At 43.0% G+C, this 121,896-nt stretch overlaps 2 protein-coding genes across 5 annotated transcripts in view; both read right to left on the reverse strand.

Moving 5' to 3' along the window:
• Positions 1–8,058, reverse strand: part of slc38a2 (solute carrier family 38 member 2) — a 17,761-nt gene extending 9,703 nt beyond the window's left edge. Inside the window, exons 1-7 of one of the 2 annotated variants that reach the window (XM_080757858.1) lie at positions 7,728–8,058; positions 5,352–5,483; positions 4,347–4,431; positions 4,076–4,191; positions 1,439–1,512; positions 1,107–1,199; positions 64–139 (exon numbers count right to left, since the gene is read on the reverse strand). In XM_080757858.1, coding sequence (XP_080613984.1) covers positions 64–139; positions 1,107–1,199; positions 1,439–1,512; positions 4,076–4,191; positions 4,347–4,431; positions 5,352–5,482 — 575 coding nt within the window. In that variant the 5' untranslated portion in view covers position 5,483; positions 7,728–8,058. Of the gene's footprint in view, positions 1–63; positions 140–1,106; positions 1,200–1,438; positions 1,513–4,075; positions 4,192–4,346; positions 4,432–5,188; positions 5,205–5,351; positions 5,484–7,727 lie in introns of those variants that run through there. The other variant, XM_080757859.1, reaches the window with a different exon arrangement.
• A 31,077-nt stretch (positions 8,059–39,135) lies between these two features.
• On the reverse strand, positions 39,136–103,701 carry slc38a4 (solute carrier family 38 member 4). 3 transcript variants are annotated; one of them, XM_080757710.1, is made up of 16 exons: positions 103,606–103,701; positions 78,711–78,953; positions 76,546–76,642; positions 76,322–76,437; positions 72,859–72,932; positions 71,930–72,022; positions 71,645–71,726; positions 70,452–70,534; positions 68,702–68,760; positions 66,388–66,660; positions 64,917–64,996; positions 64,485–64,585; positions 63,570–63,694; positions 49,365–49,509; positions 44,893–44,990; positions 39,136–43,886 (listed from the first exon to the last, which is right to left on the reverse strand). In XM_080757710.1, exons 2-16 carry the CDS (start codon positions 78,839–78,841, stop codon positions 43,791–43,793), a joined length of 1,653 nt encoding a protein of 550 aa, XP_080613836.1. In that variant the 5' UTR covers positions 78,842–78,953; positions 103,606–103,701; the 3' UTR covers positions 39,136–43,790. The 3 variants fall into 3 exon arrangements, with proteins under 3 accessions (XP_080613836.1, XP_080613837.1, XP_080613835.1); XM_080757711.1 differs by lacking the exon at positions 103,606–103,701 and adding an exon at positions 101,487–101,508; XM_080757709.1 differs by lacking the exon at positions 103,606–103,701 and adding an exon at positions 83,746–83,895.
• Positions 103,702–121,896: the final 18,195 nt, after the last annotated feature.

The raw sequence follows: 121,896 nt of genomic DNA on the forward strand, positions 1-121,896 counted from the left end.
ACGCAAACGAACAACACACACACACACACACACACACACACACACACACACATAATCACTTACTCTTTGCTGGCTCCTGTGAAGGATATGATGACAATAGGGAGCTCATATTTGACAATGTAGAGGTAGCTTGACATGGCTGCAAAAAACAAGAAACAATGGCACCACGGTTAGTTTGTATAATTGCGTCAGCGTGTCGTTATATACAGGGCATTAAATTCTCAAGCGTTTCAGAACATTTTTCAAAACTCACAACATACAAAGCTCACAACATATTAGAGGGGAAAACACGGTTTCTGAGGTGGTGGTGAACACAGAATAAGTATAAGGGGCCGCTGATATATTTGGCAATATATAAGGCTAAGTTGCTCCGAGGGACATTCTTGACACAAGCATGTGGTATGACTCAGGCGTTTTATGGGAAGCCCCGTCGTTCACCCCGAAAACACAGACACGCTGTTTTCCAGCTTTGACATCACTGGCTGGGATCTCTGGCATGTTTCCCCCCCCCCTCCCAACCGATCCATTTTAGACAGACATAATATCCATTCGCATAAACATACTGGGACCTTTACTGTAAATAAGCTAGGAATAAGTTAGGAATACAAAAAAAATGAGAAGCACATTGTGGAGGATGAGAAGAAATGGAAGTTGAGTGGAAAGTACTGTACTTAAGTAAAAACCTAAGTGTTACTGCACTTTTACTCGACTGGAGTATTTCCAAATTCCAGTACTTTTACTTCTACTCCACCACATCTCGGATCCAAATATTGCGGGTCCCGTGCGGGTCCATTTGGTTTCATTTTACACTCCCAAGAGTTCAATTATTCAATTAGTGAATGTAGAAGAATTGTTATTGTTATTTTTGCGTTTGCCTGTTATCTCTCCTATATATGGTACCCGACTGTACCAGTGCCACATCAATAAACCATGGAATTGTGGACAAAATCTTATCCGACGATATAGAAACCATTCATTAGTTTGGGCCTGAGAGGATAAATGTCAACAAATGGCCGTCCGTGGCTCAAATGCCAAATAAATAATGGACCTTTTGGTATGCAAAAACCACTGGGTTAGTCCAGACGCAGGTTAGACTCAGTTCTCACCTCCAATGTTCTGCATGGTGATGGAGATGGAGGCGGCCAGCTTCCCCGTCATGCCGAAGGCTTTGTAACCAAGCTCTTCATACACCAGTGACTCTGTGAGTGTACAAAGACACAAAAAAAGAAACGTTAAAAAGTCATTCATCCTTAATTTCACTCTGAGAGTGCACACAGGATTTTACTAAAGTACCCGGTATATACTATAAACACATAAACACACGTACTAATGATTGTAATAGATTGTTAAGACACATTTGACACACACACACACACACACACACACACACACACACACACACACACACACACACACACACACACACACACGCACTCACCTCCTTCACTGGCTGTCTTCAGCAGCAAGTGCACTGAATATAGAGAGAAGATCGCAACAGAAACCAGGAGAATCCTGTAACGAAACAATAACAAAAATACCATGATTTAGTGTGACATTCGATGAAAATCACCACACGAACCCACATGAACACTTGACTTCACACATAACGAGCACAGGTTTGTGCTGATCGAGCACACGGCGGCCCCTTATTATTACAGCGGTGTCAACATTTCGCACTCGAGGGCTAATCCTGTACCGACTCCCCTCCGTCGATACACTGGAGACCCATTGAAGTGCAAGGCCAGTTCAATAACAAATGTATTGTTCTAACCCCACGGTAAACAAACACAACGACAACAGACCACACCCAAGGTCAGCTGTAGCCCTTCGGTTTCACATTTCTAGTGTACATACTCCTTGTCGGCATCCCGTGCTTCACACATGTCCTGTACTTTGATGTGAAAGGTGATACACCCCCTCCCCCACAGATACTGGATAGGAGATTTTATGGTATAAAACTGCAACGTATTATTCTTTTTTTTCTCTTATGTAACACACAGACGGCCCAGTGTAAATGACCTTCACGCGGTCAGTCTTTCATCCGCGATCATCTGATCATCAGTGCAAACAAAAACAACCTTGTGCGTCACAGTTATGATACAAACTGCATCGGTAAACGTTAACAGGACAATGGACACCCCCCTCCCTCCCCCACCTCTCCTCTCCATTTTCCTGGGAATGAGCACTGAATGAAAACTAATCTCCCAGAAATGTGAGCCACCACGGGGCAAAATAATACAGACGCACTGCACCTCCTGGGAATTTGCAGTAAGCGTGTGCGCGGCACAATGCGAGGGATCCAAACACGGGGCCACTGGAAAACCACGGCCACCCGAGGGTCCGAGGCTTTGTCGGCCGTGCTCAGCTAGCCCCGATCTAAACCCGCCTCTGACTTATACTACGTCATTTCTATCTTATCGCCTCGGGTGCAGTGCCAGTGACTGATCAAATACACCCAGCGCGACCTTAAAAGAAAAGTCAATTTGTTCTCTTGTTTGTGAGGCAGATTGCTAGCGGCCACCATGAGACCTTTTTAAATAGTTAGGAATGTTGACATAATATCCGCCCTGAACTACTGCATTTGTCTTTTCGTTGAGAACTTCCGTATGGAATAGCTTCTGAGCTATACAGAAAGAAGCCCCTAATCTCCTGCCCTACATTTTTGAAACGTTCCTAAATTCAATGGCCTCTCAACGTGGAACTTTTCCATGAGGCGACGGCCCCTCCCAAACTCTGTGAGAGAGAGAGAGAGAGAGCCCTAATTAGAGTTGGCGGCTGACAACTGGCCGGGCCAGCCTGTTGGCTCCATGCATGATCTCATGTGCGAAGCATGACTGTACCACCGTACCTCTTGGGCTAATTTGTATAACTCTGGCTCCAATGCAGCGGGGGGATTACGGCCACTAAGCGGCTTCCCCTCTCTCTCTCTCTCTCTCTCTCTCTCTCGGTGGTGCTTTGTGCGTGTCTCGTTGTATGCCCCCCCCCCCCCCCCCGGCCACACGTCCGTCGAACCGCACACTGCTCACATTACCTCTCCCGGTGTTTGTAAACACGGCCACATCGAGGGGAACGCGGAAAATTCAAGAGTATATATATTGCGTTTAGAAAGTAAAAACATCCCTGGACACTAACTGGTGACCACTCTGTGGTTTTGCTTGAGCACACAGAGAGTGAATCAGGTATAAAGGTCTTAAGAGGGAGTAAGCTGATTGTGTTAGAGTGCGGTAGTAGTAACACCTCGCTCGCTGACCCTACTATACACACTTCACTATATTATTAGTGCACTTCACTAAGAGTGCACTGGTCACCAAACAGTGGGTTAAGGGACCCCGATTGTGGAACCTTTATTTTTCATTTCCTGCATTTTGTTTTTAATTATTATTTCAAAACATTTTCAAATTCATTACTGGGAAAAGCAAACATTTTCATGAAACAAAATTAAATGATTTCTTTTCAGTAATTTCATGACGAAATCAAAGACAAATCTTAATACATTCCATGAATTAGAAAACCAAATATTTAAGAAGTAGTGAAAATAGCCGACCTATACAGCTTGTAGATCTGCCGTTTTCAATATTTTGAGTCAAAGAGCTCATTTCACTTTAACCCATTCTGAACGGGAACCCATATTGGTGTTAGCATCATGTTATGCTTTAGCTATTGAAAAATAGCAGATCTACAAGCTCATAGCGCGCCACCGAGTGGCGCGATACGAGCTTGTAGGTCTGCTATTTTTGTAAAAATCGAAGAACGACTGACATTTTTTAGAATCTGATCTCAGGTCAGAATGGGTTAATCAGACCAGTGTGTGTCCAGCGGAAACCTCGTATGAATCTGATCTCAGGTCAGAATGGGTTAAGGGTCTCGACCTGAAACGTTTGGGGAACCCCTGATCTAATACAGTGCAATTCACCATAGTGTAAAAATGCATGTTGTGCCCAACAGGGGGGGGGGGGGGGGGGGGGGGGGGGGGGCGCGCTCTGTAGAAAACACCCAGCGAACACATCATTTGGATGTGATAGTCTCACTGGATTTTTTTTAATTAGATTATTACTTAAAGATGTAATATACTCACACAAAGAGTGCGATGCCAGTGTTGGCCATGGCATAGGACAGGCCCAGGATGCCGCTGCCCATGATAGCGTTTCCGAGGTTGAAGACTGACATCCCGAAGGACGCAGTGCCCTGGTGCTGGAGGGAGGGAGGGAGCGCCAAATCACATTAGAAACAAGCAGTGCAAGTAGAATAATGTGGTTTTATAACATTTGCTAAACTATGTTAAAAACATTACAGAGGATGACGGTGCACTTATATAAAAACGTTAGAGAGAATGACGGTGCACTTACATATTCCGTCTCATACTTCTTCTTGCCAAGGTTTTGCCCCGGAAGGAAGTTCTGGTTCTCTGCATCGATGTCAGGGTGGTATTGGCTATTAACATGCGCGCACGCACACACACACACACACACACACACACACACACACACACACACACACACACACACACACACACACACACACACAAAGACAGCATAAACACGACAGTTTAGCTTTTTTTTCTCCAGTGAGGTTTGACATACAATTTAGGCATTTAGCAGACGCTCTTACTCCAGAGCCACTTTTACAGTAAGCAAGAACAACACCAGGTAATGCTTCAAATGCATAGAAATGGCCATCAAGGATCAGAAGTAAACTATAAGAAGCCAACATGCATCTGACAGTACAATGAAACTATAAGTATATAGGCTACACTATAGAATGCTATGTCTACATCTAAATGTGACATTATGTTGGAATGTTGTGTGGTTTTATATTTTTGGGGCACAGGAACCGGGCTCAGGTGTACCTGCTCAGAGTACTAGAGATGTCCCGATAGTCATATCGGGTCATATCGGTATCGGCGAAGATGCCAGTCTAAGCACCGATCCGAAGCAGGGGTAAGGGGTTGACACTATGTCAGGTAAATTAAATGTTGGGGCATGTTGGAGTTTGCTTTCGAGTTGCCAAAACTGCAAATGCACATTTGAGTGAGGAGTCACGGCTATAAACACAACACGAGATAGCTAGATGGCTACAAACACAACACGAGATCACAACACTGGTATCTGTATTTATGGTATCGGCTAACAAAGAAATTGTCTCTTTTTAGGAACCGGGCGGGATCTTTTTAGGAACCGGGCTCAGGTACCTGCTCAGAGGGATCTTTTTAGGAACCGGGCTCAGGTACCTGCTCAGAGGGGTCTTTTTTTTGCACTAGCACATCGAAATTTCGTTTTTCTGCTGTTTACAGTTGTAAAAATGACAAATAAACCTATCCATCTATCTCTATCTTAGGAACCGGGCTCAGGTACCTGCTCAGAGGGATCTTTTTAGGGCAGTCCTGGTGGTACGTGTACTCGTTGCTGTTGGAGCTGCAGCTGCTGTCTTCATCCGGATTGATGTTGAAGCTACTCATCTCTGTCTTGATAGTAGGTTGTTTCATCCTGGATAGACACGTAAAAATGAGGTTCTTTCATGCTGCTATACACGTACAAAATTAGGTTCTTTCATGCTGTTATATGCACGTAAAAATTAGGTTGTTTCATGAATTGAGGGGCCCTCTTGTCATGGCACATCTCATTCCGGCCAATGACAATTTGCGTCATGTCATCATCATGACACTGACGTAAAATTGTCCATTCATTGTTAATGGGAATGTAATGTTTGTGTAGCAACTGCACATTATACAGTAGGCTACACCAAAAGCTGGACATATAGGAGGGGCTAGCGTCCCACACAAATGAGGAACGTGAATAATAATGAAGTCGGTTCATCTGCGGGGGTGCGTTGTTTGTCTTAACGTGTTTTAGAAGTGGTGTCTGGGGACCCCCCAGGGGTCCTTGAGAAGGGAGTTCCAGGGGGTCCCCAGCTAGGATTCGGAACCAAATGGACCCTTATGGGTGTGTAACTCTGAGAGTGTGCAAATTGAATCATTTGTACAGTCTCAGAGTTAAATGAACATTGACTTTTTTTTTTTTTTTTTTTTTTTTTTTACAAAATACACATTGGGGTCCCAGAGATAGAAATGCCATTAAATGGCGGTCCGTAGCCTAATTCAGGTCATACTGCGGGGTCCTTGAAATTAAAATGGCTGAGAGTCACTGCTAGAGCCCAAATCTTCTCAATATGGGGGGTCCCTGGCATATCTTTTCAAATGGGGGTCCGTTGGCTATAGTATAATAAGTGTCAATTTGGGGGTACCACTGTTTTTTAGACTATGCCACCGTTCCAGACCTGCGTCATGCACCTATATAATATCTATGATAATATGCAGACTGTTAGCCCTCTTAGAATAATCAATATTATACAGAGCGGAGCCGCAGCCCACCTCATAAATCTGACACCACGTGACCACCGCGTTTTGGAAGGAGGGGGGTGACTCATCGGCAGTGGAAAAATACCAGAGAGCCGGCATCTGACTCTATAGCGCGCATCTCACACACACAGACAGCGTGCATGACATGACACACACACACACACACACACACACACACACACACACAAAAACCGCATTGTGTGGCTCCATTGACTTTGCGCTCAAAATATAGGCGTCTCGGACACATATTTCATTTCAGTGTCTAAAGTCAAAGTGTAGCCCATATAGGCTCATTTGTTTATTATTATTTAAATATAATAAAATAAATATAGCATTGACGCCCCTCTCACAGCTAGGGCGTGAACTCCCCAAATGTCAATAAATGGAGTTTAGTTTTTTTTTGTTTTAGGGCCTATACTGTCTGTCAGCAAAGGGATAGGCTATATTATAGCCTATATAAAAGACCTTAAAGATCGCTTTAATGACATTATTTCCACGTCTGGTTCCACAGATGGAAACAATGGCACGTGCTCCTCTATTATGGCCTGGGCAATGATGCTTCTCTCTGTCGTTTTCCGCAGAGCCGGTGCTCTTTACATTTAGTTCTCTGACTCCAATATTTATTGAACTTATAACATCGATATTTACACGCAAGACTTTATCAATATTATCATACACTCATCATATCACTTATGAAGCTATAATAGGCCTATACTCTTCATTTCTGAGGATCACAGATAGGCGACACTGCAGCATCACTGTCATTTAGACTAATTATTTATTAATTTAGTTGAACGAGCGTCTAATGGCCTATAAACTCTCTAATGTAGGCCTACTACAACATAGGCCTATTAAAAAAATAGGCTTACACTGTTACACAGCACAGCACCACCATGCCTAATGAAAAAAATAAGTCCCAAAGATAATAATCATTTGTATATAGAGAGAACATGTCGTCTAGCCTGATTGCCGGGCCTATAGCTGGTAGCTATATGGTCTGAAATGACACTGTATGTATTGTATAGGCTGTGTGAGGTTATGTAAGGTGATATGTTTTAAAACCAGGCCGTAGATAAAGATACAATTATGTATTTTAGGCCGTGTATACGTTCATTATAACGTTATTGCTTATTATAACCAATTAAGGGGATACACGCGTTTCCTCCTAATATATATCCGGTGTAATGTTGACACACAGTGTGTGTGTGTGTGTGTGTGTGTGTGTGTGTGTGTGTGTGTGTGTGTACATGTCTGTGTGTGTGTGTGTGTGTGTGTGTGTGTGTGTGTGTGTGTGTGTGTGTGTGTGTGTGTGTGTGTGTGTGTGTGCGCGCGCGCGTTGTCAGTGAGTGAGCTGATGCTGCCGGTAACTTACCTTTGATGAAATGGGGAGGGTCTGAGTGTAAATTCCTTGTGATCAAAACGCAGATGATCGATCAGACAAACTCTTTGAAGAAAAAAATGTTCCAAAAAAAGCTTTTTTTTTTTTTTTTACTCTATAGAGGAAAACGCATATATTTACAAATAACGACCAAAATTACATCTATGTATTTCAATGGATTAAAAGAAAAACAGGCTTCTTCAAGTAGGCTCTATGTATAACTCAATACAATAAGACTATAGGCACAACAGGAATGATGTGATCGTAAAAAAAGCGTTAAAATTCCTCCAGAACAGAAACAGTGTAGATGCTGCGGTGATGTGAGTCCGTTGAATGATGAGCAGTTGTCTGAATACAGGAAGGGTTGGACGAGACTCTTTATACCTCACCGTCACAAGCTGCCTCCTATTGCATCAGCCCTGTTCGAGGAGGGGGCGGGGCCTTGCCTCATAGTGACGTGGGTTTGTATACAAACATAGGCTAGGCCCTACCACACACACATCACACACACACACTCCCTCTCAAAGTGACCTAAGTTAGCTATATGAGTCCAAAAGCCTTCCACATTTAATACATCTATGAATCGATTAAACGTTTCTATAACGGTTCTTAAAATGTCCCCATAACTGGATAACTGTGTGCCCGCAACATTTCACTTTTAATAGCATAGGTCAATATATTTCACATGTAACTATACAGCCTATAGTCGACTATATTATGCCAATACTGTATGGGCATACACTAGGCCAGAGGTGCCCACACTTTTTTGACTTGAGAGATATACTCCCCCCCCCCCCAAAAAAAAATTAAATAAAAAAATTATATATATATATATATATATATATATATATAATATAATAAAATGTGTGTTCACTTGAGAACTGTCCCACGATTGACTTAAAACTCGCACAAACTAGCAAATTGTCAAGGATCCGAGCGAGTGTCGCGCCCGGCGTCAAGTTGGTCGAGCCTCTAAGGCTTAGAGTCTAAGCCAACTAATATACCCATATATGGGCATATTATCTCATATCTCCCCCCAAAAATATTCGTAAAACAACAAATTAGGTTGATGTCATCAATATGACATATATACTGACATCATAGACATGGACTCCATATTTGAGCATGCCTGACATGGAACTCCATGTATGGGCATAAAAGGGACACAGACAGACAGATACAGAAATCTCCATACATGGGCACAAAAGGGACACAGACAGACACATATAACCAAGTATAACCAGGGCCCTGTTTCACGAATCTTGGATTAACTAATCCAGGATATAGGCCAAAACCAGGCTTTTAAAATCCTGATCTTTACAGCCTGGTTTATTCCGTTCCACTAAAGCCAAGCGAGGCTCAGAATTGGCGGATTTGGCGAGCCGGGATCAGCAAGCCTGGTTTAATAGACAGTCTGGCTTTTTGTCTCTAGACCCATTATGTGGATCACAGATTTACTGATCCTTCTTCTTCATGGGGTTTAAGGCAGTTTGCATCCTTAATAGTTGCATTACAGCCCCCTTCTGTATATCTCATTATCTTTACTAATCTATTCAAGACTTACTGATACAAGGACTTAAGCTTCTAAAATAAATACTGCTGCTGTAATTAAAGAGAGAACATACTCTCATAGTGGATAGACTGAATGATTAACTACCCCAAAAATATAGTTAACATTTTACCACTACTATTAACTTAAAACAGAATTCTTAATATTGTAAGCATAATGATATTGTCGCATTGTGATATTTGGCCATAACTCCCTCCTCTGAGGGAGCTACCTTTGGGGAAGAGGGTTGTTGTCCAGACAGGGGCCAGACTGGTGAGGGTCATGGGTTCATGTAGCATGCCAAAGTTTGTGCTATTGCCATTGAGAATGCATTGGGCGTTTAAGTTAAATAACTCAGAAACTACAAAACATTTCAAAGTAAAAAGTTCCAGCATGTGTCTCCACAGTAAGCTGAATTTTACAAAGTGTGAATGGAGTTTCTAGGTGAAATTGATTTTTTGAAGTGCCACTATCTGCCTATAAATGTCTCAAATTTGAAAGCACTATATTTCTAAAACTATGAAACATTTCAAAGATTCCTTTTCAGGCACACATGTCCACCGTAGGATGAACCTAAATAGGTTTGAATGGGGTTTCTAGGTGTAAGTATGTAGGACTAGTAGTGGGTGAAACGTTACAATATGTTGTAAAACAATGAGTAATCGTAATATTTAGTGGTTTTCACTTTTACAAAAAAAATAATAATAATATAATATAATAATTCTTCTTAACCGTGCACTTGCACGACAGCAAACCTATTTCATGGGGATCATTCACCAAAAGCAGCTGATCTACAAGCTCACAAGCTGTCATGATGTTGTGCAGCCTATATATTTTGGTTATTTGATTTTATATAGTGCTTAAATTAGTCCTTTAATGCAGACCGATACAAATAAGGCAACATAAACCCATAATAATTGAATAAATCTGGAAAACATCATTGGTTTGTGATCAGTTTGACTGCTTGCTTAATGAACAGTAAATACATCAGGATTAGGTTAAACCTGGCTGTTAGCCTGGTCCAAAGCATTAGTTTCCATGGTAACGAATGTAGCATCACTTTCATGAAACCGAATCAAGCCTCAACATATCCAGGTTAACTGGTTACGTTAATCTGGCAAGACCAGCTTTCATGAAACCGGTTAATCACTGATCCAGGATATATTAAGCCAGGATATGTGTTAAATCCCGGCTTAATCTCTAATCCAAGTTTCGTGGAACGGGCCCCTGGTGGAGCGTGGATTTCCAATTTGCATCGTTCCCGCCTTGTATCGTTCCTGAGTAGGCCGATGCCCAAGCGGTCTAGTAGTCTATCTTAAATGTTGCCTATAGTAACCACTGCTTGTGTGGGCAGTTGTGGTCTTCATTGGGAACTATATGCTATACGTTCTTGTAGAAATGACCGTTGGGATTTCACTAAAAGTATATACCCGTCAATGGCACTTTGACAGTGCAGCGTATTTAAAGAGCTATCAAAGTGGGGTCCAGGGACCCCCACCACAGGTCCTTGGGGGTTCCAGAAGAGTTTATATTGTATCAAAATTCCAGTTTAAACACCTTTGGACTTATTTGTACTTAATATCGTTAACAAATGCTCTCAGTGCCGTCACGACGACCCCGCGGCCTAATTAGCTTACACTGTCCAGTATTTGAACCGAAGCGGTGCCGTAGCAACGAGCACACTTTGACGATGAGGCGGAGAGAAAGGGACGAGATGGGGTGTCGTTACAGATCAGCGTGGGCGACGGAGCCTTCAAAGCGGACCTCCCTGGTAGTGCGCGGAGATTACACGCGTGCACGTCGTCATGTGACGGACAGACGTGCACGGTTCGCCGAGCGAGTCGTCCCAAATTCCCTGATTCCTGTCCTCGTGCAGCAGTGTTGATTTTGACAGCAAGTTTTAGTAATTATTTTTGTGGCTTTCGCCTTTATTTTATATTTTTTATGGAGGGACAGACAGTATAGGCTGACAGGAATTGGGGAGAGAGGGGGAAGACATGCAGTGAAGGCCGTCGGGATCGGGTGTCGAACCCGCGGCACACTGCCAGACTGGATTGCCAGCCAAGGTGCCTGGACCGCTGAGCCATGGCCCAGGCCAGTCATAGTCTCTCTTGAATAGTTTTCATTTAGTTTTAGTCACATTTTAGTCACCTGGAACGTTTTAGTGTCTAGTTTTAGTCGACTAAATATACAGTCGATTTCGTCGACTAAGATGTATTTTCACGGGCCTTGATGCCGTCGTAATGATTGATTTTACACTTGCTGAAAAGAGACGATCTACAAGCTCATAATTTGAACTATTTTCTGCATGCAACCAAGTGTAAAATTACTTATACTGGATCTCTTGTCCACTAGTCCCTCTAGTTTTTATTTGTTGACGAAATTGTCAATATATTTAGTCTTAGTCATCATCATCATCATAGCTTAGTTTTCATTTAGTTCCCATTTTCCCCAATTTGCCACCTTATGTTTTTATTCACTTTGAGGATCTGCCTAACTTCAGCGAATAAGAATAAATATTTCACATCCTTGAACAACACACATTTTCTCTCTCTGTCTCTCTCTCTCTCTCTCTCTGTCTCTAACACACACACACACACACACACACACACACACACACACACACACACACACACACACACACACACACACACACACACACACACACACACACACACTCTCCAGCTCATTCTCTCTCTGTGTACTTTCAGACGCACACATACACAGAGGCAGCGTGCATTCCTAATATGCCCTCCTCAGTCACACATGAGTACGCTTGTGTATTGGTCTGTGTGCGAGCCATTGTTTTGGGCTTTACCTTGACCCCACAGATCTAAGGCGGATCAAGGCCAGGGGGATGGATTTGGCCCTCGCACTGGGGCCCCCGTCAGTCACCCTAAGGGCCCTGGCGCATCATTCGCCCCGACGCTTCCACACACTAACTCTTGGGGCACCCGACAGTAGACATGCACTTAAACCCTGGTGAGAGAGGGCAGGTGAACTTGGACGACTTGTACCTTTTCAACAGTTCCAGATGAACCACTTTGACCCTGGTGTCCTTGTTTGGGCCATATTATGTGAAAATGTGCAACAAAAAAAACAGCCTTGCGCTATTATAGGCCTATGCTAAATTTACTCAGTGGTACCGTATACAATATATATATTTTTTCCCCTTTAATGTCTTTTATGTAATCATCAGAACATACAGTAGAGCATAGGGGCAGCAGTGGGTCAGGGGTAGAGTGGTTGGCCACCGGTAGAGTGGCCGCAGTTCGATCCCGGGCTCCCCCAGAGTTACTGTCGAAGTGTCCTTGAGAAAGACGCACCTTGCAAATGTAAAGCACCTTGGATAAAAGCGCCATATAAATGCACAATTTTACCATTTATAACATACTATTTTCTTTTCTCTCCCACAAACGTATTTACAGAATTCAAAGACAACTCCATGCTGGTTGGCAGGGCTACAGTCTTCACTACGGAAGCTGCCCTAAATTGGACACGGTTGCTGCCAACAATGCCCTTGACGTCATTCAGGACCACATTCATCATTGTGATTGTCTTTTCTTATGGTAAGTAAATTAAACATCTACTGTTGCACAAACCTGGACACATCATCAGTGTATGTAAACCTGGGATCATTGGGTGTTTCTGTGTCTTACAACAGACACCCTCCTCCAGGCGACCCGACCAAGGATGATCAGACCCCGGCCTGTGTCCAAGTAGCATGCTACAGCCCCCACGTACTGTCTCTTGTGAGACTCAGAGACAGCTATAGTCAATAGGGGAAGATGGCTGATGAGATGTTGTTGACACTATAGGAGGCTCTCTAGGCGCTGTGGGTTGCAACTGTTAGTTCCACTAGCTACTGTAGCCTCGGCCCCAGCCTTACTCATCTGCGAAGGGATAAGCCTGGTCACGACCTAAGGCAGAGAGTGTATCGGCGGAAGTGTCGGGCCGGAACATCCATCAGATGTATTTCCCCCGGATACGATATTTTCCGACCAATCACAACACTTGTTTCATTCACGGAGAATGTAAACTGATTTGTAAGGCGTCAACGTAATTTCCTTCAGCGGTACTTCCGCCAAAGTCCTGCAACTTCCGCCCTCAAATAATGATACACTTGACTCTACACAGCGTACGTCTTGCCCAGCATGTTAGTACACCACACCACACCACAGTTAGTAAAAAAAAGTACTAAATGAATAAACATGCATTTCATTTAACTGAATTGCGAATTGCGTAAAATTGCTCTTCGACAGTAACGGAGCAGCTTGAACCAACTCGTTGTTTTCAGTTCACGGGTGTGGGTGAAGTACAGTATAGGCTTCAACTTTGTCAGAAAGAAGTAAGTAGACGTGGAAGGAAGGAAGATGATTGGTCAACAAGCCATTGTATGTGCCGGGGTCAAAGTTCAGCGGCCATGTGTGCTGCAATCTCCCAGTGAGGATGTCCTTATGGCTGATTCACAGTAGGTACTTTACTCCAGTGTTTACAATGTCCAGTACTTTTACTTACTAGTATCATAAAGTGCACATTAACACATAAGATTAAGAATGTTAGCATATACTAACCATTGTGATGATGAATACAAATTAACCATTTGTGAGATTACAAGTTATGCTGTTTTGGTAGTCATTTAATTGATTTTGTGACATCTGTGTTTTGCGTGACTTATAAGGCATTTTGCCAATTAAAAATGTCAGTCTTGGAGGCTAGGAAGTTAAAGGAAGAACCCTGTAACTTAATTAACACTAGGAGTGTAAAAAGGTTTGCAGTGAACCTTTTTATTTCACTGCTTTTTACGCACGTTCTTTGGTTGCTCACCAATAACCTGCTCTGAGCAACGGAGCTCCACATATTTAACTTGGAGTGTGTGTGTGTGTGTGTGTGTGTGTGTGTGTGTGTGTGTGTGTGTGTGTGTGTGTGTGTGTGTGTGTGTGTGTGTGTGTGCGTGTGCTGTAATCTATGCACGCACACGCAGTAGAAAACCACACTGTCTTACCACACTTCTGCATTCATTTACATCTCTGTATTAGGATGGACTTAATTGACTTAATTATGATTTCAGGAAGGCTCAATCTCAAGAACTAAATTCAGATTGTTGGTCGAAACTGCAGCACTTGAATGATTGCAAGCAGTCTTTCTTGAATGCGCTCTATGATATATCCCTGTGCACCGGTTGGCTCTCTCTGACAGCTAGTCGTGTCAAACCGCAAAAGGTGACAACTGGCACTTCCTGCTTACTCATAAAAACAGGAAGTTATATATAGGCTATGATCTGATCAGAAACAGGAAGAACTGTACTTAAGTTTGAGGTAGTTGTACAGTACTTTACTTGAGTATTTCCAATACTTTCACTTCTGCTCCACTACATCTCAGAAGTGTATTCGTGTAGATTTGGATTAATATTACAAAAAAACATACAATATCCACTTCAGCTTCACTTTATATACATTTCAGCAATTTAAAACAAAATCGATCTACAAGCTCACACTGCGTGGCGATGCGACCACATTGTGAGCTTGTAGATCTGCTATTTTCAAAAAGATTTGTATACATTTTGAAACCTTGAAATGGGACATTCCGCACTACGATTATACTTTCTATACCTTTGCTGCTTTAACCCATTCTGACCGGGCACCCATTTTGGTGTTAGCATCATGTTATGCTTTAGCTATTTTTGAAAAATCGAAGAACGACTGACATTTTTCTAGAATCTGATCTCAGGTCAGAATGGATTAATCAGACCAGTGTGTGTCCTAGTGGAAACCTCGTATGAATCTGATCTCAGGTCAGAATGGGTTAAGTATAGGCCTACATTTTGATGCCAATACCTTTGTACTTTTGCTCAAGTACATTTTGAATACCGAGAAACGTTTCTTGTTTACTTTTTCCTTAAGTAAAAACACAGTGCTTTCTTCCACCACTGATGTTTAGTAACTTGACTGTCCACTGGGGCACAAGCCAAACATTCCTCCACCCATATCCCACCCCGTCCCGTCCATCCGTGGCCCGTACTCTCCCACCATGCCCCCCTCCCGCGGCCTGGCCAGATCACTAACACCCAGGCACAACTGTTCTTATTAACTTTTCATTTTCCTAGGCTTTAGACGGGGGATTGTCTTTTCTCCGCAACCTTGATCACCCCCACCCCCCTGCGAGCTGTTCCTAGAACATCCTACCTCCAAGGGAGGTTATGTTACAATATAGACGGAAGACCTTTTTTTTGTTCCCCGAGAAGGAAAAAAAAATCAAAGCTCTCACGATTGTGTGCACTCTAATAGCAAAATTATTTTTTTTCTCCCTTTTTTGGGTTCACGTGTTAACTGCTCGGGTCAAGCAGTTTGAGGGGTAAACGGGTCCATACCGCGTGTAAGCGAGAAGAAGAGAGTGTAAGACTGTAAGTGAACAGTGAGGATGAATGAATGATTGATTGATTGATATTTTTATTTCACAGTATTTAGAATACTTTTCAAAAGAAAGCACAAGCCACTACAAAAACTGTTACTTTGTGGACGACACCATGATAAAGCACTATAAAGACTTGTTTACAACAGGGTCCACCTTTTTCAATTCATCAGAAACCCAGATGATCCTCGAATGAGTCCACACCTTGACTCCAATTTAGGGACGCATGATTAATCAGTAGCATAATCGGAATAGGCCATATCGGCCATAAAAAAGGCCATGTCGGTATCGGAGCGGTCTCAAAATAACACACATTATTTAATCGGTTTTCACCAGCTTAAAACTTTTAAAGGGAAAATGTAAAAAAGAAAATCAATGAGTTCAATATAAATCAAAAGTGTCTATATTATAGTACCTCTAGTCTACAACAAAAGCCAAATCATTATGATGTAAAATCTTTAAAAATCTTAAGTAAAAATTAACTAAAAACAGACACTTGGAAAATAATACGTGCTATTTATTGATTGATTTAATACTTTATTAACATGCTTTGGAGTTTGGGCCAATAGGCTTGTTTCCATGGTGGTCCTCTGTATAATATCGGAATCGGTCAGAATCGGTATCGGCAGATATGACCCTGCAAATAATCGGAGATCGGACATCGTTCATAATTTCATAATCGTGCAGGTCCCCTACTCCAATTGGGTCTATTGGGCACACACGACCAGATGTTACCGCCGATGATACTAATGAAGGCTCTGTTCCATTCTGGTCAAACAGAGTCAGTGTTAATGATACTAATGAAGGCTCTGTTCCATTCTGGTCAAACAGAGTCAGTGTTAATGATACTAATGAAGGCTCTGTTCCATTCTGGTCAAACAGAGTCAGTGTTAATGATACTAATGAAGGCTCTGTTCCATTCTGGTCAAACAGAGTCAGTGTTAATGATACTAATGAAGGCTCTGTTCCATTCTGGTCAAACAGAGTCAGTGTTAATGATACGAGTAAGACGCGCAAACGCGGGAAGCGAACGCACTCAGCTCCATATATGGGCACAAAAGGGGCCAGGTCCACAACAAACAAATCACTGGCCCCTTTTGTGCCCATATATGGAGCTGAGTGGACCTGGCCCCTTTTGTGCCCATATATGGAGCTGAGTGATTGCTGATGCAACACACTCCATATTTGGACAGCGGGACAGACGGACACACACACAGACAGACAGACAGACAGACATGATCTGCTAGGTCTCATAGTAAGTGCTCACTGCGTTCACAACTAATGAAGGCTCTGTTCCATTCTGGCCAAACAGAGTCAGGGTGCTGCCATTGTGCGTGTTGGCTCACTGGAAACACTCTTGCTACACCAGTGGGTCTCAAAGTGTCCTTGAGTGGGTTCCAAATGGCCCAGGCCGTAAGGGTCTGTAACTCTGAAAGTGTACACTCTCAGAGTGTATATGTACACTGACATTTTGAAAACCACTGTACACTAAATGGAACAGAGCCTTCATTTGTATCATCGGTAACACCTGTTACTGTAGATAAGGAGTAAAAGGAAATAGTGATCGGTATCTTTGTTGTTGAAATTGTCACCAAAACGCTGGCATTCTTTGACTCGTCATTTCCCCCCACATCGGGGTGGTCAACGTCAAGTGCAGATGTCCTGCTCTGCTCCTGAATGGCACATCCGGAGAAATCAAAAATAGCAGTCACTTTCTGTACTCAGCATCGCTGTCCCTCTCTATCTCTCTATCTCGCTCAGCACATGAGCCATAGCAGCAAATGTCTCGTCAATAATGTTACAAATTTCAGACTTAACACTAGTTCGATCGGAAAGCACTGAACGTGCTTTAGCGTAAAACATCTTGCTCTGGAGTTTCTCCTCAGGATATGTCCTCCCTGTCCACTCCGAGGCTCGACGCTGTAGCGCTCAGTTCCAGTTGTCGTATGTAGCAGTGGCTCAGAGCCTCAGCCTGATGGCCTCAAAAGGTCCATAGGGATATCTCTTTGGTCTAGTGGTTAAGTTGTTGGACTTTCACGCGGGAGACCCGAGTTCGAACCGAGTTCGAACCGAGTTTATCCTCTGGCCCTATCGCGCACACACAAGGCTTTTGGGCTTTCTCCCGTGTTCTGATTTGTTTTCTTATTGTCAACATTTCCCCTAACTAGCCTTGGAACGCCTCGGGATCCCTCTGGAGAGGCACGTGTGGTGCTCTCTCTCGCCCCCCGTGACCCGACTACGGATAAGCGGTTGAAGATGGATGGATGAATAATTTACTCATATGAAGTCTGAAGCATTTCAATACACAAGTTACACCAAGAGTATAGCTGGTCTATTCCTATAAATGCTTTATATGAAATGCACAAGCTACTGTGAAGTGCATCCTGCTCAACAATCGACAGACACCCCCCCCTCTGTTTTTATCTATTTTAATGTGTGTGTGTGTGTGTGTGTGTGTGTGTGTGTGTGTGTGTGTGTGTGTGTGTGTGTGTGTGTGTTCACTATACGCCACGGGTGCGTGAATGTGACTGCCATTCCACAGTGGAGACACAAAAGACAGCCAGTGGTCATCAGACTGAAAAACAAACAAGTCACCAAAGAGGAAGTGGTTTACGTTTGTACACACACACACACACACACACACACACACACACACACACACACACACACACACACACACACACACACACACACACACACACACGGCCATAGTTGATCCTGATCGGACGTGAGGCCTGTGCGACGCTACGTAAACATTCCTTACCTAAACACGCACTCCCGAAAGAATGGGAACATGCATGGTGCGCCTCCAATCTCTGTCCCCCTGCAACACGCACCCTCGATGAACCTGCGGCGGGGCTGAGATGTTTCTTTGGTAAGTTGTCATAAATCCAATCAACGACATTTTTTATACGTTTCGCAAATTGTCAGTTGAAATCATTCCTTTGAACTGTGACACATTTTTGTCATATAGTCTTTTGAATCAAATTTCTATTTAGTTTTTGTCATATTTTAGTCACCTGAAAAGTTTTAGTGTTAGTCTAGTTTTAGTCGACTAAAGATCATGCGATTTTAGTCGACTAAATCTACGGTTGATTTTGATGACAAAAATGCATTTTGGTAGGCCTTGATGGCATCGTAATGGTTGATTGCGTCCCCAACTCCCCACTTGGTTGAGCGCAACCAAACATAAAACGATCTCTTCTCCACTAGTCCCTCTCTATAACATTTTAGCCTAGTTTTTATTTGTTGACGAATTTGTCAGTCTTAGTTAAGTCATCATTTTCGTCATAGTTTTTTAGTCAACGAAATCAACACACGTACGGCACTCGATTGGTCCGATCCGACACGGACAGTCAAAAAAAGAAAAGAAGAAAAAAATCACTTTAATTTTCTACATGAGTTATTAAGTTCAGCTTCCCAGTGTCTAGATCTGCCCGAGCATCTCCTCATATGAAAGCATTACCTTCCTAATCCTCTTACTGGTGGGAAAGTGCTTTAGTTGGGAGTGCATTCTTTATGACAGGAGCACAAACGGGGAGGTGGGGTGGGGGGGGGGGGGGGGGGGGACGTTATCCTTAGGGGCCCGTGAGGGGAAGCTCGTATTTGTCTCGCTCTCCCAAAACTTTCCACCCACCCAGGATAGACCACCAGCAGCATCTCTGTGAACCCGCTGACTCCCCGAGCTGTCCGCCTGCACGGGGGGTATATGATGATGATGACACTCTGGGACGGCCGGCCAGGGAGAGAGACTCTGGGACGACTGGACAGGGAGAGAGACTCTGGGACGGCCGGCCAGGGAGAGAGACTCTGGGACGGCCGGCCAGGGAGAGAGACTCTGGGACGGCCGGCCAGGGAGAGAGACTCTGGGACGGCCGGCCAGGGAGAGACCAGACCAGATGGAAAGAGACGGAAAAATAGTTAGTTGTTAGTCAACTTTAGCATAATTGTCGCTTCGTTTAAAAAAAAAACATATACATCCCACAATGTTTTGTAACAATTTTTTTTCACTCATGCTTCCGTCAATGCATGAGGAGTGAGCAAGCCGCTTCTTATCACCTGACAGGGAGTTTCCCCGGTTGGACATGGTGTGTGTTAGGAACACGTTATTCCAATCAGTTCCTTTCCCCTCCATCAGGCGCCCAAGCTGACCAGGGGGAGGCAGCATAGAGACCAGGATTAAACAAACAAAAAAAATCTGAAATCTTTGGGACACGGGGAGAACATGCAAACTCCACACAAGCTTAACGTGTCACTGCAACGCGTTGTGAGCTTGTATATCGGCTATTTCCAGAGCACAACACCCAAGCATAACCAAACATAAAATGACTTTCAGTTCTAATGGATCTCTTCACTGGTTCCTCTTTAGTCTAGTTTTTATCTATCAATATTATTTAGTCTTAAGTTTTAGTCATAATAGCTTCGTTTTTATGTAGTTTTCGTCAGTGAAAAAGGGCAGTCGATGAAAACAATTTCGCCACAGTTTAAGTCGACGACATCAACACCGCTGTTCTGTTATGGACGGGTGTGAGCGTTGTGACACGTATACGTCTCTCAAACATGAAACAGTGTGAAACCATTCAGGCTGGCTGTGAAACAAAAAGGTAATTTGTGCAAATGTAGGGCTCTGGTTTGGTTTGGCACGGGAATAAGTGGAGCCACAGTGACTGAGAGGATTAGACTGGGGACGCACGCACTGGGGACGCACGCACGCGCACACACACACACACACACACACACACACACACACACACACACACATACACAGAGCAGGGGTGGGCGATATGGAAAAATCATACCCGTGTGAACGGAGTGGTGCAACTCCCCTCCCCCCTCCTCTCTCTCTCTTTCTCTCTCTCTCTCTCATTAGCAGGCAACAGTGCAGCACTATCTCTCTCTCGGTTTCTGGCACAACAGCGCCCCTACTGGTACTAATAGTCATTCTGGTGCTCATGGCCACATACATAGGCGGACACATAGGTGAACACAGGTGAACACGGACATTGCAGCTGTTCCTTGGAGTGGTTGCACCACTCAAAAATATAACGTCAGCATACTCTTTCAAGCAGAATCACGAATTGCGATAATTTTCATGCGTTTTTTTGTATAGTTATTGTTCAAGTTACTTAACAGTAGGCCTACAACCACCTACAAGGTAACAAAAACTAAAAGAAAAATCACACCTGTGTGAACTGAGTGGTGCAACTCCCCTCTCTCTCTCTCCCCCCACCCTCCTCTCTCGTTCTCTCCCTCTCTCTCTCTCTCTCTCTCTCATTAGCAGGCAACAGTACAGCACTATCTCTCTTTCTGGCACAACAGCGCCCCTACAGGTACTAATAGTCATACTCGTGCTCATTAACACATACATAGTTGAACACATAGGCGGACACGGACATTGCTGTTCCTTGGAGTGGTTGCACCACTCAAAAAGGAGTAAAAAGACCAAAATACTTATTTCTCAGTCCCCAACCATCTCATCTGTCAATCAACCCATTACCTGACTCAACCTTCATCCAATCGCAACAGCTGCCGTCTATAAATAAAAAGCTAGGTTCCCGCACTCCCAGTCACCTCAGCTCCTTTTCTCTCAACCATTTCATCTGTTTGCAGCCCTACTGTAGCTGACCCTTCCTTAATTGTTTTGTCTCCCGTTTGCATTTCACAGAGCAAACGTTGTGTATTGTATTGATGTATGTTCTCCTACTCGTAGTTAAATAGACTTGTTACGGTGTGAGCTAAAGTAGAACCCAAATGCAGGCAACACAGGCAGAGTAAGGTCAACAAGTTTAATATTAGCGATCAATACAGGGAGCATGATGTTCCCTGTATGTTCCGAACATCAAAGCTACAGCAGGCAGAGGTCAAAACCAGGAAAGCAGTCCAAAACGAGGCAAACACGTCAAAAAGGAGCAGGCAGTAACAAAGTCCAAAAACAAGCAAAAATGTCAAACCTCACACTAGCAACCATCAAGATACTCAAAAGCAGGAGTCCAGAATACACACCACTAACATTGTTTATAGTCTAGCAAGGAATGAGGCAGAATGAGTCCAATTTTATTGGTGATATGGCTTGTTTGGGGAAGTTGGCACGGGTGTGTAATGAGTAGGGAACTGTGGGGCTGAAGAGGCATGCAGTTGGAGACGCCCAGACAAGTTTGTGCAACTATGCCTAAACCTAACCCTAAACCTAATCTCACCTCAGTAAAACTATGGCTAAACCTAACCCTAAACCTAAACCTAACCTCAGTAAAACTATGGCTAAACCTAACCCTAAACCTAATCTCACCTCAGTAAAACTATGGCTAAACCTAACCTTAACCCTAAACCTAACCTCAGTAAAACTATGCCTAAACCTATAACCTTAACCCTAAACTTAACCTCAGTAAAACTATATGCCTGCCCAGGAGCCAATCAGACACATGGTAAGGCGGGTCTATCCCAGAACGTTGGTGGGATTCATAATCGCGTGACCGTGACAAGACTATATGCACACAGAATAACTCTTCCTACTTCCTTCACAGGTGTTACAGATGATCCTACCGGTAATTAAGGTTCCATTTAGTGTAGGCCTATGGTTCTCAAGCCTTTTTCATTTCAAGGACCCCCATTACTCTGAGAGTGTACAAATGGAACCCCATTTGGTTCCATTTGTACATTTATTAGTTAATTAGAGTTAACTATTAAATGACCAGAATGGAACAGAGCCTTCATTAGTATCATTAACTGACTCTGTTTGACCAAATGGAACAGAGCCTTCATTAGTATCATTAACTGACTCTGTTTGACCAGAATGGAACAGCTCCTTCATTAGTATAATTAACACTGACTCTGTTTGACCGGAATGCAAGTACAGGGCCTTCATTAGTATCATCGGTAACACCTGTGAAGGAAGTAGGGAAGGAGCCCAAGTTCTTTCCAAAATGGTGTGTTGTGTGTGCATAGAGCCCATTATGCTCTGCCTTGGGACAGGTAAGAGGCATATATAACTAGATGGGGCTGTTTGCCACCTATATGTATTTTTTAACAATGCTTTGGTTAGAGTAGTTCGGTAAGCAGGCTTTTGTTTTACTATAGTTACTAGTTTCTTAGTCTGTTCGTTGTTTCCCTAGCTGCTTTTATTTTGGCAAACATCATGTGTCCCTTGGTAGTGGCCTTTATTTGTATTAAAAATATATATACTGTATATATTTTAAATGTAGGATGTAGAATGTAAACATTGGTCCGTCACCCACACTCACCGTCACTCAGTATTTGGGCCTGTTTCCCAAACACTGAGTCGGGACTCATTTGCATTAGACCATTCAGAAATTTCATAGACTTTCATTCTTCGGACAATTTGATCCCATAAACTTCACTTGTATTATGCAATAATACTGTAAGTCTGGGTGGAGCGCAGGGGAACTATTGTTGGACATGACTTACTACTGTGTACAGTGTGTCGTTTGTTGTGTAAGTGTGTTACTCCGAATGCAGACATGTACTGACACGTGATACATAATGACTGACTTCCTAGCGTGTGTGCCTTTGAATAATAACCTATATTTTGTTTTGTAACCTATATTTTGAGCTGTATTTCAGTGATTAAGATGTGACGTTGAGATGTGAAGTTCATGTGTTATTGTCGTCATTTCCCCCAAAAGATTGTGTACAATTAAGGGTTAGAAATAATGGATGAGCATCTTTCATACTGACCCCACTGTGGGGGTGTGGAACGTGTGTCGTCTTTGAAGTCGAACGATTTTCGAGTTACGTGGATTACAGACTTACACACGTATGTACAGAGGCGTGCATTTATAGATATATAGAGTAGACCCAATGTCACGTCTCTGGGTTTTCTTCAGAATATGTAGGACACTTATTTACTACGGTCATTCAGAAGCCCAGCTAGCTCTCTGTGTGTTGCTGGTAATATTATTGTCCACTCATTTTGCATGTCCATGGCAGAAATGTCCACCACAAGCCAGAATGGCAATGACTCCATGGGCTTCTACCTATTTTCATATTAGGCTACGGTAGTTTCATTGGCCCAGCACCTGCACCGTGTGTGTGTGTGTGTGTGTGTGTGTGTGTGTGTGTGTGTGTGTGTGTGATGTGTGTGTGTGAATAACTAAGCTTTGAAGTTGTTCGTTGCTATGCCAAATATGTGGCAGACCCAGAAACACATGTGATTGATTGATTTATTGATTGATTGATTGAAAGAAAAATGTATTCAACCCCTCGTTTGAGCCGAATCTGGGTTGAACGTGGTCTGTGGAACTCCCTCTAGTGGTAGTGGCACACACACAGTGTGTGTGTGTGTGTGTGTGTGTGTGTGTGTGTGTGTGTGTGTGTGTGTGTGTGCGTGCGTGTGCATGTGCGTGCGTGTGCGTGAGTCCCTTAGATTTAGTTTGTGTGCCGTGGTCCGTTAATAAGGCCCAGATGTAACAATAACAGTTAAAAGCTTGGTTTAGACTATAGACAATAAGTCCACTTTCTGAGCAACCTCTGCGTTGGTCCCTGAAAGCTTATTAGGAGGAGCTCATTCCAAAAGACAGTGGAATCATTTTGAAAAGAAAACATGTCCCCTGATGTTCATTATTGCACCGATGGAGACGGAAGCGTAGAAGCGTAATGTGAGGCCCTCGGGTGGTGCAGTGGTAAAGTGCTGCCCACCACCAACTCGGAGGTTGTGAGGTTCATATTAGTTCGGTCATGCAAGTGGATTCATGCATGTATGTATATGCCTATAGAGACAATATTTTAGGCAAAAAAAGAACCGATATACCAAATTTCCCACTCCTCCATATGTCTCTCTTGTTAGGCTATTAAGATTTTCCTCAAATGTTTTCTAAATTTGAGGCCTCTCCAGATTCTATCAGTCAGTGTTGCACTGGCCATCTGCCCAGCGCAACACTGTCGCCACGTAAAAGGAAGGAAGTGTTGATCAAATTGAATCGTCTATTCAACTGTTTTCAAAAACATTCTTGAGAGCAACGTTTAGTGACAATGACATTGTGTGTTTCTTTACATGGCTGTCGTGCTGGATACAGCATAAAAACCCAAGCAGCGCAGCCAAGTGCTCTGGGGCTTTGATTAGGCAGCGGTCTGTTATCGAGCGGAGCGGCTATTAGCAAAGGATTATTACATGGCATGGTTGAATGCTTGATTCTGATTGGTCAATCACTGAATTCAGCGGTGTGTTATTTCTTGATAACAGACCGCTCCGCTCTATAACAGACTGCTGCCTAATCAAACCCTCTGAGCACCTGCTGGGCCCCTCTGATTTACTGCTGTTTCCAACATGACAGCCATGTAAAAACACACACACACACACACACACACACACACACACACACACACACACACACACACACACACACACACACACACACACACACTGTGACACACAATGTCATTTACAGCTAAACAAGGTTCCCAGTTTGAACCCGGGCTCCCCCAGAGTTAGTGTCGAAGTGTCCTTGAGCAAGACTATACACCCATAATTGCTCCCGGTGAGCAGGTTGGTGCCTTGCATGGTTTCCGACGCCATCGGTGTGTGAATGTGTGTGTGAAATGAATGGGTGAATGTAATGCACCATCTATGTAAAGTGCCTTTGCGCTATATACTGTAAATGCACCATTTACCATTTTATTCCCTGAAGAAAAGCTCTGTGACAGGTCGGAACGCTGGTTTCCTACTAAATATATCCATACATCGCGGCTACGCACTGTGCGTCCTCTCTTTTCATTTTGTGAACTTCAGGTCATCCCCACCGTATTTATTTATTTACGTTCATCAGCTCGTGGTGAGGGAGCGAGGCAGCTGGGAGGAGTGAGAAAGTAGAGGTGGTAGGTTAACCACTTTGCAAGAGTCTGTGTGTGTATATCCAGTTATGTAAGAGGTCAGGGAATCTGACAGGGACACAAGAAGACAAGGAACTGGCTGTGTCTTCTCTACTCTCCCACACCTGGCCACATATATTTTCTCAGCTTGTGAATATATGTTCATCGTTACATTATTGTTAAACATCTGCAATGCTTAATTTTCACAGTCTATACACAAATAGATAAAAGAATGTAGAAGAATTGTTATTTTGATCGACGCTTGCCTGTTTCTCTCCTAATGGCACCAACATCAATACAGCATGGCATTGCGGACAAAATCTTATCCAACAATAAAATTCTCTACACTGAGAAGCTAAATGTCATCAAATGGTGGTCCGTGGCTAGGATGCCAAATAAATAATGGATCTTGATATGACATAGAGTGATGATACACACATCACACAGCAGCCTATATGAAATCACTTTATGGAAGAAGACTTGGTAGGGGGGGGGGGGTTCATGAGACTTTCAATTCTCCCTAAAACCTACACTGCACTTTGGCCAGAGCTGTTATTTCTTCATTGACATTTACTATTATTAAGCCGTTTTGTCTTTCTCTCGTGATCTGTACTGATACTCTGATGCCAGTGATTGTTTTGACATTGACATTCTGGCCATAACTATGATGCCGTATACTGGTTGACCTTTCAGACTGCCTGTGAAACCGTGCACGTCCGTCCTGCACGATTCTTGCTCAAGTGTGAATCTTCCTTCACAAGACTATCTTTTTTTCACTGCCAAAAACTAAATGGAAACTAAATGAAAACTAAGCTATGATGTCTAAAACTAATTCATTGGCAATTTCGTCAACAAATAAAAGCTAAACTAAAATGTTAGGAAGGGACTATAGTGGACATGAGAGATCCAGTATAAGTTATTTTACACTTGGTTGTATGCTGAAAATAGCCGATCTACATGCTCACAACGCGTCGCGCTGTGACGTATTGTGAGCTTGTAGAGATCGCCTATTTTCAGCAAGTCATTACGACGGCATCAGGGCCCGCCAAAATAAATGAGTAGACTGAAATCTTATGATATTTAGTCGGCTAAAAGTAAACGAACACATTCCAGGTGACGAAAATGAAAACTATTCAAGAGACTATGACTAAAACTAAAATCCTGCCTCGTTCTCCATGGGCCCAGCTGATATTCTCTGGCGCTTTTAGTTTGTCCTGGTTCTGACCCAAGCATGAAACCTCGTGAACCTTGATTTGTTGCCTGGACGTCAGTCAGTGCCCGTTACAGATCGAGCAACTAATCCATCTTAGTGGAATTAACATTCTGCGGGTTGGAATGGCAGCGTGCATGTGGGAATGAATGCTGAAGTGTATAAGATGTCTAAACATTTCTGCGTCCAGGAGCTTATCTTGGATAATAATGCAATGATCGATGCCAGCTTCCAGGAACTTTATTCTAAAGCACAGTTGTTGGAACAGGAAATGTAGCCTACTTAACTTAGCTCTATTGTTTCATTTAGTCAGTGGTGGAAATGAAGCGATGGAGAGACTCGATGGCCTTCTGTACGAGACAGAGTATTTGGCTTTACAACCCAGATGAAGTATATATACTAGAAGAAGTTCTAATCGGATACCACTGCGATGGGTTCTAATGAGACAACCAGCACTATAGTTCGAGCTATTTTATATGGTCCGACTTCAAACTTGACACACGCGTTCCACACCACCACAGGGAGTGCAGTGCCCGGCCTTGAGGCGGTAGGATACACCAGCACAAAAGCCCCTGCTCAGGCTCTGGACAGGGCCCAAATTAGCCAATTGATCACACCTGATCACCCCTAGATCTCCATATATGGAGCTGGCCTGTTCTGACATCACAAAACTTTTAATTAGAGGGAATTAGACAGCAGTTGCCTGTGATACTGTCGTGTCGGCCCTGTGCGCCTGTCCAGTGCCACCCTCCCAACTCACCTCTCTTTCAACTTTCAACCCTATCACTTTAGAAACTCTCATTAAAATTGTCACTCACATGAAATCATCGTCATGCCCATGATAAAATTCCCACCACCTTCTTGAAGGAGAACGGTTGCCCCTAATATTATCTCCATTATCAACTGCATGCTCTCTGTTTGGATGTCACAAAATGTCCTTAAACTGAATGATTCTAAATCAGAAATGATCATTTTCGGTCCTCCACACTCCACCCTCTCATTCCACTCTGAACTCGGCACTCTATCTGCAAACATTACACACTCAGCCCGCAACCTGGGTGTTTTCTTTGACCCTGACATCTCCTTTAACACCCAAGTCCCCAAAGTTGTCCAGTCCTGCTACTACCAGATTTGCTCAAATAAAATCATTTTTGTCACATGCAGACCTAGAAACCGTTAGACACTCCTTCATTTCTTCACGACTAGATTATTGTAACTCTGTCTATTCCGGCGTGAGCAAAATAAATATAGCACGTCTCCAGATGGTGCAGAACTCTGCGGTACGCCTACTCACCAACACACGAAAACGTGAGCATATCACACCAATCCTGGCTACCCTATACACTGGCTCCCTGGGAGCTGCAGAATCGATTTCAAGGTTTTATTGATCACTTTCAAAGCCCTACATGGACTATAGCCCCCAGGTACATCACGGACATGCTAAAGCCCCACAGGCCGGTGCGGAGGCTCAGATCTGCAGATAGGGCCCTTCTTGTTTCACTTCCACCCATAACTCACCTTGTCACCCGAGGTGACCGCAGGCTTTTGCGGCCCACGCTCCATCGCTCTGGAATGCCCTCCCCTTGGCTCTTAGGCAAGCGGAGACAGATCAGTGTCCCTTGGCCTTATCTCTGGCACCTGCCTGTTGGTGGCATGGATTGTGTACATTTTTGAATTTCTACTTGTAACAGAGTACGTCTACATTACAATATTGATACTTTTACTTGCATAAAGATTGTGAGTACTTTTAACACCACTGACTGGATTTAGTTGGTTTCTAAGAACTTAGCCTATACATGTACATAACGGCTAATGGGTTTAGGCATTCCTCTGCAAACAAAATGGTATTTGACGAGCAAATGAAATTATGAGAATGAGAAGTTTACTATTGAATAATAACCGCATACAAATGGCCAAAATAATCCATGATGTTTTGCTCATTACAGTCAACAATGGAGTAGTGGTGAACTGATTAGGGTTTGGGTATAAAGGGTTTTCAACCCTTTTCATCAAGGTCTATTATTTATTCATCATTTGAGCCACGGACCATTTGGTTCCATTTGTACACTCTCTGAGTTACAGACCCTGTTATGGTCATTCAGGACTAGATCTGTTATGTGTATATGTTTCTGGAGATTTTTGTCCGTGTCAAAAAATGGAATTGTGCAAAAAAGTCCACCACAAGCCAGCATGGCGATGAACCCTGCATCAGAGGGAAATGTCTGCACAGGAAAGAACATGTAAAACGTGGAGGCAACACAAAACAAATAGAAAATACACCTGAACAAACTTGAACTTTACATTTATGGTATTTTGCATGTCGCCGCAATGATCTGACGTGCATTCAACATGGAGACGCATCTTTGTGGCACCTGATGGAGGGGGAAAGGAACTGGTTGGAACAACGTGTTCCCTTCCACGCGCTACCCCGTCCCCCACCGCCCCCTCGGCCGTTTTCAGCCAAATTCCAATACTCAAAGTCTCGGCCACTCGCTCACTCACACTCGGTCACTCCAGCATGGCAAATGTTACGGTGAAATTGGTGACCTGGCGAAATATGTGAACACGTTGTGGACTTTAAATATCTTTAAATATGTGGCCTAAACACCGCATGTGATGTGATGTGATGTCTACACTATTGTCATATTTCAGCATGTCACCAATTTCACTATAACACCGCTAAGCTGGAGTTATAGTGTGAGTGAGCGAGTGTCCGAGAATTTGGGTGTTGAAGTTTGTCTTTGGACTCCTCATGCATTGAAGGAAACATGAGGTCAGTCTGTTGCTCTCCCCAGGTTGGCAGAGGGAGTGTAGCCCCCCCCCCCAGGATTACCTACATTATTAGAGAATAGATACTGGGTGAAAAAAATGGGTTACAAAAATCGTGGGATAAAAATGTAAGTAAAAAGAAAATGGAGACGCACCTTTCTGGCGCCAGCATAATGTATACCTAATGTACATCAGAGGATGGTGGCCATGTGGGCTTAAACTTTATGAATTCCATGTCTGTCTGTCTGTCTGTCTGTCTGTCTGGTTCCGTTCCGTTGGTCTACTGTACCCTTGGCTATGAGCCCCCCCCCCCCATGACATTAGAAATGAGACTTTAAACTAGTGACTGGAAGCAGAAAGTATTCATGACCATGTTTATTAAGGTAATACAGTCTAGGTGAATTTGGGCCCAAATAGATGGACTTCTATGGGGATATGGGTTTTTTTGGGCCCATGTTGACAGCGCCACAACAGGCCATTATATGAACTTTCAGGAAATCCCGATTTCCTTGTGGCTTCACAAAATATCTGTCTGACTGCCCCCCGGGTAAAAACAGAGCGAAGGGCTGGGACGGTGGTGGTGGTTTTCTCTTCACCGCGGCTCGTGACGTCATGTTGTAGTTTGGTGGTCAAACTGCACCACCGAAAATCCATACTACATGGCAAGAATGAGGTGATATTAGCCTGCATGCTGGCTTCCAACTATACAGTAACCGTGTCATGCTTTCCCTCTCTGTCCCAAATGATACGTCACTGCATATGTTGGTCCGTTGGTGACGTGCTGAGGCACGCTGGCATTTCCTGTGAACAATGACAAGCAAAGGTTGTCTCCAAGGAGCCACCATCGTCAGTCCAGTGGTGTGAACTCTGGGCTGAACGGTCAGTTCAAACAAGGGGGTTGGGTCAGGGATGTTTGGAAGCATGCATGAGAGATGCCTTATCATTGTTTGGAATGCACTTTGGAATGTAAACCCGCTTTCAAAACACAGTGACTTTTGACATATTTGGAATTCTAATCTTATCAACGGGAAGCAATAACACTAATGGGGATCATTATCTTTAACGACCAATTGTCAATTTCTACTGACGTAACGGCAAGAGGAGGATTGGAATGTCTTGATTTTATAACATGTAAGATTTGTGTTCTTTCCAAAGGAAGAAAATCCACAAAATAGCCAATAGAAGTTAAAAAAAAAAAATAACGACGAAAGAATATATCTTTTTAAATCACATGTTAGGTCCAGAATAGTGGATGCAACCTACAGCCATGGCGGTATGGATCACCTGTGTTTCTTAATAGACATTTGAATCGGTATATGGACAGCAAAATGCTTGGCGTGTTCCTGGAAAGGGTGCGATCATGATGTGCTCCTGCGGTAAATCCAAATAATTGGAGCAGAAAACAGACACACAGCACACAGACAGACAGACAGACAGCTGATTTTGACACGCACACGTTGTGAGCTTGTAGATCTGATAGCAGATCATATAGAATATAGATCATGACGACCCCCCCCCCCGCGCGCACACACACACACACACACGCCGAGGGCAGCCTACAGGAAGAGAGCACAGGATATGATTACATGCACAGAAAAATCAGTAAATTTGCCATGAAAATGCTTCAATCTGGTGCACTTTGAGATCAAAATTAAGAAGCTAGGTGGGGGCCACATGTGGCCAGTAGCCCATGTAAGGGATACATAAAAAAAAAAAAAATCTTCTCCCTGTGACGAGGCCCCCTCAGTGGTTGAGGCCCCAAGCTACCGCTTGGTTCGCCTATGCCTAGAACCGGCCCTGCATGTACCTACTGGGGCTTTGTGGGGACATGGCCCATACATGGTCCACGTACCTACTGGGCTTTGGCGTAACACCCCGGAGGCAAATTCCTCATCAAAATCAAACAAACCACAATAGGCCCACGCTTTGGAAACCAGTCAGATCAGCAGCAATGTCAAAGTATACAGTGAGTCATCGGAGGGTCTAAAAATAAGACTTCTTGGATCTGCCCTATAGCTCTCACACCGAAACACTGTTTCTGCCACTCTGTTGTAATCTTTGCCACCACAAGACATAGTGTTACACGCATCCATCACCCTCCAGTAACACAGCGCAGATCAAGCAGACAGGGTTGTCAGCAGCTGGACAGGGGCGCCCCGGGACACACACATTCACACACCGATGGTGGAGGAAACCATGCAAGGCGCCAGCCTGCACATTGTGGAGGAATTAGCGGTTCAGAGTCTTGCTCAAGGACACTTCGACACTAACTCTGAGGGATTGAAATGGGAACTGACGCATGCAAGTATTACCAAACAAGTAACGGTACAATCTGCCAAACTGGTATCCTGATGTCCATACTCCACTCTGTACTGGATATAATGCAGTACAAAGATTTGCATATTGCTCGCCACAACCGTATTGTTGACCTACAGTAGTGTCTGAATGTCTGATGCAGCTCGAAAATATATCTCATCCAGTGCAGCAATTTATAAACATTCAAGAGTGTTACCGGATTGTTTTAGTTGTGCATTCGATGTCTTTGCTAACATCCCAAATACACCTGGTGTTGTTTTTGTTGACACCAGTCACTGGACAGGGCATTTCAAGATAAACATTCTAAGTACCAACCATTACTTAGAATCATAACAAACCTTGGGTACTGATGTAGATTCTACATACTGATGTTTGGAAGCCTGGGTCATGTACATAAACTGACCAGCATTAACAATAGGAAATATAGCATGACAAAGAGCAAAGCCACTGTTTTGGCTGATCTAGGCAGTTTAGTCCTGGAGCGGAAGGCTGTTTTTTGGCTGAACGTGGTTTCGTCAGTAAAAGTTTTTTTCTGTGTGGAGGAGAAGGTGCCATGTGTATCCTTAGGTGCCCATGAACTGTCAACCACATTGTGTGCGTGTGTGCGTGTGTGCGTGCGTGCGTGCGTGCGTGGCAGAGAAAAGTCACAGGTCTGGAGGACACAGTGTGTTCTCACTGCTGCTTAGTACTGATTGGATATTTTACATCACATGATTACGTTCACAAAGACAGACGCACCTGCATGTGCCTTCTGCTGGCTTATTGGTTTGTCTCTTGTGTGATAGCGTGTGTCTCTCACAGAGTGTGTGTTTGTGTGTACGTGTGTGTAAATATCTGTTATAGACATGTGAGCCAGTAATTGTAGGCTATTCATGGGTGGAGCGAGCTTCAGTCTCAGAGGAGAGCAGCCCTCCATTCAGACCAGGCATCTTCAGCTTACATAAGATACCCAGCAGGGCACCATGGTGCTTCTTTCCTACTGCGCACGCACGCACGCACACGTCACACACACACACACACACACACACACACACACACACACACACACACACACACACACACACACACACACACACACACACACACACACACACACACACACACACCAAGGTGCTTTTTTCCTACATTTCCTACAACACAATTGCTCTCTTTGTTTCCTGCTATAGTCCACCGGATGGAATTCCCCCTCGAATAGAACAATCACATTGTTCCTTTGTAATGTTTATAAATGTCCATGTTTTAAAACAGTCAGCGCTTCCAGATGTCGTGGTATTTCGTAGGGATGTTTGCCTTAAGCTCTATATATTTAATGACGATAACACAGGGAAAGAAATAAACACATGCTTCAGCATGAAGACCAAGATCAAACAAATGATGATTCACAAATACCTGTTAGCATTTTGTCCTAAAGCTCCGTCTGTACAATTTACATCCGATACCAAAACTAGCAGCTCTTCAAGCTTGTAGATCTGCTATTTTCTTCCATCATGTCACGGACTGCAGTGGTGGTATAAGTAGGCTGCTATACTCAAGGTTTTTTACCTAAGTAAAAGTATCAATACTGCAACTTAGAACTATACTCTGTTAAAGGTCAGGAAAAAAAGCCAACCTGGTTGGTTATTAATGTGACGGTGCATTAGCGGTGCTGGCCCAGCCAAGCCAATTGATTATTACACTTCCCCTCCCATTAACGAGTTACACAAGTTAATTGATGTACAGCTTCCCTCCCAATCGCGAGTTACACGAGTTATGTTTTCATTGTTTCATTCGCATTTTGAATATGTTTTAAGACTTACAGGGTTTCCATCGTACAGAGTGGGATAGGTGACGTGTCCGGATGACGTCACCGGAAGAAGATCAGTCACTGGCTTGCTAAGGCTTCTGGGAAATTGAGGCCTATAATGCATTCCAATGGCAATGGCGGCGCGTGGCTCTGTCCTATACGCTCTTTGTTATTGGTCGGCAGTTTGGATTATTTTCCACCATTTTAAGGTGGATTGTCGGCAGGGTGGTTCTTCAAAGGTTAGTGGAGATACATAGGCAGTCAAATGGGGATCGCAATGTTTTTATCCTGCAGTTAATGTAGCGGTGCTGAAGTGGCTTCACCCACCCAGCCAAGCCAACCCAGTTGGTTATTAATGCTGACAGTATTCACTATTCCTGGAATTCATCCCACTGTACAGAACAGTACAGCTAATCCTCACAAAAGGAGCTGAGAGAGAGAAAGAGAGAGAGAGAGAGAGAGAGAGAGAGAGAGAGAGAGAGAGAGAGAGAGAGAGAGAGAGAGAGAGAGAGAGAGAGAGAGAGAGAGAGAGAGAGAGAGAGAGAGAGAGAGAGAGAGATATGAGTGCATCAATATGCATGGGCGTGTGAAAAAAGTTAAAAAGAGAGAGAGAGAGATAAAAGAGAAGGGAGGAAAAGGGGAAAACATGGGAGGAGTCATGTAGGATTGGTCCGTAGAGAGCAGACAGTCAGCAAGGATGGAAAGATGAGATGGAAGAGGTGAGTAGAGGTAAAGAAGGAATTTAGACAGACAGACAGACAGACAGAGGCTCAGGGGTAAAGCGGCCGGATGGGAACCGCAAGGTTCCCCAGTTCGATCCCGGGCTCGATCCCCCAGAGATAATAGTGTGTGTCCTTGAGACAGACTCTGAACCCCTAATTGCTCCTGATGAGCAGGTTGGTGCCTTGCATATGGTTTGGCATCTATGTACAAATGGATAAAAAGAGCTATATAAAATGCACCATTTACAGAGGACAGGGGACAGACAGACAGACAGACAGACAGACAGAGGAATGTTAAAAAGGGGGAAGAAACAAGGAACACAAAGAAGGTGCGGACGGGGAATGCAGCCGTATTTACACACTCCCACCACCCATACCTTTATTTACACAACTTACAGTGTGAGTACTATGTGTGTGTGTATACTGTATACAATACTGTAGGGAGATACTGTACATACTTTATCACGTGAAGATGCCGGGTGTATCTGTCAACCATAATAATACATACATGCGCGCAAATACGGCTGAACGATTAATTCAAATGAAGATCATTAATTGTCGATTGCAAAATTTGGCATCGACATATTGCTTTTATAATATTATTGCATGTGTTTTTTTTGTATTACACAGACCCGAGGTGGGGTTGGCGTCTTTCTGTGTGGAGGACGGCCAGGATGGATGGATGGATGGACCAGATTACACCAGACAGTGGCCTTGTGGTTAGAGTGTCTGCCCTGAAACAGGGGTTCGATCCCCGGCCGGGTCATACCAAAGACTGTAAAAAAGGGAAAATGCCTCCCTGCTTGGCACATCAATGGGTTGGATTGGGGGGGTCCAACAGAAACCCCATAAGGACCGGTCCAACAGAAACCCCATAAGGACCGGTCCAACAGAAACCCATAAGGACCGATCCAGCCGTCCAGGGCTTCCATCAGCCAGACACACGGACACATGTGGTGTGGACAGGTGGTCCGCAGGTCAGGAACGGCTGGCGACGGCTCAGGCTGTTCACCAGTGGGGGGAGAGAGAGAGAGAGAGAGAGAGAGAGAGAGAGAGAGAGAGATCATACAGAGGTTATTAAAGCTCACTAGTGTTATGTAAGTGAATTCACAGTAGGCCTACACTGTGTGTGGCTTCACTGGGTTGGAATGTGACGCCTGCATTCAGCATCAGTAACTGACTCTCTCTCTTTGCAGCTCCCCTGCTGCTGTCTCCCAATTCTCTCCCCCCTTCTCTCTCTCTCTCTCTCTCTCTCTCTCTCTCTCTCACACACATTCTCTACTGCACAAACCCAAAAGAGAAATTAGAAGTTTGCCCGCGACTCAAACTATAGTGAAAATAGCAGATCTACAAGCTCACAACGCATCGCCATTTGTTTTATTCATGGTATTTACCTTACCATTTTGTAATGTACGTCTATGTCTTGTCTGTTTCTTGAACGGTGCACGTCATGGACGCAAAGCAAATTTCAGTGCAAGCTGACGATAAAGTTGTATCGTATCGTATCTTTATCGTAAAACAAAACAATTGAATTTTGTTTTTAAATGAATGTTCTTTGTTTTATGTTGAAATGAAATAATATAATTATATATTAGTGTGAGAGTGTCGAGCGGCCAAGGCAACAAATGAATAGAGACCAATCCAGGGCACCTTCAATAAAGCTTTATTTCTCCATTGTTTCTCAATCACTTTGACAGTCAGATGCAATACAACCTGTCATATCTCGGGTTAAAGACAACTGACTGCTTTTTATAGGGCAGTCCATTACCTGGTTAGCCCATACCATTCCCCATGGGTAACCATAACCATATTCCCCATTCTTAGAATCACACAATGCCATTTTATATAAACTTACTCCCTGTATTATGCACCCTCAATACCTATTCACAGTTAGTAGTTAGCATATATATACACAACACATACAGGATTACATTCATTATAGTCCATCCCAATCCCCCCCTGCTATCCATTTCCCACTTGGTCCCTCCCGGAACTATAAGAGGGGTGCCTATACCCAGAGGGAACTCATTTGCCCGAACACCACCCTGAGAGGAGGATGAGAGTAAACAGAGGTAAGTTTAGACATCAGAGATTTACATTCCTTCTTCACAAGTCTTCTCATTATACTGGTCAATTAGAAAGTATGCTGTCCTATTTATTCCTAAACTAATGTGCCTTATATCTGTTCATTTGTAGGTGTATGAGGAGATCCGCCACTTCAGAGAATCACCGACAACTCAGTGCCCCCCCTTAACTTCAATAAATGCATTTGTTACAATTTGTGTCCTTATTTACATTATACCCTGCATGTAGAATTGTGTTAGCATCTGCATTAGGTATAGTGACGGCGTCCGCCGTTACAATTAGGGGACCCATATTAATGTGTCCGCGACCCACAAATGGGTCCCGACCCACTGTTTGGGAAACTACTCTACAGTGTGTACACCCCCCATACAGAGCTGTGCAGTCATTCTCACATACTAACTAAAGTGTGTGTGTGTGTGTGTGTGTGTGTGTGTGTGTGTGTGTGTGTGTGTGTGTGTGTGTGTGTGTGTGTGTGTGTGTGTGTGTGTGCGCGTTCGTGCGTGCGACTTTTCAGGTCATTCCAAGGTTGATCCTTGACCGACGTCGTGTTTGTAAAGTGGGAAAGCTATAGGTTATCTAATCGTCTGCTACCTGGCCGGACGCTGCAGGAGAACATGACAAGCAGGTGCTACATGTCAGCCGTGGACGCTAGCTAGACAGGACAGGGACATCTATAGTATATCACGTGTTTGTCATGCCAGTGGAGGCTATATAAGGACAGGGACGGCTTAGTGTAACCAGGTGGACTTTAATGCAGTTTCTCTCATTTCCCCTATGGTGTGTTTGTGTCACTGACACTAATGATTGTGCCATTGAGTGCAGGTGCAAGTGGATCCAGACCAGCCAATCATGATGCAGTACTCTTTTCAAAAGCAGGAAGTCCTAGTGCAATAGAGCGTCGCAGTCCCTCCCCCTTTCAGAACGACGAGTGGCCCAGGAAATGAAATGCAATGCATTTCTCCCATAGGAGAACACTAACCACACTAACATCAACTAGCACAGAAAAGCTGTGTTGTAGTAACCAGCAGTTAGCTCTTTGTGTCTTTGTGACACTTTGCTTTGCACACTGACTTTCAGAAGGACAACTTTAAAGCAGCACTTTATTGGCCGCCCAAAAGCATGCAGGCTCCCATTGGCCCGTGAGTTCCAACCTCTCGGCCAACGGGAGATTGCCCCTGTGTTTCGATCGCGTTGCCACGTCTGCTCGTATCAAGCCTGGCTTCGTCCACTGAAAACATTTTTATTTCGGGAACATTTTTCTGATTTTATTTGACTTGATTATGTTGTTCTTATTTGCTTGTTGTACTGTCACTGTTTTAATTATGATTGATTTTATTGTGTCACTGTACAGCACTTTGTAACATTGTTAAGAAAGGTGCTTTATAAATAAAATTTACTTACTTACTTACACAAGGCAGGTCGCTGGTTTCCGTGGCAAAACATGGCAACGACCCAGTGCGTCTCACAATGTTGTGATTTCTCTGCATGCATGCAATTAAAATGAATGACCATTAGGTGTCGTCAATGCACAGCGTCTGATCAATAGTTGAAATGTCAATTTTGATTGATTGATTGATTGAAATATTTATTAACAGTTTGCAGAATTACAGTAGGCCTACATTTCAAGCACAAACTCAATACAAAGACTGTTAACTGTGAGTGGACGACCCAATTAAGCCTTACACTTGTTTGCCCAAAGGTGCCTTGGCGTAATGGTGTGGAGCGCTTGACCCGTTGCCTCTGCTACAGACAGCTGGCTGGTTCAAGTCCCGTGTCATGACATCAAGGTGCTGGAGGACCATCGGGAGACGGTGCTCTCTCCCCCTGTTTCCTGAGATGTAACGGTTGGGGCTTATGTCTGAAAGAACCCTGTCCAGCTAACCTTTTACCATGAAAATGTCCAATTTAACCTACTCTTACCACTCAGTGTGCCCTTTTCCAACTGGCCTGGAAGCCAGACATAAAAGCGGGACTTTCCAACCAAGTTTTGGGTCACCAATCAGGGCCCAGTATGCAAATACACAGCCTATTCTGTCAGATGATGGGCCAAAACCATGAACTATAGTATGTCATTTTCACATTTGTTTTTGAAATCGTTGCGAAAACCATGAACTATATGGTTTTTGCGACGATTAAAAAAAAGATGAAAATGATTAAACAAATACTATACTACACACTATACTATTGTCAAAAGTCAAGAAAATGACATTGCCATTGTCCACGATTATAATCAAAAAACGATGGGCTATAACCCATCGTTTTTCCGCAATACTCCGCAATTTTTCCGCAATACTCCGCAATTTTTCCGCAACACTTTTTTTGAATTTTTTGAAAAATGTATTGCGGAGGAATTGCGGAAAAATTGCGGAGTATTGCGGAAAATTTTTCCGCAATTTTTCCGCAACACTTTTTTTGAATTTTTTGAAAAAAGTATTGCGGAGGAATTGCGGAAAAATTGCGGAGTATTGCGGAAAAACGATGGGTTATAGCCCATCGTTTTTCCGCAATACTCCGCAATTTTTCCGCAATTTATAAACGTCTTTATTTATTTAATTGTAGTGGAGTAAAAGTACAAAGTTTGGGTCTGAGATGTAGTGGAGTAGAAGTAAAAAGTATTGGCAATTGGAAATACTCAAGTAAAGTACAAATACCTCAAAATTGTACTTAAGTATAGTACTTGAGTAAATGTACTTAGTTACTTTACGCCACTGGAAAAAACAACACATACCAATAGCTTTCATTTCACTTTTTTCTTTTATTGTTCATAATATTGACAGTTTCACTGATACAAAAAAACCCTCCCTGTTCAGGCAAATGTACAAATCTAAATGTTAGTTGAGCCACAGGAAGAGCAACATACAGCAAGAGGGGCAGTACTGAGGCAGTACTTCTGAAAGTCTTGTGGTTCCATAGAAAAATAAGGCAGAGCGTTTCAGGGGTGCATGGTGTACTTTACATGGTGTCTCTTTTCTTAATGACACTGCATTTAAAGGTCTGGCTCCTCCTATAGCCTATCCAGCTTTTAGTGTATGTTCACACTCTATCCAGACAGAGGCCTTAAGTTATGCTGTGCAGCCCACCACGGTGTGGAGGGTAATGCAGAGGGTAGGCAGGGAGACTGATGAGGTTTGCTTCCCGTCAGGTAAGACAGACCAAAACACGAGGCACTGATTGAAAAGGTGTCGTGATTATTCCCATGCTTATCCCACGGGAGCTTTTCATTGGGGGCACCAATATGGCCACGAGAGTAAGAACCGTGTAGTGCTGTAGCCGTTCAAAATGAGTCTTTCGTAGAACAGAAGTAAAAATATAAGCCCTTAAGATCTCCTAAATTTATTGCCAGCGTTGATTCAGTCTGTAGTCCCTTCCCTGCCATGGCTTTGTGCAGCCAGAAGTTTTATTTTGAAGACCCCAAAATCTACCCCAATGAACCTGAAGCAACATCATGATTAAGCTAATGTTGGCTACCTTCTTTTTATTAAGTCGTACGAAGCGTTAATATTGTAACCACAGGTAGCGTCGATTTGATAATGAGCCGCTAACATTCTCAAACTGAGAAAGGATTCAGAGAAAAATGGGTTTTAAGACTGCAGTTAACATGGCAGTGGATGGTGGGGAACCATTGACAGAGCACAGCTGAGCAGAGCATTACCCATAGCAACGGAGACACTGCTAGATGGTGGCTCTCAGCGATCTATTTCTGAATCAATAAAATCCCCCAAAAGTTGTCTTTGGCATGGGGAGCCATTGGCGTCATTGGCATAGGGATAGTCACAGATGACCATGATATATCCGTCATTTAGTCTGCTTTTTACTCATTTCAAAGATTCGAAGTATTTCTTAAGCAAAGTGTTAGCAAAAAGGCTTTTTAAAGTGGATTCCATATCGATACTGTTTTACTTCCTTGGGTGAATCAGTTGATTTTGCCCCACTGTGGCCCTACAGTTCAGTACAGTACATTGCCACATGGCAGGAGACAAGCACCTCACCTCAACCACTACACTAAGTGCTCCTACACTCAACGCTAAGGCTATATGACTAGCATGTGCCAATGCAGGCTGCTGAAAATGGCAAATTTAATTCACAAAATCCAGATAGATATTATTAAAAAGGGCATAGACGGAAAGATGAGTAGAGACCAATTTTCTACAAATGTACTGTACACGTTTCAACAAAGAAAACAAACTGGTGTCATACTGAAAAAAAAAAGAAAAACAGAAACCTAAAACATATGCGTGAAATATCTGTTCACCTGTCCCCCGCATAGGTAAAGAACGGACGGATCGACTTCAACATAATATACTAAAACAACCACTGAATTGCAGAAGATTTCAAAGGCAGAATCCCCCACAGCCCATTCTCACAGACAATGAGTGTCAGTGTACCATATAATACCATTATTTACAAAAAAGCATATACAATTGTCAAAAAAAAAGACCACATCTGTAATCCATAACATGCACGTAATAATACACTATTTCATTTGAAATATCTTTTTTTTTTCTCCACCCATGTAGATCCGCAAAGGATCCGTATAACGTCTTCCACTTTGGCTGGATGTATTCGTGTCACATGATGGCGTAGGAGCACTGTATAATAAAATATATCATACACAGTTATGTGTTGTGTTGGATTCAATGTACCGGCTGCTGGCATTGATTGATAACCAAGGCACCGGTAATATTCCAAGAGGAGTCTATATATTCCAAAAGGCACGCTTTGAAAGAGAGAATCCCAATGGGCAACAATGGCAACACAATTAATTTGAGATATCGCTGCTGTCGGGAAGAACCCACCTAACTCCAAAATGTTCCTTTTTCAGAAATGAAAAAATATAAAAATGTCAGGATTTTTAAACAAATCAATAGTGCCACATCAAAGTTGGTGTTGTGACTTTATATATTGTCAATTACTTGCACGAGAGGGGGAGAGGTGGTGGAGTTAGTTGCTTAATAGCAGACATTTTGAGGGTCCAATGGAGTTAAAAGGTTTTGTCCAAAGCGTTTTTTTATTACTTTCCATCGGTTCAATATTTTCGAAACAACACACAATCGAAAAGGGTGTTCAATAGCACTGATTTATGCAAAAATGAATTTGGGAAGTTTCCTCCCAACAGCAACGATATATTTTCTTTTTTTCTTAAAAAAAGGTATTGGGAATTTGGGGGATTTGTCTGATAACCTCAAAGAATGTCAAAGACAGAAGAGCACACAACATCACCATGCTGTCTTGTGGTGGACATTTTTTGTCAAAATTCCACTTTTGCCACAAACATACAAAATTAGTGGACAATACTATTACCAAAAACACATAAAGAGATATGCCTGCATGGCCATAACAGGTCTGTAACTCCAAAGAGTACAAATGGAACCAAATGGACCCGTAGGGGTCCATTTCGTTCCATTTGTACGCTCTCAGAGTTAAGGGGGTCCTTGCAAATAAAACATTTGAGAACCAGTAGTAGTACTAGTTGGACTCCTAAGTTCTAGTGTGTCATACACATTTCTGAATCTGAAGAAAACCTGGAGACTTTGACATTCAGTAATTCGGTCTAAACAAGAAGATTATAATGGTGTGTAAAACCAAAATTCTAAAGTGCCACGAGCAAGACCAAGTCTTTGCCACAGACACATTTGTCCGTGTGCGGACATGTTGAAAACAGGGAGAGGACGCTCTAATCATTACCAAAGGCAGAGATAACCCCGCTATCTTAGTGTATCCTGAACAAATACGACAAGACGTCTTATCGAATCAATGTCACCAACACGTTGTAATCAACATGTTTTTGTTTTTTCGCTGTGAAAACGTGTTTCGTAATTGAAATGTATCTTGCCTTTTTTTTCCTTCTTTTTTGAACACACGTTTTCCATGGAGATACCTCTGATTTGAAAGTAAGAGTAAAAAGGAATTCGTAATTGAGCCACTGATATGGATGATAATATACATTTTCAATAGTCGTGATTTTGCCTTTTGGGTTTGATGGTGACTGCAAAAGAGCTCAAGAAGCGTTCACGCACAAAGCCCTCCGTTTGGTGCACGTTTCCACAACACAAGTGAATAAAGGCAATAAATAGCTGGTGTCAATTACAACCTCCACTTGCCAAGTTACAAGCGTATGTAATTATTTCCTGACGAAGGCTCACAAAGCCTCTTTGATGGCACTCCCAGAAAGCGACTTGATACGGCATGAATTAAAAAGACAAAGTTACGAGAAAGCGAAGTAAATATGTACAACACTGACTCTTTCAGTAGATACAATTACTTATGTACATTCAAACCTTTATGTACATTCAGATTTCTCAGCAATACTGAAACCGTCACCTCCAGATGACGGTTTTGAATGGAACCAAGACACATTGGCCGCCGTGCATCTCCTCTTCACCTCGACCTGCGTGACTCTTGTTCTATAAAATGTAAGCAGTATCTTGCAACGTTTCTCACTGTAACGCGTACAGAAAACTCATACTTACAGTATACACGATCAATCTCCTGAGCTGAAATACTATTTTTATAGCTGAATGCTCTTTGCGTTAGGCCAATTTCTCGCCTAAACTGATTTTGAAAAAAATATGGCAGCGTAGGAAAGTTGCATTGTTTATAAAAAAAAAAACGGATTGGGGTTGGGTTGAGGGGCACACTGTAGATATTCTTGATGCAAGTGTATGTGCGTGTGCGCGCATAACATCCGTGCTTGCGTGTGTTGAGGATACCACACACACACACAAGGTGGAGCATTAATTACGCTCGAAGTGCTCTGTGTTTTTTCGTGGAGATCCGTTTCACTCCACTTCCCCATGTCTACTTCAAGTACACAGAGGACCTAAAAGGGGCCTTGCCCCTCCCCCCGTCCGTCCGTCCGTCCGCCTCGCGCTCACAGGCCTCGCGTTCAGGTCGGCGAGCGATCGCTGCCCAAAACGCCCGTTTGCTTTTTCGTGGTTGACGTGATTGATGGAGGATGATAAGGAGGCAGGTTGTCTTCGTCGTGGGCCCCGTTTGAATCAATGTCTGCAAACTATTGTTTGTGTCCGTGACGACTCGTCTGGTGCTCTACAGCCTGCCGAAAAACCTTTCACAGCAGCACAAAAACGAAAAAAAAAAAAAAGAAAACCTACAAAAACATAAAAATCACAACCAACTAAAAAAAAGAGTTCCCTCCAGTTCATACTTTGCGGGATGAACTGAGCGAGATGTGTTGGGTGGGGGTCTGTCTGTCTGTCTGTCTCCTGCCCTCCACAGCAGCAGCACATACTGTAACTGTTGATGAGTGACATGTCCCGGGGGGTCCCCAGAAAGAAGGAGGGAGCAGTCAGTACTCTTATGGTGTGGATAATTGGGGGGGGGGGGGGGGGGGGGGGTAGGTAGCCGGGACGGACGGGACGGGTCAGAAAACTTAATGACTCCCGGGCGGGTTGTGGATCCAGTCGAGCACGATGAGTGACAAACTGGTGATCATGAAGAAGACGCCCACTATCAGGAAGATGAGTGCCTGGAAAAGAAGAGTTTGGGATTAGTCCATCTGAAAAAAAAATCTAAATGTGAATTTAAGCAAATTTAGCTGATTTTTCTTCAGACCTTCTAGTGTTAAGACCTGGAACGCATGTGTGTCACCTTATAGCTTTTAACAACTTTAACCATTATTGTAACCTTTAGCTGTTGAAAAATAGCAGATCTGCATGCTGTCCTTCTCCTCCATAGAGATGCATGTTAAATGGCGGGATTTCTCCATTTGAACATTTCTCCATTTTCAAATAATCAATCATTTCAGTAGCAAAACCTTCAAAATGTCTTCTAGATCTAGTCAACCAGGCCTGCAGTAGGCTATGCACTGGACAAATGTACATGCCATTATTTAAATAAACTAGAAATACGAGGAAATGACGGAGGGAGAAATCAACTTTTAACGACCACCTGACGGGAGTTCTCATGTTGCATTAGTATTATTGCCATCACCTGGGTGGGTCAGTCGTGTAACTTTCTCGACGTTAAGCGGTGTATGTGTTCAACAACACAGCCATGCAAAATAACACTGACAGCTATGAGGTGGCGAAAGCTTGACCCCGCATAGCAACAGTTGCTAAACTAATTGGATTGGCATTGGACAATCCCTTTTTGGGGTGGGATTTTGCGAAGGGCTAATTATTGTGATCTACCTGCACAGCGTGTGTGATCTGCTGGTAGATCGCGTTCTACATTTTGGGCACCCCTGGATTAAATGAGGTCGATTGTTTGAACGCAGCGGTTCCTTGTTTTGTTTCTTTGGCCCAGTGCTCCAATTTGGCCCCGGGGAACCAAACATGTCGGTGCTCTGCTCATGTTGCAATTATCAGAATCTAAAGTGAAATCTGAAAAAAGGGCTGACACAGCAGTGTGTCAGCAGTACGTGTGTGTGTGTGTGTGTGTGTGTGTGTGTGTGTGTGTGTGCGTGTGTGTGTGTGTGCTGGCGTCTAGGCGTATGAGTGTACAGTGTGTCTACGAGCGTGCGCTGCACTTACACCAATCTTCTGCGGGGATCGAAGAGGAATAGACTTGACCAGCCGCAGGTAGAAAGCAGCAGGCAGGATGAAGATGAGCATGGTGGCTGCAGAGGCGCCTGGGAAACACAAGGAACGACCACACTATTACACACCCTTTGGACTTTGTTATGGCACGCCGTTTTTCATCATTTTTGAGGATTTGAAAAAAACGAAAAATGAAAAAAACGGTGGGTTATAGCCCATGTTTTTTGAAATTTTGAAAAAAAAAGTTAGCCTCGTTTCTCATCATTTTGGACCTTGGGCTATAGCCCATATCGTACGGCATACTATGGCACGCCGTTTTTCATCATTTTTGACGATTTGACAAAAATGACAAAATGAAAAAAACGATGGGTTATAGCCCATGTTTTTTGAAATTTTGAAAATAAAAGTTAGCCTCGTTTCTCATCATTTTGGACCGTGGGCTATAGCCCATATCGTACGGCATACTATGGCACGCCGTTTTTCATCATTTTTGAGGATTTGAAAAAAATGAAAAAAACGGTGGGTTATAGCCCATGTTTTTTGAAATTTTGAAAAAAAAAGTTAGCCTCGTTTCTCATCATTTTGGACCGTGGGCTATAGCCCATATCGTACGGCATACTATGGCACGCCGTTTTTCATCATTTTTGAGGATTTGAAAAAAATGAAAAATGAAAAAAAAACGGTGGGTTATAGCCCATGTTTTTTGAAATTTTGAAAAAAAAAGTTAGCCTCGTTTCTCATCATTTTGGACCGTGGGCTATAGCCCATATCGTACGGCATACTATGCCACGCCGTTTTTCATCATTTTTGAGGATTTGAAAAAAATTAAAAATTAAAAAAACGGTGGGTTATAGCCCATGTTTTTTGAAATTTTGAAAAAAAAAGTTAGCCTCGTTTCTCATCATTTTGGACCGTGGGCTATAGTCCATATCGTAAGGCATACTATGGCACGCCGTTTTTCATCATTTTTGAGGATTTGAAAAAAAATGAAAAATGAAAAAAACGGTGGGTTATAGCCCATGTTTTTTGAAATTTTGAAAAAAAAAGTTAGCCTCGTTTCTCATCATTTTGGACCGTGGGCTATAGCCCATATCGTACGGCATACTATGGCACGCCGTTTTTCATCATTTTTGAGGATTTGAAAAAAATGAAAAATGAAAAAAACGGTGGGTTATAGCCCATGTTTTTTGAAATTTTGAAAAAAAAAGTTAGCCTCGTTTCTCATCATTTTGGACCGTGGGCTATAGCCCATATCGTACGGCATACTATGGCACGCCGTTTTTCATCATTTTTGAGGATTTGAAAAAAATGAAAAATGAAAAAACGGTGGGTTATAGCCCATGTTTTTTGAAATTTTGAAAAAAAAAGTTAGCCTCGTTTCTCATCATTTTGGACCGTGGGCTATAGCCCATATCGTACGGCATACTATGGCACGCCGTTTTTCATCATTTTTGAGGATTTGAAAAAAATGAAAAATTAAAAAAACGGTGGGTTATAGCCCATGTTTTTTGAAATTTTGAAAAAAAAAGTTAGCCTCGTTTCTCATCATTTTGGACCGTGGGCTATAGCCCATATCGTACGGCATACTATGGCACGCCGTTTTTCATAATTTTTGAGGATTTGAAAAAAATGAAAAATGAAAAAAACGGTGGGTTATAGCCCATGTTTTTTGAAATTTTGAAAAAAAAAAGTTAGCCTCGTTTCTCATCATTTTGGACCGTGGGCTATAGCCCATATCGTACGGCATACTATGGCACGCCGTTTTTCATCATTTTTGAGGATTAAAAAAAAATGAAAAATGAAAAAAACGGTGGGTTATAGCCCATGTTTTTTGAAATTTTGAAAAAAAAAGTTAGCCTCGTTTCTCATCATTTTGGACCGTGGGCTATAGCCCATATCGTACGGCATACTATGGCACGCCGTTTTTCATCATTTTTGAGGATTTGAAAAAAAAGAAAAATGAAAAAAACGGTGGGTTATAGCCCATGTTTTTTGAAATTTTGAAAAAAAAAGTTAGCCTCGTTTCTCATCATTTTGGACCGTGGGCTATAGCCCATATCGTACGGCATACTATGGCACGCCGTTTTTCATCATTTTTGAGGATTTAAAAAAAATGAAAAATGAAAAAAACGGTGGGTTATAGCCCATGTTTTTTGAAATTTTGAAAAAAAAAGTTAGCCTCGTTTCTCATCATTTTGGACCGTGGGCTATAGCCCATATCGTACGGCATACTATGGCACGCCGTTTTTCATCATTTTTGAGGATTTGAAAAAAATGAAAAATGAAAAAAACGGTGGGTTATAGCCCATGTTTTTTGAAATTTTGAAAAAAAAAGTTAGCCTCGTTTCTCATCATTTTGGACCGTGGGCTATAGCCCATATCGTACGGCATACTATGGCACGCCGTTTTTCATCATTTTTGAGGATTTGAAAAAAATGAAAAATGAAAAAAACGGTGGGTTATAGCCCATGTTTTTTGAAATTTTGAAAAAAAAAGTTAGCCTCGTTTCTCATCATTTTGGACCGTGGGCTATAGCCCATATCGTACGGCATACTATGGCACGCCGTTTTTCATCATTTTTGAGGATTTGAAAAAAAATTAAAATTAAAAAAACGGTGGGTTATAGCCCATGTTTTTTTTTAATTTTGAAAAAAAAAGTTAGCCTCGTTTCTCATCATTTTGGACCGTGGGCTATAGCCCATATCGTACGGCATACTATGCCATTGTTGTTATTATTATAATGTTAACAATGATGATAATAATATAAACCCACAAATTCATGTCTTTCTAGTACAGTGGTTCTCAACCAGTGGCCCTTGAGGGGGTTCCAGGTGGTCCCCAGCTAAATGATGGAGAGTTGCTAAGCAATTTGGTTTCATTTTACACTCTCAAGAGTTAAATTATTGTTAAACATTAGTTAATTTAAAATAAATCTACACAATTAGAGAAGAATTATTATTTTGATCGTTTGCCTGTAATCTCTCCTATGGTATCACATCAATACAGCATGGAATTGTGGACAAAATCTTATCAAACGATATGAAAAGGGTTTAAAACCACAGTTCTAGTAGTATTACAGTTCTGACAGTTCTGGCTCTGACACACTGACTAACACTGGACGCTGATCTAACAATTCTTCTAAGTTCTGTAATTGTGTAGACTTCTTTTAAATTAAGTATTGCAGATGTTTAACAATAATGTTAACTCTTGAGAGTGTAAAATTAAACCAAATGAACCTGTATTCGTTCATTTGGTTGTATTTGACTAGAGTTAAAGATCTATAAGGGCCCATTTGGTTAACGACTCTCCATCATTTCTCCCCTCAAGAAAGACATAGGCTACCCTGTCAAGTTCAGGTATAAGTTCAAGTGCTCTTTACAGGTCAGAGTGCAGGTGGAATAGAGAGAGAGAGAGAGAGAGAGAGAGAGAGAGAGAGAGAGAGAGAGAATGGAAGAACAGCACACAATAGTTTGAGTATGCGTGTGCTTGCATGTCTCTGCTACGGGACGTCCCTCGTTTCATTTGGTTTGGTGCGGAGCACCTCAAATTATTAATGATTGCAGTGCAACCAAAATGAAAAGAATTTAGCATTCAAAAATAAATTGCCACATGCCAGAGAGTTAAATGGATTTGTTTTGGGTGGTACCGAGAAGGCCCCAGTGTTGGCTCAGATCCAGTGATCAAGGAATGGCTCACGTGACTCACACGACTCACAAACCCTCTCTGCCATAAGCCGCAATACAACCACGGGATTTCTTAATAACTGGGTGATCAAGGACTGACCCCCAGATCCCAGCCAGGGTGTTAAAACTGTAAAACCAATGGAAATGTACTACTGTAGATTATCAGGCGCCGTGCGAAGGGAATAGTGCATGTAGCATCACAGGTGTATAAGGATAGGGGTGACGATGTTGCTGGGTGTGGGGGGTCTTGGGCATAATATATATATATCAACACAAAGTGAGATCAGTACAGCGCACTATAGTATCTGTTTTCCATGTATGAGTAGCTGGTATAGTGGCCGGTGGTTCCCATGCAGTTCCATCCTGGGTTCCACCCCTAATTGCTCCTGATGTGCAGCCTTGCATGGTGTCCCTCTGCCATCGGTGTATGAATGGGTGTGTGTGAATGGGTGAATGTAATGCGCAATCTATGTAAAGGTGTATGTGTGTGAATGGGTGAATGTAAAGCTCTTTGGAATAAAAAGCTCTATATAAATGCACCATTTACCACTGACATGTTTATTTCAGTTACTTTATAGCTATCTACGCCGGCCTACTTCCCTTTCCATCTTTATGGACAAAAATGCATCATGAATAAACATCTGTCAAAAAGGATGACTCCATTGTGGTCCTTTGTATAGTGTGTGTGTGTGTGTGTGTGTGTAACGGATAGATTGTGTGTAACAACAACGTAATGGATAGTGTGGCGCAAACCAAACCCTCCGGCGATGGAGACTAACTTACCGATGAAGCCAAAGATGTCTCGGATGGTGGGAACGAAGATGACCAGCATGTTGTTGAACGCCAGGATGGCGGCCGCGATGAGCAGGTGGCGCGTCCAGCTGAAGTCACGGCCGCTGAACAGCAGCGTGGTGATGGACGAACGGATCTGTGGAACCACACCAAAACACACCCACGTCAGTATGAATGGATCTGTGTGGAACCACACCAAAATAAACCAGTGTCGATTTCGTCGACCAAAAAATGTTCGACTACCTTTTTTCACTGACGAAAACTAAATGGAAACCAAATGAAAACTAAGCTATGATGACTAAAACTAAGACTAAAAAAATTGTGTAAAATCTGTCAAAAATCATTACAACGGCATCAAGGCCCAAGACCCAATACATTTTAGTCGACTAAAATCTTACGACTATAAAACGAGGCTAACACTAAAACGTTCCAGCTGACTAAAATGGGACTAAAACTAAATTAAAACTATTCAAAAGACTATGACTAAAACTAAAATCTAAATTTGCTGTCAAAATCAACACCAAAAAAACCGACGTCACTATGAACGGATCTGCATATTGTGGAACCACACCAAAACACACCGATGTCAGTAGCAGTGTATACCTCATTAAAGAAATATGAGGCTGATCTACAAGCTGCTGTGAGCTCGAAGCTCTGCTATTTAATAAACAAAAATGTTTAGAAAGTTGAGACATAGAAAATTAAGAATTCTGCATCCAGACCCTTTGGGGAAAATAATATTACCATAAACACAAAGAGCTAGCGCCCTAAATGACCAGAACAGCAGGTCTCTCATAACTCATAACTAAGTTATGCGGATCCTTGCAAATAAAACCATTGAGAACGACTACTAGTGGATGAATATCATACATATTCTGAAGAAAACCTGGAGACTTGACATTCGGTAAAACATAAACTCTAATATTTGCCACAGACGAGGCCAAGTCTTTTCGGGCCGAACCGAGGCCGAACCGAGGCCAATATACATATTCTGACCCGTTAGGGTCTGTTTGGTTCATTTGTCGCCGAGTTAACTTAACATTGTTTTTACAATTTTACAATATAAATTGGAGTCCCAGAGATAGAAATGCCATTAAATGGGGCATATCTTTTTAAATGGGGGTCTGCAGGCTGATAAGTGTCAATTTGGGGGTTCTTTGACAAGAAAAAGTTTGAGAATCATTGCTGTACAGATAGCAATAAGACATGAGCCCCGTACAGCTTGGCTCACACACTGCAAACCTTTCAGACCGTGAAGCTAACAACTAAATCTGGGTGTAACTGCAGTCATATATCCGTCATGGTTACTAATAATCACTCGTCCAATGCCGTCAGACAACAATCCCATTCAAGGAGAGAAACGACACACAGAGTGGCTCAATGCGACAAGTTATTTTTGTCCTCCGTTCTTTGTCACTTGAGAACCACAGCCCACAGGTCATTATCAACGGCAACGCTCAAGGCAAATTCCTACATTAATCACACACAGACTATTGTGTCACGTGCTTACAAGAGGAGAGAGTGACAGACACACAGAGATGTAGGGTGCGTTCGGAAATGCGCACCGGGAATGTGGTCAGTTTGTTGAGTGTGGTGGGCGGTGACGTCAGTGTGCCTTATTTACGAAGGACCACAGCTGTGACGCATTCACACCGCCGACACCGGACAACCCCAGCTTCGGGGTAGGGTCGCTCAGTGCGGGCACTCGGCACACCTGGTGCGCAGCGCACTGGATTTTCGAACGACAACGCACCGAGTGCACTGAATAAACTAACGACAAGAGAGCACACCAGTGCGTTCAGGGTGCATTTCTGAACGCACCCAGAGAGATTGAGACAAAGAAAGTGGGTTGGAGAATGACATATTTAGAGAGAGATAGAGAACAGGAGGGTGTTAAAAGTGCAGTATGAGGACGGGCACGGTGGCACAGTCGGTAGTGCTGTCGCCTCACAGCTAGAGGTCCTGGGTTCGATTCCCGCTGTGGACGCTGTGGGCGTGTTCTCTCCTCCGTGTCATCATTGCCCATACCCGTAGAGTCTGCATGTTCTCCTCGTGTCCCCTAGGGTAGGTAACCTCACAAAAAACTGGTCGGAATAACTTGCGCTATGTCCAGTTTGGGAAACTCTCCCCTGTCAGGTGAAAAGAAGCAGCTTGGACTGTCTAAAGAGGACGAGATACGAGATGGAAGGAAAGAAACATGTGCAGTTGAGACCATGAAGTTGTACATGCACAAATGTGGGCATGTACAACTTGGTCTTCGCGTCTCGTCCTCTTTAGACAGTCCTTGATGCATAGAAGGAAGCGTGGCAGAGGAAGTGTGGCGCCCATGCAGGATTACATTAGATAACAGGTTGAAAAAATGGGTTGCAAAATCGTGGGCAAAAAAAAAAAAGTACAGTATGAGGAAGAGACAGGCAGACAGACAGGCAGGCAGGCAGGCAGGCAGGCAGACAGACAGACAGACAGACAGACAGACAGACATACAGACAGACAGACAGACAGACAGACAGACAGGCAGGCAGGCAGGCAGAGTATACACAAAGAGAGTGAGACAAGCAGGCCACCAGCTAAGATCCTAAGGTGCAGCTGATGCGTGCACACACACACACAGTGTCTAAGCCCCCACTAGGTGAAAGGTCGTGAGTATCAGGTGAAACCAAAGCCCCTCCCCTGCCCTTTGAGGGAACTGCTGTGGAGGAGGCGGGGCTAGTTATTAAGGATCTCCATTCAGAAACTCAACGGGTGGTGATTACAAAGTCGCCCGGCGGTGCAACTGAGCCACGGGCTTGCATCAGCCAGGCTGTGTGAGAAGAGGGCGGAGCCACTCGCCAGGCTGGAGGCGTGTCTTTTACCAGAAGCCACTATTATCATTTCAGCAAAGTGACTATTTTCTCCCTGCCCCGGCTGGGGCTCATTGCTTCCTCCTTTCGCGTGATAACGAGACCATGTCATTGAGCTCAATCCGCAGCTCCATGTCCATAACAGACCAGCAAAGAACAGCCGTTTATTGGCAGACAGCACTTGGCAACTACAGGCCTGCCTAAGCTTGTGTCAGTTTAAAAAACACACAGCTGTAAATCACAGTAGTGGATAAGAAGAGAGACTGCATTAGTTTCTCCACATCCAATGTTTTGTAACTTTTGTATTATTACTGCAACGGGCTCCTTTTACAAGTCAAGACTTTTAACTGAAGAAACAAGGGTGCAAAGTTCTACACCTGCTGGTACAGTGGGGGGGGGAAATAAGACAAATCCTGTTAACGAGCGGACCTCCTTCAAGACGAACAGGGCTGGGCAGATGAGACGCGTACATTATGATCCATATGGTGCACATTATAATCATTTTATTCTTTCTATACAATGGCATTTTCAGAGAAGTGGTGGGTAAAAAGGTACAAAAAAAGTACAATATTTGCATGTCGTGGACTAGAAGTAAAATACCACAGTAAAGTAAAGTACCATACGTATAGTACTTAAGTAAATGTACTTGGTTTCTTTCCACCACTGCGTAAACTTGGCGTATTGCAAAGCCTTGCCTTGCGGTGTGCAAACCAAATCTATTCTTGGCCTTCTGCGCTGGTTTAACATGTCCCTGCTTCTTTGAAGTGTTTGGGTCGATGATTTTCAACCTCCAAATGAAGAACCCACACATAAATTCCACCATCTCTTCCACGCCGGACCCCGCCAGCCCCCCCCCCCCCCCCCCCCTCCCCTCCCCTCCCCTCCCCTCACAAACCCGTTGCGTAATGAAAGTGGGCTCAGAAAAAGTGCAGTCTGCGTGCAACATTTCTCCCCGTAGCTCCAAGCTATTCGGCACCCCGCTGCTACTGATGCGCAGAGCCTTTGGCGGGTAACGTGCGATATTTACACACTTCTACCCCTCAGGCCCGGGCCTGCCACAGAGCCCTGCACGACCTCTGGCAGATATGCGTAGTGTGCATGATTCTATCATTCTAAGATGCCCTCTGCCCCATCTAGGTTGAGCCAGTTAGCGGCCCCATTTAGGCCCGACGTTCAAAATTAATTAAAAAAAGTTCGCTCTGAAAGAATAATAATTCAAAGATTTGTGCCGCAATTTTTAAGATTTTTCAAATACGGCAGACCTACAAGCTCGTATAGCGCGCCGCTCGTATAGTGCGCCACTCGGTGGTGGCGCGTTATGGGCTTGTGTAGATCTGCTATTTTTCAATAGCTAAAGTATAACGTAATGCTTTAGTTAAAACACCGAAAGGGGTTCCCGTCCAGAATGGGTTAAAACGGAGAAGTGACGTTCCGTTGGTTCCCTAAAACCAGTGTTTTTCCAACCCTTTTCGTATCAAGGTCCATCCGTCTATTCGGCATTTTTAGCCACGCATCACCATTTGAGGAGGTTTACTCTCTCAGTCCCCAAAACTAAATAATATTTTGTTGTCTTTGGATAAGATTTTTTTCACAATTCCATTCTGTATTGATGTTGGTACCATTAGGAGAGACAACGGGCAAACGGTGATAAAAAAAATAACAATTCTTCTACATTTAATTCTCTAATTGTGTAGACTTCTTAAATTAAAGCAATGCATTATGTTTAACAATAATTTTTACTCTTGAGTGTTGAATGAAACCAAATGGACATACACTCAATTGTCCATTTAGTTACCAACTCTCTAGTTGGGGACCACCTGGAATCCCTTCAAGGACCACTGAATGTTCCCCCAGACGCCCAGCTTTGCGTTAAAATATGTACCGTTTCCCAAACAGTGGGTCGGGACTCGGGACCCATTTGTGGGTCGCGGACACATTAGTCTCCTTAGTTTTTGTTTCCTCCATTTTGTTTTTAATTGTCATTACCAAAAAAAAAGAAAAACATTTCATTAATTTAAAACAAATTCAATATTATTATTTTCTCAGTGATTTAATGGAAGAAATCAAAGAAAAAAATCTAAGAAATTCCACTAATTAGAAAACAAATGTTTAAAGAATCACTAGTTTGGGTCTTTTGGGGAAACATTTCTGTTTTGGGTCACAGGCCAAAATGTTTGGGAACCACTGGTCTAGACTAGAGGATGTGAGCAGTATACTCAAACTCCATTCTGGTAGTTTCTTACCGGGTGCACGATGGATGTACTGTATATAGTACATTTGTTTTACGGTCATGGGATTGCCATGACTCACCGACATGTCCTTCAGGTATTTCTACCACTCTGTTATGCCAACGTGTACATACGGCTGACGCAGGCTTTATTTGTGCTGAAAGTAAACGCGCATCATGTGTGCATCCTGCCCCCGTCATGTCCTGTGATTCACCTCAAGCGTCTTTGTCAAAAATACAGGTGTTCCCTCTCTCAAACTTTCGTTTGAGAGGGGGAACGCAACACGCAACACAACACCAGATATCTGTCTAAAACACCCTGAACGTGGCCGGAGCGCTATATGTCTTCTGGTCTGTGGAAAGGGAAATAGGAGCGCTGTTTACCTAGAAAAATGTGTTGTTTTCACTGTTGCTACACTTTAAAAAAAAAATCACACCCGTGTGAACTGAGTGGTGCAACTCCCCTCTCCCTCTCCCCCTCCCCTCTCTCTCTCTCTCTCTCTCTCTCTCTCATTAGCAGGCAACAGTGCAGCACTATCTCTCTGTTTCTGGCACAACAGCGCCACTTTTGTACCCTACTTGTACTCTAAACATAGTAACAGTCACATAGGTTAGGACGGACATTAGACGAATGAAGTATGGCATTTAGCCCCAGAAAGGCACAGGCGCGCGCGCGCACATGCACAGTACACACACACACACACACACACATTTTGATGCCAAATGTATTGGCATCAAAATGTACTTGAAGTACCAAAAGTAAAAGTACTCATTGTGCAGAATGTGTTTCGATTTCAAATGCATACATTTGATAAATAGCAGATATATATTGTACAATCCCCACAATGCAACGCATTGTGAGCTTGGTAAATGTTTGTTTTGTAATAATAATCAAAATCTACAAAGTAACTATAGTAACTGCAGCTTTCAAATAATTGCTTAGTGTGAGCAGCCTTATCAAGGCCGTATTTTATCGTTTGTCAGACTTCAGTGAACGTTGGGTGACTTCCCACAGCCACACTCATGAACAATAAGGCCATCACACGGTTTAGCACTTTCCATATCAAAATGACACTGATCGTCTCCTTTATTGCTTTTTTCAACCTCATGCCGCATCTGGACAAAGATACAGAACCTTGAGGTGGAAAAAGGTCCACTTTAGTAGGAGTTTTGTCCCCTCAGCCATCGCAGCATTAAACAAACTGCCCCGAAGATAGGATGCGGTTCTGTGTACAGCAGTGTTGTTTTCGTCGACTAAAACTAGGATAAAACTGTCCGTCGACTACCATTTTTCACTGGCGAAAACTAAATGGAAAGTTGGAAACTAAGCTATGATGACTAAAACTAGGACTAAATATATTGACAATTTTGTCATTAAATAAAAACTAGACAAAAATGTTAGGAAGGGAATAGTGGACGAGATCCAGTACAAGTAAAAGACACAAGTCATTTTACACTTGCATGCTGAAAATAGCCCATCTACAACGCGACGCGTTGTGAGCTTGTAGATCGGCTATTTTCAGAAAGCATAAAATCAGCCATTACGACGGCATCAAGGCCCGCCAAAACAGACTTTAGTCGACTAACTCAACTGTAGATTTTGTCAACTAAAATCTTATGATATGTAGTCGACTAAAACTAGCCTAACACTAAAACATTCCAGGTGACTAAAATGTGACTAAAACTAAAATTCGAAATTTACTGTCAAAATCAACACTGGTGTTTTTCAGCACAGTGTTTATGTATTGTCTTGGCGATGTGTTTTCCTGTGCTTTACTGTATGTGTTGTTTTGTTGTGGGTGTTTTGAACAGACCTGTGAAGACCAATATCCCGGGGACAATACTAATGAGAAAGCCGAGCCATGAGGCCCATTGGACAGGAGCCTATCTCCTGTTTCTGTAGCGTGAGGCAGCTTGATGTACAAGTACAACCCCTGGACATGGCTCTAGTATGTCGCAGGGACCCAAATCCAACCCGTGATGCTGAGTGCCCCATTTTTTGGGTCTTTGGTATGACCCAGCCGGGGATCAAACCCCGAACTCCCAGTCCCAGGGCAGACACCTGGCCACTGAGCTGTGGACAATGCAGTTTAGTAATTATGTGTGAGGTTTTATAAACAATGTTGAAGTCTAATTTAATTCAAGGCAAAGTATAAATGAGGCTTTATGCGGGCCAAGAACTTGCTGACTGCCTTTAAGCGCAACTAAGCACAACTTGCGCCTCTAAGGGCAGGCATTTTACGTTGTCTAGCAACGCGGCACCTATACCTAGATTAAAAGAGCGCCGCAACAATTCCTCAGTTTAATGACCTAGTCAGCGATGTGTCCTGAGCCAGCCCCGAGCATCTGAGCCGGTCTCCTGTGGTTTAGAAGCCACCTTTCACTGAGCCATGAGAACTAGGGCAGGTCTGAACGCTCACGTAAAGCCCTTTCATTATGGACTAGATCCTGACAAAGTCCTGTGTGACCCGAGCGCCATTATTATGGACTTTGATTTGGATCTTCACGTGACTGCGCACTCGCGCGCACGCACACGCACACACACGCCATGCCTGCGTTGCTGTATACACAGTATCACATGTGCAGGCACGAGAGCATGACACGCACATACCGGTATACTCATATACACACACGAACGAACGCATGCTCACGCACGCACACATGACCTCCCTTGCTTCTGGAGCCAAGGACATTCAGAAACGAGGCTAACGTTAAATCTCTGTCAGTCTGAAGGTCTCTGGCATTTCTCTGCCAAATGAGCGGCTCACGCGGGGAGCCTCTCTGCTCAAATGCTACGTCTCCATGAATCCAGGGTTTCAGACACTTGGCAGGGTACAGGGTGCGACCTGACCGCCTGGCCCCTTTTTTGATCCGATCTCATAACCCATTCTGACCTGAGATCAGATTTTTTTTTTTAAGTGTTCTACATCCTGACAGTTTTCTGAAAAAGCTATGTTTCTATGCCACCGAGTATATGAGCTTGTAGATCTGCTATTTTTCAATAGCTAAAGCATAACATAATGCTAACACCAAAAGGGGTTCCTGCCCAAAATGGGTTAAATGCGTCCAAATTCCCTCAGGCTTGTGTGAGAGCCAAAAACACACAAAGCCTGGTTTGCCCTGTCGCCATAGTGCAATGGTTTTTCAACCCATTTGTTTTCATAGCAAGGTCCGTTCTGCATTTGAGCCACGGACCACCATTTGATGAGAATTAAACTAGATAATATTGTGTCATCGTTGGATAAGATTTTGTCCACAATTCCATGCTGCATCCTGCATGATGTGGTACCATAATAGTAGAGATACGCAAACGTTTATCAAAAATAAAAATTGTGTAAATTAAGTAATGCAGATGTGTATAATAACAATTGAACTCTTGAGAGCAAGAGTTACTGTATAAGGGACCATTTGGTTACAAACACTCCTTTAGCTTGGGACCACCAGCAACCCCCCCAAGGACCACTGGTTGAAAACCACTGCCCTATGAAGACCAGCTGTATGTGTGTGTGTTGATGATGATGAATGATGTGTTAAGATTCAAAATGGTAAATGGTGCATTTTTATATAGCGCCTTTATCCAAGGTGCTCTACATAGATTGTACATTGCATTACATTCACCCATTCACACGCACACATTCACACACGGAATGGCGGAGGAAACCATGCAAGGCTGCACATCGGGAGCAATTAGGAGTTCAAAGTCTTGCCCAAGGACACTTCGACACTGGGGTAGCCCCGGGATCGATCCGGCCGCTCTACTGGCCACGCTACCCCCTGAGCCACTGCCACAACAATGCAGCAAGAATGAGCCGATCAGAATGTTGCCTGTTGCCATTTCACGTGGTTCTGTTTGCTGTAAATGTTCCAATACTCTGGTATTCAAAGCAAATCCACAATGTTGGGAGGGACACACGCCCTGTCGTTGGTGTTCAAAGGATCATACTGGTCAGACATGTTTAGCACACTTAGTGTGTGCTTTATACTAGTGACTACCGTATGCCCAAGGTATAGTTGACACTAGGGTTCACACGCATTTTTGCCAATGAATTTCCAAAGATTTTCCAGAATATATCTATCATCATCCGAGCAATAATTAGTATCTTACTCCTACTGTATGTGCAATGCCCAAAGACAGGCAGTGTAGCAACAATAAAGCATAGAATATATAGAAGGGTTTAGTAGTGACTACCGTATGACTCAAGGTACAGTTGACATGACAACTGGCAATCATTTTCCAAAGCACACTTTGTTTGGCTTTCGAGAAAGCCATTGTATTTAACTCGTGCCATCCCCATCCATCAACTTTCAAAGACATGGAACTCGTTTCAGACAGGTAACCCAACACAGTAAACTTTATGGCACTTTCATATTTTGTTTAACATTGCAAGAAGAAAATAAAAACCTGAAGAAAACATTGATATATCATGATTGTTTTAATTATGACTTTTAATTTAATTAAATCGGTAAGTTTGGAAATGACATTGGAGAAAATGTAAACAGTAAACACAAAATCGAAAAATGATGTGGAAAGAAGGATGATGTTATGCTAGATTATGGCTGAAGTTGCGAACAGAGAATGACACGTATTGATGCAGTTTTAGCCCGTGGCCCAAAAGAGACATTAGATGTTTGCCTGCAACCAAAACTAGTGAAAATAGCAGCTATTTTAAAGTATTACGGTATCCACGTTCTTGCAGATCTATAAGCAGGCTGCATCTGCTTTCCAGACAGAAACAGTGCTATTCACATGCTATTCTCTACGCATCACAGAGACACAATGCGCACATACCTCGATGCACGTTTTCAACGTTACACGTGCAATTCAGTGGACACCTTTTCTTTAATGCCAGGGACCTTGCTAATGCATAATAAAATGGACACGTTGTGACCTTTGCAGATTGGCTATTTTTCACTATTTAAAAATGTTATTAAAACGGTTTTTGAACATGCATACAAGCTTTCCAACCGACGAGCAATGACATGCAGTTACAGTCCCATGAGGGCCGTACTGACTGACTCATGTCGCGCACCCAAAATAGAAGCTCACAACACCAGACCCATTCTATCACTCAGTGTGATTCACACTCCCCCAAACCTATGGGGTTTTATAGTACTAGAGCGGTGTACTACTTGGGACGAAGCAAGTTGGAAATGCATGCCGGCCCGTCCACTTATTATGTCTGTGTCCCTTTTAATGCCCATAATATGGAGTTCTTTGTCAGGCATGCCCAAATATGGAGTCTATGTGGGTGTCAGAACAATCATTTTGATGTCGGAACAGGCCAGCTCCATATATTATGGAGCTGGCCTGGTCCAGAGCCCGGGCAGAGAGTTTTGTGCTGGTTCTGGACAACCGGCTATCAGACGGAATCGACACGGGGCACTGCACTCCCTGTGGGGGTGTGGAACGAGTGTGTAAAATTTGAAGTCGGTGGGGACGCACACACACACACACACACACACACACACACACACACACACACACACACACACACACACACACACACACACACACACACACACACACACACACACACACACACACACACACACACACACACACACACACACACACACACACGTACGTACATCGTTCACACAGAGACTTGGACATTTATAGATAGAAAGATACACATCAAAGAAATGTTGGCTTGTTAGATTTGCCAAAGGAGAAGCCACAGCGTTTTTTTAAAACCAGCCTCCCCTCCCCCAAAACAGCGACAACCCGCCACCCATGCAGCATTCTTTCCCGCAACTCAAAAAACAAGACAAAAGTTGCGTGAAACAAGCAGACATGGCAACACTGCTGTCAACTCGCCCCCCCCACCACTCCACTGCCCATCACTCACACAACCACTCTCTGCAATCGCCCTCCCTTTCCCTCTATGCCCCCCCTCGCTCCACCCCCCTCTCTCTCTCTCTCCTCTCTGTGTCAGAACAGGAGGCAGAGGGGTGAGGGTTTTTCCATTGTCTGGCCCGGGTTTATCTCCTGTAAACTTCCACTGGGTAGTAGTGTGTGTGTGTGTGTGTGTGTGTGTGGGATTCACTCCTCGCATTCCTATGAACAAAGCAAGGAGTGTGTGTGTGTGTGTGTGTGTGTGTGTGTGTGTGTGTGTGTGTGTGTGTGTGTGTGTGTGCGTGTGTGCGTTTGCGTGCGTGCGAGAGAGAGTGAGATAAATAGTCTATGTGTCTGCTTGTTTATTTGCGAGCCATAAAGAAGCATTGTGCGGGGTGAAGAGACACAGACAGTGTGATTATGTTTGAGTAGGAGTAGGAGCAGTGTGTGTGTGTGTGTGTGTGTGTGTGTGTGTGTGTGTGTGTGTGTGTGTGTGTGTGTGTGTGTGTGTGTGTGTGTGTGTGTGTGTGTGTGTGTGCGTGTGTGTGTGTGTGTGTGTGTGTGTGTGTGTGTGTGTGTGTGTGTGTGTGTGTGTGTGTGTGTGTGTGTGTGTGGCGCATTAGCTAGTTTGCCACATGCCCTGCCACAACCTGCAGATGTTTTTTTCAGTGGTGTTTTTTGTCGGGTGAAACCTGACCTATGTCTTACTCAAATTTAACAACGACTTTGGCTCCTAGTCGCGGGACCTAGTCCTGATTGGTTGCCTCGTCTCTAAGCAACGGCATGCCTCTCTAGCCTATGGGACTAGTCCTGATTGGCTCAGCAAACAACGGCCTGAACAGTCAAGGCTGCCTCTCACAGCAGCTATAATGTTATGCGCTAAACTGCAAGGACGGACAGCAGCAAAGCCACAACAAAACACAGTCACTGAACCACGAACAGAACGTCGCAAACTAACGCAAACAACCGTCCGCGAGGTTGTGACACACAAACATACACGTTACTAAAAATAAATAATAATTTAATAATTATATGGGGGGGGGGGGGGGGGGAGACAAGAACACAACGGAGACAGTGCTTTTCTTTCACCTGACAAATATCACTATGTGATCATTTCTTGTTTCACGTTTTATTTAAGTAAAAGTATCAATTCTGCAGTGTGGAAATTCACCTGCATCAAAATGTACTTTAAGTACCAAACGTAAAAGTACTCATTATGCAGAATGTCCCATTACACAAAATGAATACAAAAATATTTTGAAAATAGCAGATCTACAAGCTCACAATGCGTCACGTCGATTGGCTACCGGTATTTTTAAAAGGCCGAAAAATGTATGTTTTGAAATAACAATCAACTAGTAACTAAAGTTCTCAAATAATTGTAGTGGAGTAAATGTACAATATTTGCCTCTGAGATCTAGCGGAGTTGAAGTAAAAGTACTGGAAACTAGAAATACTCTCAACTAAAGTACAAATACCTCAAAAGTACCCAAGTACAGTGCTTAAGTTTGAGTTACTTTAGTTTCCACCAATGCATTCACTCTCATGTGTCTCATTCTCAACAGAGCTGCTGCCCTCTGGTGGTCCATTATTGCACCTACATGAGCAATCAAATGCTGTGCTGTTTGTGTTCTCTCTCTCTCTGTGTGCGTGTGCGTGTGCGTGTGTGTGTGTGTGTGTGTGTGTGTGTGTGTGTGTGTGTGTGTGTGTGTGTGCGTGCGACTGTGCATGTGTGTGCGTGCCAGCTTACATGGCCCGTTCTGTGTGAACAGGAGCCATTTCGACACTTCTGATGTCACTCAAGAGCCAAGCCAAATTTAGCGCATGACCATATCGGGGTCATGCATGCGTGCGTGCGTGTGACAACGTCTCATCACTGCTGCAAAAATCACCCAAGAGTCAGTTCAATTGTGTGTGTTCTGCACAATGACAATACTTTTACTTTTGGTACTTTTTTTTGAAGCCAATACTTTTGTACTTTTACTCAAGTCAATTTCGAATTCCGGACTTTTACTTTAGTTTGAGTACTATTTCCGCCAGTGACTACTAGAGGTGTGACCCTTTAACGACCAAGGCACTGCACATGTGTTGATGACGCCACCAGTGAAATGTCAACTGAACAGGCTGTTCTTTACACAGGGGCACAAAAAATAAAAAAAAAGGATCTGCGTCAATAAAAACACACTGACGCTGAACACAAAACGGCATCTGTAAGCAGAACGACTCGAGGTGGCAAGTTGTGCTTTCGCAGAAATCATCAAGCCCAGTGAGTGAGAAGTCATTTCATGAGTCAATCGTTGGCTCTGCGAGGCAGCAGCCAGACATTGCATAAAACAAGGTGTAAGTGGCGTGTGCGTGTGTGTGTGTGTGTGTGTGTGTGTGTGTGTGTGTGTGTGTGTGTGTGTGTGTGTGTGGGATATACAAAGGTGTTTGTGTAGACCGGCCAAAATAAATGCTATGTGCATGGACGTGTTCAGATTCTATTGATGCTGTGTGACAGCCACGAAATTAAGATATGCTTCTCATTTTATCCACCCTAGTATACCCTAGTATCCCCAGTCTGGGGTAGAATGTTCCAGAAGGAGCGAGTGCATTCTCCGGCAGCGGCAATCAGACGCGGCGCTGCCAGAGGGGCGTCACCTGCCGGGGAAGGTAGGGGGGGATTATGTCACTCCACTGCCGCTCGCTTCCGCGGCAGTGCGTCGGTCCGACACTGCCGCGGGTGTTGTCGGCAATTGGCAGAGACTCCGCGGCTGATGCCGCTGCTGGAAAATGCACTCGCTCTCCCTCGAATATCCAGCAAAAAAAAAAGAAGCAGATCTACAAGCTCACAACATGGGAGAAATAACTAAACAACAGAACGGCCGGACAAACTTTACAACGTGTGCAAACATAATGCTGTCTTCTAAACGCAAAAACAACATCACTGGACTAATACTATCATAAGTACGCAATACCACGCAACAGGTAATTGTTTAATTCATCATCTATTTCCTGTACGTGCTAAGAAGCAGACTTGCGTTAATATTTCCGTAATTTTCTTCTCTTGTACATACCAAACAAAAACACATTTACCAATAACCACACTGAAATCTCCTGTACGTGTCAACTCAGACCAACGCAAAATCTTCACTTCCGGTCGGTGGACTCAAATGTTCACATTCGTGTGTCAAAAGTAACACGAATGTGAACCATTGACTTCCAGTCGCTGGACTTCAAAATTATTATTTTGTAATCTTTCCACAACAATTTCCATGTGCTGTAGATACTGTACATGTAGAGGGTGTACTCACAGGGAACAGCACGATGGGCACCGTCAGGGTGACGGCCGTCAGCACGGCCAGGCGCACCAACAGCAGCATGGTGTCCTTCTCCTTCAGTTTGGTGAAGGTGTGGAGCAACTCGTCCTCCACAAAGTCTGCACGGGGGAGGAGAGAGAGAGGTAGAGAGAGAGAGAGAGAGAGAGAGAGAGAGAGAGAATCTAAAAACCATGACAGCTTGACATATTCCACCACCATTACAATTAAATTCAGAAACATGCCATGTGCTGTTTTTTTGTATCGTTTCTACATCTTGTGCTTAAATAAATCAAATCAACAAATTAAAGTATAATAATGTTGTGTGTGTCCGTGCCGGTGTCTTTAGGTTAGGTCTAGTGTTGTGTGTGTGCCCGTGCAGGTGTCTTTAGGTTAGGTCTACTCTATAGTGTTGTGTGTGTGCCCGTGCAGGTGTCTTTAGAAGGCTAGGTCTATAGAGCGCCGCAGTCCCGCCCCCTTTCAGAAAAACGAGTGGCCCAGGAAATGAAAACCCCAATGCATTCTCCCATCGGCACTTCTAATATAATTTATTTAAAGACGGTTACGCCGCGGACAAAGCCAACTCGGATCGTGACAAATCATGACAATGAACACAATGTTTTGGGCCGATCAAAAAATGTATAGGACGAAAAACAAAACAAATGTTGTCTCCTGACTTTCTTTTCTTCTTTCTAATGATTTGATCGGCCCCAAAACATTGTGTTCATTGTCATGATTTGTCACGATCCGAGTTGGCTTTGTCCGCGGCGTAACCGTCTTTAAATATTTAGAAGTGCCGATGGGAGAATGCATTGCGTTTTCATTTCCTGGGCCACTCGTTTTTCTGAAAGGGGGAGGGACTGCGGCGCTCTATAGTGTTGTGTATGTGCCCGTGCAGGTGTCTTGTCTTACCGTAGAAGGTGAGGTATCCGAACAGCGCTGACATCATGTACATGACCAGCATACCCAGGATGGACAGGTTGGACACATTCTGCATCTTCCTCCGGGAGCGACTGTGAACGCACACGCAGACTAAAGATTATCGACAGTTCAATCAAATTATTGCCAGTTCCACTTTAAAGGTATACTGGACCAGTACAGCCATAAACGGCATTATAGACACTGTGATGCAGTTACTGTATACAACGTACGTGTGTGTGTGTGTGTGTGTGTGAGTGTTGTTTTCAACTCTTCTGCTGGAAATGCTGAGCGACACCGTGGTACGATGACGTATACCGCTATGCTACTGCATAAATTATTTCTCAATAACGGCCCGAGCTCCTATGAATGAACTGGACTCCTATGAGTTCAGTATGAAATATGAACGAGCTGCACTGCACTCACTCCTTCAGCTCGCTGTAGATGGGAAGCACCTCCGGGTGGCAGACGAAGGCAAAGGCCAGGATGGGAACGGTGTACGCCGTCTGAAACACACAGAGCACAAACACCATACGGTAATATTATTAACCCATTCTGACCTGAGATCAGATTCTAAAAATGTCTTCTGAATCCTGACAGTTTTCTGAAAAAGCCATGTCTTCTATGTCAGTCGTTCTTCGATTTTTCAAAAATAGCAGACCTACAAGCTCGTAGCGCGCCACTCGGTGGCGCGCTATGAGCTTGTAGATCTGCTATTTTTAAATAGCTAAAGCATAACGTAGTGCTAACACCAAAAGGGGTTCCCAGCCTAAAATGGGATAATGAATAATGAATTCTGTACTGGCCATAATGGACCGTGTCTTGAGTGTACAGGGTTTGATGAGGTCAGAACAACATATGGAATGTCAGAACATGTCAGCTCCATAGATGGAGATCTAAGGGTGGCAGTGGGGGCAGTGTCTTGAGTGTACAGGGTTTGATGAGGTCCCAGGTATATGGCCGGGGCCTGAATCTTCGGGCCCGTTGATAGGACAGGTATCAGTCAAAAGGGAGACATCGAAGAGGAAGAGGACGGGTAGGGAAGAATCAACATATTATAGGAATGCCAGAACACGTCAGCTCCATATATGGAGATCTAAGGGTTTGAGGTCAGATGTAGAGTCGCTGGCCGGCTCCATACAGTACATGCAGATTCAGGTGAGGATCCAGTCTTCTCCATGTATGGCTATCGACAGTCTGAGGTGTTCTCATAAGCCTGAGTAGACGACGAAATGACCAAAGGTTTTTTGGAAAGTGAAATATCCCCTTAACCAGAGCTACCAACCTGCACACATTTTGTGTACCAACCACGCAATTCTAGGTGTCTATACGCCTAGAATTGCGTGGTTGGCACACAAAATGTGTGCAGGTTGGAAGCTCTGCCTTAACAGAGAGTGGCCTGAAGAACACAGACAAACCCTAAACGTATGTTTAGAAATGAAAAGTATTTATTTCAGTGACCACTCCCCAGCGAAAGAGAAAAGAAGAAAAATGTGTGTTGCCGCAGAGACAGGTTTACGGCGCTATTAACAGTGCCATTAATCTGTCCTCCTCGTCGTCCAAACGTGCACACACATGCATGCAGAGATGCACAGACACACACAGCCACAGTCTAAGCCAACAACCACACCCTTATTCATTAATTTGTGTGTGTGTGTGTGTGTGTGTGTGTGTGTGTGTGTGTGTGTGTGTGTGTGTCATAATGGCTGCAGATAGACAGACAGACATAGGGACACACATTGCTGTGCATTGGAGTGGCTGCACTACTCCAAAACTGTGGTAGAAGAATCACTCTGCAGAATCTCCAATCACAACCACGAGTTTATAAGCTTGTAGATCTGCGTTTTTCCAAAACGTTCTTAGATGGCCTCGCGCCCCAATAAACCCGTCGACTCACCTTCGAGTTGAAGACAAAGTATTTGGGCGTGCACATCTCTTCGTCGGAGGGGCGTGGCTCCGCGTGCACGCCCATGTGGTGAGAGTCGTCGTGGCTCCCCGTGTCGGCGGGAGACATGGCCGCTCGGCTGAAGTCCATGAGGGTGGCCGCGGTGGCGTTGTGCAGCCCGTAGGGCGGCGCCAGCGAGTCCGAGGCGTTGGCGGCGCTGAGGTTGGCATAGTGGTCGAAGAAGAAGGGCAGAGGACACGCCAGTTTAGTCTTCTTGTAGATCAGCTGGAAGGAAAATGGACAATTCATTTACCACCACACACATTTTTAACAATGAATTTACCAAGACCTTTCCAGAATATTTAACCCAAATTTCAGCGTCGCAGTCCCGCCCCCTTTCATGACAGCCCGGAAGAGAATTTCTCATTAATTTTCCCCATAGACTTTTCAAACAGTATTTATTTATAGACCTGTAAGCCTCGGTCAGACAAAGCCAAGTCGGATGGTGACAACTCATGACAATAAAATAAAATAAAAATTAGGCTGAACAAATAATTAGAAAGAAGAAAAACTACAAAAAGTGTTGAACCCTGGCCTATTTTTCTTCTTTATTTGTTTGGCCCAAAATAAATGTGTTTATTGTCATGAGTTGTCACCATCCGAGTCGGCTTTGACCGAGGCTTACAGATCTTTAAATAAATACTTTTTTAAATGTCTATGGGGGAAAATTAATTGGAAATTCTCTTCCGGGCCACTCGTCGGGGGCGGGACTGCGACGCTCTATAGAGTAGGGATTTCCGATATTATCGGCCGATCAGATGTGCATAAAAATGTAAGCAGATTATCATCGTTATCGATTTAAATTAATTCAAATGTTTATTTTTATTTGGAAAACCGTACATTTGTGATTTACAATAGAGGGTATGAGCGTGACATCATCATCATCATACCCGGAAGTTATGCGGGAACGTCTACTGAGTGTCAAAAAAACTACTTTCTGGCCTTGACATCACAACATATCCAAACAGAAATCTGATTGTATATACAAAACCACGTTAAGCGATGTTAAACTCAGTTTGCAATTCACTTTGCCACTGACTTTATGCATGCGCATACCCTCTATATGACAATCAATCAGTGCAATCAATAATTATTATCTTAATGCCCAAAGACAGGCAGTGTAGCAACAATAAAGCATAGAATATAGAATAGCATAATTAAATTCCATTCCAAATGTTGTGTCAAATGTTTTGCTACACCACAAGGCACATATATCCTCTCTAAGGCATAGGATCACGCTGCAGTACATTGTGAGCTTGTAGATCTGTTATTTTTGTCACTGTACTGGTACACATTATGCTACAATCACGCAGCGCGTTTGGCGGAAAACGACGAAACAATGTTTTGGAAAATGTTTTTATTAAATCAATAGCCAAAAACAATGCATATATTTTCCCAGGACCCTTGATAAATTCCAAACCTTTTCCAGGACAGGATTTTTTTCAATATATATTTCCAGGAATTTCATGACCGTGGGGAAACCCAATTACATACAAAGCTCAGATGTTCAGATGTACTGAAACTCATGCTGCAGTTGCTTTCTTTGACATTGCCGTTCATGCCACAGCGCTACACAGTATGGACTGAACTGTGAGATTACTAGCAATGCTCCTTGATTTTACAGAATTTTCTAAGAAACACGAGTTTGGCCAATTCATACAATACAAATCACAAAATGACAGAATGAACATGCAACGCTATTAACACTATGACGTGTGATGTATATGACCCTAAGGTAGTTCAAGTAGGGGGCATACCACAGCGTATACGCTCCCTTTAAAATGTGCCCAGACTTGCTTTAAGGGGGGAAGGTTGGTTAACGTGGCAGGCGTTCCCAAATTAAACACATGCTGACAGACCGACAGTCTGATTGAATGCTACGTTTGAATACCAGATAATAAAAAAAACAAGATAAGAGCATGCTATACGATTGTATCACCTGAGGGACAACAGAAATTGAAGTTTATTTTTTCTAAAGAATCCTTATTTATAGCCAAACAGTGGATATTGCGTCGCATTGTTGTCAAATTATCTTCGCTATGTTCACCCACCATGACATGCCCAAGATAGGAATGTCCAGGTTGTTGTACGTATGTGCAGCATACGTTGCAGACAAGAAAACCTGTGTTCTCTCTCTATCACACGTGTGTCACATGTCACGTCAGGGCGCGGATTGAGATGCACTCGGTCAGTCAGCGCTGATCTAAAATCAGATTCATCTGTGAACAAAACGAGATTAAATATTACGGTGAGGAGTCAGACTTACCACGCCGAGGAAAAACACCATGCAGGACAGAGAGAAGCCGCTGGTGTAGCCCAGATAACCTAGAGAGAAGAGAAGATACAGTCAGTGCGTTGTGATGTCAGAAAAGGCCAGCTCCATAATATGGACCCTGGGCACAGTTGGCAGGGGCCCTGTCCAGAGCCCCTGCAGAGGCCTTTTGTGGGGGTTCTGTGTCGCTGGGGCAAACGTTCTCGAGTTATGTGCATTACAGACAGACAGACACACAGACAGACAGACATACAGAGACGTGGTGCATTTATAGATACTAGCCCTTACCCGTTGTGAGATATTGCCCCCCTCCCCCCCCCCCTTGTGGCCGCTGGGGGTACTGCGCCCGTTTTCGCATTTTTAATTCACTAATAAATTCATTATTAATTTATAATTTGTTACATTTCGTTAAGACCTCCATATTATGAAAAGTGGGAAAAGTGGGAGTTATTGGTGCAGGCGGTGAGGCGATAAAGAGGTGTTTCTGACACACATTCAGACAGACAGACATTCAGACAGACAGACAGACAGACAGACATTCAGACAGACATTGACTGAATTATAGTATTCAATTCAATTCAATTAAATTTTACTATAGTGTCAAATCACAAGTTGTCTCAAGACACTTTACAACCAACAAAGATCCACCCAGAGCAAGCAATATTGGGACAATGGTATGATGATGATGATAGATGCCCGCATAGCCATTCACACATTCCACAGTTTTTCGCACCTCGCTAACAAAACCTGCCGATCAACGCTGAGTGCCATGGCTTGACATGACAGGAATGACCGACCGTAGATGCATATCAGTTGTGACGGACGGTCCATTGTGTCGACCTGCTAGCCTACTGTATTGTATGTATCTTCTGTCTGAACGTAGTCTACACCAGGGGTTCTCAACCCGTGGGTCGCGAACCCTCGAGGGGTTGCCAAATTATTTTGTCCCCAAGTTATAATTAAAAAAAAAAAAAAAGAACTGAATTGTTTTTGCAACTGAATGGCTGGAAAATGGAAATTAAGAGTTTACATAGTACATGGTGCATGCATACATTTCCTTGATTGAATGATTATATCTGGTTTCTGTATTCATTTATTTGCCCTATTATTAAGGGGTTTTTTGCAGTCAGTTTGTATTGGTGGTGGGGAGGGGGGCGGGGCAGGTGTCGCGAGACATGTCCAAAGCATTTCCAGGGGTCCCCAGCCAAAAGCGTTGAGAACCCCTGGTCTAAACTAATGTGTTGGATGACAGTGGATGATGGATTCATGAACTAATTAAATTACAGGTGACGTTTGCAAGGTAAATGACAAACTTTCCCCATTATGCAAGCAAAATACACAGTATGTTGTGTGTAAATAAATAGGCCTACTGTACATAGAGGTTATGTCAAATTTTCAATTGCGCGTGTCATAGCACACCCTAGCCCCGTAGCACTTATCATAGCACTTTCCCAGCCTAGCCCGTAGCACTTATCGTAGCACTCGCCCTAGCCTTGACCACCTTGCAGGCTTATGCAAAGGCTAACATGTCCTTTAGATCAGTGGTTCCCAAACAGTGGGTCCGGGACACATTTTCTATCCTTTATCCTTAAGTTTTGTCCTTTTATGTTTTTGGTTTCCTACATTTTATTTTAAATTAATGAAACATTTATAAAAAACATTCACAAAAAAAAAGAAAAAACATCTTCCCCCAGTAATTTCATGAATTTCACGCACGCACGCACGCACAGCGTCGAACCCTTACCCAGGTTTTTCAGCATGGACAGCGGCAGAATGATCCCAACAGACACGAATACCACCAGGTAGTTCCCATCCATGTACCATTCACTGCAACGCAAGCAGAGAGGAACAGTGAGAGAAACCCAAGTAATCATTCATTGATAACCTTATTGATCGATTAATTAAGCAGCTTTTTTTTTATTTTATCTGAGAATCTTAATTTCCCTCAATGTCTAACATATAAAAATCTACATTTTTCTATACAGAAAGAATACAAAAGGCATATTATATTCCTTAATCACATATTTATTTGACCATTTGAGATACAGGGTCAGGCAATGGCATCTTTGTATGAGGAATAAAATGAAATGTAAAGTGTCTTGTATGTCACGTCACATGCAAAAGCAAAGACGTTTCTGTGGCTATAGGTGGGGGAGACTTTGTTTTAACCGGCCCACATGTGGCTATAGGTGTGGGAGACTTTGTTTTAACCGGCCCACATGTGGCTATAGGTGTGGGAGACTTTGTTTTAACCGGCCCACATGTGGCTATAGGTGGGGGAGACTTTGTTTTAACCGGCCCACATGTGGCTATAGGTGGGGGAGACTTTGTTTTAACCGGCCCACATGTGGCTATAGGTGGGGGAGACTTTGTTTTAACCGGCCCACATGTATCTATAGGTGGGGGAGACTTTGTTTTAACCGGCCCACATGTGGCTATAGGTGGGGGAGACTTTGTTTTAACCGGCCCACATGTGGCTATAGGTGTGGGAGACTTTGTTTTAACCGGCCCACATGTGGCTATAGGTGGGGGAGACTTTGTTTTAACCGGCCCACATGTGGCTATAGGTGTGGGAGACTTTGTTTTAACCGGCCCACATGTGGCTATAGGTGTGGGAGACTTTGTTTTAACCGGCCCACATGTGGCTATAGGTGTGGGAGACTTTGTTTTAACCGGCCCACATGTGGCTATAGGTGGGGGAGACTTTGTTTTAACCGGCCCACAGACAACCTTACATTCACCGAAAACCACCCAACGATAGAAAGGCAGATCGATGAATCGATTAACTATCAACATCCCTACCGTGACCCGACATTGTAATTTGATGTCTCCCCTGGGACCCAAACTAGTGAAATTAGCAGAACTACAAGCTCAAGCGCCACGTTGTGGGCTTTAATGTAGACGCTCACGCTCACGCACACGCACACCCACACTCACCCGTTGTTCTCCGCTAAGCCCAGGAACGCACGTATCACTTCAGGAAGCTCATACTTCACAATAAAGAGGTAGCTGGACATGGCTTTATGGAGGCAAACACAACACAGTAAGGTCTGCTGTTCAATTAGAACGGACATGAAGCAGTGTTGATTTCGTCGACTGAAACTATACGACAAAAATAGCATAGATTGGCTATTTTCAGCATGCAACCAAGTGTAAAATTACGGCATTGCTGTCAATATCAACGATAACATGAAGACAAAGATGAACTCATTTGTTGTTTACCTCCAATATTCTGCATGATTATAGCTATGAATGCAGCTATCTTCCCCGGCCAGCCGAAAGCCCTCTCTCCCAGCTTTTCATATATGAGGGAGCCTGCCGGACAACAAGAACAGCGCGCTCATTGTCAGACAGACATACAGTACAGAGACGTGGTGCATTTATAGATATAGATGCACGCCAGCCCGCATAGCCATTCACACATTCCACAGTCTTTCGCACCTCGCTAACAAAGCCTGCCGATCAACGCTGAGTGCCATGGCTTGACATGACAGGAATGACCGACCTTAGATGCATATCAGTTGCGATGGACGGTCCATTGTGTCGACCTGCTAGCCAAATTATTTTGGGGGGGGTCCCCAAAATTATTTAAATAAATAAATATTAAATAAAGAACAACTGAATGGCTGGAAAATGGAAATTAAGAGTTTACATAGTACGTGGTGCATGCATAAACTTTCCTTAATGATTATATCTGGTTTCTGTATTCATTTATGATATATTTTCCCTATTATTAAGGTTATTTCTGCAGTCCGTTTGTATTGGTGGCTTTTCATATATGAGGGAGCCTGCCAGACAACGAACAGCGAGCTCATTAGTGACGCTAAATCCTATTTGAACTGGGGACCCCCCAAAATAATCATAATTATTTGAACTGGGAACCCCCAAAAGTAATCATATTTATGAGCTGGTCCATTGTTATATAATTGTACAACCAGTCAACGAGTCAGCTCATTTGTTTTGGAGGTACTAAAATGTCATAAAAGTCCTTAAATTGTCCCATAAATCATGCGGGGACCCCAGGCTGGGAACGACTCCACATTTGTTTGGATTATTATATATACTTTAGGCTACAGATTCTAGACACGCATGTCTTGAGGCTCGCTGAACTCGTCGAACTAGGAGATTGCGATCGATCGGTCAGTACGTACCTCCTTCCTTCGCCGTCATCAGCAGCAGGTGCACCGAGTACAAAGACAAGATGGCCACGCCCACCAATAGTATGCTGGAGGAGAGAGAACACACACACGATAGGTTGAACAGACCACTGGGGTTCAGAGAGAGAACACACACGATAGGTTGAATTGACCACTGGGTCCATCCAGTAGGATGCTGCGAAGAGAGAGAGAGAACACACACGATAGGTTGAATAGAGTGTTTGGTTCCCAAACACTGGGTCTGCACCCAAGGTTGGGTCGCCGACCAATTTTTATGGGTCCCCTTATTTTGAAGTTTCCTACATTTCATTTTTTTATTATTATTTCAATGGATTTCATGACTTTTCATGAATTTCGTTACTAGTTACTTTGATTATTAGCATTACAAAACATACATTAATGTACACGGCCATTTGAAAAATAGCCGATCTACAAAAGCTTGCGACGCGACGCATTGTGAGCTTGTAGATCTGCTATTTTCTAAATATTTGAAAACTTGAAAGGGGACATTCTGCATAGCGAGTAGTACTTTCTTACATTAAGTACATGTTGATGCTTGGGGTGAAAATGCCACTATGTGTACATCCGTACACGTTACATTTAATGTAGCATTTCTTGGCGGTTTCATAAAGTGAGAGAGGCCAGGCAGCCGCTTTGTCAGTAGTCTGTTTACACTACATAATTCACTGCATGCTACAGTTTTAACAACATTGTCTTAAAGAAGACCGCATTCTTTACACTGGACTTACAGTAGGCCTATTTTGTCATGTACTGTACAGTACAGTTGATGCACGTTATTGGAACTTATCGCTGGATCTGAACGGACAGGCAAGCTGCTTTCGACATGCCTTATACAGTACATGCTCCAACAGTAAAGTGCGTCAAACGTATCCAAACAACTGCCCTCTCTTCAAATACCAAAGTCCCCCCCCGGTGATACGTTATGTAATACTGTAGTGTACTGTAAAGCATGACACAGGACATTATTTTTAACGCCAAGCACACATATATATACAGCGCGGTAGGTTTGCTGCATGGTTATAACAAATGTTCGTCGACTACCTATATTTCAAAATGACTAAAACTAAGACTAAATTGACTAAATAGATTTTTTTTAGTGAAATGTTACAAGAGAATAAGAGATCCAGTATAAGTCATTTACTCATTTTACACTTGTAATGCATGCTGAAAATAGCAGATCGCAGTGCAACGCGTTGTGAGCTTGTAGATCAGCTATTTTCAGCAAGTGTAAAATCAGTCATTACGACGGCATCAAGGCCCGCCAAAATACATTTTAGTCGACTAAATCAACTGCAGATTTAGTCGACTAAAATCTTATGATATTTAGTCGACTAAAACTAGACTAACACTGAAACATTCCAGGTGACTAAAATGTGACTGAAACTAAATGAAAACGAGTCAAGAGACTATGACTAAACTAAAAAAATTGCTGCCAACATCAACACTGGACACAGGACATTATTTTTAACCCAAGCACACTCTGAGCGGTTTCTAATTGTGCCACAGTATATATAAATATATGTCAGTACAGTAGGGCTGCTGCGTGGGGGTTATACCAGGTCACGGATATACAGTATGAATTACTGCTACTGTCTTAAAAATGGCATGCTAGGCTGGTGCTAACGTTAAAAATGTCAGGGGGAGAAGGGGGGTGGGGATCAAGTTACCTTTGGGCTCAATTATCACGCCATTTGCAACTCTATTAAGCACGTGATAGACTTCGATGAGCGTGGTGATGTGCACAGGAAATAGCTGATGTGAAAGCTCACCACCACAGTGACAACAGTGCTTGACTTTGACTTTGACGAAAATGTAAGACATTCTGAAACGAATACTTTTCCCTTACAGCAGCCCTTTATCGAGGAAAAAAATAAAGGCCTGGGTAATTGAATTGAGAGGAAAAAAATGCAGTTGTGTTCTTGTTCAGTTGACTTATTTGCGTTCTTCTGTTTACTGACTGCAGTTAATTTAATCAGCATAACAACTATTTTAATATTCTTGACTTTGACTTTGACGAAAATGTAAGACATTCTGAAACGAATACTTTTCCCTTACAGCAGCCCTTTATCGAGGAAAAAAATAAAGGCCTGGGTAATTGAATTGAGAGGAAAAAAATGCAGTTGTGTTCTTGTTCAGTTGACTTATTTGCGTTCTTCTGTTTACTGACTGCAGTTAATTTAATCAGCATAACAACTATTTTAATATTGAGACAACCTCCGGTGTGTGACCAGAGACACAAAGAAAATGAAAAAAGAAATGTCATCTCCCAGTGGCTATAAATAGATTGTGTCTAAAAAAACAGCACCCCCACCACATTCTTTCTGTGAGCCCAAGTTGTCCCTCCATATCATATCAGTGGTTCTCAAACATTTTCATTGTATACCAGAATGTATTTTGGCCACCGTTCCCCACCCAAAATGATTTTGTGCCAGGTACCCCCAAAAAGAGAGAACGCTGATACTGCCTTTAAGATTTTTCAAAATTACGCCACATTTAACAAAGATAAATAAAGAGCACCTGGACCCCGCTCAAGGATCCCTGGAATCAGTGTTGTTGTTATATAACCAGGTAACATTATAGCAGCTCATAAAGAAGAAATCCAATATGGAGCCTAGCACCGCATGCAAAGCACGCACGCACGCACACACACACACACACACACACAAACGCACACGAGCGCGTCAGATGATCGCCAGAGGCAGGGGAAGACCACAGCATGCACAGCGCGTGGTCAGACATGGGTCAAATGACAGCTAGAGGACCACAGTGACACCGAGAGGAAGTGTGATGATACAACACCCGGAAGGGAGTTTATGAATGTACAGTGTGAGTGTGCGTGTGCGCGTGCGTATACATGCACAAGGGAAACATCACTTGGACACAGAGGAAGGCTTGTGTTTTTCCACGTCTAATTTACGGTGGTGCGGTTGACAAGAAGGAAGTGGAGATTATGTTCGGTACGTACAGCAAGGAGGAAATAAAACATAATAGTTCTTATGAATGGTTGTGTGTGTGTGCGTGTGTGCGTGCGTGTGCGTGCGCACACGCACGTGTACGTGTGCGTGCGCGAGTGTGTGTGTGTGTGTGTGTGTAATTGGAAGAGTCTCTCTTTTGCGAGCAACCTCACTGAGAACCAAATATAGGGCGAGTGACTGAGGTGGGTGTCACATGTTCGAGGGGGTGTCTGCGTGTTCAAGGGGGTGTCCGAGGGGGTGTCTGCGTGTTCAAGGGGGTGTCTGAGGGGGTGGGCTGTAAGGAAAGACGCCGGTGAAAGATGGCCACCAGCACGTCGTAAACCCTAGTGGTGTAAATCAACGAGCTCACAGCACGTGTGTGAGCTTGTAGATGTGTAGATTTTTGGTTAATGTGACCGTGTGTCAATGTCGGAACTGATGGAGATAGAAATGTATTTGTTTGTGTGCATTTCATGACTTACGAAAACAGAACGATTCCGGTGTTGGCCATGGCGTACGACAAGCCCAGGATGCCGCTGCCCATAATGGCGTTGCTCAGGTTGAACACGGACATCCCGAAGGAGGCGTGTCCTGGATGCTGCGACCAATGGGGGGGGGGGGGGTGGAAGAGAGAATGTACATTAATGAAACACACGCACAGCATAAAGGGAAATGTGGCTGTATACGTTTTCTAAAATTGACTTACGTATTCTTCGTGGTATTCTTCATATTTCTTCTTCTTCATCATCCCGTTGGTGAGGAACTTCTGACTTTCCCCGTCGTCAGCGTCGTCCAGGAACTGACTGCAGAGAGACAGAGCCCACGATGGTGTCGTTAAGACGTATTCTGAGGCAACATGTCATAACTAGGGGGTCACCGCCATGCCGCCGGCTTGTGGTGGACATTAAATGGCAAAATTATATTTTTGCCACGGACGAAACAAAATGAGTAGGCTACACACAGACACAAAGAGCTGGCCCTGAACGACCATAACATGGTTTGTAACTCTTAGAGTGTACAAATGTGAGTGTAAGTGATGAGTGTACATTTGTACACTCTGAGCTCTCACAGTTATGTGTATTGTGTCTAAGAACCGCTGTCCTCGCCTCCGAATGTGCCATAGTGTCGTAGTAAATCAGTGCCATACATATTCAGAAGAATATCTGGAGACTGACATTCAGTAATTGGGACGCAAAACTAGAAAAAGTGCTCCTCTGAGCACCGGTCTCCACCAGGCCAGGTAGGTTATCGTGGCGCTATAATAGGCCAATGTGAAAAGGGTGCCATTTCTTCTTACGCCTTTGATGGAAATTCGACATTCAAAGTCATGATTTGAGACATTTTGTTCCAAAAGCGTGTTTTGCAAAAGTCCACCTGCTGGTGGTGCTATAACAGGCCAATGTGAAAAGCCTGGGATTTATGCATGCACATTTTCCCTCAAATTAGGATGGAATATGAAATACCAGACGGAGCCATCTTGTGATGACTATAGAGATACTGTGTACAGATTTGCAGATAATTGGACAGAATCTGAAGGTTTTTCCTTGGCCTGTAGGGAGTGTGCATGCAAAGTTTCACAGATCAGTGCAGTTGTATGTAAAAATCCGAATCAGGCTGTTATAGAACCACCATGAGGCTGATCTGAAAATTTGTGGCATTTCGTCCTCGGCCTAGTGGGAATGGGTGTGCAAAATTGCTGCGTACGTGATTTGAGCAATTTCATACAAAATGGACCAATCGTGCAAACATTGAAAGGCACGGACGGACGGACGGACGGACGGACGGACGGACGGAGTGCAAAACATACTCTCCCCCCTGCCTTCGGCCTGGTGGAGACCTAGTAGAGACAATAAGAATATTATAATGATGTGTAAAAACTAAATGTATAATTTGCCACGGAGAAGACCAAGTCTTTGCCACGGACACATTTGGTAATCAGAGGTAACAGGGTACTGACACTATGCGTTCTCAGAGGTAACAGGGGCTGACACTATAAGTTCTCAGAGGTAACAGGGGCTGACACAATAAGTTCTCAGAGGTAACAGGGGCTGACACAATAAGTTCTCAGAGGTAACAGGGGCTGACACAATAAGTTCTCAGAGGTAACAGGGGCTGACACAATAAGTTCTCAGAGGTAACAGGGGCTGACACTATGGGCTGTATTTTGCGTGTCTTAAGTGCCAGGTCTTATTCCCTAACTTGAGTAAACTAAAGACCTGGAGGCGTGATCAATGCCATTTGGCTATTCTGAGTGGCCAAAGAGCATTGATCACGCCTCCAGGTCTTTAGTTTACTCAAGTTAGGGAATAAGACCTGGTACTTAAGACACGCAAAATACAGCCCTATAAGTTCTCAGAGGTAACAGGGGCTGGCACTATACGTTCTCAGAGGTAACAGGGGTTGATTTTTGAAGAAGATGTTAATGTTTAACTTGTAAAACAAAATGCTTCTTTCAGCTCAGTAAATGATGCAAAATGATTATTTATATATAGATCTGAAAAGCTGATCAGGCCCTTGTTCTTCCAATATACAAAGGCTGCATCAGACTGAGGAATAAAATGGAAATGGAATAAAATGATGATTAAAACAGATAGGAGAGTGTACAGACAGATCGGGAGCAGAGAGTATACCCTCCTTACCTGTTTCAGAATTTTAATCGAGTTTACCAGAACGAAGTTGTCTCAATTCTGATTCCACAAGGTGTGGCATTACTCTCCATATATATATACACCTCTCAAGACATTATTACAGAAGACACACCAAACCAAAAATGTCCTTGTGTAATGTAAACAGTATGTAAACGGGTGTGCTGGGACGCAGAACCTCTCTGACCTGTTGATGGAACTTCTCTGAGTCAATGGGCTCACTGACCTGTTGATGGTGGCCTTCTCAGAGTCAATGGGCTCAGTGTAGCGGTCGCAGCCGTCCAGGCTGTCGGTGCTGTCGTCATCGCCCTCCGTGCAGACCTTCTTGAGCTCCATGCGGTCCATGGATCCCGGCATTATGGCGGCGGTGCACACAGCAGTAAGGGCTCGACGTTAGGGGTCAAAGTTTACACACGGCAAGTAGCACACTTCTTCTTCTTCTTCTTCTCGGGCAAGCCTGACGGACTACCTGAAAGCAAGGATACAGAAAAGATGGTCAATAATCTGACTAAAGTGTTAGGGAGGGACTATAGTGCAGAAGAGATCCAGTAGAACTAAGGGCAGCTTCACACTATGGTCCCCGGGTGCGCACTCGCGGGTTCACTTGGCAGATGTTGTGGTTAGTGTGAATGCTGCGTACCGTTTCCCCCGACTGAACTCGGATACGGATCGCTGCAATGTGAAAGCATTGGATACAGTTGAATGAAGTGTACTCGGAGTGCGGAAGAATCAAGGCCAAGCGGGGACCAGGCAATCGTATTGGGGAACGGTAAATCAGACGTGTGAATCTGCCATAAAAGACAAGTCATTTTATGTTTGGTTGCGCTCGCGTGTCTGAAAATAGCAGATCTACAAGCAGATATGTAGACGCAGATCGGCCTAAAACTAAATGGAATTGTATTCTAAAGACTATGACTAAAACTGAAATCAAAATATGCTGTCGAAATGACTTGAAATCAACACTGTTGATCAATACATGTTGCATATTATTCACCACATTCTCCTTGCAGGATTTCTGTCCAAATCTCAAGGTCAAAGATGTGTAACTGGCATTTTATTTCATTTCTTAACCTCATATGTTTATCATTTCTTTATGTTTTGAGGAAAAGAAAATCACAGAATACACCCGGTACAAAACACAACTAAATCACAGTAACCGTTTGCTCAGTCAACTCAAACTCGCCACTTTTTGGGCTACAGAGCAAGCAGCTCAAATCCTAGAGGTCACGGCCGCGACGAGTCTATACAAAATAACACTTCAGCTGTAAAAAGTTCAGTCTAGGGCAGCTCTATTTCAAGGGCATACAGGTGCATCCCAACAGCATGTCTTATCGGACTCAACAGAACACCATAGCCTTGACAAAGACCTGTCCTGTTCCGAGTAAGAGAGGGCATTCAACCCAGCCAGGCAAGCCAAAAAGGGAAGCTATCGCATATTTCGACACAGCAGTCAATGCGTCACAACGAACCTGGGCTTATTTTTTCTTCTTTTTTTTATCCCACGATTTTGTAACCCATTTGCAGATGCCAAGCTGCAAAGAGCCCAGAACTGAGCTCATGCTTCCTTCAATGCACGAGGTGTGACCAGGCCGATTCTTATCACCTGACAGGGAGGGGGAGTTTCCCCCGGTAGGACGTAGCGCGACGTGGAAGGAGCACGTAATTCCAACCGGTTCCTTTCCCCTCCATCAGGCACCCCGGCTGACCAGGGGGAGGCAGAACAGAGTCAAGGATTACTGCATGTTTTTTTGTGTGAGGGTACCTACCCTATAGGGGACACAGGGAGAACATGCAAACTCCACACACAACGTCCCTTTCCAGGGTTTCTGGAAACATTTTCATGTCAAAGACGTGAAAATGTAGTTTGGCTGCGGACCCCCGTTTGAAAACATTTTGTGCCATATTATTTTGTTCCTCAACCTTCATTGCTGCAGGTGGAGACACAGATACAGTAACAGTGTCCAAACAAAGTGCTTAACAGAGTTAACCAGCTAACGGAGTTAACCACTTTCAGCATGGCATAATGGCATCCCTATTATAGGCAAAGAAAAATTCTAAACCTCTGATCTACAAGTTCACAGCATGTGAGCTTTTCCTAGGGACCCCCCCCCCCCACCTCCCACCCCCCCAGAACACCCTCCTCAAGGACCCCTGGGTGTCCCAGGGGGTCACCACTGACATACTGTACAGTACACCATCAACACACTTTGAGGACCACACGTTAAAGTATTTTTGTTTTCCATGGCGTTCAACAATCAGAGATGCCGATTACGTAAGCAGAGGAGCTCAGAGAGGCCACGAGCAGAGCTGAGCACGCACGTACATACAGCTCTGCCGAAAATGATTTCAACAGCCAATTACCCCGCCGTCCCCAATTTGTCATCGTCGCACAAAGAGCTCTTTGAGTGGATTGGATGAAAACAGGAGGAGCGGCCAGCCGGGGCAAAGCTCCAGGAAGGTTCCTAAACGAGGTGTTCTCTCCTCTGTTCCCCCACGGGGCAGGGCAAGGCAGCGTGCATGGAAATGAACACAAACCATGGAAAACCACGGCTCTAGAAACATGACCGCTCAATCATAAGAAACACAACTACATGGAATAAAGCTAAATAAAATCTCACGACTAACAGTTAATTAATGATGTTTTAGGTATGATCATTCTTTGTTGCTTGCTGCTGTGGCCAACCAGTTGAAGAAATCACAGTTCTGAAATAAAAAATAAAATAAAGAAACTCTCAAATAACCAACAATCGATAATAGCCGATCTATAAGCTAACAACACGTCACAGCGCGACGTGTTGCGAGCTTATAGATCTGCTATTTTCGTTGAGCGACATCGTGCTTCCATAGAAGACACACATGCCTTCTACGAAATCCAAATAACTGAAATCAGTCTTGGCGACTGCATGAGAACTTAACTTAATCCATGCGTAACTACAGTGAAATGACGACTACACACCCTAGTGCAGTACACAGATAGAAATGTACAGTCAATTTGTTTAATTGCTCCGAATTGTGTGCCGAGACATGCAGGCTTAATTTTATGCACCCTTAATAAACAAAATAATGACATGATTAAGGATGAAGGAATGCTGTTCAGAGGTGAAAAAGGGCTTTCTGCCTTGTCATGTGAAGCACGTGTTGACAGTCAACATACAGTGCTGGAAAGTATGGTAACCAAGTACATTTACTCACGTACTGTACTTTAAGTAACATTTTGAGGTACCGTACTGTTACTTCACTGGAGTATTTCCCGATTTCCAATACTTTAACTTCTACTCCAGTACATCTCCGATCCAAATATTGAACTACATGTATTTGAAAACCGTAGTTACTAGTTACTTTGTAGATTTTGACCAATTCAGCTCTATATATATATATATACATTTTAGGCCTTTTGAAAATGGCAGATCTACAAGCTCACAATGCCTCGCAATGCGTCACATTGTGAGCTTGTAGATCTGCTATTTTCAAAAGATCTTTATACATTTGAAAACTGGAAACAGTCTTTTACTGTTACTGATACGAATACTTTTGTAATGTTACCGTTAAGTAAACGTTGAATTCCTTTTAGTAGAGTACTCGAGTAAGAATTGTGAGTACTTTTTCCACCACTGACAGTACAGTATGTGTGTGTGCTTCAATTTGCAACGCTGCTGCTGTGTCGTGTGTGTGTGCGTGCGTGCGTGCGTGTGTGTGTGTGTGTGTGGACATACAGGAACCAGTGACCACACTGTCAAACTCACAGCCTTGAGGACTGACAGTCACAAACAGCAGCAGCATCAAAAGCTTCTCACAAACGTCTCTGTGTCTGATCTTTCATTCTAGAAAGCAAACACAAACGGTGCGAGTTTACAGTCAGCACAAACATAACAACCCCCATGTCATGATGAAGATATTGACCGAATATTGTTGTTTATCTCAGTCTGTATGTTCTCGTCGTCACTCTTAGTTTAGTCGATATGGAGTACAGAGTTTTGGCTGCATCTTTCAAATATCACCCACGACTTTGCCATTGCAAATGTAATAAAAATGAAATGTCTAGAAAGAAGAAATATTCACAGAAGGCATAACGACACATGATATGTATTGCAAAGAGGCTGAACCAGTCTGACGAGGATACGTTTGTAAAGGTAATGTACTGCTTCAGCACCACTAAGTCAAAGCACACAGTTGGCAAGGTGTAACACATGAGAGAACAACAATAGAGTGTAGCTTGCAACACTTAAATACATTGTATCTCAATGAATCTTCGTCTTCGTGTCTGACAAGTCCCTTACTTCCACCTCATAGGTGGAAATTGTCCAACATAAAAAAAGAAAAACTACCAGCGATTATTGATTAGCTATTTTAACTTGGTTAATATGTTTTTTTAAAACTGATATCGCTACCTTGACTTAATCACATTTAAATATTAGAAGGAAGCATGCCAGTATAAACAAAACAGGGGGAAAAAAGTGCCACCCCCAAGTCAAAGTCCAAGTGAAAACATAAACAAAACTAAAATATCAACTGTTTTAAGATTCCAAGCGTTTCTAATGTTGGAATGGCTCACAAGTTCATGGGCAAAAAGGACAGCTACTGTAGGTCACACAAAACCAATTTATGGAGAAAAAAATAGCAAGCCCTTCGGGACCAACGTGCGTCAGCATAATTAAATTTTCTAGGTTGAGTGCTTTAATATTCTATAAAGTCTGTGCTAAAGGCTCAATACAAAAAAAACAACAATGCACTCTTCTTTTCAACATGTAATATTCTATAAAGACAGTGCTGTAACCTCAAAAGGCTCTATACAAAATGAAATTGTGTGCACAAAAACAATGCAGTCTTCTTTTCAACATTTAAAGAGGAGGAAAATTACACCGATTACAAAAATCTTTTAAAATGTTAATGAACAAGATTATGCAACTTTACTTCAGTTATTGGCCTCAAGTGTTCTGTTCAATCCAGAAACTACAGGCTGGCCCAGAGATATATCAACGTACCAGTAGCTCTCAAACCCTTGCATGTTAAGTCAAGTCACAAAAAGCAACATTCCAAAAGTAATCAAGACAACTCAAAGCATCATCCACGATTCCACCCCAAAGACAAACTCTTGCATCAGCCAACAAGCACCCGAGAGTGAAATTCCTTAAACAGAAGTGCGCACGCACGCACACACACCCTTTGGCACCCCAGGTCCTACACACCCAGCTCTGCAGAGTTATGGCTATTGAACAAGAAACATCATAAGTAAACATCGAATACAATGTAGGCATACTCACACTAGCTCCTATAAAAAGGGGTCCACACTCCACAGCTGTGCTTTTAAAATAGGTATTTTTTTTTGTCTTTCTTCCTTTTTGCAAGGATCAGGGCAGAGAGAACATACAGACACCTGAAGCAGAGAAGAGCTGCAGCACTTTCCCTAACTCAGGTGAGAAAAGGGAGGCTTTTAAAGCACGGGGGGAGGGAGGGCTCGCCTCAGCCAATGAGAGGAGATACACAAGACAGTCAGGCCCTTCCCCCTTTGCACATGCTCCTACCGACACACACACACACACACACACATACACACACACACACACACACAGACAAGCGCACACTGTCGACCACACAGCCAACAGAGGCGGAGGAGAGGGACGGCTAGCGAACCGTGATGAGTGGACGAAAAACATTTATAGTGACGAAGGCCCACATGGCAAATACGAGATAAATAAACCCAATGAATGACTCAGACGGATACTTGTGAAGAGGGAAAGGAGACGGGCAGAGGGATATGGGAGAGAGTGACAGAGCAGGTACAGTATGGGGAAATGCAATCTGTCGAAAATATAAGTGCGTAACTTTTTTGTTGCACACTCTTGGGTCAGAAGAGGAAAAGGGAGGTACGTGAGAGAGTGGCACGTTTTTTTACAAAGATAAACACAGCGAAAGGTTTCCAGTGTGCCATGAAGACAAAAAAAAAAGACAAAAATCACGTGACACGTGTCTCCACGTGTCGCCACCGCCACTCATAAGCGTCTGCCGAAATGCCACTACAAAGATGTACTGAGTGATTTCAGCCATATGTCAATGGTTGTGACAACTTGAGCGTTCTCAAATAAACATACAAAATTGCATCTGAGACAGGCTTGCATCTATTATTTCGGAGCGCCACTTTTTCCCACTTAGTTACTTGGTTTATGAGGAAGCGCACCTGCTTTTCTTTCTTTACAATTATGAGTTACAGTATTTGTGTCCTTTACTTGAGTATTTCTAATTTCCAATACTTTTACTTCTACCCCATCTCCAGAGGCAAATATTGTACTTTTACTCCACTACAATTATTTGCAAACTTTAGTTACTATATTTACAAAACATAACCACCACATAACCACTTCCGCACGATATACTGAGCATGCACGCTTCCAAGAACATCCGCCCTTCTATGCCCCCCGGACAAACTCCTAGCACCCTCACACGCACGCACAAACTCCTACCAGATTTCACATTTGTACTGAAGGGATAAAGCCCCTTGAGATGCAGCATCTCATTTTCAAGGGAGGACCCGTGAAACACGAACAAGATACATAAAACATACAGTAGCTACACAGAGGGAGATACTATACAGAGACATGCATACTGTAGACGGAGTAGACAGCTTGCTCACCCAGCTCACACCCACCCCACCAGAAAACAAGACCGCAAGGTCCGCATTGGTCCTTTTGGACCAATGTGCCCGACTGTACCCTGTACTGTTTGCATTTCTTTATTGTCAAAATAAAAGATAAACAATCAACCAACCACCACATCATCAGCTGTTAAGCACAGAGGAAAGAAGAGGACATGCAAGTACTTTTCAGAAGCTTAAACAAGGTGAATCAAGACGTGAATGTAGGGAAGTCCCTCACACATGGACAAACTGCTATAGCGAGCACGCACGCACGCACGCAGGAGCCCTTTTCAGGGCTTCAAACCCAGTACCGCTCGGATTTCCTCGAAGGGCCCCTGGGGGCCAAGGGCCCCTGGGCCACGGCCCCACAGAAAATTTGGCCCTGGCCCTCACACACGTGGACATACTGTATTTCTACCGCCCTCACACACACGTGCACATTGAGTGACAGACAGTACAACGGACTCTGTTTGTAGTGAGGGGAGGCTGTGCCACTGTATGACCAATCAGTGGCAAGCTGTCGGGATGTCGTTGTGTCCAAGGTCACATTTTCCTGAAGGTGTTTATCTGCGACTCTTCCCTAACTCGCTAATAACCACTTGAACCCTATGACGTCCCTGTTCTAGATCTAAGTCATAATAGGCTAACATTCCACCAATAACAAGCTAGCAATGGCCTGCCTGCAACCTACACTGTAAGTGGCTGATTTAATAAGAAAATTGCACAGTAGGAGATACTCTGTTCTCAAGAGATTTATTACCAATACACAGTTCATTCAGTGAGTTAACAAAAATAGCCTGAGCCATGACGATGTATATATAATTATAGAACAACACATCACTTGTGTTTCCAGGCCATTGTCCCAGAACAAAGATTTTTACAGGGCATCATGCCATCGAAAACTAAAACCTACAATTATTTCATAGCCATGCAGGCAGCCGAGAAAAGAAAGCTTAAAAAATAAACAGCCTGCTCTTTTCTGTAGTGAAACATCCCACCCATGAAATGATAATTTGACACACTATTCACCGGTTATAGCCATGAAAAAACATAAAAAACTTCTGCAAGTGTTCCCAAGTTAGTATTGGTGCTAATGCACTGCAGCAATAGAAGCCGTCTGTCAATTTGACAGATTCACAACAGGCCTGAATACCACATGAATACAAGGCAAAACTAAACTATCTGGTTATTAGCTTCTTTCAGTAGAAGGTACGCAATGAGGCAGAGACCATGAATCCTGGATATATCGTTGCTGTCCGGCAAGAAAACACCTAACTCCATTTGTCAGGTTGTAGATTTTGTCATCCATAAATCAATGCTATTACATCTGTGTGTTGGTTATACAAATTTGGAACCAATGAAAAGTATTAAACTCCAATTGACCCTCAAATTTCCTTACAAATCACATGCAGAAATGTCCCGGTCAAGACAACAGAATCACAAAGCAAAAAAAGGCAATAAAACTCCAACAGACCGTGACTGGTAGGTATCCAAATCTTCACAATGGAAAACTCACATGCATGGCCACAGGGGCATTCCTTAAATGGCATCACAAAGCTGAAAGTGCCAAGGGTGTTCACGTTCACACCATGTGAGAGAGCCGGGGCGTCTTTTAAACCAATCACCTGTCCATGTGCTGTGACTAGACAGACAGACCTCCCCTGGGCCAATGCCATCACATTCCAAAACGGGGACAGAATAGGTACGCCTGGGGTGGGGGGGGGGTGGGTTGGGGGTTGGTCTAGGCAGGGGTAAGGTCGCTAACCTTTTGAACGTGAGTGTGTGTGTTGTGTTGCGTGTGTCACGTAGCCAGCGTTACCAGCATAAAGTGGACCCAAACACAATGACCAAAAGAACTCGATGTGCCCCGGCCCCCTAGCCTGCATGGGGGCTCAAGAGTCAAGGCAAGAATCTATATTTTTTCGTCCATGCTAAAGCCCTTTTATCCCTAAACTTCTCTGCCTTTTTTACCATTTTGATTTTTGAATGGTTCAAATAGCCAATCTACAAGCTCACAACATGTTTGTTGATGTAGATCGGCTAGTTGAACCGTTTTAATATGTTTTTCAAATAGGTTTAGGGATAAGGGGTTGAGGGCCCTATTGTAATGCCATAAACATGCTGCCCTATTTATGTCAAAATTCTAGGTGTAAAGTTGTAAACAGACAGTATTATCACTTCAGGGACACGAAGCACAGACTTACAGCAACACAAACATTCTGATGAACCGAATATGAAGGACCCCAATGGAAACAAGCCTTAGGGTTAGACCTTAATTGGGGTTTTTTAAATACTTTAATAGTAGACCTTGTATTGAACTGTACCGTACTTTTTCTGAAAACTGAAAGTATTCAATCAATCAATCAAAAAACCTGGATATCCTGCACTGGTTTAAACCTGATTTTGGAGACTGATCCATTTGTTTTTGTATTTCAAAATCACAAAAGAATCTGACCCATCTGGTGCTGTACTGTACTGGTGCTGTACAAGCTCTCATCCCTGGCCTCTGTGCATGCATGCGTGCGTGCGTGCGTGGCTCCAGTGACAACAGTAACACTTGGTGGTCAACAAACGCTATTTCCGTACTCAGACATACAGACGGTACTCGGACACAGGGGCAGATACTGGGACAGACATACGGACACACATTGCTGTCTATAGGAGTGGCTATAGCACCACTCAAACATGTGTGAATTAGCACCCACCGTAGCTCACCCCTTGGACTATTTGTGAGACTTTCTTAAAGCATCCTCCCACTGCATTCCTCCGGTATCTACAAACTCTCTGTGACACCGACTGATGTATGAATAAATGTCTTCCTGTCATTAAGACTTACAGTAAACAACACTGTGCCCTTACTGGCATCAATTGTCCATTTAGTACCGATTGAACTTGCTAAAACAGTTTGTGGCATCTAGGCCAGGAATAATGACCTATGTTTTGCTGTACTGGTCATCTCTCTCCACACTCTTAAAATCTCATTTGTATTCAGTATTGTATTCCTTTTTGTTTACTGTATTGCAGCAAACTTCAGTATAAATCTTCAGAATTCTGTCTTTAACAAGTATACATTTGACATTAATGAATTAATGTATATAGCACCTTTCCAAACATAATACAAAGTGCTTTGCAGACAGGTTATAAACAGCAAATAACAGGCCATCAAAAACAACATCAGAAACATCAGAAACATTAAACTTGAAAAATAACAGGCCATCAAACAATTGAAAATACAATATTAGCTAAAACACTTGATATAAAAAAATGGGTTTTTAAAAGCGTTTTAAAAGAAGACACTGACAGAGCAGAGGTGCCCGAGCCTCAAAGGCCCGGTCCCCTCGAGTGACACGGCTTGCGCACAGGATTATGCAAGTCGGTTCCAGCAAGTCGGTTACATAACTGGGAGCTAGACCATGTAGGGCTTTAAAAGTAATCAATAATATCTTAAAAACTATTCTGCAGCTCAATCCTTTAAATCCAGGGAACATGCTGTTTTACAGGTTTGGTGTCGATCGTAAATGTCAAAGATTCAGTACACGTATAGGGTGACGCTGTCAAATCAAACGTCAAATCAAACGAACGGGGGGCTGTGGCCTAATGTGAATCAAACTGGACCTAGTATCACTGTGTCAGCAAGGCAACAGCAGGACAAAGGGGGCTAACAGAATTACCCAAACTCAGATACAAATAAAAACTAGACTAGAACGTTAGGGAGGGACTAGAGGAAAAGAGATCCAGTAGAACTAAAAGACAATTCGTTTTATGTTTGGTTGCGCTCTGGAGCTGCGCTCTGAAAATAACAGATCTACAAACTCACAACGCGCCACACTGTGAGGCATTGTGACCTTGTAGATCGGCTATTTAATATTTTCAGCATGCAACCACAACTAAAACTAGACTAACACTAAAGAGTTTCAGGTGACCAAAATGACTAAAAAGACATTCATTCAAGAGACTATGACTAAAAAAAATCAAGCTGTCAAAATCAACACTGGCGAAGGCTTCCGTCAGTCTAACAATGAGGATCAGTTAAGTACCTGTACTGGATACCTGCCAAGTGTAACCCCTGTGAGTCCGTCTCCACAGAAGGGCCTCTATAACACGTCATAAACATCCTGCCTTTGACAGCTTTCCGAATACAATGGTGCAAAAAAAAATAAAGAATTACTGAGGCCAGTGTGGCCTCCACTTAACTACATTACAATGTAACTGTGATGTGCACAGTTAGTAACAGGGCTGTCACGATTACAAATGTCAGTTGACGATTAATTGTCACATAAATAATTGCGATTAACGATTTACGTACTGTAATTGTGTTGTTTTTTTGCATTGAACATTGGAATGTTACAATTTTTATTTCCGTTTGCCTTTTAGGCTTCGTAATCACAAATTGCACAGGGCATATCTTTACGAAAACTGTACACAATACTGGAAATAGCAGATCTACAAGCTTACAACACGTCACTTTGTGACGTGTTGTAAGCTTGTAGATCTGCTATTTCTGCTCATTTTCAAAAATGTTTGGATGGACATTTTTCAAGATGGAAAAGATTGACGATTATGATCTACATTAGCTTGCTGATTTCAAACGGCCAAATGTATATAGGGCTGAAGTGGTTAAAACTACAAAGTGACTACTAACTAAAGTCTTCTAATAAATGTAGTGGAGTAAGATGTAGTGGAGTAGATCAAGTAAAAGTGTTGGAAATTGGAAACACTCAAGTAAGTTCAAATACCTCAAAAACGTACCACTGCTTTGGGCCGATTGTCAACACTAAGCCGGCATATTTGATCATGAGAGAGATAACGGCCCGTAAGTGAGTTAACCCCCCCCCCCCCCCCCCCACACACACACACACACACACACACACACCCCCGTTTCCTAACCTTGCACCTTGGCCTGCACCATTTTTGTCAAGCCAACAGTCCTGAGTTAACAAGCCTGTCACCAATCATAAATGATGGAATCTGAAAGTAACTAAAATAAGACTAGTACCTCGGCACCTCATGTGACACGCTGCAAATAACACCGACGCGCTCGGCGCCAGATGACTCCACACATAATATGCACCATCCTGACAGGATGGACGCTTCTCCAATGTAGTTTTAGACCGTGGGTTTTCAACCAGCGGTCCTTGAGGGGGGTTCCAGGTGGTCCCCAGCTAAATGATGGAGAGTTGGTAACCAAGAACCAAGAAGCATAATGGACCCTTATGGGTGCCATTGCAAGATATAGCCCACAACCCCCACATATATAAGCTATATGCTTAAAAAATCACGTCGAAGGTACTTCATGTGCTCGTGTAAATACTTACGAGACTGGGGCAAATTCCGCATTAACGGAAAAAAACGAAAATGCCAGCCTTCCGACCGGACACTGTGAAAGTCCAACGACAGGCTTTCGATCAATCAGTGATTCATGAGGTGTACATCTTTTGAGGGTCCTACAGGCATGCAGCCGCACTGTCTGTGAACACTGTGTGAATACCCAGAAATCAAATTTGGACAATCTGCACTTTAACCTCGTACCTAGTCCTTGTGACATTCCCACGTGCACATGTAAGTGCAGAACAACGTGTCACTGTGCTAACAGACAGTTCCCGAGTGTTCCCTGTGTGTGTGTGTGTGTGTGTGTGTGTGTGTGTGTGTGTGTGTGTTCGACTCGACGTGCACTTGCCCTTAGTTACGTACAGTAAGAGGATCAATACGATCATTATCACAGCAACTTGATGGACCGATCAAAAGAGAAAATAGCAGATCTATATGGAGATCTAAGGGCTTGAGGTCAGATGTAGAGTTGCTGGCGAATATTGATGACATCAGGGATCTCCATATATGGGCTTAATTGTGACAGCACGTCGCATTTACTATAACAGGGATCTCCATCCCTGATGATGTCACGTGATGTCACAAGACCTGGGCACCATGGGGGCATTCCCATGTATGGGGTTATTGAGTGACTTAAGGGGATGTTGAGTCACTGACAAGACGGGAAATGCACGATTTCAATACAATAATTGCAATACAATAAAAAGAAGTCGTGACCCATAAATATTGGTCCGTTGACCCACAAATGGGTCCCCACCCATTGTTTGGGAAACAGTGGATTAGAGCGCTTCAGAATGACGCATGCATGACACCCTATATACATTTAGTGGTGAGTAATCGTCACCCTCCAAACACCATAACTACCTCCCTCTTCTAACAGACACTACAGTAAATGCTGTTGACTTGAGCAGCGGTTCTCAAAGCAAATGTGTTAATCAAGGGTCGGCAGTGTTGTCCCTGAACGCGTTAAAAGAACGATCGTTCACGAACACGTTCATATGTTGGCGTCACTTTCACATGTTCAACTTCGTTCCAAGAGTGAGTGTTTCCATAGAGCCTTCCAGGCGAAGCCCACGCTAAAACACACCCTAAACAGTCCTTAATATTTAGCGGAAAACCCACCAATAAGCCCTTATCGACCGACACAAATTAACTAATCTTTCTCAGCCGTGCAATTTCACTGGAGCATATCTAAATGCAGCGCATGATGATCCAGTATAGGCTAAGACAGCAGCCACATGTACAGAACTTGTCCCGACCCAAACACTGAGGAGGTAAACTACATGTGTTGTTGTTTGATTAAACATAATGTGCCACGAAAACTAGCTCCCAATAGCTTGTTGTTGTTTTTTGCGTCGAGGAGGTATGTCTCCAACTGTCCATACATGATCGCCTCGAGCGGCCAACAAAACACATCTCCCTCCACAGAAGCGTAGTGAATAGTGATGCCTGATTAATTCTTCGTCCAACGTGTTCCATGCTGAAAATAGCTGATCTACAAGCTCACACACAACGCGCTGCGTCCGCGACGCGTTGTGAGCTTGTAGATGAGCTATTTTCAGCAGCACACGGAGACATGCAGGCTGTGAGAACTGAACTGAACCCTTCACAATAAAAGCATGCAGCTTTCACAAGTTGGCCCATAATAAAGACAAGGAAAAGGATTAAGAATTCGGTGTCATTTCACATGGCAATAGAGTTATTTATTGTCGTTTACAAGATGGGTCTATGCCGGGGCACTGGAGGGCTCCTCATCGCCGGCTCTGTGCCTTCAAATAAACGTTATTTTGAAACGTTTATGCCGGGGGGAGCGTGATACTATTTATTAATTGCCATACGTCTACTACGGCAATGGTGCCAAGTGAGCACCACAGAGACAAAGTCCCACCAGTCCTTAAGTTTCACTTGGGACGTACATGGGCAGCGGCAGGAGCAGCAGCTCTCTCTCTGCGGGTTCATTACACAAAGGCATGTTATGGATCAGCAACCCCTTGACTCGTTCCACTCTTACACAGTGGTCATACATTCTACATGTATGCTCTCTGAGGCGCCGAGTCAACACGCAGCCCATGTACTGAGGAAGTAGACCGTGTATACTCTCTGGCCCCTTTTCCACCGGTTGGTTCCCAATGGGAACCGGTTCAGTTCTTATTGGTTTTTAGTCCATGAGCCAGAGCTCCACAATTGGAACATTAATTATGAATTGAGTGTGCAAAACCATACCTATATTAGATTGTTATCGCCATGACACTTCCCCCAATTGATTACTTACACGAAGACAATGATTTATTGCATTACACATTTTAAATGTTTAAATATGCAAATGAGGCATTGTGTAGGAAAATATGCAAAATAATAGAAAATATGAAAAAGCTACTACTGTGGAAGTGTTATCGTGTATTAATTGACTTAACAATTTAATATACCGGTAGTCTAGTTTTTCCCACCAATTTTGGAGCTCTGGCTCATGGACTAAGAACCAAAAAGAACTGAACCGGTTACCGTTGGGAACGCGCTAACCTTTGGACCACAAGGTCACGGGTTGGTTCCATCCCGGGCACAACCAACTCAGCGTATGAGTAGCACGGAGCTTGGTCTTCTGTCTTCGACATACCGGCACATCTTTTAACCCATTTAGGCCTGACCTCAAAATCTAAATCCTCCAGTTTTCTGAAATAAATATTTTCATGATTTAAAAAAAAAAATAGCAGACCTACAAGCTTGTAGCGCGCGCTATGAGCTTGTAGATCTGCTATTTTTCAACAGCTAAATTATAACATAATGTTTAAAACAACAAAAGGGGTTCCCTCCCCAAAATGGTTTAACCACTTGAACCCTAGAATCCCTATTCTGGGTAGGGCAATTTACAATTTAGGCATTCAACTGAGACACTCTGACAGTGACTTACAGTAAGCAAGAACATAACATAGTAATAACTCAAATATTTGTATCATAAGCAGGCTAAGAGCCACTAACATCCGTCTAACAGTAGAGTATCTGTACAATGAAACTGAGTATACATTATAGTGTTGTCTACAGTATATAATATGCTATATACATTACATAAGTTTAGCCTTATTTGCATACGCCTGCTAGGGCTACTATAGTACGCCACTGATCGTGATTCGTGACAATCAGTGGCGTGCACAGATACACTAGGTGGTGCTTTTTGTGCATTTTTTTGTACAGTGGACATTGATCAATTCTTGATGAAAAGCTTCGAATATATTATCTATGCCCCCAACATCTATAAATCGCACACTATTAAGGCAACCGGCCGGTTCCACGCACAGCACAAGGTGCCCTTTTTTCACTTGAGCACCTGCCCCTCTAAATGTCTGTGCACGCCACTGGTCACGATTATGACATTCTAGTGATTTTTGTTCTGTTGTTGAACATTATTGGAATATTTGGCAAAGCATGCAGCGAGCAGTTAGCTATAGTTGCATTGGGCACATACCATAGCCTGGCTATCACTCCACTGATTATGTTCACATATAGTCAACTACCAAATATGTGCCCTAGATATAAGTGTCTTTATCTTACTGTAAATATCAGAGGAGTTCAAATAGCCTTCATACTTGAAGCAGTAACACAAGAGAGGCACCGGGCCAGGTTCACACCAGTGCCAATGGATATCTCACTGCAGAGCACTGCCTATTATTGCTGTTATTCCAGCGTTTTATTATTCGAAAAACAAGGAGTAATAAAAAATAAAATCACACTTGTGTGAAGTGAGGGGCACCTGGTAATGATACATTATCCATATAGCCTTGGCTGCTACGCTGTGTTTGTTTAAAGTGCTGCTCTAAACAAGCCATGCCAAATGATATGACGTAATTTCAAAAGCAAAACGTTGGCCTCAAAAATGACATTGTTACTAACAGAAGTGGTGGCAGCTGTTGCTAGGTGACAGGTCAGGTAAATCGGGTGGATGTGTTCCTATTGGAATGTATGGGCACTGAGTAGAACGCCCCTCAACCAAAAAGAAAAGAAAACACTATGCCAAGGTTACAACTAACCGACAACCGTGGTATAATGACATGGTTGGTCACTAGACAACAAACCATTACAATTACAAGGTGGCGACAGAAGAGCACTGAACTACTGGGTTTTGTGTGGAGGTGAACAGTGTTTAAGAGAGAGAGAGAGAGAGAGAGAGAGAACCTTATCACTGTAAAGCCCAAACCACACCAATGGGTCGCCGTGCAACTCCCTGAAACAAAACGGTTGCGAATAGACGCATGTACTGTAGTACAAGCAACCATTGAATTGAACCAATTGAATCACTTGGGTCGACTTGCGTCGTCATGCGCCACCCTGCGCTGACATGCAACACAGGGACATCGCTGGTCCGAGCGCTAAAACCGTTTTGTCCCATTGGTGTGTTTTTGGCCTAAAGCCCGTTGCGAGTAGACCCATGTAGACGCATTGAGACGCAAGCCGACCCAAGTGATTCAATTAGTCCCATTCAATGGTTGCTTGCAACTACATGCGTCTACTCGCAACCGTTTGGTCGCAAGGTGTGATAGCCGATCTACAAGCTTACAAAACAGGCAACATCTATATTTTACCATTTTGGAAAACCTTTGGACAATTTGGAAGTGGTTTGGTTAGTATAGGGACGGACGCCAGGTCAAAAGTGGTTAAGTCTGTCTGTGGGTTTTATAAATGTTTTACCACTGAAAAGCATTAAAAAGAGCTGATGAAAAGAAAACACAGGAGTAGCCAACTGTTTCCCACCACTGATTATGCGGACATAAATTCTGACTTCATCGTCTTCTAAGATGACCCCTGTGTTGGCCTTGAGTAAACAACGTATTGGCCTTTTGTTCGCAGGCCTCTAACCTTGTTTTGTGAACTCTTCACTCACAGACGGTCTCTGCATGGTGATCTTATCAGCAGCTATCGACCTGACAGCGAACGGCCCATGTGGGCCGATGATGACGACGACGACCACGGTGGCAGTGGCGTGTAGCTTTACAACAGCATCGAACCCTACGCGCAAGGTCAAGGTTTTGTGTACTGTGCCGTTTGATTGCTTTCTGTTGTCCAGACTCGATCTCTCTCAAGCATGCTCTTGCGGATTATTTGGCTGTGGGATCCCCATCTGAAAATAATTTGTGCTGCTGACTGAACACCACAAGAGAAGGTTTTGAAATAAATAGCAGATCTACAAGCTCCACGACGCATTGCATCGCAACGCTCAATATTTGACCTGATCCTCAGTTTGCTGGGGACCCCCTGGAACCCTTCAATGACCATAGACCAGTCAGTGGTTCTCAAAGTGTGGTCCGGGGACCCCCAGGGCTCCCTTGGAGGGGTTCCAGGTGGTCCCCAGCTAAAATAAGTTACTATGGCTATTTAAAAATAGCACATATACAAGCTCACAGCGCAACTACTAAGCTTGTACATTTTAGAAAAATGTCTCAAAAGTGTTTTTAATATTCTCTTCTGACACAAACCATTTTCAGATGAGGGGGGTCTGCGGCCAAATATATATCAATTTGAGGATCCTGGGTACAAAATAAGTTTTAGAACTACTACCATTATTAAACAATGATTTTTAGACAACCCTAAAATCATTCACATGACGTTGTTTACTACGAATTGTACAAACGCTTTCTTTAGGCGTGAAGTTGTTCACGTCAGAGTTCACCTAACTTTGCTAATACAGGGAAAAGCCTATGATGATAGCCTACTCTTTTTATTCTATTTGCTCTTTATTAACTCTATATTCTATTTTTGCTGTTGTCTGTTTGATGTTATCCATGTTGCTGCTGCATTCTCTGAAGGAACCCTAACCAAAATAAGTTTTACTTTTATGTAGCCTACCTGTACACAAGATGGAACAATAAAGTACAACCTCAAAGCTAAATATATAAATATTTTGGGACACTCTTACAGCAAGTTTGCAGAATAACCAGTTCCCTAGCGATTTATTGAACCTATACGTCTGCCAAATAAAACAGACCATGGCATCATCCTGAGGGAGACGCTTTGTACACAAAGTACTCGTTCATGTTAATTCCCATGGCACAAATAAGTGACTAGATATTTCGGGAAACTAACATAGTTGCCATTCCAATTTCCAAGATAATAATTATGTTGGCATCCGCTTTCTTACACAATGACATTCATAAAGATGTCTTACAAGATTGCATTTTTCCACACTTTTAGAGCATATCCGTGGTCATCATATGGGCATATACCCAACAATAGACGCCAAAACTATGGACATTTTCCAATTGTTGTGTATTTTTATATCAAAGATTTCCATATGTCCATAAAAAAACAAACATTTTAATTACTTCCTGTGAACGGAAACGTGCTGCGTGATGACGTGCCGCTACCCGTATGAATATCATTACAATAACCTTGATTTAATTAACCTGTTTGATTCCCATAGTACATTCCTCAAAACGCAGCTGATTTTGATTACAGAATAGTTTTTAATCTCGTTCAAGATAACATCCAGACAGTGCATTACTCATGTTAAACTTAATCAGCAAGCCATAATATGCATGTGAAAACATTGTACTGTTGGTTAGAAATAAGCCACGCAGTAGAAAACATGCTTTTGCTGCCTGTCGTGCTGTGACAGGTTGTGAGCGAGCTTGTAGATCGGCTATTTTCAGCGCTCTGTCTGCACGCAACTAAGTCTGAATCCAAACTGAGGCCACTGAAAACTGCCGATTGTGACTAGACGTTTCTATTAATCAAAACGTTTTATGAAATAGTTCTGATCCTGCCCCAGAGTCCTACAGATATCTGGGTTCTGAAAGTTGGTACACCTACTACACCCACCCACAACTGTTCCTTAATATACAAATACATACATGTATACTGCTTTGCTACAGTATACAGCATGTCATTGCTCTAGTCTTCCCTGAAAGAATATTTTGTCACTTCTAAGTTCTAACTAAGCCCACCTTATGTTCTGTTGATGATTTATGTACGTGCCATTTTTTGGTGTGTGAAATGAACGAGGTTTACCATATTTGGGTTGCTTATAAGAGAACAGGCAGAGTACTTCATCAGGTTACTGCATAATGACACGCTTGAGGTATGCCGGTAAATAGCAAACACTTGTATTGTGAGCTGTACCGTGTAAGCTTCTCCAGTTTCCATTGAACATGGTGGACAATGGACATGTGTTTTGGAAGTCTGACTCATGATATCCTTTGATCGTCTCTCAGATTATCTGCATCATCATAGTGACAATAATAAAGCCCACCCGATGCAACACTTTTGGATCCAATGCCAAAATGACCTACATTTTGTCAAAAGTGCAAATTGCTAAATCAATTGTAATCCATTAGAAACCTTAGATTTGATTTGAGTTTTCTTTCATAATCATAACATTTAATAAGAAAACACAAACGAGTATTAATTACAAAATATATATTTGTATTATACAACGAGCAAGCAAGCAATTAACACCCCGATCGCCCGGGGTTATTTAATCCATTAAATCATAGCGCCCGGCGATTTATAGTAACAGAGCACTTTTACCGATGGACCGGATGTTATCCCGGATGTGGCTGAAGCAGCTAAATGTAGCCAAAACACTCTAGAGGCGATCGACAACAACGGGAGGTATGATTACATCTACCGCGACTAGCGACGGGACCTAATACATGATCTTTGCTTAGAATTAGACGTTATGATTTAGATCAAGAGTTAACGTTTTAAGATTTTCTCATACATTATACATTCTCAGTGTTAGTGTAGCCCTTGGCTGGGAGGCGAACCAGGGACCTATAAATCCTATGGCGTGTACGTTACGTTACCAGTCGGCTAAAGAGCCATATCCCGATAGGCAAGCAGTAACGCAGCACCCTAGAGCCTACAGTCGTCGCCCCCTACCTGGAAGTGCATCCACACGCACCAGCCAGGAGCTATAGGCTCGACTTACTGGGGGGGACCTCCACACCCAGCCAGGATCTAGGCTCCACTGACTGGGGGGAACCTCCACAGTCCACACCCAGCCAGGAGCTACTGTACGTTCCACTGACTGGGGGGGAACCTCCACACCCAGTCAGGAGCGAGGCTCGACTGACTGGGGGAACCTCCACAGTCCACACCCAGCCAGGAGCTAGGCTCGACTGACTGGGGGAACCTCCACAGTCCACACCCAGTCAGGAGCTACACTCCACTGACTGGGGGGACCTCCACAACCAGTCAGGAGAATAGGCTCCAATGAATGGGGGAACCTCCAGTCCACACCCAGGCAAGTAACGTGCTGTCGACTAAACAGCATTATATCACGAAGCGAGGAACCTAATCCACCGCTGCCACCAATGTATCCTCGGCCGGGAGGTGAACCCGGGACCTATATAGATCCGTTGGTGTGTATACGCTACCAGTCGGCTAAAAAGAGCGAGGCCCAATAGGCAAGCAGCACCGTATAGTCTACACCTAGATTGAGTATTCAATAACTCTACAAATTGCATCAGCCAGAAGCGCTTCAACTCTAGAAGGCCTTTAGATATTTGACCTGTATAACTGTTATGTAACAGGGGCGGCAGCCAGCCAAAAAGGTAGAGCAGAGCAGCAACAACTGTTCTCTGCCCTGGCTTGCCGTCTGACAGGTGTGGGTAAAGTAAATATCCATTGAAATGACATACCAGCAGCATTGTACCTCTAACTGCATGCTGATGACTTTAGAAGAGTCTTTTGAGAGGCAATGAATGAACACAGTGACAAAAGCGAGTACGTACGTACGCCCTGCGGGCTGCACCGTACAGCAGTGGTTCTCAACCAGTGGTCCTTGAGGGGGTTCCAACTGACTAAAACTGACGAACAATGTCGACTATACCTTTTTTCCACTGACGAAACCAAATAAAAACTACCGTAAGCTATGATGACTAAAACTAGGACTAAGTATAGGCATATTGACAATTTCGTCAACAAATAAGAACTAGACTAGAATATCAGGGAGGGACTATAGTGGAGAAGAGATCCAGTAGAACTGAAAGACAAGTCATTTTATGTTTGGTTGTGTGCAGGTGTCATGTGCTGAAAATAGCAGAAACACAAGCTCACAACACGTCGCAGAGGTGACGCGCTGTGAGCTTGTAGATCGGCTATTTTCGGCACGCAGCTAGGTATAAATCAGGCATAATAACGCCCAACAAGGCCTGCCACGATGCATTATAGTAGACTAAATCAACTGTAGCTTTAGTCGACAAAAATCTTATATTTAGTCGACTAAAGCTAGACCAAAAGTAAAACATTTCAGATGACTAAAGTATGACTAAAACTAAAAGGGAATTTTATTCTAAAGAAATAAAAAAATTCACTAATGAACGCCATCTTTACACTCTCCAGTTAAATAAATGCTGGATATTTCTGAGTGTAGCCACTAGTGCCAGCCCAGGAGAACAATCTCAGTGGTAATAATTTACCTTTATGTATACCTATTAACTTTCATAGCTCGTCTTAAATCATAATAATTTAACTTATTATGCACAATGCACAAATACTTGACTTTGATATGACTTCAAATGTCAGTTCACAAAACGTGGCTTGATTCATTGTGGTTTTACAAGATGCCAGACTGAGTGACTGGCTGTTAACGTACACAAACATACAATAGCGGAGTAGCCTATATACAGTACAGCAGTGGTTCACAAACGTTTTAGCTCGAAACCCAAGAGAAATTTTATGTCTCCCCGTGACCCAAGATAGTGAAAACAACAGATCTACAAGCTCACAACGTGTCGCTCCTCGCCACATTGTGAGCTTGTAGATCTATTGAAGAATTGTTTGATTTGCATTTCATTCTGAAGTTTTGAGTTTTGTGAGAAACAAAAAATAAAGGCATATTTTACTGTACTAGCGACCCAAAAGGGATATGCATCCGCGACCCACAAATGGGCTCCGGCCCACTGATTGGGAAACAATGATATAGTACACTATACAGCTAACACTGGACATATTCACATAGATCAATGGTTTTCAACCCTTTTCATATCAAGGTCCATTATTTATTCGGCATTTGAACCACGGACCACCTTTTGATGAGATTTAAGGCCTATTCATACTCCAGTTTTAGGTGATAAGGTGACCACTGAAACGGTGGTTAGTTAAAACAAGACAGATGTGTTTGGGTGAGCAGTGAGTCTCTTATCACCGATAAGAGGTAGGTCACGTTATCACCTACAACTGGAGTATGAATAGGCCTTTAGCCTCTCAGACCCAAATGTAGAATATGTTGTCATTAGATAAGATGTGTGTCCACAATTCCATGCTGTATTGATGTTGGCACCATAGGAGAGATAACAGGCAAAACATTGATCAAACAAGAACAATTCTTCTACATTTCTATATGAAAATAATTTAACTAATGCAGATGTTTAACAAAAATGTAACTCTTGAGTAAAATGAAATCAAATAGTTAAAGATCTACCAGAAAGAGAAGCGACCTCGCCCCCTAAAGGGTGAGGTCGTGTGCACTGGCCATATATAGAGCGTGTCTTGAGTGTACAGGGTTTGATGAGGTCAGATCAACATATATGGAATGTCAGAACAGGTCAGCTCCATATAATATAATTATGGAGATCTAAGGGTGGGCCCAGGTTGGGCCGGGCCTTAATTTTCGGACCTGTTGAGAACTCTAGTTTTCGCCGGCTGCCGGGCTGTGACGTGACAAAAAAACCCGCAAGTTTTCATAGTTTACTAATAAGGGTCCGTTTGGTTACCAACTCTCCATCATTTAGCTGCATGGGGATCACCTGGAACCCCCTCAAGGACCACTGGTGGTCCCCGGACCACTGGTTGAAAACCACTGACATGTGGAAGTTAGCAGCTCAGTGGCACGCAGCATAACCTGGTATTCTTAGCAGTCCTAAAATGTATCAGAATATCCGATCTATTAGATTTAGCGATTATTAAAAATAGTGTGCCGTTTCAAATAACAATGCTGTTCTTCTATGACTTGTGTTATGTGTGGTATGCAGAACTAATCCCAGAGGTGTATTTCTTTAACTGGATTTAAAAATAGTGACATGATAGCTATTCCGAGAGCTAGAGACTCACTGTGCTCTTCTTAAAGGGCCATGTCACCCCTCACATCAGTTTCTTGTCTCCCAAACATCGTTAAAATAAGATCTGGTTGCAAAAGGGGTGAAGTGGCCCTTTAAGCAGTGTTGATTTCGACAACTAATGCTATGACGAAAGATGTTCGTCAACCACCTTTTTTCACTGACGAAAACTAAATGGAAACGAAATGAAAACTAAGCATTGATGACTAAAAACTAAGACTACATATGACAATTTAATCAACAAATAAAAACCAGACTGAAATGTTAAGGGACTAGTGGACACGAGATCCAGTAGGCATATAAGTCTCATTTTACACGTGGTTGCATGCTGAAAATATGAGTTAAAGATCGGCTAAAGATCTATACGGTTCCATTTGGTTGCAAACTCTCCATCATTTAGCTGGGGACCACCTGGAACCCCCTCAAGGACCACTGGTGGTCCCCCGGACCTGTGGTAGGTTATTGCCCCATGCAGCCTGCCTTGTGTAACAAGAGGGTGGATTTATTTTCTTAAGGGTCATATTGTACCAAAGGTGAGTACCGTAGGTGCATGCATGCGCAAAGCAAACAAAATATTCTATTTTGTCGATGACACAATGTGCTTTGTGTGAGTTCCATCTCAGAAGTGGAACTGAGAAGTGGTGTAAATTAGTAACCAAGTACATCTACTCGAGTCGAGTACTGTACTTATCAGTACAATTTTGAGGTATTTGTGGCTGTACTCAAGTATTTCCACTTTCCAATACTTCTGCTCCACTGCATCTCAGAGGCAAATATTGTACTTTTACTCCACCAGTACAATGCTTAGACAGCTTTAGCTACTAGTTACTAAATTGGTAGATTATTATTACAAAAGATATAGTTATCACTTCAGCCTTATATACATTTCGACCATTTGAAAATAGCCGATCTACAAGCTCACAATGCGTCACATCATTTGAAATTAGCCGATCTGCAGTAGATCTGCCATTTCCAAAGTAGTTTTTTGTATACATTTGAAACATTGAAACGGGACATTCTGTACTTTTACTTTTTGAATACCGGACTTTTACTTGTAGTTGTAACAGAGGATTTCTACATTGCAGTATTGATACTTTTTCTTAACGTACTTTTTTCCCCCCCATCACTGTCTGGAACTGAAGATATATATTTTACTATAGCTAGTTACTTAGATACATTATACTGAATGTTAGTATATACTACTGTCATGTAATTATTATTTTACCAAAATGTATACACCACAGTGACACAAAAAAAAACAGAAAGGCAGGCTATACTGCCAGACAATTTCTCATTACCGGTACATTACAGAATTTGATGTATCACTTATCAACAGCTAGAGAGCATGCCATACCATAATATCATTGTTAGAGTGGTCTCGTTATGATGACTTATTCCATATGTAGTAGCCCAGGCAGACAGATATAGGCTACACTGTGGCTATAGAATTATTGATGCAATACAAATAAAGCACTACAAAATAATAGTCTAATGTTGCGTCTTCAACCCGGGACAGAGGGGGGTATGCAAATCAATAGTGTAAACAGGCGCGACTGTAGTAGCCTAGTGTTGCTCTGATAAAGCACGTTAGAAATGGAGGGGGAATAAACGCATTTCGAACCCAACTGGAAAATAATAAGCTACAACAACTCAACACCACGTGATAATAATAACAGCAGAGATGATTAATTCAGGGTGAATATAGGCTGTTTGGCGCTACTAGTAGACAACACCCTGCAGCCAGGAGGAAGAAGCACGTTGTTGATAACTAAGGCGTACAGCCCCCATCATAACTTCATGCATGCATCATTGGCTAGTAAAAACACAAGAAAGAAGAAGATGAAAACATAATAATAATTGCACGTTAAACGTCCAATTAATTACACTTCACATAGAGCTGTGAACTCTAAATATAAACTAAATAATGCGTCTCCCTTGTGATTTTATTTTTATGTTTTTAATTAAAAAAACAAAAACAAAATAATATTATATAAATTCAAGCTGATTCCAAGCAACAACTATATAATCCGTGATCGATGTAGATTGATTGGGAGCCGATCGAGCACAACTCTGAGGATAAAAGAGAGTTTGGAGACATTATTTAGGTAGCCTACCTTGTGAAATGTGAATGTTGTTGGGGAGGACAGCTGCGTGAAGCGGTGGGCAAGGCGAGGATAGGACAGGAGGAGGCGGACTGAAAGTGATCGTTGCGTGGAGGGGAAAGACCCTTCCCATTTAACAACCCAACGCGACTCAGTGGAAATTTCCACAGCATGTGATGATGCTGCTGCTGCTGGTAACTCTTGAAAAGCATCATGTTACACTACAAGACAGACAGACCGCTCTCAAACATCTCGTAACATAACACACAAATAACGTGATATAATAACATATGCGTGCGTTACGACGGCCAATTATTAATTAAGCGCGAGCCGTGCACATTTTGAGGAGGCGTTTTGAAGACAGTGAATGGGGGTTTAACTTAAGACTGAAGTAAACGTGTGTGATTGTTGCAGTCTTTTGTTGACATTCCTTCCGTCATGTGTGGACACATTGTAGCAGCGACAACATGCGCTCCAAATGCGCGCGCGTCCTTAAAGGGAAAGGACGTGGGAAAAAGGATGTATCGATTGGTTAGCCTACTTTAAAGAGTTATAAATAAATAGAAACACACAAACACACAATTACAAACGTTTTGTTATTGGTGCAACTTGCATAATTCTGTCACTGAATTGTAAGGATTACATTAAGATACACCAGTCGATTATGTTAATAAGGGTAATAATAATAATAATAATAATAAGGTCAGGTGAGGTCAGATGTAGTTGCTGGCCAGCTCCATATATGCAGATCTAGGTGATGATCCAGTCTTCTTATCCAGGGTTAGATGAGGTCACTGTCGTGATCTTCATATATGGAGATGGCCATATATGGAGCCGTTGGAGCTTGTCACAAGGCTATATATGGTGGCGTGACGTGTCACGAGGCGTGAGGGACTGACAGCCATACGTATATGTTGGCGTGACGGACGGAACGACGGACAGAACCATGGACTGACTGACAGGTTTTGCATGTTTTCATAGTAATCTTTTTTTTTTGGGGGGGGAAAAGAAAAAAATCTTAAAAACAATTAAATATGTCAGTGATTTCTTTGTATAATCAAGTTATTTGTCTTATCTACCCTGTGCAATATGTGATTATGAAGCCTAAAAGGCAAACAGACTTACAAATTGTAACGTTCCAACTTTCAAAAACACAATTAAATTGTTAATCGCAAATTATTTGTGTGACAATTAATCGTCAATTTAAATGTGTAAATTGTGACAGCCCTGGGGATGGCTAAAGTGGAAGACACATACAGCAACTTGCAATTGGTCTGGTCTTTAAAATACTCAGAGGAACTGTGGCCATTTTACTGTCTGTCAAATCACTTCTCTGGAGAGAGAGAGAGAGAGAGAGAGAGAGAGAGAGAGAGAGAGAGAGAGAGAGAGAGAGAGAGAGAAACAAAAAACTCCCATATCTGTTGGGTGAAGAACAACAATGTGCAAACACAGCAGCAAGATTTGTGAGCTGCTGTGACAAGGATGTCAAATGGAATACAATCACCAATGGAATACAACTCATTGTGTGTACACCGTTTATACCCTACGCTGTTTACAGCAAATGAAATACTCTTATATAAACAGAGCAACTAACTTTAATTCAATTACATTTGCATAAATTGCTGCTACTTGTCGCAAATGTTTTTATACTTAGTAAATGCAAAAATCATTGAAATACTGCTGTCAACTTGATTGTCTTGTTCAACTTTTGTAATGTAAACATATGTTTTCTCATGACAATAAAGCTCATTTGAATTGAAAATTCAAATTCAATCTCTCGACAGACGCCCATGGGCAACAGAGGGAGGAGCTCCTCTGTTGTCTGAAGTATCCAATCAATCAATCTAAAAGTGGGCGGGCCTTTTCAACAGGGGTTCACTTACAGTAGCACAGGGGTTCTCGAACCCTTTCAGGCTGTTTCAGCTCCAGACCCAAAAGGGGTTCACTTACAGTACAGGCCACAGGGGTTCTCGAACCCTTTCAGCTCCAGACCCAAAAGGGGTTCACTTACAGTAGCACAGGCAGCAAAAGAGAGTATTAAAACTAAAACTAAAAAGGAACTACCGTATAGTAACTAGTTTTCACATAATTGTAGCCAGTGGAGTAAAAGTATAATATTTGGATCTGAGATGTAGTGGAGTAGAAGTAAGTAAGTATTGGAAATTGGAAATACTCAGGGAAAGTAGAAATACCTCAAAATGGTACGGTATACTGTACCAGCAGGCTCTGGAACAGCTTTTTCCACCACTATGGCGACCAGGTTTATGAACAATAGACACCGGCCCGACGGTTTACAGGCCTGTCGGTCTCACACATGCACGCAAACAACCACATATATTAAGGCAAGGTCTACTGTACTGTACATACAAAACAAGCACACGCACACACACACACACACACACACACAATTGTATTGCTGTAGTATAGTTAAACATCCCCCCACACTGTCACACAGCACCCGCATCACTACATTTAGATGCAAACAAGTACATTTAGAGGCACACACACACACACACACACACACACACACACTTACTGTAGTCGGAGTGGTCAACAGGTCAACAGAGCGGTTCGATAATTCTTATTCTGACGTGCTGTTTGTAGACGGAATGACCCGACCTCAACTGAACTCACATGTGAGGCAGCCAACATGAGACGGTCCGGCGGACTTTACCGTCAGTTAATCACCCTGCAGGGTCCCCAAGCTTCGTGATAAAGAGATAAACTATTGAGCTATAACCTAGAACTATAACCTAGAACTATAACCTTTCCCCGAAAGCAATCAGGGATGTGTATATCCTACGTTTGACAACACTGAGAATGTTCAGCCAGTGACAGTGGGTCAGCAGAATGTTGTTTCAGATGGAAATCAACATGACCATGCACTGTTGATTTTGATTTAGTTTTAGTCATAGTCCTTTGAATAGTTTTCATTTATAGTCACATTTTAGATGCCTGGAATGTTTTAGTGTTTTAGTCCACTAAATCTCATAAGATTTCAGTCGACTAAATCTACAGTTGATTTAGTCAAATAAATTGTATTCTGGTGGGCCTTAATGTCACTGTAATGGCTAATTTTACATTTGCTGAAAATAGCCAATCCACAAGCCCGAGCTTGTAGATTGCTGAGCTCTGTGGCACAGTTTAACATGCATCCTCTCAGCTAATAAACGCAATAATCTCCAGTTTTTCCCTGTCAAATCCTACAAATAGGACAAATCAAGTGAAGTCAAATACTCAGTCAAGTTAATTTATATAGCCTTTAAACACACTTCCAGTCTCAAAGGGCATACTACTAGGCCTACACTGCCTTTACACAGTAAAATTATGCATTGTTAATCTATCCATTTGTAACTGAGAGAATACAAGTGGAGTATAAACTGAACAAAAACAAATGGAACCAAATGAGCCCTTATGAACATAACAGGTCTGTAACACTTAGGAGGTCCTTGCAAATAGAGTGCTGCAGTCCCGCCCCCTTTCATGACGACGAGCGCCCCGGAAGACAATTTCCAATTCATTTTTCCCATAGACGTTTCATAAAGTATTTATTGAAAGACCTGTAAGCCTCGGTCAAAGCCAACTCAAATCGTGACAACTCATGACAACAAAACAAATAAAGAAAAACAACAACTTCTTTCAAATTATTTGTTCGGCCTAAAAAATGTGTTTGTTGTCATGAGTTGTCACGATCCCAGTTGGCTTTGACTGAGTCTTACAGATCATTAAATAAATGATAATGTATAAATGATGGATTAGGGGTCAGGAAAGATAGGCCTTTTCGGGGAGGGGTCAGAATAAATTATGGATTTAGAGTCTAAATCCATAATTTATAATGGATAACAGTCTACATTTTAGACTGTTATTTTTTAAATTAAACATTAAACTTTGCCACGGACAAGACCAAGTCTTTGCCACAGTCGGACACATTTGTCCATGTACGGACCAATTAAGGCATCTGGTCCCTGAGCCAATCATGTGATATTTTTGCCAACCTGTGTAGTGTGGGTGGCCACTGTGACTTTTAACCCAGCCATGCATGTGTCTTGCAGCACTGTACAAGATGTTACACAGCATTCTCATTGTTGTTGACTCTAAAACACTCCCTCTTGCCTTAAGTCAGAGCCCAGCGAAAACAGCGCAACGTGCGGCCCCCACACCGATTTCCTGGATAACAAACACATCTGTACTGAAAAATACAGATGCTGTTATTGAAAAATACAGGACTCTGTATAACATGTTTGGTAGACAAACAACACTGGAGGGTGAATATGAAAACATGGTATGACTGCTGTTTCTGAAAGGAACATCTGCACGTTATAATTAGACTAAAAATAAAGTTCTCCTCTGGACAGAAAGGAAAGGACACAGACCCCTGCTAGGGTATATTCAACCTCTGTCAATGGATGTTTATCCAGATGGATGTTATTATGAACATGAGAGCAGCTGAGACACTAGAACAGCCTTCATACACTAATAACTAGAAAATAGATTATTTTAAGTATAAAGAATTGGGATAAAACTAAGGTCTGAAGGCAAAGAAAATACAATGCATCTGAAAGTGTCTTTTTTAAAAGAGGAAGATCCGGGCACTTGCATCACATCTGAATGTGTGTTATGAATAAGAATACACATACTGTATCTTCAACACTCACACATTGGGTGGCATATTAGACACTAGACACAACATTCAACGACATCAACAATTCATTACTTTAAGGGGAAATTATACGTTAAAATCCATTGTTGAGTTTACACACAAGCAGTGACATGGTAAACATTCAGATTTACTGTCGGCATGAAAGGATGAACAATTAAGGGTTATATATGACTCGCAATCCTAGACATGACCCAGAATATTCCATAGCTGGGTGTGAAACGGGGAACATCGGTTCACTTAAAATTTGCTTAATTGCAGGGATTTGACCACGGTCAAGGTTAAGGGCCATAAAATCAGAAGCTTTGACTACAAAGGGGATCTAAAATAACCATGCCTGGTAAACGAGCATCCATTCTTTAAAACGGTAAACATTTTGGCTAGCCATCGTAGGTCTTCTTCAAAGTGTGTGTTAAACTTTCATTAATCATTCAATGCCACCGGGTTTACACTAGGTGTTGATTATGTGCCACAAAAGCCCATTATATAAAAATGAAATAAATTGAAAATCCAATGTGCACGTCATGTGCACATTGGATATATATATATATACAGTATATATACAGTATATATATATATATATAAAAGTCCATGGCAATCTAGGACATACGGGATAGGTGTCATAAGGCGTCATTTGGCATGGAGTGAGTTTTAACGTCTATATACTTTTAATCATGTAAAACATATCAACCTATTCAACAACGACGCATGCTGAAGTACATGCAGAAGATTGCTTTTTTCCCACTACGAACAGGGTTTTGGAACTTCAGTTTGATGATTACACATAACACAAACGTGCAACCGTATCACACTGAATTCATGTGTATAAATGTGTTCAGTACAGGGGATAAGCACCATGCGTACAAGTGAAAATAAAACAAATGCAAATTGTGCAATTGTGAAATGGCGCCCTAAAATGCAGTGACTAAATCAATGTTGACAGTTACTGGGAAGTCGGGGGTCAAGAAATTCCACAGAAAAGGGAGTTAAAGGGGAATGGCTTGGTTGAGTCCTCATTATTAATGACTGTTAAGGGCTTGATATAATTCATTGTGTGATACTATACACGCAATAAATTATACCAATTAAGGCCTAAAAAGTCACTAATATTAACTGACATAATTATGCTAGTGGTCCAAAGCAAGGTTGAGAACTGGTCTATTCTAATCCAATGTGGTGCTTATTCCGTTCACTTACTCAAGGTTCAAGGTTGTACTTATTACTTACTTTATCCAAGCTTCTAAATCAAACGCATCAACTGATTTACTGATTTGTAACTTATGTATAAGTGGGAACATGCAATAAAATGGGCATAGTAATGAAGACTCCAGGCAATCCGGTACACTTCCCCTTGCTTGACCGTCCGACTTCCCAGTAACGGATCATCTACACGAGTGGGATCCCACTGTAAGGTCACCACTAGGTCCTTTAGTCAAGCCATTGTCCTGACCCACAGATCCGACCGGTATGCGCATACAGGCGATATATATGGAGATGAAGTTATCCAGAGCTGCTGATCCAACCCATATGCGCATATTATACTGATGAAATCAGGGATGGGAATGAAAGGGATACAGACAGATGGGTTTGCATAACCGGATGCATTCCCAACTTGCATCGTTCCCGAGTAGGCTGGGGCCAGTCTAGTTCAAATAAGAACTGACAACATCATGTGGACTACAGGGCCAATGTTTGAATACTGCCTCACAAAGTCATATGACTTTGATCAAGGCACTTGAACTGCACAGGGGTCTGTACAAATCCTTCTAGCCAAGAAATGAATAAAATTAACTGCAAGTGTCCAATGATTATAATAATAAACCTACTGTCGGAGTTGGTAGCGCTGTGGCCTCACAGCTAGAAGGTTCCGGGTTTGATTCCCGCGGGGCGCGTGTTCTCTCCTCCACATCATCAGCGTCTATAACCTAGGTGGGGTTGGTCCAAACATGTTTAAACAAACATTAAGGGTTATACTCTTGTCTAGTCTGAATGTTTTCACTATAAGCCCATTGAGGTCCGGCTGTTTCAAAACCACCATGGATTTGGGCAACATTTTTTTTAGCTTTTGGACTACATAAAATAGTAGTTTGTTCCTAAACCACGCACGTGATATGTCTCTCTTAGACCACATGGCAATGACCAACAGTGAAAATCTTTTAGCTTGTAATGTATTCTAAAATCCCCCCCCCCCTGTGCCAAGTCCGTCTGGCAACAACAATAACAAGGCCTCGACATAATTTCCTGATTGTTCCGCTCTCCTGCTGGCCTGTCTATTAATTGTTGAAGTCTGTTACATAATGTATTATGCAATCTATTTTTTTGGGACGCTATTTTTCTGGCCCCTGTTCACTAATGGGGCTGCGGGGGCAGGTTTATGCGTCTGTCTGGGGTTTGCTGTCGACGTTCATAGGCTCAAAAAAAGAGCACCCCCCCCCCCCCAACACACACAGACACACACACACACACACACACGTTTCCTGGAGTCAGGTTCCAGCCGCAACGAACTCACACAAACATGCGGTCAAATGTTCAACTATCAGTGGTGGAAAAAGTATTACATTTTCTTTTACAAATGTTTTACTTGGGTTTGGGCGCTGAAAATTACAAAATGTGCAGAATGTCTCATTTAAAGTTTTCAAACGTATAATCTTTAGAAAATAGCATCTGCTATATAACTTGAAAATGTATATAGGGAGTAAGGGACTATAGTAACTAAAGTTTTCAAATGAATGTAGTGGGGTTGAAGAATACAACATTGGAATCCGCAATATAGTAGAGTAGAAGTAAAAGTAATGGAAATACTCAAGTAAAGTACAAATACCTCAACTTTACTATATTATATATATATAATATTATATATATAATATTATGTATTATACTGTATAGGGGATACAAAAATCTCCATATACGACTGTGAGAAGGTTCGAACGGCCAAGGCTCCAAAAGGTTGAGTCCACAATGCAGTTTCTTTTGGTACTTTATTTAACCTCCAAACGGTCACAGGTTGCCCCGTCTCCAGACTATCTGGAGATGAGCATAAAAGGGCCTGAGGGCGAGGGCGAGAAGGGCGAGAAGCGGCCTCGCCCCAAAGGGCGTGCACGCATCCGATTGGGCGACAGCAGACTGCTGGGCGAGCGCTGGCGCTTTGGCATGGGGTGTCAGATCAACACATGTAATGAATTCTGTACTGGCCATATATGGAGCGTGTCTTGTGTACAGGGTTTGATGAGGTCAGATCAACATAGGGAATGTCAGAACAGGTCAGCTCCATGGAGATCTAAGGGTGGCAGCGGGGGCAGTGTCTTGAGTGTATAGACTAGGGTTTGATGAGGTCCCCAGGTTGATTCTTAGGGCCGATTCATACTCCTATTTTAGAGCCTAATAAAAGTCGGTTCGGCTAGAGCCTACAATGTGACGTCATTTGAGGTTCGGGGGCCGAAACAGCGGTAAAATAGGAGTATGAATCGGCCCTGAGTCAGGGTGGTGGCCCCTGGTTCATAATCAGCTAAAAAACCCTGTATTGGAGTAATGTTAACTCCGTAGATTTAGACACATACAAAACGGGGAAAAAGTACAAAGATCACGGCACTCCACATTTACAATGTTTGAGAACCAGCTGCACCAGGGCAATTAATCCTCCTGTCGTCCGTTTCTGCTGTGTCACTCGCTGGGCAAAATATTGTTCACACAAACGGAGACTTGTCTGACGGGACGGAACGTGTCATGCGGCAGTTGTTTCGTCAAATTGAGTTGCGCTAATTCCACAAACGGCACGGGGCACGTATATAGCTGAGGCAGTCGGGGACCGCGGCGGCCATGACACGAGAGAGAGCGTGCTCGTGGGGGCCGTGCAGGTGGTGGGCGGGTTGGGGGATGGGCAGATATGATTCCCTGTACTTTTCCGTTGGGCAGCTGAATAAATGAGGGCCTCTGGAAGTTTCTATAAGCCCCTCCAGTCTTGCCTCATCAAGGGGGTTGATTTTTCTTCCCTTGAGCTTTTGAATTCTATACCCCCCCCCCTAGACCCCCAATCCCTTCAAATAGAGGGGGCCCCCCAGGCGTCTCTCAGCAAAAGTGTTATTGTACTCAATGTAGTGTGTGTGTGTGTGTGTGTGTGTGTGTGTGTGACATCTTAGCCCTGGAGGATCTGGCTGAGTCCTCCTGAGGCCATTTCTTTATCTCGGTGTGTCCCAACCTGAGGTCCGGGGCCCTCTTGTGGGGCCGTCCCAAAGGTCACACAGGCTGATGAAGGCCGTTCACGGCCGAAACGTTGTGTCTTATTTATGGTGTATTGAATAAAAAGCAAACACCTTTGGAGCAAACCTGTGTGCGGACTCTCCTCTCTTCTCTGTATGTATACCTTAGTCCAGCACCAGACAGGAACTGGATGTGCGCTAGCCACCTACCTTTTCACACAGGCAGGAGGGGCATGTCCAGGACCGGATAGGACAGTCTAGCAATCCCATGGCAGATGGAACATCCAGACCCAGTCCCTGTACTGTACTGTACTGTACTGTACTGATTCACCTGAAATCATCATATATACAGTTAATATGTATGTGTGTGTTAGGCTGCACAACAACAGTGACACTTGGTTTTGAAAACCAACCAAATGCTATTTTCATGCTCGGACACAGCCAGCCAGCCAGCCAGGGACAGACCCAGCCAGGGACAGACCCAGCCAGGCAGCCAGAGACACACAAAGCTCCTTAATGAAGTGGTTGCACCACTTAAAAATTAAAAAAAATTAAAAGATAAGACATAGTGGTGTCTTTGGGCCATCTTTGGGTCATCGGCCCTGGCCACACATTGCCAAAATTGAAAAATCACAGTTAATTGCCACGTTTAAAAAAATATCACACCCGAAAAGTGAGGGGTGCTCTTATCATTATACATCATCATACATCATCTCATGAACAACTGAACTTCTGTGATTTGCTCGTCTATACATATGACGTAAATTTTCCCTTCATTGTCAATGGCATTTAATGTTTGTGTTGCCACAAATTTACGTCATATTTGGCGGACAATTTACCTCATTTCTCCTTACATCAATGGCAAATATTGAGACGTGTGGGGACAAAAGCTGTATATAGGAGGGGCTAGCGCCCCTCAAAAAGAGCAGAAACATACAATATACAAGTTCACGCATCGTGATGCGAGGCATTGTGATCTTGATTGGCTATTCGTCATACGAGTTCGGAGCATAGGGCTGCATAAGTGGTTCAAATCTTCTGTAAAACACAATGTGTGTGTGTGTGAGAGAGAGAGAGAGAGAGAGAGAGAGAGAGAGAGAGAGAGAGAGAGAGAGCATAATGTGGGGGGTCTCAGCTTTTTTCAGATCATGCAAGAGCGCTCCCAAAGAAAAAAGGTCACCGCTGCGTTAACCATGCGAGCAGGCAGGCAGGGTCCCCCCGCCGTCTTCCTGTCAACGTGCTTATTTTTATTTTTTCAGACTTGACCTCTTGACCAACCAACAGCCGACGGCAGACAACTCATTGAAACATCTTGTGGGGAATTGTTTTTCCCGAATAGAAATATTTAGACTATTATTACAAAACATACATTAACCAGCCTCATATACACTTTATACTTTATTTGAAAGTACATTTTGAAGAACACTTTTGTATTTACTCTACACACTAGTATTTCTATTATTGCAGTATATTGATTCATCAAACCATGTACAACCCAGATTCGGCACAAACAAGGGACTAAATTCATTTAGCTCCTATGCCACCAAAATGTGGAACGCCCTATAACAGCCATTAATCCTTTGACTCCTTCAAAACCCCGCTCTCAAAGAGCACCTATGGACGGCTGCAATTCGAAACTGGCCTCCATAAATCAAGTCTGAGTCACCCCCCAACCCACCCCCTTTTCCCCTTACTGTATATTTCTTTTCCCTTTTTTCTTTCTTTATATGGTGATTTCCAGTTTTTTGCTATAGAAGTGTATATTTATACGTCTCTAAATGTTGAATTGAAAATGGTGGACCCTGTTGTAAACAAGTGTAATGCTTAGTTACCTGGAATGTTTTAGTGTTAGTCTACGACCCCCGCATTAGTGAACAGGGGCCAGAAAAATAGCGTCCCATACGATTTTAGTCGACTAAATTGTATTTTGGCGGGCCTTGATGCCGTCATAATGACTGATTTGACGTTGTGAGCTTGTAGATCGGCTATTTTCAGCATGCAACCAAGTTTAAATGACTTATACTGGATCTCTTGTCCCTTCCTAACAGTCTAGTTTTAATTTGTTGACGAAATTGTCTATATATATTTAGTCTTAGTTTTAGTCATCATAGCATACTGTAGGTTTCATTTAGTTTCCAATTAGTTTGTCTTTCGCCTGTGAAAAAAGGTAGTCGACGAACTGTTTTTTCATATAGTTTTAGTCGATGAAATCAACACTGGTGACTCTCAAACAGTCAAGTTGCATTCAAGGACATCATGGGTGGGTGGGCCTCACATTGCTTACCTGGAATGTGAACTCTCTAACCCTTCCTTAAGCTTCACCTTTCGCCTATGACTGCTTAGGCATGGGGCAGTGTGTGTGTGTGTGTGTGTGTGTGTGTCGTGTATGTGTGTCACGTAGCCAGCGTAATATGGACGCACACACATGCAAAAACACACACACGCAAAAAACACACACCTGTACATACATAGTTCACACTACAGAGAGAAACACAAACCCAGGTGCATGCATGTAGCAGAAAATAAAGAAAGACACTGGGAACTGTCCGTACACTGACAAATGTGACATGTGTGTGGCACATCTTTGATAATAATAATAATATTATTTTGTTCATATATTGCAGAGTAGACTAGGAGATTAGTGTCATTGAGGGGGCAGAAAACAGTGCCGAGTGCTGTTCATGCAGCCTGACAACTGTTTTAAAGTATTGTACAGTGGCAACTAAAGTCTCTGTAATGTTTATGTTGTACAATTACTAAAAACTATCTAAAATAAAGGAATTTAAGATCATTAAAGCTGTGCTGTTGCCCCGCCCGATTCTAGTGCTTTCCGTCAACTTCTGGTCCAGGACTTTGTAACTACTCGGCTCCCCATTAGCTGACCCCGATAGCCACACGGAGCCGCCATTGCACTGGCCCCATGTGGAGTGAACGGAGATGTCGTATTATATTCAGTGATTTCACGTAATTCAAATATCACGTCTTTTTTTTGTTTTGTTGTGATAATCCTCCCTACTATAGAGTGTGCTGACCATATAAGGAGTTCCTCCCTGTCCCCCGTTAACCCCTGGGGGTCAAAACAATCTTTCCGCCAATCATGATCGAGCGGGGGGGGGGGGTGTGTGTGGTGTGTGCGCTGTTGGCCCACTGTAGTGCGTGCATGTGCACATCTTGTTACCTCCTTCAATGGCTCTGATATAATGTGATACAGTGTTGATTTTGACAGCAAATTGTAGTTTTAGTCTTTTGAATAACATTTCATTTAGTTTAAGCTATACTTTTGTGACCTGAAATGTTTAAGTGTTTTTGTGTGGGTTTGTCGACTAAATCTATACAGTTCATTTTGTCGACAAAAATGCATTTTGGTGGGCCTTGATGGCGTCGTAATGGCAGATTTTACATTTGGTACGTTCCATGCTGAAAATATTCGATCTACAAGCTCACATTCATGGGATAGAATACAAGGCTTCTGTGGCAAAGTCAGAATCACTCTGTTTCTGCCAGATATATTGTCACATATAAGGAATATCATGTGGTCAAACAAACCCAATATTAATATAGTCTTTCTATTCTACTGTACCGGGGCTCTATACAAGGCCTGCTCCTTTTTCACAATGGGTTGCAGCAACACTATAGAGTATAGACTGAATGCCATACCTTGCAGTTGTATAAGAACATTAGGAGCATTCACAGAAAGCCTGCCGGGGCGGGTTGCCTACCCCAGAGCTGTGTCAAGCGTGGGTTGATAGCAGCCAGGACTGACACGACGAATCTGCGGCGGGAAATAAGAGTTTTCACGGTGGCCGGGAAGAACAGTGACACGCCCTTCTTCCTACAACAACAAGCACACAAAACAAGAGAAATCTGGTTACCCATCGACGCAGAATCATCCTAGCTAGACATTATTGCAAAACTCCCCTGGAGATAACCGTTTGAAGAACCAGCATCTCTAGAAACAGAAAAGAAATGAGCCGAACAGAAAAAGTGCCCCTTGGGGCACAGGTCTCTATACCAGGCCAGGTCCGTTTATTGTGGCCTCCTGATGGCGCTATAATAGGCCAATGTGAGAAGGCTGCAATTTGTTCTTACGCCTTTGATGGCAATTGGATGATTTGAGGCATTTTGTTCCAAAAATTTACCTGTTGGTGGCTCTATAACAGGCCAATATGAAATGGGTGGGATTTATTTCTCAGCCTAGTAGTAATGTGCGTGAAAACTTTCACGTAAATTGCGGGATTTTTGTCTAAAAAGTAATCTAAAGAAATGTGTTTTTACAAAAGTTGGCCTCCTGGTGGCGCAATAAAAGGCAGATGTGAAAAATGCAGGTCAAAGGTTTTTCCTTGGCCTCTAGGGATCGGTGCAGTTATCATCATGTGTACACTATACAGTACACTTTTCAGAGTTAAATAAACACTGCAGAATAGGGAGGAAAATGTTGAAAATGCAAAGTAAGACTTTTGGGGACAAAATATGCAATTACTGGGGGCGAGAGAAAAAAGTAATAAGTAACTAGTTACGTTTGGCAGGGAGTAATAAGTAGTTTAACTTTAATAAGTAATAAATGACTGTTTAATTAAGAGTAACTTTGACAACACTGTCCATGACATACCTCAAGAAACCTATACAAAGTTTACAACAAATCTCCAACAATGGTACACTAACAATGACCGGGCGCAAATTGTGCACAGAGCACATACACAATGTACATTTTAAAACAGGAAAAAATAAATATATGGGCCTATGCAAAGGCTAGTACACATCCGAACATGTGCAGGTGTTGGACTGTGCAGTCAAGATGATCCTTTTAAAACTTCTCAAAGGAACTTGAGCTGCAGGTCATTCCACGACCAGGGGCCAAAGAAAACAAGACACTTTTTACCCCCCCTTACCAAAACCTTTAGGGATTCAGCCAGCGTAATTATCACCCCCTCACAAACTGCTAAACTTGCTGAATGGGCTATATGCCCACAGAATAACTCTTACTATGGTACTTCCGGCCGAGCCCCTTCCCTACTTCCTTCACAGGTGTTACAGATGATACTAATTAAGGCTCTGTTCCATTTAGTGTACTGGTTATCGAACGTTTTAATTTCAGGGAGGGGCCTGGTGACCCTGGTGTAGCAGAGTGTTTCCACTGAGTTTGACCGCTTGACCAGAATGGAACAGATCGAGCCTTCATTAGTATCGTCGGTAACAGACTGTGAGGGAAGTATAGAGAAGGGGCCCGGAAGTAGTGAGACGTATTTCTGTGTGCATAGAGCCTATTGAATTCTGCAGAGGGGATATAGAGTAAGATTCCAGAGTTAAAACACCTACTATTGCCAATATGAATTTAAAAGGCACTAACATTATTGGTTCAAAATTCCTTACACAGTGTTAGACTGAACTAGACTCCTCCATGTCTTGGAACCATAGACTGTAAAGAAATATGGACAAAGCGTTCTCCGGGTCTGATATGGACGTAAGATGAAGCCTGTCAGTCCTTGAATTGTAAATCGCCATCTTTCTAGATCCGTTTGGGCCCAGCTGGCCATTGGCTGGCCCAGACAATGAGGCGGAACTTCCCCCCTTCTTCGTTGGTTTTTATTTTGACTCGAACGGGGGTGGCTCCCGATCATAGACTGTAACGGTAGCCCCTCAGAACATACGCAACTTTATGGTAATCTTTTTAATAAATGGGACCATAATGTTCCAAAAAGAATATTATGACATGAGAAATGAGACTTTAAACTAGTGACTGGAAGCAGAAAGTATTCATGACCATGTTTATTAAGGTAATACAATCTAGGTGAAGTTGGGCCCAAATACATGAACCTCTATGGAGCTATGGGGTTTTTTGGGCCCAATGACAGCTCCACAACAGGCCATTATATGAACTTTCAGGAAGTCCCGATTTCCTTAGTGGCTTCACAAAATATCTGTCTGACTGCCCCCCTGCTTGGAACACTCAAAATCAGGCTTTGGGCCAAGGCTGCGCACGCACGCACGCACGCACGCACACACACACACACGCACGCGCACGCGCACGCGCACACGCACACGCACACGCACACGCACACGCACACGCACACGCACACGCACACGCACACGCACACGCACACGCACACACACACACACACACACGCAAGTGCACAGTCGCACACGTCAGCCTGGCGGAGATAATACATTTTTCAAGACAGATTCTGTCAACAGCATAATGTATGGCATTGTAACAGCCCAAGGTCTGTTAATTGTGCCTTTCTTCGTCCTTTGTTGCAACTTGCAGGCTTGTTGCAGTGTTGTTTTTGTAGACTAATTCTATTCTAGGGAACTAAATGAAAACTAAGCTATGATGACTAAAACTAAATATATTGACATTTTCGTCAACAAATAAAAACTAGACAAAAATGTTAGGAAGGGACTATAGTGGACAAGAGATCCAGTAAGTCAATTTGCATGCTGAAAATAGGAGATCTACAAGCTCACAACGCGTTGCAGAGCGACACGTGAGCTTGATCGGCTATTTTCAATTTCAGAAAGTGTAAAATCAGTCATTATGACGGCATCAAGGCCCACCAAAATTTATTTAAGTCGACTAAATCAACTGTAGGCCTACATTTATTATGATCTTATGATATTTAGTCGACTAACACCAAGACATTCCAGGTGACTAAAATGAGACTTAAACTAAATGAAAACTATTCAAGAAACTTTTATGACTAAAAGATGGCTTTCAACAGCTGCTAAATGTATGCTCTGACTATGGGGTAGTGTATGATATCAAATAGCTAGCCTATAATGCCAAATGATTCTGCAGGACAAAAGGGGATAAAAACCTCTCATTTCCCTCCTTGTATCTATCTGATCAGCCGGTGTTATCCATTTGCAGTAAAGCTACGTATCTGGGACATGTGATACTGTCTGATGATGAGGATCTGTATAGGCAGCGCCGTATACTGTATGCTCAGCCTCAAGTGAACATGCTGGGGAGGAAATTTCACTCATGTTCACCTGAGGTTAAAGTAAATCTCTTCAGAGCAGAGTCCCCTGTATACTGCCCCCTTGTGGGTTAAATTTGAGAAAGCAAGCATGTATAAACTGCAGGTTGCCTATTATGATTGCATGCGTATATTATTGAAACAACCAAGGTGGAGCAGTGCAACTGTGCAAGACAAGTGAGTTATTCTGTAGTGTGGGAGTATACACTCATGCCTTACTGAGAAACTTAATGTAGCCTACTACAAATGTATGTGTCGGCTCAATGAGTCTCAAAACTATAATAATGCATTGCTGCTACAGTAACCCCAGCTTCAGTAGCACTAGCTAAGAAGCCTAGATTAAATGGGAGTTGTATCCGACACGTATGGAAACGTATATTGTGCCCAATTCTCATGAAAATGATACCGGACTAACCGGAGGAAATCACATTAGGGTTCACTAACTTCACTCGTCAAACTGGCGGTGATGAGGATGATGGAAAGAACAATACGTTCAGTGTAAAAAAAAACCTAATGTCATTTGTACAAAAAGAAGTGGAGAGCCGTGAGAGAACGGCCAATCTTACGCAAGGAACGCATGACCCCCCAGAGAGAGAATCAAGAGAGCGCTCAGAGCGAAAAGAACGGAAAAAGGGAAAACCTACAGCTGCGGCGCTGCCTCGACAGCTGCATTCCATGCTGCGATTCAGAGATGATTCAAAATGCATATTCTAGACTGTAATGGTAATCACAAATCCAATAACTGTACTGAAGTGACTGTTGAAATAAGAAGAGAAACACCGAGGAAACAAGGCAGCCATGCAGGTGTTTTGTATGTCTGGTAGCCTTAGGCACTAGGCACTATACTAGGCAGGCATGTCGCGCGTAATTGTAGAACGCAGGGCATTCACTGTGAAGAGTGCGGGCGCAGACACCACAAAACAGTTTGCAATCAAACAGCCAGTCAATATACAGCGCATGATAGACGCGCCGACCACGGCAACGACAGACAGGCTGACCACAGTGTTGCAGAGGCAGTTATAGTGTAGCAAGGAACTCTGACAATAGTACAGTATAGGCCTATTACTGCAGACAGCTACCATTTGGATAGATGCACCAACGCAAAGCCAAGTAGCCAGGTGCCTATTGGGGTAGCACCCGCAGTTGCATTAGGATATTTCCAGAGCACTTAACCTGCCAGTTATAGGTAAAGAAACGTTGAATATGTACGTGTTTGGTTCCAAAATAACACCCAAGAGAATTACCTGCAGGAAAGTGAAGGCTCGTTTGAGAAATATTAACAATCAAAGCATTGATGTCCATTTATTGGAAACACCCAAGTTGAGCTCTTCTATGATTAAAGCGCCAAACGGAAAGATAAGGAGGGACTTGGAAGCAAAAGGAATGCCCATAGCAGAGGTACCCATCATAGGGATAAGGGATGGATGCAGTGGAATTATGAGTCCTAATTGGCGGAGACCATATTGGAAAATGGTCACAGGAAAAATGGAGAGACTGAATGAAGGACTAGTTGCACTGGAAAGTGTATTTGGATGGCTGCGGTGCAAGGAGAAGTCACCACGCTAAATATCATGACTGAAGTTGTGGACATTGAAGTGATGCACATCAGCGTCGGAGAGGAACAGGCACTGTCAGATCAGTTACGCAACTTTTGGGAAATCAAATCCCTTAATTGGAATTCACATTAAAGAAATGCATTCTGAGAAAGGAAGACATGGCAGTGTATCCCAAGCCCGGCAAGCCGTGCATATCCACGGCTTTACAACAGGCCAAGTTGCGTCTCACACACATGTTAGACATAGCCTAATATGAAACTTATGTTAGACATATGTGGCATATATGAAATTGGACCCCCAACATATATGTGCATATGCACTTATATGAACATATACGCACATGTACATATGTACATATATAATATATATATTATGTACAGTCAGTACATAAATAATACAATAATTGTGAGAGCCTCGGATCTATCAAGGAATTGATCCCGTGCGCCATTCTAATGCCGTGCTGTTTATTCCTGTGTGTCAGCCCCAATAACGTCACACGGGCAGCTCTTCATGCTTTTAACGTATTTATTTCACCATGCAAAGAGTTGGGTACAGCATCAGATCTGCGTGATATTAGAAATAAACCATAATTAGATAGATTACAGACACTGGATACTTACAGACAAACATTTCGCTCCACACCATTTCAAATTGTTGACGTACCTGCGGTCAGGTCAAAGCCGTTTGCTCTTCCGGGTCAATCCTTCCCTCACGTGAACGTGAACACACCTTAGAGGAACACACGTACCTCCAGGTCACCAAGGCTTCTCTTGGTACCACGTACCACTCTGATGTCATCCCCGAATCTGATTTGATAAAAAAAGAGGCATCATTAGTTCAGAAGCAAGCTACAAAATGCACATCACAATTCGCGTTATGTCATCAGAAACGTTTGCTCATTTTAACTCACTATGAGG

Source organism: Protomyctophum bolini (genome assembly GCF_963924005.1).
Source record: "Protomyctophum bolini genome assembly, chromosome: 23".
NCBI lineage: Eukaryota > Metazoa > Chordata > Actinopteri > Myctophiformes > Myctophidae > Protomyctophum > Protomyctophum bolini.

Excerpts from the sequence above, each read along its gene's own strand:
- slc38a4 (XM_080757710.1), bottom strand. The coding sequence starts at position 78,841 with ATGCCGGGATCCATGGACCGCATGGAGCTCAAGAAGGTCTGCACGGAG. Across the intron at positions 71,727-71,929 it reads AATCATGCAGAATATTGGAG|CCATGTCCAGCTACCTCTTT; the intron begins GTAAACAACAAA and ends GCCTCCATAAAG. Across the intron at positions 66,661-68,701 it reads TGGTGTTTTTCCTCGGCGTG|CTGATCTACAAGAAGACTAA; the intron begins GTAAGTCTGACT and ends TTTTCCTTCCAG.